The 137,192-nt window shown below is 44.7% G+C and overlaps 1 protein-coding gene, 1 long non-coding RNA gene, 1 other non-coding gene and 6 pseudogenes across 10 annotated transcripts; 4 read left to right on the top strand and 5 right to left on the bottom strand.

Annotated features, from left to right (window-relative positions):
• Positions 1-2,075: 2,075 nt before the first annotated feature.
• On the bottom strand, positions 2,076-2,924 carry LOC141580462 (uncharacterized; annotated as a pseudogene).
• Positions 2,925-24,808: 21,884 nt separating this feature from the next.
• Positions 24,809-33,596, bottom strand: LOC141580461 (suppressor APC domain-containing protein 2 pseudogene; annotated as a pseudogene).
• Positions 33,597-35,124: 1,528 nt separating this feature from the next.
• On the bottom strand, positions 35,125-36,285 carry LOC141580422 (uncharacterized). The gene is made up of 2 exons (XR_012512620.1): positions 35,703-36,285; positions 35,125-35,548 (listed from the first exon to the last, which is right to left on the bottom strand). It is a non-coding gene; the product is annotated as an uncharacterized LOC141580422 (long non-coding RNA).
• Positions 36,286-47,956: 11,671 nt separating this feature from the next.
• LOC141580493 (U6 spliceosomal RNA) lies at positions 47,957-48,063 on the top strand. Its single transcript, XR_012512661.1, has one exon. It is a non-coding gene; the product is annotated as a U6 spliceosomal RNA (small nuclear RNA).
• Positions 48,064-52,587: 4,524 nt separating this feature from the next.
• LOC141580460 (telomeric repeat-binding factor 1 pseudogene) lies at positions 52,588-55,134 on the top strand (annotated as a pseudogene).
• A 3,101-nt stretch (positions 55,135-58,235) lies between these two features.
• LOC141580421 (Krueppel-like factor 4 pseudogene) lies at positions 58,236-60,084 on the bottom strand (annotated as a pseudogene).
• A 1,394-nt stretch (positions 60,085-61,478) lies between these two features.
• On the top strand, positions 61,479-122,541 carry LOC141580302 (tripartite motif-containing protein 64-like). Of its 8 annotated transcripts, XM_074381170.1 has the most exons (8): positions 61,479-61,662; positions 65,939-66,209; positions 68,673-68,880; positions 69,292-69,405; positions 74,121-74,231; positions 80,267-80,354; positions 116,522-116,934; positions 117,830-122,541. In XM_074381170.1, exons 5-8 carry the CDS (start codon positions 74,137-74,139, stop codon positions 117,900-117,902), a joined length of 669 nt encoding a protein of 222 aa, XP_074237271.1. In that variant the 5' UTR covers positions 61,479-61,662; positions 65,939-66,209; positions 68,673-68,880; positions 69,292-69,405; positions 74,121-74,136; the 3' UTR covers positions 117,903-122,541. The 8 variants fall into 8 exon arrangements, 4 of the variants coding, with proteins under 4 accessions (XP_074237271.1, XP_074237273.1, XP_074237270.1 ...); XR_012512496.1 differs by lacking the exon at positions 68,673-68,880 and adding an exon at positions 82,867-82,999 and having other exon boundaries at positions 74,121-80,354; XM_074381172.1 differs by lacking the exon at positions 68,673-68,880 and having other exon boundaries at positions 74,121-79,243.
• LOC141580303 (tripartite motif-containing protein 43-like) lies at positions 91,160-97,845 on the bottom strand (annotated as a pseudogene).
• LOC141580420 (E3 ubiquitin-protein ligase RNF126-like) lies at positions 107,175-109,041 on the top strand (annotated as a pseudogene).
• Positions 122,542-137,192: the final 14,651 nt, after the last annotated feature.

The following is a 137,192-nucleotide window of genomic DNA, read 5'->3' as shown; positions in this document are numbered from 1 at the left end:
GCAGTCTCCTAAGCATTCTCATCCCACTTCTGGCTCCTCTGGTCCTAGCACAGATTTCCAACTGGAAGGGGAATGGGGACTATAGGACCTAGGAGCAAGAAGTTTCAGGCTGCCTCACTCCCTTAACATAGACATTGACAGTGTGGAAAGCCTACACTTCCCCCGTGAGCTCAAAACATTGACAGTGTCTCTGGGTGGTATGGGAGAATGGGTTTGGTTTGGTTTTCTCTCAGGCTTCTACTCTCCAAAGAGACTTTCATGTTTCTTTCTGAGTTCTCCACCTCATATTCAAATTCTTCATGGTTCTGGGACCCGACTGCCCTTCAGTCAGTGGCCTCTGGAGTGAGATCTGCTCATCTTCTGTGGAACAGATCTTGGGAAATTGAACTTGACAGCTTGAATCTTCCTTACATCATGTCAACTTAGGCTAATTTGAATGCCAAGGGATAAACATGGGACATCTTTCAGAAGCATCAATTTCCCTTGAGTCTCTTGAGACAGCAAAAACATTAATGTACTTAGGGATGACAGTCACATAGGTTTCTAGTATACCAAACTTCTCTCTGAAATGAGACTTGGGTTGTCCTCTTTCTGATGAATTCCCAGGTTTAACAGAAAGGCTGCCTTCTGCCATGAGGACACATTGATATAAAAGTATGAGAGGTGCTGGTGCTCTTAACACTAACAGACGTGAGGCCATATGACTATAAACCACATGGCGTACATTTCCTGTCTACTTCATGTTGACTTTTCTACCTCTGCCTGTGATTTTGGTGTCTGGCAGTTGCTGATTCGTGGCAAAACCCCAAAGTTTGGAGTCAGAGGAATGAGTTTAAGGTCTAGTATTACTTTTTCTTTTTCTTTTTCTTTTTTGTCATGATCTCAATCCCTCTCAGTCACTAAGTGATTGTCACAACATTTACAGAGTTGTTGGTGGCATTAAATCAGATGGTGTATAACAGTATTTTGTAAAACCTGTAAAGTAGGTTGTGAAAGTAGGGGTTTGTAGTTCTCATGGGCATTACTGCTCTTTTTTCCCACAGTTAAAAGAATTTCAACAAAGAAACAGCCCTGCTGTTTCAACACGAGTGAGAAAAAAGAAGAAAAGAAACAATAGTCATGAGACAGCCGCTTCTGATGGTGGCCAGTCACTATGCCATGTGAGTCTTGGCTGGCCAGGCTTCTGGGGAAAAGGGGCACAAGGGGCAGTAGAGGGTAATTGTTAAGATTGTGGAAGAACTTCTGGTTACTGGTTAGGAATTCTGGGTTTGAATCCTGCCTCTTCGTCTGCCAGGGATATGATCTAAGGAAAGTTGCTGGAGCTTTTTGGGCCTCTCCTTTCACATCTGTAAAATAGAGGTGGTATTGTCTGACTTCCATTTGTGAAGGTGAAATGAGATTCATTATTGCTGGTGTTTTTTTGTTAATCCCTAGTACATGGCCCACTGTAAACACCCAGGACACCCAGGAAATGGTCCTTGCTGTTTGATTTTCTTCATCCCCAGTCTCAAGGGGAAGCCAGCCCAATGAGAACAGACATTTGCTGTCAGGCTGTCCCTTAAAGAGTCACTGAAAGGGCCCTAGGGTGGGATGGTGGGAGATAAGAACCATGAGAGGAGCTGGCACAAGGGAATTACATGGGACCAAGGGTCCGAGAGAGGCAGAACAGAAAATGCTGCCAGCTGATGGGGAGGAAAGGAAGTCAGAGGCTTGGACACTGAGGGGACAAAACATCTCTGTGTGCACTCTCATCTCTTGGAGTCAGCAGCAGGTGGTCACAAGGAGGGCCCTGCACCATGTGCCTCCATGAAAGATCCAGAGGTAAGAGGCCCTGAGCTGAGGTACAGTGACCCTGCAGGCCAGCCCTCCAGCCCCCTCCCACAGTGGTGGCTGGGTGCCCCTCTGCCAGCTGAGATAGACCCCACACACCCCAACCCTAATGATTGTTCTCTCTACCTCTCCCCCGATGCTCCCCCAACTCCTCCTCTCTGCATGTGCCTCAGAGCGCACACCAACTACAAATAGCCCTGGACTCGAGCTCCATCACAACCAGTGAACTGAATAACACCGTCGACTTATTGGTAAGAGTCTGTGGGTCCCCTGATTTCACACGGCCAATCCTGGGCTCCAGTTTCACCTTGGATCTGCTGTGGGTGAGTTGAAGGGTGCTATGGGGAGCCAGCACTGGACGCAGAGCTCAGAGGCCAAATGCCCACCCTGGCCTTACCTGGCTGTGGCCTTGGCCAAGTCCTAGGTGGAGGACTAGGTACTTGGACAGTGAAAGTACAGAAGAGTAGCTTTAGTATGTTACGATTTGTGTAAAGAGAGAAAATGTGTGTGTGTGTGTGTGTGTGTGTATACACATTTGTGTAAAGAGAAAATTTTGTGTGTGTGTGTGTGTGTATACTATAATAATATACATAAAACATGTCTGTAAGGATTTGTGAAAAACTCAGGAGAGAGCACAGGTGGCTGGGAGATACTTCCCTTCTGTGCCTTCTGAGTTTTGGACTATGAGAATGTATCACCCTTTCAAAAAGTGAACAAAAGATTCATTTCCCCCTTCCTGTCTGTGCCCCCACCCCCAGCAGGAAATAAAATGGACTTAGAGGATCAGATGGACCTGGGTGTTCAAATCCCAGCTCTGTCTAAGTCATCTTAGGCAACCACCTAACCTCTAATACTCCATGTTTTCCATCTACACAGTAGAGGTAATGGTAGTAACTGCCTCACATGGTGGTTGTGAGGGATTGTTAGCATTCTACCTGGTGACCCACTTGATAAAGGTTCCAACAGCAGTAGTAATAACAGGAATAACAATAGAATATGATCTGATTTCTCTGGGCCTCTGTGAACCAGCAGTAAATTTGATGTCTTTGCCTGTCCCTTCCAACTTTACTGAGTTCTTTTAAAATCCAGACCATGGGCCTTGATCTTTACTGACGGAGTTGTGTATTAGCTATACCCTAGCCCTTTTAAGGGGCACCATGTGGAATGGCCCAAGCTCTTCAGATTGAAGCTTCTCCTTCTCCACCATCCAGCCCTTGAGCCGCTGTGAAGCAGTCCTTGAGCAGCAGTTACAGCAGTTTCTACAGGAGCGGGAACTGCTCAAAGCACAGGTGGCAGAGGTGAGACTTTGCAGAGGAAGGGATGTGAAAGGAAGATAACCCCAGGTGGCCAGGAGCAGGTGAGGACCAGTGATAGCCCTTCCTAACTTCTGGGTCCATTCTTGCAGGTGACGGAGTGTCTTAAGAAAGCTCAGCTAGAAAGAGACACATACGCTCAACAACTCAAAACAGAGAGGGCGTGGTGGCAGCAGCAATTGCTGAAAATGTCAGGAGAAGTGAGAGCTGACCCTTCAGCCCCCCACCTTAGATAGCTCACTTGATCTTCCTGGGCATCTGTAAAAAGAATAGTCCAGCCAGGGGTGGTCACAGGACTGGGCTTTGTGGAGCTGGGGGCAGAGAGGGAGATAGTAGCCTGTCCAGCCACCAACCCCTCTCTCCAGGGCCCTTTCCCCCTGTGCTTTGGGCAGATGGGAATATTCAAAATGGAGAAAAGGCAGGACATAATGAAAATCGAGGAGCTGAAGGGGAGCCTTGCCCTCCTACAAAACCATCTGGGTAAGATGGGGCTGGCGTGACCCGGAGCAGGACTGGAGTCAGAGGGCTGTGGAGGTGGCTTAGAGTGCCCTGGGGAGGCGGGTGGCTGGAAGGGCTTTGAGGCAGAGGGAAAGAGGTCTGTGCCAGGAGATGGCAAGTCTTGTAATTTCCATGAGACTCAGTGTCCCCATCAGCAAAGAGGGAGGGGTTCCCATTGTCAGCCACCCACAGTGCTCTCTATCTGAAAGTGGCTCAGAAGACTGGCTACCATTTGGGTGCAAGGAATCATTAGCAGTGATGGAAGGTTTGGGGAGCTTCAGAGGAGCTGTGCACCCAGAAGAGTTTTGTTGTTGTTGTTGTTGTTGTTGTTGTTTATTGAGAATCCAGAGGCCCTTATTGTCTGCTTCGTTTCTCAGCTGAACCCCCAATCCTGAAGCACCCAGCAGGGCCCTCTTACTTGGAGAAAAACCTAAAAACTGAAATCAAGTACCTGAGAGACAAGCTACAGGAACAGGAGAGACTGCAGGAGGTGAAAATGAGGCTCCGGGAGCAGGAGGTGAGGCTGAGAGAACAGGAGGAGAGGCTTCTTGAGCAGGAGGGGCTCCAGGAGCAGGAGGAGGAGCTGGTGTGCTGCCCACCTGCGGAGCCTGCCCTGATTCCCAGCCCTCCAGGCCTTTATTTTCCCACCTGTAAAATGGAGGAGTGTATGAAATGGGGCATCTAAAGGCACCTGTGAGTCAGAGTCCTGCTCTGATTTCTGTGGGAGAAAGGAGACAATTTTTCTAACCTGACTCCACCCTTCTTGGTGCCATGGGAGGCAGACACCAGGTTCTGGGGTCTCCAGCTGCAGTGGGTGGCCGCTGATTGCTTCTCTCTGTCCAGAAGAATGAGAACAGGAGCGCACTGCATTTGGAGCAGGAAGTACAGAACTGCAGGAGAAGCTTGACGAACAGGAGACGGTAACCTCTGCCCCATCCAGGAGGGCTGGGAGGCAGGCACCGGCCTCTGGGGAGGGGAGGTACAAGGCCAAAGGCAGCTCCACCCTGGGGGCAGGTGACCCCACACCCTCCAGGGCAGTCCTGTGACCGTTTCTTGCTTCCTGCCCCCTGACTTTTAGAGGCGGGTAGCCCTGGTCTCCTCCCAGGTCTGGACATCATCATCCCAGCTCGAGGCATGGAGCTCCCCAGTCATAGGGCAAGAGACAGTGGTGTGAGAGGCTCTTTATGCTGGGTGTGGAGGCTCACACCTGTGATCCCAGCACTTTGGGAGGCTGAGGCAGGAGTTTGAGACCAGCCTGGCCAACATGGCAAAGGCTCACCTCTACTAAAATTATAGCAACAACCACAACAACAAAGCTGGGCGTGGTGGCACACACCAGTAATCCCAGCTACTCAGGGGGCTGAGGCATGAGCATGGCTTGAGCCCGGGAGCTGGAGGTTGCGGTGAGCTGAGTTTGCACCATGACTCTCCAGCCTGGGCCACAGAGTGACACTCTGTCTCAAAACAAAACAAATCAAATCAAAGCAAAGCAAAACGAAAGTCTCCTTAGATCCAAACTGGATTCCGGCCTCGGTTCCACTGGTCACCATTGGACTACTTTGTATCTCTAAGTCTCTGTTTCTTTAACTTGCAAAGGAAGTTAGTGTTTTCCTTGCGTGGGTGCTGAGGATTAAATGAGATGATGCGTGGAAAGCATTAGGCATGTGGCACACTTGGCAAATGGTGGTCGGCTCCCTCTGCTTTTCCACCAGTCTGTGGCCTACAGTTTAAATGGTGGAAGGAAGGACGTGAGATTTCAGGCTGGGGAAGGAGGCATGGGGTTCTACGCAAGGGAGGCAGTCTCTTAGGCCGGAACCAGGGGCCAGGCGCCTGGGCAGGCCACCTTCCTCTCTGGTCCCTCCCAGACTCCCTTATGCTCTTGGTTCCTCCACCTTCTGATTCCTCTGAACCCCAACCCCTTCTGGGAGCCAGTAGTCAGACACCTTTGTGACTGACAGGTGCACTCTTTGAGGCCCCAAGGGAAGGGGCTATGCTCCACCTCCCTGCCCAATCAGTCCTGTGTATGCCCCTACAAGAATGTTCCCCTCTTGCCTTCAGGTGCCATTTCTGAATGCTTCTGGAGCTGGTGCTCAGGAGGAGCAGGCACGGCTCTGTGAGCAGCTCCAGCAACAACAGGTGTGCTGCCAGCACCAGGCTCACCCGGTGGCCTCGGCCCTGAGGGAGCCAGAGGCAGCAGCCATGGCCATAGGGGCTAGGAGCGAACATGGGTGTGGTGAGACCCAGCGAGCCCTGCAGGAAGCCATCGACAAGCTGCAGGTGAGTGAGTCCTGGCAGGGGCCATGAAGGGTGGGGGTGGGGCAGATCACTGCCAAGATGTGACCCCGTTATTTTGGCTCCAGAGAGACTTCATTGACATTGTGAAGGAGAATGCAGACCTCAAGGAGCGGGTGGTAAAACTAGAACTCGGACTCATCCAGCTCTCTGGAGAGAGAGACATGATAAGTGAGCAGGAGGCCGGGGCAGGGCAGTGGAGCTGCAGGGTGGTGGAGGGGCCCCAGCCTCTGAGCCTGTCCTCCCGCAGGAAAGTTCGTCAAACCAAATGACCTTGAGAGGGCAGTGGCCAAGACCCAGCACCAGAAGAATGATGTTAGCATGCTGTCCCAGGCCGAGGAGGGGATGAAGGTAAGGTGTACAACCTCTCTGCGGGAGAGAGGGGGATGGGGGTGGGCGTGAGCATGGGTGCCGGCACCGGCTTGGCAGCTGAGCACCCCTATCTCCAGGTGGAGCTGCTGGAGCTGCAGGGGCCAGTGATGCAGCTTATAATCGACCACGAGGTCCAGCACCCTGCTCATGAGTCCACTCCAGGGGCCCCAGCCCCCCAGGAGCTTGGTACTACTGACAAGGATGGTGAGTAGAGCCCTCAGGCGGGGTGGGCAGGCAGGAGAAGGGGAGGCTGGCACTGTGCTCAGATCCCCACCTCCTTCTCTCCAAAGAATTTTGTGAGGTGAGCCTGGACGATGACAGCGACAGCCTGGAGCCTGCAGGAGGGAGGGTACACCACACCCCACTGCAAAGCAGATGTCGCATTGCTTTGTGAGTTGTGGGACGGCCAGCAACACCGACCCTTGGGCAGCAGTCCCTCTATGCCAGCAATCCCCTTTTACCCCGCTGCTGTGAAGGAGGAAGTAAACATCACCATCAACTAAGAGCTGGCCAAGAAATTTATGAAGGAACAAAGTTATAGGATTAGTCTTCTACATGTTACTTTATTTAGATGTTAGAGCTTATGAAACACTCATGATGATTTGTGTTTCTAATTTATAGTTTATTTGTAAAAAGTTAAAGGAGAGTGGGTCTTCATGTGGCTTTCACTGATGTTCACTCTGGCATCCTTTAGGGTTTTTCATTTTTAATTTGATAATCATAGGTCATTAGCATGCCTATCCAGTTTGCCCTTAGGTGGTGGGAGTTCAAACACACAAAGACCCACTATTGGTACAAAACCATTCTCGCCAGTTTGGAATAGGCTGCCATAGTTTTTAACGTTATTGCAGCATGTATATTAAATATGGAATTCAGATACAATTTGCTTATGTTCTGCTATGGTATTTGATCGAATCCTAATTACAGAGACCTCTTAGTTAGCTCAGTATGTGCTTTGCCCTCACATGCACACTGTTTATTATTTTGTAAGATGCCACTATGAGTACTGAGATTTAGAGCTGTCGAAAGGCCGAGAACTGGAAACAGCCTTTCTTCCATGTTCTGTGCATTGCAAATGAGAGTAATAACATTTTGGGAGCTTTTAAAATCTGACAGAGGAGGAAAGTGGCCTGCTCTGGCAGGTATGTGCAGAATAGAGTATTTCATTCATTCCCATGCCGAGAATGAGCACTGTGCTATGGCAGTTCTTTTAGGATTTTTCTGTGCTCTGGGCTCATCAAGATAGTGCATCATGAGCTGTGGCAGCTGTACTCTTTTTTGATGACCTAAAAAAGGATGATTTCTGAGGAATAAAGGGCTCCCATCTTTGACAGTGGATGTGAAAAACCTTTCCTAGCCTAGAGCATTTATATTTATAATACATTGTAAAGTCAGAGTTCATGTTACCTGTTTTAACACATGACTCCAAGTCTCAGTACACAAAAGGGCACTGGTTGGCATTCTTCTTAATGTATTTAGTAAAGATCATAAGAAATCCTTTAAGATAAAGTATATATATATAAAGGAATGGAAATTTTTATCTTAGAATGGATAGGCACTAAATATTGATGATTGAACAGTTAATGTTTTAGGACACTTGGTATAGTGCTTTGCACACAGAAAGAGATGACAGATGAGATTATTCTTTTGTGTCTTTTCACGGTTTTAAAAATTGCTATTGATTACAGTTCACTTAGCAAGTTGCTGATAAAATGTCCATTTTTATAAAACATCTCCAACAACAACAAAAAAGAAATCCTTAAAAGCTTAAATGTCCAGAAAATAAAATTAAAATGTTAATAAAAAATTTTAGAAGTTTAAAGGTCCCTGGAACAGGCATACAGATTGTCAAGAATGAACTAGAGTGCAGGAAAGCCGTGTGACACCTGGCATCCCTCTGTGTTCATGGAGCTTCTTTGAGGCTAGATTGATGTGACCATCCACACTTCTCTGGCTAATACCTATTCTTCAACCACATTGGTTACTCTGACATAGGAATTGCCTTCTTTTTCTTGAATAGAAAGGACTTTAAACAATAATCACAAACAAAAAATAATCACAAACGTTATAAACGAATATATGTGACAATACTTGGCTGAAACCAAAAGGAGTTTCAGTAGACAGAATTGTACTATGTTTGAAAATCAAGGAGTTTATGCAGCTTAAAATGCTTATAGACTGCAGTGCCATCTACTGTTTGTGAATGTCAGCGTATTATCAGGAAAACCGTGTATACAATCACAGTTGTATTTCCTCACCAAGTTCTTCACCAAGAGTGAAATATGTTTTTGTGCCTTTCGGTTTCAGTTAGAGGCATATTTTGTGCAAGATGTATGTTAATGTGCCTCTACATTATGAATGAATTCTTTCAGTCAGACATTGTCTAAATCATAACTTATGATGCTTGGGAAAAAATCAACAGTTGAAATTTCATGAAATTCTAATGTTTGTATGCCAAAATACCTCCCATTGTTAGGATGGAGGGAGATATGTATTTGTGCTCCCTGAAGTGGAGATTCCTAGTTACTGACCATCTCCATGTTTAGCATTTTTCATGATACTTTCATAAATATGACATTAACAGGAGAGCACTAATATGATTTTACAGATGGAATAACACATTTGTCTGCATTAACTGAAAGAGTGCAAATATTGGGTCGTGGTGACTTGAACTGACTCCTCCAAAAAGCAGGAATTTATCAATGTATCAGATAAACCCAGTTTCAGAATGATCAAGGAAAAACTAGCTTTTTCTTAAATAGATGACAAAGTACCTACATAGAGTGATACTTTAGTTAATGTAGTAAATGTATTTTCCAGACTGACATTCAGCTTAAATATGCCTGCATGTGATTTACTCCATAGGTAACTGATGAACACATTCTTGTCAGATTGGGTACAGATGCTAAACACTATCTGAAGGTCATTCCTAGTCATATATATTTCTTAGGGTAAAAGTAAAGTGATTTGAACTATCAAAAGACCTTTGAAATAATTTATCAATGTATTAGATAAACTCAGTTTCAGAATGATCAAGAAAAAACATTAGCCCAAATAATGCAGCTAATTAACAGTGGTACAATTTATAGCCGGGGGATTTAAAATGGACTTAAAGTTCTGTCTTGTGTTTTATTTTTGAACTTGCCGCTTTTGCATTCTGTGAGTTCAGTTTAAAGACAGTTAGTCTAAGTCCATATTCAGCCCTTGGGCTAGAAATCGTGCCTCTGTTAATCAGCCACATTATCTGGGCTAACGTTTTTTCTTGATCATTCTGAAACTGAGTTTATCTAGTACATTGGTAAATTATTTCAAAGGTCTTTTGATAGTTCAAATCACTTCACTTTTACCCTAAGAAATATAAATGACTAGGAATGACCTTGACATAGTGTTTAGCATCTGTACCCAATCTGACAAGAATGTGTTCATCAGGTACCTATGGAGTAAATCACATACGGGCGTATTTAAGCTGAATATCAGTCTGGAAAATACATTTACTATATTAACAGAAATATCACTCTGTGTAGGTATTTTGTCATCTATTTAAGAGAAAGCTAAAAAGAATGGAAATCATATGACAGTGACTTAAGTCTTTCTTCAAAGTGCATGTGAGTCTTTTGCAGTACTTCATTCAGCCAAGTATCTGTTCTTTGCTTAGAAGGCAACATCAGAAGGTTAGCATTCATCAAAAACACAGAATTTTATTTTTTTCCTATTTGTGTCTGTTTATTTTAGATAACTGAAACTTCACAGACTTCAACAGCAAACAAAGTTTAAAAAATTCAGTTCTGTACTTTAGCTTCAACTATTTCTATTTTATAATCTATAAGGCTCATGCCATAGTTCAGCACCAACAGGATCCACACAAAACTGTTAAAGCATCTTCTTATTCATCCTGTGTGATAGTTTTTGTTTGTTGTTGTTTTTTAAGGTAAAAGTCCTACTTTCAGACCTTGAAGTGGAATCCCTCTAGTCAGAGTATAAAACTTGGGTTGTACCTTCTTATTTTCATTGAATAGATACAAAAAAAAAAAAAAAAGGAACAGTGTTCCACCATTGATTTAGGTTGTCAGTCTATATGTTGAATGTATAACACTGAAGGGTCAGAAGGAACATAACAATGCCCTGCCCTATTCTTCCCCTCCATTTTAAAGTTTTAGAAAGGTAACCAGAAAAATGTTTCATTTATTCTTTAAAATAAGGTGCAAAGAAGGATTACAACAACAAACGTCCTCATCCACACCTCCAGCAACATCTCACTATTTAGCATAATCTACCATGAACAGATTCAGGGACTCACCTAGAGCTATATTCACAGCTCCTGAATGGAGCATGTTTGCTATACCAGAGGCCTGCTCAATGGCAGCGTCTCTCTGTTCAGGGGTCATTACAAAATACATAGAATTTTCAAATGTGGGTTCGACTGAATAAATTTGAATTTATTTAGAAAGAATCAAAATACCTATTTAAAGATTGCAATATATGATAATCATTTTTAAAGGATTTTATTAAACCTGATAGGTTTTCCAGAAATGAATAAAAATCAGTTCTGAAACCAAAGCTGATTTTAAGAAAATTTGAAAATGTAAATCAGTCCTATCCTACCCATAACATAGCTGCTCCAAAACTTTATCTTAAAGAGTCATTTTAAAATAACTATTAAAACATGTAACTGCTATCTTAATGTTTTGAAATTACTTAAAACATTTTAAAATATGAATATCACAGATTAAAAGAAACCAGGGGAAGGAAAAATAGAGAAATCCCAATTCTAGTCCAAAGCTTTAGTTGCCAGGTTTTCTAAGAATGACTTTTACCAATGTATGAACTCTTATGAACAGAATGTAAGATGTAAATCCTGAGCCTTTTGTCTAAAGCGACATTATTGACTGCTGCTGTGATGCTCCAGTAATGTAATAAATTATTCAATTGCTGCAAAGCGCTGTTTTTGCCTTAAAATTTTGTGTGTCTTGACAACTATAGTATTAAAGGTATGGAGACTCTGCAAATGCTGGGCACGCTTGGCATGAGATAATGTATTTTTATGAAATTGTAATACAGCTATGCAAGTGTGTTTATTAAAAGAACACAAACTAATAACGTGATTAAAAGTTATGGGATAAAAATTGTGTAAAGGTTGTGGTAAAAAAAGTGGATAAAATGTGGAAAAATTTTATGAAAAGTATAAAATTTATGAAAAGGAAGTTAAGAGATTTTTAAAAATCATCATGGGGAAAAATATAAAAATAAAAGCAGGCCCATGTCAGCAAGGCCTGAAGGGGAGCTGGAGTCTCCGCCCCACCATGTCCCTCCCACCCCTTCCCAGTCATGCCTTTATTATTAGGGTAGCAAGACAAGCCCCCTGTCTAATGGGGGGAGACAAACAGACCCTTTGCCACCTTCACCAGGGCTGACTCCTCAAATCTCTGGGTGATGATGGTTGTTATTTAAGAGCCAGAGGCTGCTGGAGTTGGTTGGTTTAAAGGAGGCCAGATGGCCTCCTTCCTCTCACCAAAGCAGCTTCTTCCTCAGGGGGCTCCCATATTCTTTATTCAGAGAGGCAGCTGAGGCAGGAAAGTGGTGCTAACTGTGGACCAGGCGAGGGCACGGGCTGCTGGGGTGACCCCCCCTTCCCCAGTGTACATATTGTATGTGTGCAACGTATATTTTAGCGGTTTTGGGTGCCCCGTGTATCTTAACCTGGCAGAGGTTGGAGCTGGTACATGGGGGAGGAGGTTTTAATAATTATTTGCAGCTGGGAAACTTATTTATTGATAGCAGAGGACAGAGGAAGGAGGTGGGGATGGGGTCGTGGCTCCTTGGTGATGCAACACCTGTTTATTTTGCCTTTTATTTTGGAATAAATGGATTTAGCCACACTGCTCAGCCTGGTGTAGTCCCGTTTCCCTCACTGGGTCCTGGAGTTTATGCCACTGAACGAGGAGCCCCAGAGTGTCTGAGCGTGTCCAGCCGGGCTGTTGGGGACCTTCCAGGCCTGTTACCTGTGTGCTGCCTGGTGACACCTGGGGGATTTCCCGGGGACTGCCATGGCACGTCCGGCCCTGACAGCCAGCAGGCTCAGAAGCCTGATCCAGCGGTGGCCGGGAAGGTAGGTACCAGCACCCAAGGGCGCTGACTTCCGCCCACCCCAGGCGTCTGTCTTCCATCCCCCCGCCTCCCTCTCCTGTCTGCGCCTGGTGGCCTGTTCTGTCTGTCCCTCCAGGGTGCCGGCTGCCCCGCAGGCTCCCTCCAGGCTGAGTTCGTGGCCCTCCTGCCCCCTAGTGGCTAGAGCCGGCTGCACGGGACAAGACCAGCTGAGCTCCAGGGACCTTCCGGGAACAGGGTGGGGCCTTTTCACCGTGCCCAACAGCACTCCAGAAATGGCTTGTCCTTTCCCTTCCCCTGAGCTCCAGAGAGAACACAGTCCACAGGGAACGCATTCCCCATCGTCCAGAAATGGGTTTGACTCTCAGTCGAGGGACAGCAGGAGAGGTAGAGACTGTCAGGCCACAGGGCTGCCTGCGCAGCACCTCGGTGCTTGTCGGGGGACAGGAGGGATGGTGGGGCCTGGGTGACAGGGAGGCTCACTGGAGGTGGCGCACTTTGGAGAGGCAGTGTCAGGGGACAGCTTTCTCTTGTTGGGCCACATGACTCCACCACAAGGACATCACAGTGACTGATTCCCAGTGCCAGAGGCGAGGCGGTCAGCCACGTGGAGGTGTGTGTATATATGTGAGTATTTATAGCTATTTCTTGAACAGGGCAGGAGCATGCCACAGAGAGGGACGGTCACACCTGGATGTGTCAGCTTACCACTACAACAGACTAAGTCACAGATGAAGGGGGCTGCCTTTGGGGCTGGGGATTCACAGAACAGCCGCCCAGGCCGGCATCGCACCACATGGTAGAGCAGGAGCTGGGGGTCATCTGGGCGCTGGAGCTGGCGCTGAGGCTCTGGCTGCTGAGTGGCTGCACAGACCCTGCCAGAGGCAGAAGAGACTGTCAGCCTTTGGGACCCAGGCCCAGGCCTGTGGCTGCAGAGAGGCAGCATCACCCTGGCGTACGACCTTCACCTCCTCCCGGGCTCCCAGCAGCCAGGAACGCCCACGGTCAGCACAGGCACCTGGGCGGACGGTGAGGGTCCAGCTGCCCTCCAGTGAAAGGAGCACCTGCTTTTGGGCTGTCACTCGGGAGAAGTGTCCGGAGGAAGTGTGCTTGCCGTCAGGGAGGCCGAAGCAGAAGCCTCCGTCCAGGGCTCCTGGGGATGGGGGCATTGGGTCCACTGGCCCGAGCTGGCTCCCCACCCTGGGGATTCCCTGTGGGCAGCAGGAACCTGGGGCCTGCCCTCAGCACCCACCTCTGTGTGAGAACAGCACGAGCCTGCCGTCCAGCTGGGCCTGCGTGAGGCTGCACACCTCAGTGCCCGGCACCCCCCACAGCACTACGTGCCCGCTCCTGGGCTGCCTGATGGTGTAGACCAGGTCCTCAGGCCCGGAGTCACCATCCGTGCTCCTCAGAGCCTCCGCAGGGATGGGCGCCGTGGCCCCCTCCCACATCTGGGGACACGGGCCTGTGACAGTTCTGCCCTGCCATGCTCACCCACCCCTTCGTCCCCAGCCTGGGCAGCCACCAGGACTCCAACCCCACTGCAGGTCAGACCTCAGCTGGCATCAGGGCTGGCACTGCTCCAGCTCCCCTGCACAAGGGGACCTCCCCGACTTCACCTTCCCTGTCACCCCAGGGAAGGCCCCAGGGAAGGCCACCCTCCAGGCCCAGCCTCCCTGCTCTCCATCTGGCCTAGTCCGCATGTCCCTCAAGGCCAGCTTGTGTCCCCTGCCCCGGAAGGCCCCAGCTCTCACCCTCACCAAGTTCTCACCCCCCAGAAACCAACTCTGACCAACAGTGCTTCCTAATTTGCCTCGCTGATGGGGCCGGGGTCTCCTTTCAGGCCCTCCATGTGTGTCTGGCAGGGGCTGGGCATGGTGGGAATGGTGATTTTGGAAATGGGCCCTCCTTCCAGCTGAGGGAGGGGTGGGACGCACCAAGAGTGGGACGTCTGGAGAGGTGGGACGCGTGGGGGCTGATGGCTGGCAGTGTCCTCGGCACAGAAGCAGTGCTGGGACAGGCCAGGTGCTTCCAGAGCAGTTCCGGGCCCTGCTCATGCTGGGCGAAGGGGACCCCTCTTCAGGCCTCTCACGTGCAAGCAGAGCAGGCACCGGTTCCTGAGGTCCTGAGGTCTGGTCTTGCTCGGCAGTGCCGGCATGGGGCTCACATGCCCGGAAAATGGAGCCCTTTGGCATTCCTGGGCCCTCTCCCCTGGCCCCAGGGAGCCCTCAGGCCCAGCCTTGGCAGGAGGGGCCTTAATGTGGGGGGCAGGGCCCCAGCGCTGGGCTCCTGGAGCAAACACGGGTGGATGGCCCCACCTGGTGGCTGTGCTGCCACACAGCCATCCCGACCCGTGGTTCCTGAGCGCTGTGTCCCACTCACTCTTCAGCAGCCTCCCCACCACCAGGCCGCCCTCTACGGGCACAACCTAGACCACCAAAACCCCCCAGTGCCCCACATCAGAGACAGCCCAAGTCAGCCCTCTGCAGAACCTTCAGTGGCTCCTGACCACGGAGGATGCCCCCAAGAAGCTGGCGGTCAAAGCCCTGCCGTGTGGGCTTAGTAAACGCATGCCACTTCTGTTCCAGCAGAACTACATGTGCAGCCATGACAGGTTCCAGCCCATGTCCGGGCCTCCACTTCCACCCCTGCCGAATGGGGGCCCTGCTCTGCTGGGGCACAAGGGGCAGGAGTTTGGGGAGCCAGGCCGTGCCTTCACTTGCTGGGGTGAAGGTGGGAAGCTTAACGACTCCCGCCCTGGCGCCTGCCCTTAAGGGCTTGTAAGTGATTCTGGCAGGTGTTCTGGTCCTGAGCCACAGGAGAAGAAACAGCAGAGCCACGTGTGGCCGCTCAGAAGTCTGCCTGCCATGCCTGCGAGTGTCCAACAGCAAAACCTCCCACCTTGCTCTGCTTTTAGCACAATCTCACATCTCTCCTTCCAGCCACCGTGTGAGGCACGCGGCAGCTCCCCATTTGCAGAGGAGGAAACTGAGGCTCAGAGAGGGGGAGCTCTGTGCCAGGAGGGAGGGGATGCTGGCCTCTTTCTCGAAGCAGACATGGGGGGTGGTCCCAGGGATGCTCTCACCTGCAGGCCAGTGTTTGTGGCGAGGACGGGGGTTTGGTTGTTGACAAGCAGGACGGTGACAGTGAAGGCCACAGGATGGCTCTGGTGGTCCGTCTCAGAGGCATCCACCATCAGGACAAAACTGTCTGTCAGTGTCTCACTCCCATCATGCACATAGCAGATGAGCTGCTCTTCCACCTAGGGGCAGGCCCAGGGCTGGCGGTCAGGCCCCAGCAGCACCCTCCGTGTCCTGCCTTTGGGTGCAGGAGGAGACTGACTCTTTCAGGGCCTCTGTTTCCACGGTGGAAATGGGGAGAACAAGCTCCAGCTCCCGGAGGAGTTGTGAGGAAGAAAGCAGACGCAGTGTGGAAAGCAGAGGTGCTTCTGACACGCGACTCCCGACTCCTCTGTGTAAACTCCAGATGGGAGTCCCGGGGCTCCCTTCACTGGCGCCCGGAGCTGGCTGCAGCACTGGGCCTCTCACAGCCACAGCTCTCTCCAGGAGAAGGCGCTGAGGGTCCTGGCTTGAGGTCCGTCCTCCTTCTGCAGGGACCTGCAGGCTAAGGCCAGGGGTGCAGGTACAGGACCCTTTCAGGGATTTGCCTGAAAATCCCAGGTTGGCTCAGAGATCTCTAAACCCGTCTGGGGGCTGGGCTGTGAGCCTACAACATGGGGAGACCCCTGAGAACAACAGGTGGCATGTCTGCTCCTGGGGAGCTGTGGGTCCCGAGGGTGAAGCTTCCACCCAAACCAGGGACACAGCCCCACCCCCAACCTGCTGAACTTACTTTGTGACTCTGAACAAGCAGGCTCCTCTATCTGAGCCCAGGGCTTTCCCCTGGATCCATGGGGGTCTGATGCAGTTTTCTGCAGTAAGTTCCAGGAAGGGAGGCAGCCTCGCTGACAACCCAAACCGTTAGGCCTCGGGAGATCCGCACGTGGGCCTGTCGAAGCAGGAGTAATGGCTGGAGGCCTGGCTAATGCCAGGGCTGGCACAGCGGTGGGCTCTTCCACAGGCTGGGAGCTGGCCTGGGCCTGGGGAGGAGCTGAGCGAGGGGCAGGAATGCTTAACAGGACAGGATCTGTCCCTGCGGAGCCCACCCCTGCCACCAGGCCACCTTGACACCTTGACGGCAGCCCTACAGCCATGACCCTACATCAGAGACAATCATGGCTTCATCGGCAATGCTGGCTTTTGGGGGGCGCTTTATTGAAGGGGGTTTGCTTAGGCTGTGAGAAAGTGGGGAGGGGTGTTGGAGAGGGAGAGAACAGTGGTGGGTGGGAGATCGGGAGACAGGAACAAACATCTGGTGTTCTCAGGGAGCTGTCTGTCCCTGCAGACTTCTCTCTCTCCCCTCCTGGGGTCAGAGCCACTGGTGGGTGACTGCCCCCTGGCCTGATGTGGGGAAGCTCGCTGCTGTTGGGGTGAGTGAGAACACCACGACCTCTGTGACCAAAGAGTGACGTGAGACAGTCCCTGCTTTTCTCTGAGCCTCAATTTCCTCATCTGTAAGATGGGAATGTTGGACAGGTGTGGTGGCTCACACCTGTTATCCCAGCACTTCAGAAGGCCAAGGCAGGAGGACTGCTTGAGCCCAGGGGTTTGAGACCAGCCTGGACAACACAGTCAGACCCCGTCGCTAAAAAAAGTAATTACTCTGGTGTGGTGGTGTGCACCTGAAGTCCCAGCTACTCAGGAGGCTGAGATGGGAAGATCGCTTGACCCTCAGAGGTTGAGGCTGCAGTGAGCCGAAATTGCTCCAGCCCTGGGGGACATGGAAAGACCTCATCTCAATAATAAAAAATGAGTGGGTAGCGGGGACTGTTTCCTGACCTGCAGGGCTGCTGTGGGCTGCAGGACTGACAACATAGTTAGTGGCACGCTGGGATGTCCCTGGAGGAAAGAGCTGGCCTCTCCTGTTTGGAATTATGGACCCTCCTAAGAAGCATAGAGAGCTGGGAACCCTTGCCCCATGGAGAGCTAAGGACAAAACTGTTCATACAAAGTCAGTTCATTCAAACGCTTTTCCTACAAACTCAGTAGGAAGAGTAATACGGTAAATTCGAATCCCGGCCTATGCCCGCAGCTGGAGGAAGAGTCTTAGCTCTGGAAGCCTCTATAGAACTGACAGCTGGGGCAGAGGGCCTGTTGGAGGCAAGAGGAGAGCTGAATGGGGTGGGAGTCAGGGTGAGGCAGTGAAGGAGCAGAGAGACCAGGGAGGGACCAGGCTCCAGGCCAGACCCACAGCCTCTTGTTCATTTGCTCCTGGCCTTGAATAGAATACAGCTCAGTGTGGCACCAGTCCCCATCCTGTGCTCACTTCCTTTCCCACAAGTGCCACTGGCCCAGGTCTTCAAGGTAGGGGACTTGGAGATGGCGGCAGTAGCCATGCTGGGCTCCTGGTCTCTGCCACCAAAGCCAGGTCTGTGGGAGTGGCCGTGTGCACGTGTGTGTGCCCTCATCTCTCTGTGCCAGTAAGTGTGGACGTCATGGCTATTTCCAACTCCCTCAGCAGCCCAGGAAGAGCCCCAAGCCCTGCTTTGAGGGTGCTCCCAGCCTGCGTGGGGGGCTACGCTTGGGCTACTGTGAGCGTGATGACAGAGGCAGTATCCAGCTCCTTCGGAGCTGTGTGGGAGGCCCCCACAGAGAGCCAAGCATGGGAGGAGACTGGATTTGAGCTGATGCTGGAAGGACAGGCAGAGAAGGAAGGAGGTGACCTTCCAGTCTGAGGGTCAGAGTGAGAGCAGGGCATACAGGGATGGTGACTCCCACACCTCTTCCCTGGCCTGGCATTGCTGACTTTGAAAGGCAGAATGTGAGGGGTTGAAGTGGGACCCAGGTGGGTGTACCTGGCATGGAGGGCTTGTGTGTTACTGGGTGGGGGGGGCTCAGAACTGATGGGCGTGTCTTAGTGAGCAGGGCCAAAGGGGCACCAGGTACAAGAAATTGAAGCAGGGTAGATCCTGCTGCCTCTGAGGATGGCTTGGGGGGACCGACCGTGATCAGGACAGGCGCTGAGCCTTGTGTGCACCTCTGTGCCGCCCCAGGCCTCTGGAGCAGGGCAGTGCCCCGGGGCCAGCACCCTTGGCCCAGCCCACCCAGACTCGAGAAAACTGTTCCAGAGCCAAGTGGAACTGAACCTCCCTCCCTACGCCCGCCCGCCCAGGCAGGACAAGAAGGGCCTTTTAGTGCTGCCTCCTGGGGGCCCGGGGATGGGCCGCACCAGGTGGGCCTGGCGGCTGGCGATGATGGTGGGAGGGGAGTAGGGTGTGTGTGGCGCTCACGGAGGAAGTGTATAGGCTGCGTCTGGGAACTGGGCGTGCTGCACATTGTCAGTTCTGAGAAGAGATTTGAGAATGGCTCTCAGTTGAAGCCCAAGGACGTGGGAGCGTTGGAATCCCTCCTTGGCTGGAGGCTGGGCCTGGATGAGCTGACCACCCCGGTCACCCTGGATGCTCCCTTCCCATCTCCCTGGAGGCCCAGCCCTTCCCTCAGGCCCTGAAATCTTAGGGGATCTGGTCCCTGCAGACAGGGACAGGGAGCCTGGGGATCCAGCACTGATTCACCCCGGGGGGTCATCCATTGACTCACTTCCCTTCCAGAAACCCCGTGATGCCCTCTCTGAGAGCTGGCTGCTCCATCTGAAGGGGAGAAGGGAGTGGCCTGGGCCCCGGTGAAGGAGGCTCAGGCCCTTCCTTGCTCCACCTTGCTCTTGGGAATGGTCCCGAAGAGGTAGCTGAGGCACTGAATCATGCATGGGAGGTGATGATGGGTGTGCCCTGAGGCTGCAGTTCTCACAGCATACCTCTCCAAAAGCAAACTTCCATTCAGCCTTGGCTGGGTCAGGCATTCGTGCTGGGACGAGGAGGTGTGGCAGTGGTGGTCCAGGGCTATCTGTAGGACAAGCCCCCGCTGGGGGGACAGGGTATCTGAGGGGCACCAGCTCTGCCTCTAGGAGGCTGAGAGGGTGGTGAGTGGGTGTCCCGCCTGTCACCAACAGAAGCAGGGAGAGAAGGGCAGAAAGAGAGGGGAGTGGCAGATAGACAGATCGGTCCACAGGGGAGCAAGTGGAGGGAGAAGGGGCAGAGCTGGGGAGCAGCTGGAGGGGTGTGTGGGGCTCCTTACGGGAAGGGTAGGGTGACACTTTCCTTGTTTCCTTCCTTGCAGCACTGCCCATTCCTGGTCCAGGGCATCTGAGGCTGCAGGACCCACTTCTCACTGGGTCCCTTTGGGCTCCAACATGGCCACCTCAAACTTGTCTGGCAAATGAAGTCTGGCCAGCATTGGGGTGGCCCCACTGGGTGTCTCAGACACTCCAAACGGGCAAAGCAATGCCCTAGGCCATCCATGCCTGGGTCGCCTGCCCTTGCTCCAACTGGACAGCCTTGGCTAGCTAGAAACCCCATAACCTGAGATAGCGGGATCCATGTCCACCCCAGGGGAGATCCCTGGCAACCCCAGCCTGTGGTGGGAGAAGCGCAGCCTGCTTGACTCCTGATCTGGGGCCACTTCTGGCTCCTCCTGTCCTTTTTCCCTCCCTGAGGAACCCCTCTAGTTCTGCCAGGCTGGATCAGGGTCTCAGGCCCCTCACTCACCTGCGGATGCATGTCTGGCCATCATAGCCAGGGTCCAAGCCAGGGCCAGGGCAGGGGCTGGAGGTGGGGCACAGCCCAGACTGCACCCCGGCGGGTTGAGCGACAGGACTTTTGAGATGTGATGGGCGGGCTCCAGGTCCATGCGGGGTTATGGTTTCTCTTGAAACCATAGAGACCTGGGTTTGAATCCCAGCTCTCCTATTTGGCTGTCAAATCTTGAAGTCTCCTCACCTCTCTGTGGCAGTTTCCTCATTTGTGAAATTGAGTTGATGAGGATTAAATGCTTTAATGTACCTCAAGTGCCTAGCCCAGGGCCTGGCATACAGTAGGTGCTCAATAAATGCTTATTCTTTCTCCTCTGACTGTCATTCTGCACATCCCTATGATTTGTGGTTTACATACAGCTTTCCACATATCACCTCCCTTGTGGCAAAGCTTGAACCTTCCCCTCCAGAGGCTGCTGCATACAGTTGGTGCAATAAATGCCTGCTGTGGTTGACTAAGAAACCAGTTGCTGCTGTTCTGTGGGGATCTGGGCAAACCTAGTACTTCCATCCAGGTACCCTGGGAGACCTGGGATGGAGACTGTGCCAGGCTGGCCTCAGTGGCGGTGAAGCTATTGATTCCACAACTTGTCCCTTGTTTTTCCTTCTCAAGTCAGCAGGACACTTGGTCCTCGTTAGGGGCTAATTACTGGACAGATATGGGCCTGGGGCTGAGGGGCTGTTGGAAGACTGTGTTTGGAGGAAAAGAGCTTTCTTTTCAGGAATGAGAAAAAGAAGAGAGAAGGCTTCTGCTCTATGAATCAAAAATTTGTGTGAAGGTCTCCACTGTCCCCATCTCCCCACTCTTTCTCCTCCCCATCTTCTCTGTTCTCCACCTACACAGATGTCTGCAGAGCCTCCAGATAGGGCGCTCCTGCCCACAGCTGAGATTCAAGTTGGGATTAGCTGGGAGCCTCCCCCTGCCTTGTTGCTGGCTCGACAGAGAAACACAGGCCTGGAAGATAATGGCAACCAGCAGGGCGGCAATAATCTGGCTCCAGCATCTCTGCTGGGGCTTCCCAGTTTACCAAACGTTCACGTGGTCTCTTGACAACCTTGGGAAGTGTGCGTGTTGGGAGACAGCGTCCCTGCTTCCAGATGAGGAAAAAGAAAAACAAGGGTGATTTAGATGATGTGCAATGATCCTGTTTCTGTTGCTGAGGCTGGAACGTGGTGACAGCCATGGCTGACTGCAGCCTTGATCTCCCAGGCTCAAGCGATTCTCCCACTAAAACCTCCTGTGCAGCTGGGACCACAGGCACGTGCCATGATGTCCAGCTATTTTTTTTTCTCATAAATAGAGATAGGACCTCACTATATTGCCCAGACTGGTCTGCAATTCCTGAGCTCAAGCTATCCTTCCTCCTCAGCCTCCCAAAGTGCTGAGATTACAGGCATGAAGCACTCTACCCAGCCGGTATGTTTCTTGAACTCCTGACCTCAGGTGATCTGCCCACCTCAGCCTCTTAAAGTGCTGGGATTACAGGCGTGAGCCACTGCGCACTGCCCCATCTCTTTCTTTTATAGTGAAAATAACATTTTCACTATAAAATGTGTGTTCTTTACACATTTAAGATTACACTATTAAAAGCTGAGATCTCAGTTTTTAATAGTATTGCAAATCTGCCTCTTTTTTTTTTTTTTTTTTTTTTTTTTTTTAATAGATGGAGTCTCCCTCTGTCTCCCAGGCTGGAGTGCAGTGGAGCAATTTCGGCTCACTGCAACCTCCACATCCTGGGTTCAAGCGATTCTCCTGCCTCAGCCTCCTGAGTAGCTGGGACTACAGGTGCATGCCACCATACCTGGCTAATGTTTTGTATTTTTAGTAGAGATAAGGTTTCACCATGTTAGCCAGGATGGTCTTGATCTTCTGACCTCGTGATCCACCCACCTGAGCTTCCCAAAGTGTTGGGATTACAGGCATGAGCCACTGCGACCAGCCTATGTATTTTTTTTTCTGTATTTTCAGAAATCTCTTTGTTTCTCTCTCTATATAAAACATTGTTACTTTATGTTCTCTCTGATAATTCCAGTGTCTGTGTCTGCAGAGTCTACCTGTTGTTTCTGCTGGGTCTCAGAGTGTATTGTTTCCTTGCGGTGTTTTTGAGTTTTTAAAACTGGAGATCTCATTTTCTTTTCTTTTCTTTCTTTCTTTTTTCTTTCTCTTTTTTTTTAGAGATGGGGGTCTCTCCCTACATTGCCCAGGCTGGTCTCGAACTCCTGGCCTCAAGTGCCGGGATTCCAGGCATGAGTTGCCACGCCCAGCCGAGATGTTCCTTTTCGTTGGAACTTGAGCAACACAAAATCCTGAGGCCTGGTGGGTTGTGTTCCCCTGGGGCAGATTCTCAACCAGGCACACCGCTGCCCCCAAGGACACATTTCAACATCCCGAGACATTTCTGGGTGTCACAGCTGTGTGTGCACACACATGTATGTCCCTGCACATGATATGGGCACTTCAGGGATAGAGACCAGGGATGCTGCTCATATCCTGCAGGGAGACTGACCCACCAGCGTCACCAGGGCGGGCTCCAGGCAGGATCTGCCTGTGCCTCTGCCAGCCACCTAGACCCTGCCACCTGGGGCCACTCTACCTTCTCCCCTCATGGTCTCCAAGGCCACACTGTAGCCTGATTTCAAACTGTAACTTGGAGGACCAATTTTTCTTCACCTTGCATGGAACCCCAAGGCTCAGAGGCAGTTGTTCCAGAGGTGCCAGCCCATCTCACGTTTCTGCTTTAGCTGCAGGGTCCAGATCTGTGTGGGTGGTCTCCTGATGAAGTCACCCTGGGACAGACACTGTTCTGTCTCCTGCTTCCAGTCCTGTAAAGTTGCCGGGAAACCCCAGGGCATGGGAGGCATCCTCAAAGTCAGACGTGGGCAGGCCCTGGTGGGCAGACCCCAGCCTCCTATCAGGGAGGGAGGATTCTCCTGGTCTGCCGCTGGCCTACCACCCACCTGGTGCTGGGGCTGTGGGGCACAGGCCTTCAGGACCCGCTTCCTTTCCTGCCAGGAGGTCCAGTCCTGGTGTCTTTATGTCCCCAGGAAAGCCCACTACCATCCTCAGGGGAGGAGGGCAGCTGCATGCTGGGCTGGCTTGGGCCTGTTCTGGGACACCCCTGCAGACCGGGTGCAGGTGAGGACATGGCTCTGTGGGGTTGCAGTGGGCAGATGAGTGTGGAGCTGGATTCCGGAAAGGAATTGACCACTGCCTCTTAGGACCCCTCTTCTGAGACAGGGGTGCCTTGTGGGACAGTGCTCCAAAGTGCCCTGGGCATGAGGGGTCCCTGCACCCCCCACACACTGACGTTGCACTGGGGTCCCTGCACCCCCCACACACTGACTCTGCATTAGGGTCCCTGTGTCCCCTTCATACTGACCCCTCATTGTGGTCCCTGCACCCCACAAACACTGACCTTGCATTGGAATCCCTGTACCACCCCACACACTGAGCCCGCATTGGGGTTGCTTCACCCCCCACACTGACCCTGTGGTCTGCACAGGGTCCCTGTGCAGGGATCCTGGACTGCAGAACCCATCCGTGATGTTGCCATGCCCTGGCTCTGTTGTTGCTCAGTACCTCCAGGCCGGGCTCGGCAGGTGCCCCCAACCAGTACCTACCCCAGCACACCAGGAGTAGGCCTGGGCAGGGGGCAGGGAGTGATACCCAAGGGGACCTGCCCCAGCATCCTCCTGTACACTGGGGGTTCTCATTGTCTTTGGCTCAGGGATGTGGCTTCTCCTGAAACCTGGGTTGGGCGTGGCATAAAAAGAGGGGTGAGCAGGACCCCAGACCTTAGGAATCCTGAGTGGGGGGCAGAAAGACAGGCTCTGCCTATGACGTATCTGGGAGCTGTCTGGGGGTGCAGAGTGACCCCCTTCCTGGGGACGGGCCCTCCTGGGGAGATAGGCTCACAGATTGTTGTGTGGGACTCAACGTGGGGCAGCATCCTGGCCAGGATGAGGAAGGCCAGGACAGGGTTGGGGGGTCTGCGGGAGGCACACGCGTGCCAAGCTCCCTGATCTGCTGCAGCCAGACTCCCTCAGCCTTTGGCCGGGACCAGAAATCCGACGGCCATCCCTGCCAGGCTAGCATACCCCCGCTTAGAGGCCACCCCACCCCCCCTCTGCTCCCATCCAAGCGACAGCCACCCTGCCCTGGTGCCCTGGGGAGGGGAAAGCTGGCCTTGGACCCGCATCGCAGCCTCCCGCACCCTCTGCTGGCCGTTTTCAGAGGTGCAGCCTGGCGTGAGCGGCGCCTTTCCCTGGAGAGGGGGCCCAGGGCAGCACCGCTGGAAACCGCTGGAAACCGCTGGAAGCCGCTGGGGTGGCCAGAGATCTGCTAACTCATCGAGGGTTCACCCCACCCCGTGTCCACTGACAGCGGCAGCAGTAACTGCAGGCTATGCAGACTCAAGAGAGCCCCAGCCCATGTCAACACCAGGGGCCAAAACCGAGTCCAGGGCTCGGCAGGAGGTCAGCCTGGGGCAGGCCTGGGGAGCCCGATGGCAAGGGGGCAGGCAGGCGCCAACTCAGGGACTGCGCCTGGGCCTGCCGGGGGTCTCCAGACAGAGAGGATGAGTGCGACAGGGTGCCTGCTGTCGCAGGGTTGAGTGCCAGGCCGGCCCTGGGGGCCCTGGGGCTAGATGAAGGTGGAGTCCAGAGCCCCCCTCGTCCTGCTGGCTCAGGACGGGGCCTCAACAGCTGCTTAATGGGCGTGACTCCTCCTGCTCCAGCTGCGTGATGCGCTCCCTCTTCTTGGCCACCTCCTGGGTGAGGAGTCGGTTCTGCTCCTTTGGCATGAGGATGGTCTGCTGCTGCCAGCACGGGGCGAGGTGGACGTCAGGGCAGGGCAGGGGGGCCCAGAGGAGGAGTGGGCAGGGCCCGGCTGGCACAGGCCGCAGCCAGCAGCTCCCCCAGGCCCCAGGACATCTCGTGTCCCTCGGGCAGTAGCCCCCCAGTGGCCGGGGACTCCCTGTGGCCCCAAAGTCCGTGCAGCCTCCGCTCTGGCCCAGGCTGCACTGGCGCTCCGGCACTCCTGCTGCTGCTGCTGGTACCAGTCGCTGCCCTGAGCCATCATCTCTGAACCCTGCAGCAGCACCTCCTCCTGCTCCAGCTCCTTCACCTGCTTCGGCAGGCCGAAGCCCACGCCGCCGGTGATGGTGAGCCTCCGACGTTTCCCCCGGGCACCGGGCTGCCGGGCAACCCCTGATTCCGTCTCCAGGGTCTGCAGGCCGCTGCACCTGCTTCTGCGCTCTGGCTCCATTCCAGCGCCGCGCTCTGGGGCTACTAGGGCTCTGCGGGGCAGGGCGTCGCCTGGTCAGGGGACACAGCTGCTCCGGGCTGCGGGTCCGCACTGCTGGGGCCGGCCGGAGAGCACGCATGCCCAGGGGCAGGGCCTTCCTCTCCAGGACAGGCCATGGCTAGTAGGGGGGCACCGACACCAGGAGCTGCAGCCGCGGCAGAGGCGGCAGCAGCGGCTGGTACCCTGGGGTGCCGTGGCGTGCTTGGGGCCCGGGGCTCCATCAGCCTCAGCAGCGAGGTGCGCAGGCCGGCCACGCAGTGCTTGAAGATCAAGTCGCCGCTGGCCGGGGCAACCTGGCACAGACCCTGGAGCACCCCGCGGAGCAGCTCGCGCGCGTCAGCATTCTGTCAGTGGGACTCGATCTTGCGCAAGTGCAGCAGCCGCTGGTCGTCCAGGATGTGGAACAGGGTGCGCTGGCTCTGCAGGAAGGCTCGGAGCAGTCCCTCGTTGCTGGGCGACCGGCCAGGCTCAGAGGGAGGCAGTTAGCCCTGCTCAGCCGTTGTAGCTTGGGTCTCCTCTCCACCCGCCTTTGTTCCCGCGTGGCCCCATGGCTGGGCCGTCTCGGTGCGCTCCTGTATTTATTTTTAATAGATAATAAAATAATAAAATGGATTGTGTTGCCCAGGCTGGTCTCAAATTCCTTGGCTCAAGGGATCCTCCCACCTTGCCCTCCAGAGCGTTAGAATTACAGGTGTGAGCTGCTGCACTGGACAAAGAGAAATTTTATAGGCAGAACACTGTTGAGCCTTGCCATGGCATGATAATGTGGTTTCATTTTAATTTCTCCCCTTCAAATGTTTCTCTTTTTTAAAATTCTTGTTTTTGGCCAGGCGTGGTAGTGTAAGCCTCTAATTCCAACACTTTGAGAGGCTGAGGCAGGAGGATCCATTGAACCCAAGAGTTTGAGGTTACTGAAGCTATGATTTCACCACTGCACCCCAGCCTGGGCAAAGAGTGAGATCCTATCTCTATGCTTTTTTAATTTACATAATTGTACGTAATTATAATTGTACATAATAATTATACATATTGTGATGTTTCAGTACGTGTACCTCCAAATGTTTCTGGGTGTGGGTATGAAGGGTCTCTGTTTCCTGATAATCACCACACGGTGTTGATTTTTACGTATCAATCCTTTTTCATGTTAATGTCAACTGAGAGGAAATGTTTGTAGATCATAAGCAGAAATACAGTTTGTTCAATCAGCAATCATTTATCATCTCTTGGTATGTGCCAGATCCTTGTTTATCAGGGTTGGAGCTCTCTATCCTTGAGGAATTGCCCTCTATTTCTTTGAAAGCACTTATAAAACTAGAGAGTAACTGTCAAGGAGGAGGACTTGTTATGTGCAGTGAGGACAGGGAGTCGAGCTTCTGAATTCTTAGTACACATTGGAAGGCTCAAAATATGTTTGCTGAGACATGGAATGAACTTCAATGCCCATCAGTAGTGGATTGTGTAGAGAAAATGTGGTACGTATGCACCATGGAATACTACACAGCCATAAAAAGGATCATATCTTTCACAGCAAGGATGGAGCTGGACACCATTATTCTAGGCGAACTAATGCGACAATAGAAAACTGAATGCCAGCCAGGCATGCTGGCTCACACCTGTAATCCCAGAATTTTGGAAGGCTGAGGCAGGTGGATTCTATAAGATCAGGAGTTTGAGACCAGCCTGGCCAACATTGTGAATCCTGTCTCAACTGAAAATACCAAAATTAGCCAGGCATAGTGGCAGGTGCCTGTAATCCCAGCCACTTGGGAGGCTGAAGCAGGAGAATTGCTTGAACCTGGGAAGCAGATATTGCAGTGAGCCAAGATCATGCACCACTGAACTTCAGCCTGGGCAAAAGAGCAAGACTCTGTCTCAAAAAAAAAAGAAAGAAGAAGAAGAAGAAAGAAGAAAAAGAAGGAGAAGGAGAAGGAGAAGGAGAAGAAGAAGAGGAGGAGGAGGAGGAGGAGGAGGAAGAAATGCCCCACTTTATCACTTATAAGTGGGATCTAAACATTAAGTGCACATGGACACAAAGAAGTGAACAATAGACACCTGGGCCTACTTGAGTGTTGTGAGTGGGAGGAGGGTGAGGGTCAAAAAGCTGCCTATAGGGTACTGTGCTTATTACCTGGGTGACAAAATAATCTGTACACCAAAACCTGAGACACACACAATTTACCTACGTAAAAAACCTGCACACATGCCGCCGAACCTAAGATAAAAGTTGGAAAGAAAAACAGAAAACAAGAAAACTAACATGTTTGCTGAAGAATGAGTGAAACTGTTAAAATATTTGTTCCTCACATAGCGTACAAAGCAGGTATTGCTTTGCTTAGGGGCATTATCTGTAAGATACAGGGATGCTATTCCGAGGTAGGGGAAATGCTGAGACTCACTCTCCTGGTTAACTTCGGTGCTGTCTCCAGTGCACTTCATCTGCCAGTAACCACGTGTGTTTATGGACGACACACACACCCCGGAAATAGCTCTCCCTGGACACGTGTGGGTTCAACATTCCTGGTTTCAGCCATTCACAAGTTTCCCTATAGAGGTGTGGCTACATTGTTCCCAGTTATTTATTGTCCTGAGGTATCACTGTTTAATGTACATTTCCATATGATGGAAATTATATGATTTAATGAGGTTAATGAAGTTGGGGGGTTCATATAAGCCTCTGGCTGTACCTCTCAGAATAGAAACTCTGCTGTTGGCCTTTATGAAAACCCATCTTGGCCAGACCCAGTGCCTCATGCCTGTAATCCCAGCACTGTGGGAGGCCAAGGTGGGAGGAACATTTGAGGCCAGGAGTTTGAGACCAACCTGGGCAACATAACAAGACCCCATCTCTACAGAAGTAATAAAAATAAAAATAAATTAGCCAGGCATGGTGGCATGTACCTGTTGTTCCAGCTGCTTGGGAGGCTGATGTGGGAAGATCGCTTGAGCCCAGGACTTTGAGACTGCAATGAGCTATGGTCATGCCACTGCACTCCAGCTGGAGCCATAGTCTTATAAATGTACAGTTTAACCTCTTAAGTACCACAGTGAGTATAATGGGAAAGTATATGAAATATCTGGGACAAAGCTTTTGAAATTGTTTTTCCATAGTACTTTCATTTTGCCTGTTTTTTTTTTTTTTTCTTTTCTGTTTTTAAGCTGGGTTTTTTTTTTTTTTTTTCAACTTGTGTCAATTATAAGAAAGTTGAGGTAGAAAACTTTCCAAAACAAGTTTATTTATTTATTTATTTATTTATTTATTGGAAATGGAGTTTTACTCTTGTTGCCAAGGCTGGAGCACAATGCTGTAATCTCAGCTTGCTGCAAATTCTGCCTCCTAGATTTAAGTGATTCTCCTGCCTCAGCCTCCCAAGTAGCTGGAATTATAGACATGAGCCCCCACACCAGGCTAATTTTAAAATTTTTAGTAGATAGAGGGTTTTACCATGTTGGCCAGGCTGGTCTCGAACTCCTGACCTCAGGTGATCCACGCACCTTGGCCTCCCAAAGTGCTAGAATTACAAGTGTGAGCCACCATGCCCAGGCCATTTCCTTAGTTGAAGGAAGGAAGCTTGGTAAGTTGAAATGAAGCTGGAAAATTACCTTGGAGGTAATTTTCAAAAAAATTAGAAGCAACTGTGAAAAACTTGTGTTTTGAATGGAACTGTTAGAAGTGTTTGAAGCTGGAAAGTGGTCAGAACTTCTCACTGCTGTCGTGCTGCCCTTACAGTGCTACAAGTATTGGCAAAAGCCCACATCAAAAGTTGTGATAATAATAACGGCTCAGCACTACCTACTAGGATGGTTAGAACCAAAACTAAACAAAATGGACAGCAAATGCTGACGTTGCTGTTAGGAATGTAAAATGGTGCAGCCACTGTGGAAAGCAGTTTAGCAGTTTCTCAAAAGATTAAACATAGAACTACTGTATTACCTGGAAATTTCACTCCTAGGTTTATATTTAAAAGAATTGAAACAGCACCTCAAAGAGATACTTGTACACTCATGTTCATAACAGCACTATTCTGACTCTCTCTCTCTCTCTCTCTCTCTCTCTCTCTCTCTCTCTCTTTTGAGACAGAGTCCCACTCCGTTGCCCAGGCTGGAGTGCAATGGTGTGACCTCAGCTCACTGCAACCTCTGCCTCCTGGGTTCAAGCAATTCTGTCGCAGCCTCTGAAGTAGCTGGGACTATAGGCACGCACTACCACAACAGGCTAATTTTCGTAATTTTATTACAGTTGGGGTTTTACCATGTTGGCCAGGCTGGTCTCAAACTCCTGACCTCAGGTGATCTGCCCACCTTTACCTCCCAAAGTGCTAGGATTAGAGGTGTGAGCCACTGTGCCTGATCAGCAGCAATCTCCTCAATAGCCAAAGGTGGAAGTAACTCGAGTGTCCATCAATAGATGAACAAAACGGTGCATATACATCTAATGGAATATTGTTCAGCCTTAAAAGGAAGGCAGTCTTGATATTTTCTCTACCATGACGGACCTTGGAAGCATTCTGCTTCATGAAATAAGCCAGACACAGGAGGGCAGCTGTTGTGTGATTCCACTTGCATGAGGTGCCTACTGGTTGTTGTATGATTTCACTCGCATGAGGTAAATTCATAGGGACAGAAAGTAGAATGCCAGAGGCTGGGGAAAGTTGGAAAGGGGAAGATATTGTTTAATGGGTACAGAATATTTGCTAGGTATGATAAAACAGTGTTGGGTTACAAATAGTGGTGCCAGTTACACAGCAATGTGAATTTATTTAATGCAACTGAATTGCATATTTAGGAATAGTAAAAATGATAAATATTGTTATGTATATTGTACCACAATTTTCAAAAAGTGAGGCCAGGTGCTGTGGCTCACACCTGAATCCCAGCACTTCGCGAGGCTGAAGCAGGTGGATCACTTGAGCTCAGGAGTTTGAGACCAGCCTGGGAAACATGGCAAAACCTTATCTCTACAAAAAATACAAAAACTAGCCAAGCGTGGTGGCACATGACTGTACTCCCAGCTACTCTGGAGGCTAAGGTGGGAGAATTACTTGAGCTCAGGAGGTGGAGGCTGTAGTGAGCCACGATCATGCCACTGCACTCCAGCCTGGGTGGCAGAATGAGATCTTGTCTCAAAAAAAAAAAAAAAAAAATTGTCAATCTAGAGTAGTGGCTTTTTCTTTTCTTTTCTTTTTTTTCAGATAGGGTCTTACTTTGCTTCTCACCCAGGCTGGAATGAAGTGGTGCAGTCATAGCTCACTGCCACCTCCATTTCCTAGGCTCAAGGGATCCTCCTGCCTTGGCTAGGAGTGCTAGGATTATAGGTGTGGGCTACTGCACCTGGCTGGAGCAGTGGTTCTTAGTGTGCTTCCCTGACCACCAACATCAGGATCATCTGGGAGCTTGTTAAAAATGCAGATTTTCACTGGCTGGGCATGGTGGCTGGAATTAGAACTGGGCACTGCAGTGAGGACATCCAGATTACAGGCAGCTGTTTAAGACTTCATACTTTGTAGGTTTGCAAATAGCCTCTTAGGAATAATAAACTCATCAGCTTGTGTCATTTTACAATATAGGTACCATTATACAATGTAAGTTTTTTTCCTGAGTTTATCGGAGGGCCTTTTTGGATTTTACAGTATTGATCTAGGCTGGGCATGGTGGCTTACACATGTAATCCCAGCACTTTCGGAGGTTGAGGCAAGAAGATCACTTGAACCTACAAGTTTCAGACCAGCCTGGGCAACAGGAGGAGACCCTGTCTCTACAAAAACATTATAAAGGCCAGGCATGGTGGCTCGTGCCTGTAATCCCAGCACTTTGGGAGGCTGAGGTAGGGGATCACCTGAGGTTGAGAGTTCAAGCCAGCCTGACCAACACGGAGAAACCCTGTCTCTACTAAAAATGCAAAATTAGCTGGGTGTCGTGGTGCATGCCTATAATCGCAGCTACTTGAGAGGCTGGGGCAGGAAAATCACTTGAACCCAGAAGGCGGAGGTTGCGGTGAGGTGAGATCGTGCCACTGCACTCCGGCCTGGGCAACAAGAGCAAAACTCCATTTCAAAATATATATATTTTTTAAATTAGCCCGGCATGCTGGCATGCTCCTGTAGTCCCTGCTACTTGGGAGGCTGAGGTGGGAGGATCATTTGAACCTGGAAGGTCACGGCTGCAGTGAGCCATGATTGTCCAGGCTGGGCAACAGAGTGAGACTCTGTCTTAAAAAAATAAAAAATGAAGGAAGCATTGGCCTAGCAGATTTGAAATGGCTGACTGTAATCTTCCCTTTAGCCCTGTCTAGCTGTATCCCACAGGTTTTGGTATGTTATCTTTCAATTTTTATTTGTTTCAAGAAACTTTTTGATTTCCATCTGAATTTCTCTGTTGACTCAATGATTATTCATTGAATCAACATGTTCTTTAATGTTGTTTAATTTCCATGTATTTGTCTAGTTGCCAAAGTTTCTCTTGGTGTACATTTCTAGTTTTATTCCATTGTGTCCAGAGAAGATATCTGATATGATTTCAGTTTTTGAAAATTGATTGAAACTTGTTTTGTGGCTGAACACAGGCCCTCTGCCGGAAAACGTGAAAACATTCCTTGTGTTCATGAAAAGAGTGTACATTCTGTAGTGTTAGAATGCACTGTAAATATCTGTCAGCTTTATTTGGTCTAAAGTTCAGTTTAAATCCCGCTCTTTCTTGATTTTCTGTGTAGATGACCTGTCTAATCCTAAGGTTTGGATGTTGAAAGTCCCCACTATTATTGTATTGGAGTCTATCTCTCTGATTAAATGTAGTACTTTTACAGGCTGCCCTTTGTTAGAAAAGAAAATGTTTGGGGGCTGCGTTTCATTAAAAGGATAAACCTTACCCAGGACTTCCGCCGTCTCACTATCTGCCTAAATAATGTTTTCTTAACTCCTATATCATTGACAGAGTCTGAGCCAGAATGAGGTGGCACAGAGAACCTGGACTGTGCAGAATGCTTTGTAGTAAAGATGTCTGAGCGGCAGTAGTGATCTCCAGTTTCCAAATGCAGCAGTGACATCTGACCTCACCTCAGGGTTCAGTGTCCAGCACCAGGATGTCAGAGGTCTGAGCTGCGGTATCTGTGCAGTAGGGGCAGGTGTCCCTAGGTGGAACCTGCTCTAGTGTGGGCTGCGGATTCTGTTCCTGGATGTGTAGTTTCCAGCCTGGTTCTGTGGCCTTCCCCCCAGTAAAATTAGCCCCCAACACCAGATATCCTGGTTTATGTGTAAATTACAGAAATTTGTTTTCCGTAGTTTGCTCCAAGAAGTAAGCGAGAAATCAGTCTGCAGACCAGTGTCAGAGAGCAACACTGAGAGGTGTTCTTTGTGTGAGAGCTGTATCCTAAATTGTCTACCTGGCCTCTGCTCCATAGTGGAGAGAACAACAGGGAATCTCACGTCTCATAATTGATGATATACATCCCCCCTTTTCTTTCTACGAGAAGAATGCTCTTTTAAATGAGGTTTGAAAACCCACCTGGTCCACCCACCCTGGGCACTCTGATCTCTGATCTCCGTGGATCCCAATCTGGTTGAGCAACAGGATTGCTGGTGGGGATTAGAAAATACTCAGGCAGCTTCCTAGAACACCTGTCTCAGAGTCTTCTGCACAAGACCAAGGAATCACTTATATAACAAGTGCTACAAGTGAGGCTAATTCTCAGACACGTGGGATCCTGGTGTTCTAGATCTGGAGACCAGAAACATGAGCTCCAGCCTTGCCGTAAATCCAGAATCTCTTGCTGGGCTCTGGATTTACTGGATCTCAGCACCATGTCCAGGTGATTCCTGTGCTCAAGGAAGTTCCTTGTCTAAGTGTCCTCTGGACATGGGGTCAGAACCGTGCGGTCTGCTCTGGGTATAGTCTGATGAGATCCCTTAGAACTGGAGGTCCAGGGTTCCATCCTTGGGCTCATTCTTTTCCACAGCGGGTCACTCCTTTGGTGCCTTCATCCAGGCTTGAGGTTTTAAGTATCATTTATATGGTGTGACCTCCTAAATCGATTTCTCCAGCCCAGTATATTTTTCCTTTCCCCTAAACTCTGGAATTGTCTGTCCGACTGGCATGTGAGCTCCCTCACCTGCGTTCCTAGCAGAATTTTCTCCACTGAGTGCCTGGGATGTGCCCTCCTCCGTCTGCTTCTGCCAGAGCCTCCCCATGTCCACTGACAGCAGCTCCACCCTTCCGTCTACTCACTCCTTTTACAACGATGGGTGTCCTTGATTCATCTTCCTCACACCACTGATACAATCCATTGGCAAATGCTGTTGGTCCATCTTAAAATGGGTCCAGAATCCCCTCACATCCCACTATTTCCCCTGCTCACACCCCAGTCAAGGTAATGACATCTCCAGCCTGGAATACTGCACTCACTTCCTGCTGTTTTCCCTTCTGCCTCTCTTGTTCCTCACCTCTTAGTTTTGTTCTTAGCATAGCAGTCAGAGATCTTTTAAAGGAGAAGTTGTACCATGTCCCTCTTCTGCTCAAAACTGTCCTCTACCACCCCAGCTGACTCAGAGAAAATGTTAGATGCCTCCCCACTCCCTGCAGGCCCACCTGCTCTGGCTGTCCCTCTGCCCTCACCTCAGTTTCTCTCTGTCCCGCCCTCCTGGGTTCCTTCCTCTTCTGGGAACACAGACAGCCTCTTGCACTAGTGCATTTGAACTGGAGGTTCCCCTGTTGGGAAAGGACATCCCCAGACATCCTTGTGGCCAACTCTTTCCTAAAAGGTCACCTTTGCAATGTGGCACACGCTGTCCACCCAGCACAACAGCTGCCTTCCCTGTCCCCACTCCCCACACCCTGGCTCACCTGCCTCACAGCACTCACCACCTTCTAGCACTTTCTTTCTTTGCTCTGGCTACAGTGTATCCATCATCTGCCTCTTCCCACTGGAACACATGCTCCACAAGATAAGAGATTTTTCTCATTTGACTTCAATTATGTTCACCAGATGCAGAACCATTCTGTCCTGTGTCTGACCGACAACCAAGGACAGTTGAATGAGTGATCACTGCAGGGGACCTCCCTGTTCTAAAGGCAATAGCTTTATTAACATAACCTCAGGCCAAATGCTGTTTTGTGGCAACTACAGCACAAGGTCCCCTCACACTGACATCGAGGCCACCTGTGCTTTTCTCAGCAGGGCTGTTTGTATGTCCCCCTCCCCCATGTCTCCTCCCACACCAACCCTCCCCCCAACACTGCAGCTCACCATCAGCCTTCTCTCTTCAGGGAAGAACAGTCCTTGAGGATGGGTCCAATTTCACAAACAGATCTACATCTAAATTAGACTCTGATTAGAGTCATGAGTTGGGTATTGGAGCCAGCAGCAAGAATACTGGAACCAGCGCAGGCAGAGGGCAGGAGAGCAGAGCAGAAGAGGAGCCCTGGAAGAAGGGCAGGAGCTGAAATGGTCTGAACATTTGTCTCAGAAAGTGCAGAAACTCCTGTGTGCAGGGGAGACCCTGGGTGATGTCTGACCCTCTGTGATCACAGCTCCAACTGGACAAGTTTCCACTGAAGGGACAAGGACAGTGGAGCCGTGAAGCTAACCCAGCTGAAGACTGACCACATGAAGCCCATGATGGACTGAACCGCAACTGGGCACAGGCCCCATCCACACTCGGCTCCTCACAGCCCTCTCCACCCCCACCTGCAACAAACTCGGCACAGCAAACACGCAGATTCTGGAAGATTCTCAGGTCTTTATTTCCTCTCTCAAATTTTAGGAATTGACTTATTTAATTAACTCCTTAACCTCTCATGGCAAATATTTGAGAAAACAAATTTATATTCAGGTTCTTATTTTCAGTAGGGAAGTAAGAGGCTGCAGCTCAGTGCACCATGAAGTTGAGACAGAGATGGAGATGCCCAGCCCTGAGTCTCTAGAACAGGAAAGACGACTGGGGAGGGACACAGGTCAGCGTGGGGACAGGGGTCACAGTGGGCACGGGGTGGGCTGTCTCTCCACCTCCTGACATCATGCTAACAGGGACACAGACACATTCAGATGCCTTTGCAGAAAGAGATGCCAGAGGCTCTTGAAGTCACAAAGGGGGGGTGTGAAGAAATCCTGTATCTCCGTCCCACACAAGGCAGCTGTCTCAGGCTACAGAAAACAATGAAGAAATTCAAGTCAGTCATGATAAGTGATGACACTCTGAGCAGCCACACACTCGAAACGTCCCAATCAAAGAATCTCCCTTACCCAGTCCTTTCCCCTCTGCCCCACCCCCACCCACTTGAGACCCTCAGAGTCTCACCTTTAGAAGTCATGAGAGACATGTCAGAGTCCTGGGCACTGTTGGTGCCTGGAGTGGAACAAGCACAGGACCTGGCCAGAGGCTGCAGGACACGTGGGACAGGAGGAATTGTGGTGTGGGTGAACTCCTCCACATGCCTGCCCCCCCCACTTATATACAACCTGAGATTAACTCCCTCTTTTTCCACTTGTGGGAAGAAAATGTCCTGTGAGGGTATAGAGAGGAGGCTGGGCCGTGAGATCATAGAGGAGCCTCCTAGTCTTGGACCCCAGAGAAGTTTCCAGAATTATGACTCAGAACCTAGGGCAGGATCAGAAAACATGAGGAAAGCAGGTGTGTGTCCTGCACCACCCACCCTCCTAAGGTCCGTCCTTAGCAGGGACCTTCCCCTGACTCATGAATCCTGAAATCAGGACCCCAACACCACAATCACCAAGGTGATGAATCTGTCCTTCATTGTCACATGTGCTTCACAGAAGACCAAGTGCTGGCACACAGGGCCCCAGGCAGGGTCGGCCCATGTGTGGATGGTGCTTCCCAGTAGCCAGGCAGGGACCACTTCTACCTGGGGCTTGAAACTGCCATGGGACAAGAAAACCCAGACCCCACCCCTCACCCCTTCCCTAGCTAAGTTCCTCCTCCTCCACATCAAAGCAGCAACCACAGCTCCAGGGACCAGAGTTCCTGGGACAGCTAGGCCAGCACCAATGCCCACAATGGGGATGGTGGGCTGGGGAGATAGCCCTGGGAAAGGAGGGAAAGGTGAGGGTCCCTGACCCTAGGCCTCCACCCTGACCCTGCTGGAAGGCTCCAGAAGGGCTTCTGCTTTCTCTGAGAAGAGATGTAACCCTCATCCCCCTCCTCACCCCACCTCAGGGTGAGGGGCTCTGGCAGCCCCTCATGCTGCACATGGCATGTGTATCTGCTTTTTTCCAGAAGGCACTACCACAGCTGCCCACTTCTGGAAGGTTCCATCCCCTGCTGGCCTGATCTCCACAAGCTGTGCCCTGAGTTTGGTCCTGCCCATCCCGCTGCCAGGTCAGGCACTTCACATCTCTCATGAGACACCCCAGCAGCGTCCTTGTGATCGTCCTGAGAATGGACACCTGGGGTGTGGAAGAAAGCACAGAATCCAGACACCAGCCTGGACGCAGCACCCTGGGATAATCTCTTATTCCTTGGAAAGTTCTAGTCTCTGAGGGAGGAACAGCGACTTCTGGTCCTGATCTGAGTGGAGGTCGAGGGACTCACAAAAGCTGAAATCAGACCTTCAAACACACTGAGTGTGAGGCAGAGAACAAGGCCTGAGGACAAAACTCACAAAGCTCAAGATGGATGCAGGGTTCAAGGGGAGCCCCTGATCAGTATTCCAGGGACACTCTTCCCCTCCATTTCCTGAGAGACGCCATCCCTTAATTGTTCTAGAGAGCAGAGGGAGCCCTCAAAGGAATCTCAGGAAAACTCATGCCATTCTCCATGCAAGGGAGGGCGATATTCTCTGTGATCCTATTTTCCTCCCCTCCTCGGGGAGACCATCCCGGGAGAGCTATAGGAAATGGGGAAGGCTCCCCAGGGCCCCTGGGGCCCGCGCGCTGCAGCGTCTCCTCCCCGTTCTCCAGTTATCTGTGGAGGCACTCCAGGCACTCAATCTCGAGGTAGGGTCTCACCCTCTTCGCCAAACGGCCCACCTCCCACTCGCGCTGGGTGATCTGAGGTCCAGGAGCGTGGGTCCTCGTTCAGGGCAGTGAAGTTCTCGGCGTCCTAGGCTTGCGGGTCACACTCGCGGAGGAGGCCCCCTCGGGCCCCACGCGGCAGCCAATCATCGACCGGACAGCCTGAGACCCTGGCCCCCGGCCCAGGGCAGCCCCGCCCCCGCCCCACCCACCCCGCGAGGACTTTGGAGCCTCTTTGTCACACTGTGTGCCTGGGGCCTGGCCAGGCATCTGTGTGTGGAAACCAGGGAGAGACCCCCAGGCTGCGCGCAGCCCCTTCCCCTTCCCTTCTCGTCCCGGAATCCCCTGAAAATGAACGGGGTAAAGGCGCTTGGGGCTCTCCCGGGTCGGAGGTCTGGGGGGTCCCGCGGCCTCTGGGTGGATCTCGGACCTGAGACTAGAGGGAACCCGGCATCGCCGGGGAGGGGCTGGGGTCGTGACTTGCGCCCCGGCCGGGGTCACTCACGGGCCTCGCTCTGGTCGTAGCAGCGAAGCGGGGTCCAAAGGTTCCCTCGGAAAGTCCCCGCCTGGCCTTGACCCTCCGAGCCTCCGGGTCCCAATGTCCGACCCCGCCTGCTCCCCACATTGTGCCCGCGGCTCCATCCTCGGGCTCGCGGGGCTGCTGTCCATCCACACGAACTGCGTGACGTCCACATAGCCGATTTCGAGGTACTTGGGCTCCCCGCGGCGGGGCCGGGACGCGGCGGTGCGGAAACACCTCATGGAGTGGGAGCCTGGGGGCGAGGAGGGGCTGAGGCCCGCCTGACCCTCCTCCCGCGCGGCTCCCGGGTCCTGCGCCCCCGCCGGCAGGCCCCTCCCTCCTCCCCGCAGAGGCCTTTTATCTCCAGACCCCGCACTCACCCGCCCAGGTCTCGGTCAGGGTCCCGAGAGCAGCAGGAGGAGGGTTCGGGCGCCACGGACCCATCCTTGGCGTCTGGGAGAACCTGAGTCCGGGGGTAACTGGGGACTTCAGAACCGGGACCGGAGACTCAGATTGCCCAATGGGAGTGGGAACTGGGGACGCGTCGAGAGTGTCCTGGAAGAAGGGGCAGACACGGGTGGGGAGAAGTGAGACTCAGGGGAGTGGGGATCGCCAACGCTGCGCCTCCCCGGTGCAGACACGGCCTTCGAAGCCGAGACCCTGAGAGTCACACGCGGCACCTGGGACTTTGTTCCGATCCCTCTCCTCCTACACAGAGGCTCTTTGTCACACTGTCTGCCTAAGGCCTGGGCAAGGATCTGTCTGTGGAAACCAGGGAGCGACCCCCAGGCTGCGCGCAGCCCCTTCCCCTTCCCTTCTCGTCCTGGAATCCCCGTCCGGACTGGGGCCTCCCACCCCGTGGCTCTCCCCTTCGACTCCTGTACAAGGAAACTCACCAGGATGACCTGATGCCGGAGAGTGAGCTCGCCCTGGGAGTGAAGGTATAAAGAGGGGTTTTCTCTTCAAACCTGGTGAAGTTTTGTCTGAAGTCACCGGATAGAGATTCACATGGAGACGAGTTTCCTTTTAGTTTATTAATACAGCAGGTAGCACAATATTGGTAATCCCTGAATGATTAAGATTCCAATCAATAAAAGACCTGTGTGAAAACAGCATTGCAATTAAACTCTCAAAGCTTCTAAGTTTTACTTTCCCGGACTGGATCTGTGACTCTGGGTTGTTGCATTTAAAACAATCTTCATTCCCTAGCTGGCATTTCCCCTTGTGCGTCCAGAACATCTCCTGAATGTAAAGAAGCAGGGTGCGTTCCTGTACATGGCAGGAGCCTGTAGTCACCACCTGAGCATTGCGAGTGCTCCGGGCAGTCCCAATGCTCTTCCCCGACCCTCCAGCGCTGCCTGGAGGCACATCTAAGTGTGAACGAGGCACATCTAAGCAGTGTGCATATTTTATTTGGACACTTGGTATCGTTGTAACTTTTTTTTTTTTTTTAATCATGGGGAGGCCATTAGTTTTAAGGCATTCCCACAAGATGTATTCAATACCGAATGCAGACAACCCCGGCTAGGCTCTTGCACCACTTTAGAATTCTTTCCTCTCCCTCTCCTCCCCTCCTGCTTCTCCAGTCCTTCTCTCTGCCCCTCTCATCCCTCACATCCTCCTCCTCCCTGCCACCCTGTCACTCCTGAATTGTGGCACTAACACCGTCCCTCACTTCCTGCCCGTGTCTCTTCTCCCCACGGTGCTCGTCAGTCCTGCTAATGTGACTCAGGTCATGTCATTTCTTCGCTTACCACGGTTGGATTTCGGTCTGCCATTTTGCTGTTTGTTTCCAATTTGTCTCAAATATTTTTGTTTCGTTTCCTCCTTTGCTATTTTTCATATATGTCAAGTAAACATTTTTTAGTTGATGGTTTTAATTATCCTGATGGCTTTTAGCTACATTTCTTTCCACTAATTTTTTATTGTTGTAAGAGTGAAAACCCTATTCCTTGACTTTTCACAGTGAAGTTCAGGTCATATTAAACTACGTCCAAGGAAATAAAAGACATTGGTAACAGCGTAGTTTTATTGAACCTACCATTACGCTATTATTATTGTATGTATTATATCAATATGCATTATAAACTCAATGATACAGTGTAATACTTTCTGTTTTAGACAAGCAGCCATATGTCCTCAGGAAATTGAGTGAGTGTGTATGTGATACGTATATGTGCCTCGTTTCTGTTTTTAATTCTTCCTTTCTCTGTATCTGGTCAACATCTAGTACCATTTCCCTTCAGCCTGTCAAATTTCCTTTAAAATAATATGTAGTGCAAGCCCCCAAGTAAATGAATTTTATGGTTTTGATGATCTTAATTTTTGCCTTCTTCCTCCCCCCCCCCTTTTTTTTTTCTTATTAGGGCATTTACATGTAACAAAATTCACCAGTTTTAGTTGTGCTGTTTGGTGAATATCAGTAATTATTTATAGTGGTGTACCTACCACACTACCCAGTAGAGAAACACTGAATGCAAAGAACCCCCTGCTAGGCTCCTCCTCTGCTTTAGTGTCCTTCCCCTGCTCCTTTCCTCATGCCCTGCTTCCCCAGCCCTTCTCTCTGCCCTGTCACCCCTCAGACCCTCCTCTCCCCTCAATTCCCACCGACCAGTCACCCCTGAACTGTGGCACTGTAGAGAACAGTTCCTTTCCCTAAAAACTTCTTTCATCCCCTTTCTATTTAGTCCTTGCCTCCCACCCTCACCCCTTCCCCTCACTCAGCCACCACTCTGCTTTCTGTCACTGCAATAGTGAAATTTCTAGAATTTCATGGACATGCAATCATTCATTATGTAGTCCTTTTTTGATCTCTCTCTTAGCTTCACAATGTTTGGGATGATGCCATTCATTCCTTTCTGTTGCTGAGCAGCTGCCGAGTATTGCTGGAATCCCAATTTATTCACTGGTTTCTCTGTTCTCCAGTTGATAGACATGGGGATTACTCCATTATGGTTTGTTATTCATGAAGCCACTATAAATAGCTGCTTACAAGTGTGGCCTTACATTTTTATTTCTTTCTTTTTTAAAAAGTGTTTATTTATTTATTTATTTTTATTGCATTTTAGGTTTTGGGGTACATGTGAAGAACATGCAAGATTGTTGCATAGGTACACACATGGCAGTGTGATTTGCTGCCTTCCTCCCCATCACCTATATCTGTCATTTCTCCCCATGCTATCTCTCCCCAACTCCCCACCCCCTGCTGTCCCTCCCCTATTTCAGCAAAATGACACAAGAACAGAAAATCAAACACCACATGTTCTCACTCATAGGTGGGTGTTGAACAATTTCTTTGGGATAAATACATATTTGTGGAACTTCTGGGTCACGTGGTAATGAAATGGGCAGCTGTATAAGAAATTGCAAAACTGCTTTACAAGTTGGCTGCAACATTTTTGCATTCTTAGCATGAATATCGTGCATTTCTATTTTTTCCATATTCTTGCCAGTATTTAGACTTATTGTATGTCTTTTTAACTGTACCTATTCTAGGTGACACGTGACAGTTCTCATTGTGGTTTTAACCTGCACTACTTTGATGGCCAGTATTGTTTGTTATCTTTTCATGTTCATCTAGGTGACTTATTACATATATTTTAAGAACTGTTTTGCAAATTCAGTGATTAATTCCAGAGTCTTTTTCAGAATTCCCTAGTGTTTTCTACATATACAATGAAGCTGGTGTCAAAGAAAGACTTTTATTTCTTTCTTTCTTATCTGTTGATCTTTTTTCTTTTAAAATTATTTTTATTTGGTAGAGATGAGGTCTCATGATCTGGGTGGTCTCAAGGTCCTGAACTCAAGTGATCCTCTCACTTCAGCCTCCCAAAATGTAGGGATTACAGGTGTGAGCCATCATGCCTGGTCCTTCTATAGGTCTTTTCTTTCATTTTCTTGTCATGTTGCACTGGTTAGGATGCCTGTTTCGTGTTTTAACAAGAATGACCAGAGCGTACAGGTTTGTTTACAAGGACCTTAAACAAATTTATAAGCAAAAATAAAAACAGCCCCATCAAAAATGGGCAAAGGATATGAACAGACACTTCTCAGAAGAAGACACGTACATGGCCAGGAAACATGGGGAAAAAAAGCTAAATATCACTGATCATTAGATAAATGCAAATCAAAACCACAATGAGATATTATCTCTTGCCAGTCAGAATAGCAATTATTAAAAAGTGAAGAAACAATAGATGCTGGCAAGGCTGTGGTGAAATAGGAACATTTTTACACTGTTAGCGGAAATGTAAACCAGTTCAACCATTGTGGAGGATGGTGTGACCATTCCTCAAAGATACAGAACCAGAAATACTATTTGTCCCAGCAATCCCATTACTGGGTATATACTTAAGGGAATATAAATCATTCTACTATAAAGACACATGCACATGTATGTTTATTGCAACACTATTTACAATAGCAAAGACATGGAACCAATCCAAATGCCCATCAATGATAGATTGGACAAAGAAAATGTGGTAAATGTGCACCATGGAATACTATATACCCATAAAAAGGAATGAGTTCATGTCCTTTGCAGGGACATGGATGTAGCTACGAGCCATTATGCCCAGCAAACTAACATAGGAAGAGAAGAATCAAACACCACATATTCTCACTCCTAAGTGGGAATTGAACAATGAGAACACATGGACACAGAGAGAGAAACAACACACACCAGGGCCTGTTGGGGAGTAGGGGGAAAGGGGAGGTAACTTAGAGGATGGGTCAAAGGGTGCAGAAAATGGCCATAGCAGACTAACTATACATATGTAACAAACCTGCATGTTCTGCACATGTATCCTGGAGCTTGAAGTAAAATAAATACCTTTAAAAAAGAAACTGCACATCTTATATGTACACATATGTTCACTGCAGCAGTATTTACTGTAGCAAAGACTTGGTATCAACCAAAATGTCTATCAATAATAGACTGAATAAAGAAAATGTGGCACATATACACTACAGAATATGATGCAACCATAAAAAAGAATGAGATCATGTCATTTGCAGGAACATGGATGGAGGTGGAGGCCGTTATTCTTAGCAAACTAATGCAGGAACAGAAAGCCAAATACCACATGTTCTCATAAGTGGGAACTAAATGATAAGAAAACATAAACATGTAGAGGGGAACACCACACACTGAGGTCCACTAGAGGGTCGAGGTTGGGAGGAAGGAGAGGATCAGGAAAAATAGCTAATGAGTACTAAGGCTTAATACCTGAGTGAGTACTGATGGGTACAGAAATACTCTGAACAAGAAAACCCCATGACACAAGTTTACCTATATGACAAACCAGCACATGTACCCCTTAACTAAAAATAAAAGGTCAATTTAAAAAAAGTGCATGTCTGGAAAGAGCATATGGTTGGGTTCTGTGTTTTTCATAAACAGAGTCACACAATCTCTGCCCTTCACTGGAGTGTTGATTTGTGTAGCTTTTTGTCATTATTGATATGATAAGTTTTAGGTCTACCATGTTGGCTTTCCAGTTCCTGTTTCTCTGCTACTCTTGTCCTGACCAATGACTTATTAGAAACCATAGAAACAAAAGAAAGTAGAATAACATCTTTAAAGTGCCGGAAGAAAAAGAAGGTCAACTAAGAATTCTATATCCAGCACAGATGTCCTTCAAGAAAAGGCAAAATCTGGAGATATTTCAGGTAAAAGAAAATTAAGAGAATTTGCCACCAGCAGGTCTACATAATAACAATTGGTGAAGAAAATTCTTCAGGCTAGAGGCAAATGATACCAGGTGGAAAATGAGATTATCAAGAAAGATGAAGGTGATCAAAAATAAATATTGAGCTAAGTGCTAAAGGCTATCTTGCTCCCCTCATTTACTCTTACTTTATATACATCAAACTGTTTAAAGAAAAACATTTTTCTTATGAGACTTATAACCTACGTAGACATATTACATATAATATATATACCATAAAAAATGGATGTTTTATAGAGGATAAATGGTTGTAAGATTTCTATATTTGTGGGTACTAATGTATTATTAACTCAAAGTGGATTGTGAAATGTTAAGAATGAGTTAAGTTCTGAAGAAAATTGAGACACACACAAAAAAAAACATTCAGAAGATCAACAAATCTTGAAGATGGTTTTTTGAAAAAAAAAATCCTACCAAGTCTTGAGTCTTATCCTATGATGTCAGAACTATCATAAATACAAAAGTAATCAAAGAACAGTCCTGCCCAGAAAGAGGAATTATCCCTAACTATGGTGGCCCTGGCACAGCTGGCCCTCCCTACTGGACCTCTTCCACGTGGGCACTTTCTGCAGTGACTCTGTTGCCTTGCTATTCCACTCTACCCAGTGTCCTGACCGAAGAGACAAGGAGTGTCTGCTGCTGTGTCCACACTTGGAGGAGAAGAAAATCTTGACGGTGTCAGTATGTTACAAACCAGGCATGACAGCTCACTCCTATAATCCCAGCATTTCAGGGCACTAAGGCAAGAGGATTGCTTGATATCAGGAGTTGGAGACCAGCTTAGACAACATAGTGAGACCCTCCTCTTAAAAAAAAGCAAATAAGTAAACCTAGTTGGACATGGTAGTGGGCACTTGTATTTCCATGTATTGGGGAGGCTGAGGTGGGAAGATCCCTTGAGTTCATGAATTCAAGGCTGCAGTGAGCCATGATTGCACCACGAGACTCCAGCCTAGGCCACAGAGTGACATCTTGACTCAAAAAATACATCGTAAGCCTCTGCTCACTATGTGTAATTTATTATTTATTCAACATGTATTTTGATTTTATTTTCCTGGCAGCACAATAAGCCAGGACATGCTGAAACTAGAAATCACATCCACTTTCCAGTGATAGCCCAGTCCAGGGAGGTGAGAAGGAGACAGTCCTCATTAGCGCTGAGGATTCAGGGAGAACAAGATGGGTTGGGCAGGGAGGTTTCTACTTGGAACCTGGAGGTTGAGCAATGACATCCCCCTCCCCACCTGAAAGCCCATCCTGGGCGTCCACCTCCTGGGAGCAGGAGCAGCGCAGCAGCACCACCTGGTGGTCCACGCACTTCCTTTTGCAGATCATGCACAGCCCTCTCCTTCCTAGGCACCTGGGACTTCTTCAGTGGACACCAGCCTGTGTCAACTTTCCTGTAAAGCAAAAGAAGCGTGAGGTTGCTGGGGGAGGAATGGTGTCATCTCCACCTTTGGGGTGATCCATGTCACCGTGTTCAGGAGAAGAGCCGGGCTTCCACCCCATGCAGAAAGGAGGCTCCGGCCATAAAGGCACCTGTGGAGAGGTGAGGACCCATTTTATCTACACTGATAGCCAAGAGCCTGCAGACCGCGGAGAAGGCTTCCCCTCAGCCCTGTCCTCGCAGGTTTTTCCAGGAGTCAAGGAGTAGACCTGTGCATGGCCTCTGGTGATGTGTGCTGCATGCACACTTAGAAGTGAGGTCGCCCTGGCTGGGGGTCCCTGGGCTGCTGGTTGTTCTGGGTGCTCAGTGTCCAGAGAGCAGGATCAGGAAGAGGCTTTGTTCCAAACAGTAACTATACTCTGAATTATTTTTTTCAGTAGGCTTTGTGTCATAAAATGTAGGACTCCAGAGGGAAAAAAAAACTGTCTAAAATTTGTGTACTTTAATAAAAAGTAAACGCCCATTAGCCACCAGGGATGGATGTTTGCAGGGCAAACCAAAAGCTCCATCATTTGCCCCAGCTCAGCAATAAACTCTCCTCCCCCAAATAAAAACACATCCTGACTTTTAGAGTCATCCTTTCTTGTTGTATTTTATATTTTTATAATCCCAAATTATAATTTAGTTTTACCTTTAGAACTATGCTTTTATTCTCCTTTATTCTGTAGATTCTTTCTCAAAATACATATTCTGTGGTAGAGTTTCCCACAGTGTGCGTTTTGCTGACTGCTCCCCAAGGTGTAGTTGGATATGTATTTCTATGGTTTGTATTGCCTCGAAGTCGGTGACTGGCTATGGAGGTTAGCTTAGTTCAGGCTTGATTTCCTTTTCACTTGCTCTCGTCTGATGGTACTCTACTGCGTTCTTCCATCAAGAGGAAGAACCTAACATTAGCTTTTTTTTTTCTTTATTGTGTTGTTAATTGCCATTGCTGTTCAATGGCTAAATCTGTTAATTCCTTATGGGTTGCAAAACAGTTTTTATAGTCTCAGTATCTCATTCCTTCCTCATTTATTATCTGAATAATTTCTAAAGTAAGAGATTTACCCTCCTCTACTGTTTATGACTAGAAACTTGTTCATTGAGAGACTAAGCCAAGCATCTACTCCCTTATGACCCAGCAATTGCACTCTTGGTTATAAACCAATAGAAATGCATGTATGTGTGTGCTAAAATATATGAAAGTATTCACAGCAGCACGATTTGTAAAATCTGGATATAACACAATTGTCTATCAACAGTGAAGGGACAGGAAGTGTAAGCTATTTATAAAGTGCAGCATTTGACAGCCTTGAGAATGACTAGCCTATGACCACAGACACAGATGATGAGCCCCAGGGGCGTGATGGTGACTGTGTAATGCCATTCAGCCAGAACCTGAAGAACAAATTTGTGTTAGAAATCAAGAGTGGCTCCTCTGGGGTGGGAGAGGGTGGTTTATGACTGAGTAGGACCCAAAAGTGTTTCCCTGGGGCTGTGATTGCTCTGCTTGGATGTGGGTGTTGTTTGCCGGAGGGTTCACTTTGTGAAAATCCGCTGCCCGCTTGAGGATTGTTCTCTTTTCTCCATGCATGTTGTCCTTCACTCAAATATACATTTCTGGTGTTTTGAAGCAATTCTATCTACGATAAGAAGAATTGCTCTTACTGCACATCCTTGCAAATGCTGCATTGAATAAATCAGTGCAATTTTTCCAGGAAATAAGTACATATAAAGAGGCGAATTGACGACAAGAGCAGTCGGCTTGGGAGCTGACACCACAAAAGCTTTGGGAATGGATGTCGAGCTAGGAACCAGGAATCAAAATACAGAGAAGCCTATGGGAGGTGAAGGATGTGAAGTGATGCCCCAGGAGTGCAAGAATGAATGAGTCATGGGCAGTGGCTCTGGGCTTGGCTGGCAAGTCATGAACTTGGGGAAAATAGAGTTAAAAAATTGGTATTTAGAGGAGAGAGGTACTCATAGACCTCTTACTACACACAGAATGTGTGAAGATAGTGGTTGTGTGTGGATGCTTACTAGAGGGTCTTTTGGGGATGGGGCTCCCTGTGATCAGGTTGGTGAGATGGCTTGATGGGTGATGCCAGTCAGCCACACAGGGCTTGCTCATGGAGTCCCTGCACAAAGTGGCCATGGTGGCTGGGATGGACACTGCATGGGCACAGCAATCACATCACCACCTTGGTGACAAGGCTGACCTGGCAGCTGCCACCGTTGAGGGCCCAGCCTGCCAAAAGCAGCTGTTACTTTGGATGGAGACAAAACAGGAAATGGTAATTCTGAATAAAATAGCATTATGACAGATAAATATGCCACTAATGATATAGTAGAGGTTTAAATAATTTTGAAATGATGAACAAGATTATACCAACGGGAAGAACTTACTATCAGTAAAGAAGTTAAAATGGTTTTAAAACTTTTTTTCCCTTCAGGCATATCCAGGCTGTTTTGAAGATAAGTTTTACCAAATCTTCAATGAAGTTTACTGAACTTATACATAATATCCAAGAGAATAAGGAAACATAGAGAGAGCTAGAAAACTCATTATTGTTTATGCACCAATAACACTGATTCTAAAGCCAGCTAGAGAATAGATAAGAGAAAAGTATGATAGGATAGGCACTTCTAAGCAATTAGACATAAAGATACTGAGAAAAACAGCAGTAGACGGTGTCCACCAATGAGCTATAAACAATTTAAAAATCCTGCCCAGGTTATGTATTCCAGGAATACAAGAATACTTTAACTTATCTGTAATGCATTTTAGCACTTCATTAAAGAATAAAAGACAGAGACGGTCCCATTTCACCAGACGCAGATGAAATCCAACACTCCCTCTCACCTACATTTCTTCAGTTATCTCCACTTTTAAGAGCTTGTGATCATTTCTCACGTTGGCAGCATGCAGAATAAAACTGGAATGATACACAGAAGATCAGCATGGTCCCTACACAAGGGTGACATGAAAGTTCGTGAAGCAGTCCATATTTTTAAACTCTCAACAAACTAGGTATTGAAGGAACATACCTCAAAATAATAGTAGCCACCTATGACAAACCCACAACGGATATCATACTGAATGGGCAAAAGCTGGAAGCATTTCCCTTTAACATCAGCATAAGACAAGGATGGCCTCTCTCACTGCTCCTCTTCAACATAGTGTTGGAAGTTCTGGCAGGAGCAATCAGGTCAGAGAAAGGAAGGATATTCAGATAAAAAGAGAGGAAGTCAAATTGTCTTTGCAAATGACATGATTTTGTATCTAGAAATCCTGATTGTCTCAGCAGAAAGGCTTCTTAAGCTGATAAGCAACTTCAGTAAAGTCTCAGGATACAAAAATCAATGTGCAAAAGTCACAAGCATTTATATACAACAACAATACAAAAGCGGTGAGTCAAATAATAAATAAACTCCTATTCACAATTACTACAAACAGAATAAGAGGGCCGGGTGTGGTGGCTCATGCCGGTAATTCCAGCACTTTGGGATGCTGAAGCCGGCAGATCACCTGAGATCTCATTTGAGACCAGCTTGGTTAACTTGGTGAAATCCAGTTTCTCCTAAAAATACAAAAATTAGCTGGGCATGGTGGCATTCACCTGTAATCCTGGGTACTCAGGAGGCTGAGGCAGGTTAATCGATTGAACCTGGGAGGTTGCAGTGAGCTGAGATGGTGCCATTGCACTCCAGCTTGCGCAACAAGAGCAAAACGCCATGTCAAAACAAACAAACAGACAGACAGAATAAGATGCCTGGGAATACAGCTAACAAGGGAATTGAAGGACCTCTTCAAGGAGAATGACAAATCGCTGCTCAAGGAAATGGGAGAGGACACGAACAGATGGAAAAACACTCCATGCTCACGGATAGGAAGAATCAATATCGTGAAAATGGCCACACTGCCCAAAGTAATTTATAGATTGAATGCTGTTTTCTTGAAACTGACATCTCTCACAGGATTAGAAGAAACTACTTTAAAATTCATATGGAACTAAAAAGAGAGCTTGTATAGCCAAGTTGATCCTAAGCAAAGAGAACAAAGCTGGAGGCATCACGCTACTTGACTTCACATTGTACTACAAGGCCAGTAACCAAAACAGCAGGGTACTGGTACAAAAACAGACACATGGACAAATGGAACAGAACAGAGAACTCAGAAATAAGACCACACATCTACAACTATGTGATCTTTGACAAACTTACCAAAACAAGCAACCGGGAAAAGATTTCTTATTTAATAAATGGTGCTGGGAGAACTGGCTAGCCATATGCAAAAAATTGAAACTGGACCCCTTCCTTACATCTTAGACAAAAATTAACTACGATGGATTAAAGACATAATTGTAAAACACAAAACTATAAAAACTCTAGAAGAAAATCTAGGCAATACCATTCAGGACATAGGAAAAGTCAACAATTTCATGAAGGAAATGTCAAAAGCAATTGCAACAAAAGCCAAAATTAGCAAATGAGATCTAATTAAATAAAAGCGCTCCTGCACAGCAAAAGAAACTATTATCGGAGTGAACAGACAAGCTACAAAGTGAGAGAAAGGTTTTGCAATCTATCCATCTGACAATGTCTAATGTCCAGAATTTTCAAGTAACACACAAGGACATGGTCCCTACACAAGGGTGACATGCAAGTTCGTGAAGCAGTCCATATTTTTAAACTTCAAATTTTCAAGGAGGACACAAGGTTCTGTGTCCTCCAGGAAACCCAGGTTTCTGCTGGAGCTGCGAGGTGCAGGGACATCCTGAGAGAGAATGTGGAGGTTTTGCTGATCATGGACTGAGAATTCCAGGGGGTGCAGTGGGAAGATTTGTGGAGTTGGGGAGGGAGGATGATGTGGACAGAAGAGGAGTGTGCAGAGCCTCGTGGATTCAAGTGCAGAGTATGTGGGGGACCCAGCGTGACTGACACAAACAGGGAGAGGGCATGATGAGCTCAGTCGTGGTGGGCTTGAGGAAGACGATGGTGCTGAGGCTGTGGGAGACAGGGGAGGAGGAGAAGGGGTGGCTCTCACCTGGGCTCTGTCCATGGAAGTGAGGATGGTGGAGTGGTTGGGTCTCCGTGCTGTGTGGACCTTTCTTGACCACCTGATGACAGTTTGGAGTTCCTGACACAGCGGGCTTCTTAGAGGATTGATTCTTGACCCCAAGGAAAGGAAGTGAGCTCATTCTAGGTCTCAGGTCTACCCTGATGCCTTCTTCAGGGGGTGCCACTTCTGGGTCCCCCGTGGATCCCAGCACAGGAGCCCTCTTCTGCCCTGCTGAGGGGACCAAGGCCCAGGGGAGCTGTGCTCAGATTTCATAATGCCAATATATATCTCCGCACCTTGGAATATTATGTGGACGTGGAAGTGTTTTTCCCAAATAAAAGAAAACTAAGTAAATGGGACCCTAAAAAAAAAATACAACTGAGCAATGGAGAGTAGAAGAAAATTCTCCTACTTTTCAGTTTCCCTGAATGTTGGTCTCAAGGGGCTGGAGAGAGAAGTTGCAGGGAGAACAGAAACTCAGAGAGGGCTGGAGCTCCCAAGCGCTGCTCACCTCCATAAGAAAGACATGCGGGAAATGGTTAAGGCAATTTCACATCACTTTGAAATTCTGTAATATTAGGGAATTGTAGTAACTCTCTTCAGTGTAATAATAATATTGTTGTCGGAAACATGTTATTTTTTAAGAGATGACCACCAAAGTATTTAGAAATGAAGGTCATGCTGTTGGCAAGTGATTGCCTAATGTTTCAGCAAAAATCGTGGAAATATAATTTATTACATACACAAAGGAAATAATTAGATCTATGGTGACAATTGTATTCTTTCCAACTTTTGGACTCTGAAATTTTTTAAATAACTTGGAGAAAAAAATTAAAGCTAATACTACATAATCACATGAGAAATGTTCACAACGTCATGTTGAATGAAAATTAAACTTCGAGACTAGCTGAGGTGACTCATATCCAATCCCAGAGCTTTTAGAGGCTGAGATGGGAGGACCACTTTAGGCCAGGTATTTGAAAGCAGCCTGGGCAACATGGCGAGACCCCATCTCTACAACACACTAAAAAATTAATGAGCGTGGTGGCAGGTGCCTGTGGTTCTGGCTACTTGGGAAGCTGAGTGGGGGGATTGCTTCAGCCTGGGAGTTCAAGGTTACAGTGAACTGTGATCATACCACTGCAATTTAGCCTCAGTGACACAGCAAGACCATGTTTCAAAAAAAAAAAAAAAAAGAGAGAGAGAGAAGAAAAAAAATATATCAGGCTTTTAAAAGCATTCAAGAGCATGTGCATGAGAATGTCAGTTGTGTGTGGATGTGTCATTGTGTCGAGAGTGTCTGAGTAAGAATGTGTGTCAATACGTGTGACAACATCTTTCTGTCTGTGTGCATTGGTGTATGAGTCTATGTGTGCATTCATTCATTCATTTATTCACTCAACAAGTATATTTAAAGTAACAGTCACTATTCGAGGCAGCTGTGAACAATCAAAATCACTGTCCTTGTCCTCATAAAGCATGTATGCTAGAGGACAGAAAGACTATAAGCAATTAAAATAAATACATTCATAGCTGGGCACAAATGTATGTAATCCCAGCACTTTGGGAGGCTGAGGCGGGAGGACCACTTGAGGCCAGAAGTTTGAGAACAGTTTGGGAAACATATCAAGACTCCGTTTCTACCAAAAGTAAATACAAAACTAGCCGAGTGTGATGGCACACACCTGTAGTCCCAGCTACTTGGGAGGCTGAGGTGGGAGGATCACTTGAGCCCAGGAGTTTGAGGCTATGGTGAGCCAAGATTGCACCACCGCATTCCGGCCTGGGTAACAGCACAACCCTGTCTCTCAAAACAAATAAGTAAAGAATTCTTAAATGTTAGTAAAAGGGTTGCGAACAAAAACAAAGCAGGGTGGGGTGAGGGGGATGGGAGATGCCAAGTGGGCAGTGCAGAGACAGGCTCCGGTGGGCATGAGGAGAACGTGGGGCGGGGGGCGGGGAAGGGAGCCCTGGAGATGAGTTTCTAGGCAGGGGAGTGGCTGTGCAGAGGCTCTGAGGTATGGACACCTGGGGTGCTGGATAAACCGTGATGCCTGGGAGGGCCTCGGTCTGGCCCCACTGCACAGCCACACCTGGGTAAACTGGGCGGTCACTGGAGAGGGCCTTGCCCACGAGAGGGACTTTTCACCATGTTCTCCTCCCTCCCCATACCCCAGTTCTCTGCCAGAAATGAGCGCGTGATCACGCCTCGGGCGCCCTTCCCGGGAAGAAGTTGCGCACGTGTCACTGCTGTCACAGGAAGAAGGAGCGCTGAAAAGAAAGAAGGAGCAGAAGAAAACGTTTCTTCTTTCCGGTTTTCTGGAGGGTGGGCCCGGAGGGCTGGAGAGGGGATGAGGAGACAGAAACCTCAGGGACGGCTCCAGAGCTTCCCGCTCCTCCCGCGGGTGGGGTCCCTGGCTGCCAGAGGCTGCTTCACCCCGCCGATGCCCAGCCCGGCTCCGTGTCTCTGCCTGACTCACCCCCACTCCTCCCTCCGCTGCTCCGCAGAATCCGAGCGCGGCCCGCGGCTGTGGGGATAGGGGAGCTGCCGGGCAGAAACGGGGCGACACGGAGAGGAGCCGCTCGGTGCCAGGCGCGGCTGGGGGCGCCCAGGGGAAGGGCCCGGCTTTGCGGCCGAGGCCAAGGCCGTGGCTGCCGGCTGGGTGCTCTGTTTCCTCAGCCGCTCGGAGGACGCTCGCCCCTGGCAGCACCGAGGCTGTTCTTCACGGACCACCCAGTCCAACCGCTTATCCATTGAGAACTGCACACATATGTCAGTTTTTGATACGAATTGCAGCAGGAAAAAAACCTGGATGCACAGTTTGAAAATGATGAACGAATGACACCCTTGGAACAGCCCTGATGATCTGGGGTTCAGTGGAAAAGGAACAGGACAAACTTCACGAAGAAATAGAGAATTTAATCGAAATTCAAGCTATCGCTGTTTGTACGGAAAATGGCAACTTTAAAGAAGCAGAAATCTTTGAAAGAATATTTGGTGGGCTGGGCGCGGTGGCTCACGCCTGTAATCCTAGCACTCTGGGAGGCCGAGGCAGGTGGATCACGAGGTCAAGAGATCGAGACCATCCTGGTCAACATGGTGAAACCCCGTCTCTACTAAAAATACAAACAAACAAACAAAAAAAATTAGCTGGGCATGGTGGTGCGTGCCTGTAATCCCAGCTACTCAGGAGGCTGAGGCAGGAGAATTGCCTGAACCCAGGAGGCGGAGGTTGCGGTGAGTGGAGATTGCGCCATTGCACTCCAGCCTGGGTAACAAGAGCGAAACTCAGTCTCAAAAAAAAAAAAAAAAAAAAAAAAAAAAAAAGAATATTTGGTGATCCAAATTCTTATATGCCTTTAAAAAGGAAATTGCTTATGATAATCTCTCAGAAAGATACATTTCATTCCATGGAGTAAATGAAGAGTTATGTGAATTATGTGCTAAGTGAAAAATCATCCACCTTTCTAATGAAGGCAGGCGCAAAAGCATAGAAAGTAAAAGAGCAAGAACAATAACTTCTCAAGAGAAACCCAATGGTAATGATGCTGAAATGGAAACCGAAGCTAATTTGGATACAAGAAAAAGGTCTCACAAGAATCTTTGCTTATCTAAGTTGAAACATGGAACCCAGCAACAAGACCTTAATAAGAAAGAAAGAAGAGCAGGAACTCTTCAAAGTGCAAGAAAGAAAAAAGAAAGCAGAAGAGTCAGTGAAAGTACGATACCTGTTTCAAAGGGTCAGCTGGTGACTCCTGAAAAGCACTGAGCTAGAAAAAGACAGATGTGGCTTTGGGAAGAAGACAAGAATTTGAGCTCTGGAGTGAGGAAATTTCGAGAGGGTAACATCTAAAGTACTGTTGCAGTATAAATTCAACAACCTGACAAATGTCATGTTAAAAGGTACAATGAAGAAACTAAAATGGATTTGCTCAGACAGTGAAGACTCATTGTGTTTGTAAAAGCTTGGTGAAAGGACAATTAAGTATTTTGATTGCTACATTTTGTTTGAAACTTGCATCATTGATGTATTTTTAAACTTTAAATCGTTACAGTATTTTTCTGTGACCATCAATTAATATAAGGGTTTGTACTATAAGAGTTAAAGTATATGCTATCGTATTCTTTAAGAACTTTATTTTGATAAACTGTAAATTTGTTGAAGCCTGCTACATTAGCATTCCCACGCACAAATCCTGTTCCAATGAAAAAATTAAAAGCTGATATAAAAAAATTTAATTAACCTATTTTGTATCTGTAGGCTGACCTCAACCCTGTAACGTAACCCATTAAAATGAATTTGCTAGATGATTGAATAACAATAGTCCTTTGGTATGAGATAATGACTTGGTTTATGGCCTTAATATGCTACTTAATTACTTAAGACATGTATTAATAGAATGATAAATGTACAAAGTAACCTATAAGCATGACATTCTTTTGCTTTCAATGGTTTCATGTAAAGAAAAAAGAACTTGAACGCAGTAATACCCAAGGACACAAGTGAACAATAGACACTGGGAAGGGAGGGTGGGAGTGAGAGCTGAAAACTGCCTACCGGGTGCTCTGCTCACTACCTGGGCAATGGGATCATCTGTGCCCCACACCTCAGCAGTGCAGTGTACCCAGCTAACAAGCCTGCCATGTGCTCCCTGAATCTAAAATAAAAATAACTTTTATTATTACCCATGGAACAAAATCTGTACTATTAGCAAGAGTCATTTTGCGTCTCACTTGGAAACAATTTGACTTTTGTTCCAGTGTTTAAACTTTGACAAAAATGGTTTTGAATAGATCTGTATAGCCTGATGCCATAAACATAATATAACCTGATGCCATAAATATAAGATTCTCTGATACATTCATTTAACATATCAATATCGGACCAAAAATAATATTCTGTAAAGTTTAAATAGCTATTGACTACGAGCACCTTGACGTCTATGATAGGTAATAAACAAGGCCATACATACCTTACTAAGCAGTTTTGGTTTTTCACTAACATTGCGTTTTTTAAAGATTTAAACTCACAGAATTATTGAGCATTTTGACTTGTGTGCTTTATTTAGCAAATGAGTAAAAATATTGGAATAATAAAGCATTTGCATAAAAATCAAATGGTAGTGTGTTGTAATCTGTATTTTACTTCCTATTAAGGTTTTATATGTTACTTTCCCATAGTTCCTGAATTTGTTATCTTATTATATACTATATATAATCAGAAACATGGATAATTTTTTAAAAGAAGAATCTGACAGCTGCGCGGCGACGCCCCCCTGTGGCCACAGGGCTAAGAACGGTGGCCCTTAGCTCCATCCTCACCTGCTCAGCCAAGACCTCCCCTGGGTCTCCCTGGGCTCCCGGCAGCAGGAAAGGCGTCTGAACACAAGAGGGCGCCCCTACCCCATGTCACGGTTGGGATCGGCCGCGTCTGTGTGGGTCTATTCATGGGCTTTTTATTCTATTCCATTGATTTAAGCCTATTTTATAACAATGTCGCACTGCTTTTTATTACTAGAGGTTTATAGTAAATCTTGAAATTACTCAGTATGCATCCTCCAAATTCCTTCTTTTTAAAATTATTTCAGCTATTCAAACTTATTTATATTTTCATAGAAATGGTAGCTTCAGCTTGCCAATTTCTTTTAACATTTCTTTTAAAGCTCACCGGTGTCTTAATTGAGAATGCACTTAATTTAATAGCTCAATCTTCGAGAAATAATAACACTGGATATTCCACTTCTTGAATACGCAATTTCTCTGTTAATTTTGATCTTCTTTACTTTCTGTCGGTAGTGCTTGTAGACTTTAGTGTAGAAATTATACACACTATTAAAAAATTGATGCCTGAACATGGTATTACTTTGCTAATTTTTATTTTGAGACAGAGCTTTGCTCTTGTTGCCCAGGTACAATGCAGTGACGTGATGTTGGCTCACTGCGACCTCTGCCTCCTGGGTTCAAAAGATCTCTTGCCTCAACCTCCTGAGTACATGGGATTGCAGGCTTCCACCACCATGCTCGACTAATTTTGTATTTTTAGTAGAGAGAGGATTTCGCCATGTTGGCCAGGCTGGTCTGGAACTCCTGAGCTCAAGTGACCCACCCACCTTGGCCTCCCAAAACGCTGGGATTACAGGAGTGAGCCTCTGCACCCGGCCTGTTTTTTATTGTATTAATTGAGTTGTGTTATTTAATTTGCAGTTTATTTGAATCAAACACTTCCCCATAAACCAATCTGGAGTGACATATTTTTTTAAAATTTGTATTTGAATTTATTAACATCTTGCACTGAATTTTTGGTCTTTGTTCAAGAGAAATAATTGTTCTTGGGTCTTTTTTCTTCTAATTTTGTTGTCTGCATTTTCTTTTTTTAATCTGAGTAATGTTGGCCTCATAAATCCAGTTGAAAAGAGTTGTCTCCTTTAATTTCTAAAAAGGTGTGTGTAAAATTGATGCTATTTTCAACTGTGTGTTTCATATAATTCATCAGCAAAGCCTTCTGGACCTTCTGTATTCTCTATGGGAAGGATTTCAATTACAAATTCAATTTCTACAATTTATATGTGGCTGGTCACATTTTCTATTTCTTCTTAGATCCGTTTTCATGAATTTTCTCTCTCAAGGAAATTGTTCACTTGGATGTCAAGCTTATTGGCATAAAATTGTTAATATTCCTTTTCTTGACCTGAAGGTCACAGTGGTCTGATGTTCTTTTATTCCTGTTATTGTTAATTTGTATCTTTTTGTCTTGATCAATCTAGTTAGGGTTTTATAAAATTTACTGATTATTTTCCCATACAAGCAAGTTTAGGATTTGTTAATTTTATTTATCTTTCTAAGTAATTGACTTCAGTTTCATTATTATTTCCTTCCTCTGCATGTTCCTTTTCATTTCTTATGGCAGAAGCTAAGTTACTAATTTGACATCTTCTTCTTTTTAAATAGAGGTACTTAAAAATGTCATTTTTTCTCTATTATTTCAGCTGTGCCCCATAGATTCTTATTTATTTTACTTTAATATCCTTCAGTTTAGAGGATTTCCTAATTTCTCTTGTAATTTCTACTTTGACAAAATTGTCATTTAGAGTTTTGATGTTTAATTTCTAAATACTTGGTATTTTTACAATCATGTATCTTAGTCCATTTCGGCTGTTGTAACAGAATACCATAGTCTGTGTGGATTATAAACAAAAGAAATCTATTTCTCACAATTCCAGAGCCTGGGAAGTCCAAGGTCAAGACAATAGCAGAATGAGTGTGCGATTCAGGTGTTTCCAGATTCACAAATGGTGTCTTTTCTCAGTGTTCTTACATGGTGGAAGGGGCAAAGGACCTGAATGAAGTCCCTTTTATAAGAACAGTAACCTAATTAATAAGGGATCTGCCCTCATGACTTAATCACCTCTTAAAGGCTCCACCTCCAAACAGCATCACATTAGGGATTAGGTTTCAATATATGAACTTAGGGAACGACCAAAACATTCAGTCCACAGGATCACCTTATTGCTACCAATTTCTAATGCGTTTTCATATGGTCTGAAAATACGTCTTGTATGATTTCAATATTTTCAAATGTATTGTTTGATGGCCTGAGATATAGTTTCTCTTGGTAAATGTATAATTCACACTTGAGACAATATATATTTTTTCACTGATGTTCATATGTATTTACATACATAAAGTCTGTGTGGTTAATGCTTTTTGTTTTTCTAGTTCTTTGTTGGAATTTTCTATAGTTTTTAAATTTATTGCTAAAGTTTTAACATATCTAATCATGCTCATAGAATTCTCCATTTCTCTCTGTAATTTTATCCATTTTTTTGTGAACTCTGAAGTTAAGCCATTGGGCGGATTTCTGATTGCATGTCTTTTTGTTGGATTGAAGCTTTTGTTATTGTGAAATGTCTCTCTCTCTCTCTTTTTAATCTCTGGTAATACATTTCATTTGAAAATCTCTTCTTTACTGGTAGTAATATAACCGGTAGCAATATAATGCTTTCAACCCCCTTATGCTTACTGTTCACGTGACATTGCTTCTTCCGTCAATTTTCATTTAACTTAGACCTATGTGTGCAGGCGTTAGTCTGTTTTCACACTGCTAATGTTGTAACCAAGTGAGTTGTAAGGAAAGTGCCACATTCTGAGATAGAATCAGGAGTTCTTTGTTGCCAGTGACCAAGAGACAGCTAACGCTCAAAATTCTCTTGGCCCAGAAGAAGGGGCTTGATTCCTTTTTACACTTTGCTTAGAGAAAGGGGGTAATCACCCCCTTGCATTTTCTAAGTCCGGGAATGTTCAAGTTGGATTTAGAATTGGAATGATAGAAGATCCAGTCACAGACGCCATCGATTCTTTGATTTTTGTCTTTTGGATTCCTCCTTTTTCCTGATTATCCACTCACAAGTTGACTCAGCTGGGAACCTGACCATGAATGTAGTGCTTTCTGGCTGGGCTCCGCCCCTCATCGGGAAGACCAGGTGAAAAGGTAAAGAAACAAACAAAAACCTGAATTCTCCCTTGGCAGTGTGGGTCATAACCACTGTCTGGGATTTAAAATGCCTCTTCATGTGCAAGGCGAGGTGGTCTGACCTGGAAAATGCTCGGTGGCATTTCTGGCACCGGAACGGGCGTTGCCCAGTGTGTTTACGGTAGTGCCTGGTCAGTTCATCTGAGCAGATGAATTTCCATCCACAGCCATGGCAGTCACCGTGGTAAGGTTTCTCACCTGTGTGGGTTCGCAGGTGTGCCTTGGGATGGGAACTCTTTGTGTGGGTGGCCTTCCTTTTCTGGGACACGATCGTCTTCCCCTGTTTGGCCTGGGCTCTGGGCGGCTTGAGCTCTTGGTAATGGAGTGGCGGACTTGTGGCTGACTCTGGTCAGGCAGGAAGGATGGGTAATCAGGCCCTGGGTGGGGATGGAAGCTGGGGAAGTGGCAGGGCAGGGTGACAGTCCCTGCTGCTCAGCAGTTCCTCAGGTCCCAGGGGTCGGGAGCTGCCGCCCCAGGGGGACGTCGTGTGCAGCCCGCCATGGCCATGGCTGGGAGGGGTCCAGCGCCTGAGTGGGTGCACGAGGAGACTCCTCCTGCTTGATCTTGGGGTACGGGCGCTGCGGGCCGCCGTTGTGGGGGCCGCCACCATTACCACCAGGTGGCTGCTGTCAGGGCCGTCTTTGCTGCCGCTGATGACAACTGGCTGTGTACTCGCTGCCCGGGGGCACTCAGTGACGCCTTCAGCACGAACTTGCCAGTCACCCCAACAGCTGGCAGCTGCAGCTGCAGCGGTGGAGTGGACACCGGCTCCAATTGCGGCTGCAGCAGGTCCGCCACAGAGCCGCCAGAGGGGCTCATGTTGTGGATATCCTCCGGGTTGAAGGAAGCCATAGGAGGGGGAGCGGACTTTCTACCACAGAGGAGGCCTCCACCCGTGGGGTCCCCACGCCTGGGTCGCCCCGCCGGCATCGGACAGCTGAAGCTGCAGGTGGAGGGTGCGCTGGCAGGGCCGCTGCTCGACGGGAACGACGAGGAAGACGCGGATGCTGACAAGGGTACAGTGGCGGCCACCGACTGCTGATGGACAGCGAATTGGAGAGGACAAGGTCCAGGTCCAGGAGGTCGTTGAACTTCTCGGTCTCTCTCCGGGGCAGGGGGGCCAGGTTGCTACCGCCGCAAGCTGCAGGGGCTCTGGCAGGTCTGTGGCCACGGTCGCCACCACTAGGTCCTGGCGTGGCCAGGAAGCATTGGGGGGAAGTCCTTCATGTGGGAGAGCTCCTCCTGCCAGAGGTTAATCGGGTTATTTGGAGCACCTGCTTAACACAGTGTCCTCTCCCTTCCCGCCCGGCCAGACGCCAACGTGGAGAAAGGTGGGAGCAGCGCCTCGCTGACAGCCCTGTCAGACTCGCCAGGTGGCTGCCTCATTAATGTGAGGGCCCAGAAGGTCCTCGGGAGCCCGAAGCAGCTGGGGCACCTGAGCCCCAAAGTCAACGAAGAGAAGACTTAGAAACGAAGCCAAAACCCAAACCCCCAAGTTGCCCGACATCCTTCTTCTTTGGATTAAATATAAATTAGAGTCATCCTTTTAAAAAAGTTTCTTTGTTTACAAAGTTCTTGGAAAAGTAGACAATCTTATAAAAATAGACAATCAGCAAGGCAAGAAAGTAGGCCTGGTGGCCGGGCTGCCCTCTCTTCCACTCACCAGCGTCCTCCACCACTATCATGGTCACCTGGGTTGCTGCCGTGGGCGCAGGGGCTGTGGCCAGGGCAGTGGGCAGGAGGTGCCACTCGGTGAGACTGCCCCGGCGGAGAACTGGTGGGTGCTGCAGGGCACGGAGTCTGGGGAGCTGGAGTCTGGATGCACGGAGTCTGGGTGCGCAGAGGCCACAGGCTCGGGTCACGGGCCTGTGGGTGGGGAGGGGACCGGAGGGGCGGCAGGTCACTCGGCGGCTCCTGGTGCCTCCGCTGCCTGCCACGGCCTCTGCTCCCCACGCGCCCGCTCCTTCTCTCTGTTTGGGAAACTTGGAAACACTCTTAATATGTGCAGATTCCTTAGGCCTTCTTGATTCTTTCCGGGCCTTAATGTAGATTTAGAGAATTATAAATTATTGCAACAGAAAATCTGCACTAAAAAAGTCTTCCCCGGTGATCTTTAGGCAGCTCATCTACAGACAGGTTCTTAGACACCCTGGCAAGTTTCAATGTTGAAAATTGTTTCCTCTTCCCTCAAAGCAATGACAGGGCAGGTGGCCAATGGACGGGGACCGGAAACCGAGGCTGCCCCCGAGGGCGCGTCTAATGCAGAAGACAAGGACCGCATCCTAAAACACGTCCCGTCCCGTGGAGCTGCAGCATTTCTGATCAATACTGCAAATACACCCGAACTGCCAAGGAACACGGCCCAGGCACCCTTTGAGGAGGGATTCTCACTTTTAATTCCTCTGTTCTTCATCTTCTGCTCTATTTGAACCCAAAACCTTTGAGTGGGTATCTCCCGTTCTGGGAGCGCAGCTGTTCCTAGGACTGGGCTCCAGCTGTTGCCCACTCTGGCCTAACCTGGCTGTGCGGTGGAGGTGGCCGGCCCCTTTAAGGCCCCGCTGCGCCTGCGCCTGGGGCTCTCGGCGGAGCGGAGGACCAAGCGGCCGCAGGGGGGCGATGGGCTGCGGTTGAGACAGCGGCGGTGCCGGGAGAGGAGGGGAGGGGAGGGGAGGGGAGGGGAGGGGAGGGGAGGGAGGGGAGGGGGAGGGGCTGGGGAGGGGAGGAGAAGGGAGGTGAGGGGGCGGGGCGGGGGAGGAGAAGAGGAAGGGAAGGGAGGGGAGGGGTGGGGGCTGTGGCGGGGGAGGGACTGGGGAGGGGAAGGGCAGGGGAGGGGAGTGGAGGGGAGTGGAGGGGAGTGGAGGGGAGGGTGGCGCCGCCGCTTGGAGCCCCTCAGTGAGTGCGGTGCTTCTGGAAACGCAGGACAGGCGGGCGGGCTGCGGAGGGCGGAGGCGCGGGGCGTGGCGGCCGCCATGCCTGTGGGAAGTGAAGGTTTGCCGGGAAGTCCACCAGCGTTTGTGAGGTGAGGGCGCCGCCCCAGGCCGCGGGCAGGGAGTTCGGGACCCCGGCGCGCAGCTGGGTTGACGCGCGCAGGGGCCTCCGCAACGTTTGCTGGGCGAGCTGGCCGGGGCGGCAGCCGGGCTGGAGTCCCTGCGCCGGGTTCCTCTCCCCGCGGCCGCAGCAGCCCTCCTGTCGGGGCGCCGGGAAGAATCCCGCTGGCGGGAGCGGGTCTTTGGGGCTTCTCAGATGATCTCACTTGGTATCCTTTCACCAAAGCTCAGCAAGACTTTTGGAGTGGTGTCCTCGCTTTACTTTTTTTTTTTTTTTTTTTTTTTTCTGGTAAAGCTGCTTTCCCCAGGAAGTCTTTTCTTGAAGTGCTATCATTTCTTTGGGGTACAGTGTTGTTCACCCGAAGGAATGACTCCCAGTGCTCGAGGAAGTTAAAGTGATCTGCTGGTCCTTTTAAAGCTTTGTTCTGAGCTGATATGCGTTAGTAGCTTTCTTTTGTTGTTAAATTTTATTGGTAAAATTTCACCTGTGAACCAGCAGCTCGGTTTTCTATTCTAAAATGCTAGCTTTAAGATTTCTGAGAACTTTGTGTCAAAGAAATCTTTGAAAAGTTACAGAAGTCTGTGGAAGTTGACAATTTGAAATGTGCAGGTGGTCGGGGGGCAGTGGATCACACGTGTAATCCCAGCGCTTTGGAAGGCCAAGGTGGGCAGACCACTTGAGCCCAGGAGTTCCAGACCAGCCCGGGCAACATGGCAAAACCCCATCTCTACTGAAAATACAAAAATTAGCTGTCTGTGGTGGTGTGTCCCTAGCTACCTGGGAGCCTGAGATGGGAGGATCTATCAGAGCCTGGGAGGTTGAGATTACAGTGAGCAGTGATCTTGCCAGTGCACTCAGGCCTGGATGGCAGAGGGAGAACCTAAAAAAAAAAAAAAAAAAAAACAAGTACAGGTAATAAATTTATACTAAGTAAAATTCACCACAGATCAAGAAATAGAACATTACTAGATTGGGGTATATATGTAAGAGTCACATTGTTGGTTTTAGAGGTATCAGATATTATTGAACATTTTCCCAAAGTGGTTGTAAAACTTATCAGGATATTCTGGTTATCCCACATCCTTGCTGATGCTTGTCAGTTAAAAGTTATTTTGCCATTGGAGTAGAGGTGCAGTAATATATCAATGTGGTTTCATTTTGCCTTTTCCTGGTATTGAGGTTGAGTCTTTTTTACTGCCATTTATATGTCCTCTTTTGTGAAGTGCCTGTTAAATCTCTGTATCCTGTTTTCAGGATATGCTTGTTTTTCTGTTGATTTGTAACACTTTATTCTGGTTATGTGTCCTTTCTAGGATATACACGTGTTGCATTTCTCTTTTTTCAAACTCTAGCTTGCCTTTTCACTCTTTTAATGGTGTTTTTAAATGAATGGAGATTCTCTAATTTTTTTTTTTCTTTTTTAGACAGGATCTCACTCTGTTGTCCAGGCTGGAGTGCAGTGGCACAATTACAACTCATTGCAATCTCGACCTCCCAAGGCTCTGGTGATCCTCCTGTCTGAGCCCCCAAGTAGCTGGGATCTACAGGGGAGCACCATTATGCTCAGCTCTTTTTGTATTTTTAGTAGAGATGGGGTTTTAACATGTTACATAGGCTGGTCTGGAATTCCTGGGATCAAGTGATACACCTGCCTTGGCCTCCCAAAGTGTAGGGATTACAGGCATGAGCCAGTGTACCCAGCCTGAGTTTCTTAATTTTAATGAAATTATACTTGATCAATCTTTTCCTTTATGGTGACTGCTTTTTGTGTCCTGTTAATCAATGCCTAACCTAAGAATATGAACACATTTTTTTCTGTGTTAACTTCATAGCAATTTTACTTTAGTTTATGCTTTTTTTTTTTTTCCAGACAGACTTTCACTCTATTTCCCAGGCTAGAATGTGGTGGCATAATCTCAGCTCACTGCAACTTTCACCTCCTGGATCAAGCGATCCTCCCACCTTAGCCTTTTGAGTACCTGAGACCATAGGCATGTGCCACCATGCCTGGCTAATTTTTGTGTTTTTTTTTTTTGTTTGTTTTTTGTTTTTGTAGAGATGGGCATTCATCATTTTCCCAGGTTAGTCTCAAACTCTTGGGCTCAAGTAGTCTGCCCACTTCAGCCTCCCACAGTGCTGGGATTACAGGTGTGAGCCACCCCACCCAGCCATGATTCACTTTTTACTCTACTAAAAAATAGCCATCTCTACTAAAAATACATGGATGTGACTGTTTGATGTAGCACCATATATTGAATGGAACATCCTTGTCCTTCTGGACTGTGTGGCACTTTTTTTCATAAATCAGATGGCTGTATGATCATCTGATTTATGAAATCAGTGTGGGTCTGTTTCCGGACCAACCTGAGCAACATAGTGAGATCCCATCTCTACAAAAAATCATAAATAAAGATGTAAAATGTTTTTAAGTGGGTAGAGAAGATGGAGTCATAGGTGATAATTTATAAATGATTGTCAGTTTTGGGCTACATGCAGGTGTTGGCAAGTCAGATCTGTTGGGAGTTTAGGCAACATGTATTAAGAGAATTATGTGTTCAGAATGATTGCTAGATGTTCACTGACTTCAATTAGATGTTATTTGAGACTCACTCACAGAGCTACAGGTTTTATTCTTTTATTTATTTATTTGTCTTTTAAAAAACTTTACCATCTTCCTGTCAAGGCAGTAACTCTATACTTAATTGTTCTTAAGTATACCTAATTACCAGGAAAATTTTATGGATCATATCTAATTGTTAAGCCATTAAAGGACTGACGTGATGTAATGTAGACAATAGTATTCTACATAATAGTTTCAGGACTGCATCAATGAAATTGTTTCTTTTTCTTCTTCTTCTTCTTCTTCTTCTTCTTCTTCTTCTTCTTCTTCTTCTTCTTCTTCTTCTTCTTCTTCTTCTTCTTTCTTCTTTCTTCTTTCTTCTTCTTTCTTCTTCTTCCCCCCTCCTCTTCCTCCTCCTCCTCCCCCTCCCCCCTCCTCCTCCTCCTCCTTCTTCCTCTTTTCTTCTTTCTTCCTTCTTCTTTTTTCTCCTGCATGTAGTTTGAACACATCTTCTTCTTTTTGTTTTCTTGAGACAAGGTTTCGCTCTGTCGCCCATGCTGGAGTGCAGTGGTGCAGTGGTATGATCATGGCTCATTGCCGTTTTGACCTCTCAGGCTCTAGCAGTCCTCCTACCTCAGCCTTCTTAGTAGCTGCAGGCATGCACCACCATGCCAGGCTCAGTTTTTATTTTTTGTATCCAGGGTCTTCCTATGGTGCCCAGACTGTTTTCAAACTCCTGGGCTCAAATGATCCTCCCACCTTGGCATCCCAAAGTGTTGGTATTACAGGTGTGAGCCATCACTCCTGGCCATTTTAGTTTTAATAATTTTATATTTTTCTAATTTAAAATATTTATTATTTATGAATGTAATATTGTTATGATTATTTTGTAAGTGTTTAGTCTCATTTTCAAAATAAGCTTGTGGAAATTAGAGATCTTGTCTCTTACTTACTACTGTATTCTCAGTGCCTGACCTTGCCTGGTATGAAACAGATATTCAATAAATAGTTGTTAAATGAATGAATGAACCACATTCAACAATTCTCTAAGTATCACAGCTTTCACTGTCTAACAAATAAAATAGCTTGTATAGAATAGAGTCACAGTTAACCTGCCATAAAAGGAAATGTCAAGGAAAATAGACCTTTGTATGTGTAGCTGCTAAGATTTTGGGGCTTTTGTTACTGCAACATAAACTAGCAAAGCTCAGTGAGACTGCAGATAGAATATACATATATAAATAGACCAGATAGACCAGTGGATGAGATTCCAAAGATAGTTCAATCATCATTAACTAACCACACCCACACCCTCTTAATTTCCTAACAGAAAGAATGGAATTCCTGTTCACTAAGATCTGCCCCAAATATTACTTATTTTGTGAAAACTTCTCTGGCTACTCAGGAATCTCCCTGCTTCAGCCTCCCGAGTAGCTGAGATTGCACGTGTGCACCACCATGCTTGGCTAACTTTTTATTTTCAGAGACAGGGTCTTACTATGTTGCCCAGGCTGGTCAGGACTGTTGATTGCATATGACAGAAACCCAGCCAATTCTAGTTCCTCACCGCCTTTCAATCTGCTCCCTTCTCAGTATTCCCAGTCTCAACAAATGGCAGTTCCATCCTTCAAGTTCCCCAAGCCCCAAATCTTAATGTTAACCTTGATTTCTCTCTTTTACGTCATAGCTCGTATGAAGGCCAATCATGTTCAGACCCAGGCGGAGGTTCCTGCTGACCCAGGCTCTCACCAGCACATCGTCCTTTACTGTCCTCCTGAGGGTGTCTGGAGCTTCAGTGCTGTGTGCTCTTGGCCTCCATGCTGGGGCACCACTGACTCCTGCTGTCCAGGGCTTCCAGTGGACTCTCCGAGGCACTGATGTAGAATCTTCCCCATTCGGTTCACCAAGAGCAGCCTCATGCGGTGTGGGCTGACATGAAGAGCTGCCAGATCTAACAGGTAAAAATCACGAGGCACTGCCAGCTGGATGGGGTCAGAGAGTCCTCTCTCCATTACGATTCAGATGAGAAGGGAAGATTCCATAGGCCCTAAACATTGCAGCATGACCCGCATGTGCCACCCACGAGCTGCAGTGCATGGTCAGGTGGAAGTTATTTGACTTCAGGAGAGGACAGTGTTCTCTTCAGGCCTTTTCCTCAGTGGCTGGATCTGCGTCCCTCTCCTCTCTCTTCCTCTCTCATCCCCCAGTCTCCATCCCCATTTCTCTCTCTCTGTTTCCACCTTGCTGTTCCCTTTCACCCGCTTTCACCTCTTCAACTTTCATGATTCCCCACTCCCTGTCCACCCACATTTCCCAGGCTAAGGCCCCTGAGCTGTCCTGTGTGGGGAGATGTGTCTGGATTTAGGTGGTGCCCTCTAGATGTGTCCAGGATGGGGAAACATGGCTCAGCTGCCAGTATAATGGTTTCAGAGAGTGGCCACTTTTGAAGGCCTTTCACATTTCCCATTCTAGAATTCTGTAGGACTTAAAATTGATGGGCCACAGTAGAATTCTTGGTTCCTCATGACCTTGTGGTGGTCACCTTCTTTCACAGCATTCACATGGTGGCTATTAGGTGCCAGGCCCTGCTCTGGGCTAGGGGCACCATAATGAGTAAATGTCATATCACTACCCCATGGAACCCACCACTGCACGCATTGAGAGGAGAAAGAAAGGGGCGTGGCCTGTTTGTGTTCTTTTCACGTGGTCACCTGCCAGGTCCTGGGGGAGTGGGAGCCAGTGCAGGGAGAGAAGCCCAGTGAGAAAGGCAAAGGGATGATGTCAGACCCAGGAGCTGAGGCTCACATTCCCCTGCAGCTGGGCAGCTTCTGGAGTGGACAAGGGAACATTGTGGCTTGGTGTTCTGGGGTTCACTGTCTCATCTCATTTCTGTGGGTGCCAGAACTTGTCCAAAGGGAAGACTCAGTGTCTCTAACAACAGCAAGGCAGAGACAGAAAGTGTTTCAGAGAAGCAGGAAGGATTGTCTGCCATGGAAACAGTATATGGATTTATAGTAGTGTGTCTTTCTAATAACTAGTTAGCGTGTTCCTGTTAATTGAAAATATCGGTGGTGTAAGTTTCCTTGGATCTCCTCATCTTCATGTAAGTTTGTCTGTTCCCCTATCCCTCCCTTCTTTCCTTCTTTTCCTTCCTTCCTGGGTTTTCTGATCAGGGTCATGTGAGGCTAAAATCCAGAAATGGGCTAGCTATGCTTTTTCTCTAGAGCTCAAGCTTTTATTCCAAGTTCACTGCAGATATTGGAAAATGTTTCTATTCTTGTTTGTGGGGGACTGAGGGCCCTTTTTCTGTGCTGGCTGTCAGCCAGGATATACTCTGACTTCAGATGCCACCTGCTTTCCTCTTTACCTGTCTTTTCTATCTTTCAACCAATCACAACTCATGGAGTCCTTCTCAAGCTCCTTCCTTCTCTGACTTCATCTTCTCCAACCAGCCACAGAAAGCTCTGTCATGTATGGAGTGATGTGATTCAGTCCACTTCATGCAGGTAACCTCATCATCTTCAGGTCATGTAACTGTCACATAACAACATAATCACAGGAGTGGTGTCTCATCACCTTAACAGGCTTCAGAGACAAGGGTATGGCATGTTTGGGGACCATTTCAGAAATTCCATCTACCACAGTTGGGCACTCACATTCCCCCATCTGCAAAATACATTCATCCTCTCCTCTAAAGTTTCCAAATTTCATGTCGTTAAAGCATTAGTTCAACATGAAAAATGTCACATAGGCCACATCAGATCCAAAGTTTAAAATCTTATCTAAAACATCCACACCAGGTGTCAATGAGGCTTCTGAGAGTGTCCATTAAGTACAGATTATTGACATAATTGCCTTAATTCTGTCGACCTGTGAAACTGAACAAACTGCTTATCTGCTCCTAATGTGGAATGGCGGGACAGGCACAGAATAACAATTACAGTGATTCTAGTTCAAAAAGAAGGAACATGGAAGGGAGAAAAAAGTCACTGATCCAAAATAGTTTGGAAATGGAGCTGGGCAAAATCCAGCAGGAGGTACTTAAGTAGGATCCACAGCCTGGGACTGACCCTTCATCCTGTGGGACTTTGCTTCTGGGATATTTGCTCTGCATTTCTTGAAACCATTATTGTCTATCTTATTTTCCCCTACTCCTTTGGTTCTTCCCCTTTCTCCTCATGGCAGCATCCTCTGCTTAATCCTTGGTCCATCACCCCCAGCAGGATTGGTCAGATAGTGCCCGTGTCACAGTCCTGACTGTGTCCACAAGGGGCTGTCCTTGTGAGCCCATGCTCCTCTGAGATCGTCTTCACTGTCCTAACCTCTCTCAGTCATGATTGCTTTCAGCTGATCTGGCTAGCTTAGGAGAAAACCTAAGACTATGGAGTCCTAGAGCCATTCTCTGTCCTCTCTATCTCCAGGAGAGGAAGACTATAACAGGGATCTTCATGGAGAAATGACCCACGTGAGGGCCTGGACTCTCCAGCAGTTACAGCAGAGGAAACTCCCTGAGGAAGCATGGAGTAGCTGAACGCCCAGACTGGGAAAGCAGGGTTGTGTTAACCACTGTTTAATCCTCACATGCTCCCTGCCCCAAACTACTAGCCAGTGAATGACAACGGACTGGGAGTAAGTAATAGGCCTGTAGAACCATGATAAAGAATTGTCCAAGGAAAGACCCTTTTACTCTGTTTGCAAGGTGAAATTGCTGTATTTGATCTAAAGTTTTCTGAAAGGCAGCAGCGAGTTTCTGGAGGATGAGTTACCTGCTTTGCACAGGGAGGGTGAGGCCAAGCCTTTCATGGTATATCTGCTGCCACTGGGTGATGAGGGAGCCTGGGAGAGTCTTAGTCTTTCTGGACTTGAGTTTTCTCATCAGTAAAGTAGGTGCTAATTGTACCTCTCTGAGGTCCCTTCCTGCTCAGTTTTCTCTGAGTCCTTGAGGGACTGAGATGGTCTTTAACAGTGCCTGGACCTGTAACCTGCCTCTGACCTCTCTGGGTCTGACTCCTGACTCTGACCCCTGTGTTTCTCCTTCAGAGCCTGAGCTGAGTTCACACCTGGGAAGCTGAGAACTGAGGGAACAGATGGAAGAAAGTCAGCAGGTTTTGGAAAAGAGAAGAACCTGTAAAGGACAAGTCAATGCTAGAACAGGTGAGAAACAAAGAAGGGGAGAATAAGGACAAACTGGGCCAGAGCCTCAGGGAAAATGGGCAATGGGCCTGTGATCATTCGACCACTCGAGGAGCAGCGCAAGCTGAGCAGCGGGGACTGGGCAAGACACTTAATCCACAGGAGTCTCCTGACCCTGGTGAGGAAGAGCCAAAGCGGGGATCAGAGCTGGTTTATAGTGAAAGGCAGCACCAACTCCAAGAGGGAGAGGATTTGACCCTGAGCCCCACCCCAGACCTAGGAGCCTCGACCTCGGGGCTGCCATAGCAGTGGATGCTGTTCAGGTCAGTGTGGGTTAGAGAGAAGAACCATGCTTGGAGAAGGGTTGGAGATGTCTATTCTTACATTAAGCAGCTCTGCCCTAGGTCAGGTGCCAGAGTAAGTGTTTCTTGCCAGTATATGAAGCAGTGATACTTACACTATTCCTCTGCACTTTCAGTTGAGGAAGGTCTCTATATGATAAGAGTATTTACTGGGTGTACTTGGGGTTCAAATAGTAGTGTTTCCCCAAGCAACTCAAGCTCCTGAGAGAAAGAACACAATGACGTGATTTCAAGAAAATATAGTAGTTCTCTGAAAGTGGGGTGTCATGGCAGCCCAGAGGATGGGAGTGTAGGTGAAGACATTGCTCCTAATGACAAGGGGAACCATAAGAGGAATTCTTCAGAGTAGTCCCGTTTTTCCTCCAGTGTCCCACAGAAGATCCTGGGATGTGACTGGTGTAGAGCAGGGGTCTACAGGTGTAGGAAGGGGGCTTGCTGCATCTTGGGAGAAATTATAGCATCCCTGGTAGGACATTTTGGAGAGGAATGTTGGTGATTGGATTGGATATCTATAGTCAGTTTTATCCTATCTTCAGTGAACACTGCTGAGACCTTCCTTAGTGCCAGACCCTAAGCTGGGAATCATGAACACAGAGATGAATAGATATGATCTCAGCTTTCACAGAACTCTCAGTCTAGTGAATAGCGAGTTATGAGAAATGTAGTGATGGTGGGTTCATTAGAGCAAGTGGCTCATGCTGCATGGAGATGACCTCAGTGGATGACCGGGTCCCCCTTCTGGTTGTTATCAACAGCTGGCTGACTTGCTCTGGGACAGTGACCCTGGATTTCTGCCAGCTGTCAGCATCTTAGGTACAAGCAACACCTCAGTTTTCTGTTGGGTCAAAACAGTTATCACTGCCAAGGTGATCAGAGGACACTAGTGACATCAGTAGCTACTGATGAGGTCCTGGCCAGCTAGGGAAATAAAGATGTAAGGTTAACAACAATTCTAAATTTGTTCTTAACATCATGAGCTGAGAGTATCTGTCTTCTAAGTTATATACTTTTTAGACTTCAAGATTCACCCACGTCCAAAATAAAATCTATATCAGCCATATTACTGCCCTGAGATGATTTCTCCCTGTCCTTACCAGAAGCCTGCACTATCTGGAGCACTGAGGCTGTCTCAAGCCAGCTGATCTGCTCTCTGGATTCCAGGGACACCCGCAGAGCCAGAGGTTGAAGGCACAGGCATTGCTATCTCCGACCGTTCTGACTCCAGGTTGATCCACCCCAATGCCCATTATTAACCACACAGTAACAGGATACCACCAACATTTTGATTTGAGGCTGTCATGTCAGAATTTTAATAAAATTTAATAGATATTATTTTTTAGAGTACTTTTAGGTTTACAGATAAATTGAGCTGAAAGCACAGGGAATTCCCCTATTCTCTCTTGTCCTCTAGAACACAATTTCCTCTATCATTAGTATCTTGCATTAGTGTGATAGATGTTTACAATTGATCAATCAATATTGATATGTTATTATTAACTAAACTCCATAGTTTACGTTAGGGTTCATTCTTTGAGTTTTATAGTTCTGTGGGTTCACAATTACCTAGTGTCATGAATCCTCAGTACAGTATCACACAGAAGAGTTTCACTACTGAAAACCTCCTTGTGTTCAACCAATTCATCCCTCCTCCACGCTTGGCAATCACTGATCATTTCACTATCTCTACCATTTTGACTCTCCTGGAATGTCCTAGTGTTGGAATCATAAGTGTGTAGAGTCTTTAGACTAGTTTCTTCCTAGCATTATGTATTTAAAGTTCCTCCATGTCTTTTCATGGCCTGATAGCTCATTTCTTTTTATAACGGAATCATATTCTGTTGCACAGATATACCACAGTTTGTTTAGCATTAACTTAGTAAAGGACATTTTGGTTATTTCCAGTTTTTGACAAGTATGAGCAAAACTGTTGTAAATACCTGGATGCAAGTTTTTGAGTGAACATGTTTTCACATTACCGTGGTAAATACCTAAAACTGCTATTTGCAGGATTATGTGGCAAGGCTATTTTTAGCTTTGCAAAAAACAAAAACAAAAACAAAACAAAACAAAACAAAAACACCTGCCAAACTGTTTTCCAAAGTGACTAGCATTTTGCATTTCCACTAGCAGTGAATGAGAGTTCCCGCTGCTCTGCAACTTTGGCAGCCTTTGGTATTGTCACTTGTTTGGATTTGAGCCATTCTATTAGGTATATATTATAGTGTAGTGGCATCTCTTTGGTTTAATATGCAATTTCCTAGTGACACATGATTTTGAGCATCTTTTTCATATGCTTATTTGCCATCCATATGTCTTTTCTGGTGAAGTATCCAGATCTTCTGCCCATTTTTAAATTGGGTTGTTTGCTTTATTATTATTGAGTTTTAAGAGTCCTTTATGTATTTTGGACACCAGTCTTTCATCAGAGCTATATTTTGCCAATATTTTTTCCCAGTTTATCACTTGTTTATTCATTTTCTTAACAATGTCTTTCCCAGAGCAGAAGTTTTTAATTTTAATGAAGTCCAACTGATCAATTTTTTCTTTCCTGGGTTGTGCTTTTGACATTGTATCTGAGAAGTCATCGCTATACCCAAGGTCACCTAGATGTTCCCCTATGTTATCCTCTAGGAGTCTTACAGTTTTGTACCTTGCATTGAAGTGTAAGATCCATTTTGTGAAAGGTGTAAAATCTGTGTCTAGATTTATATATTTTTTACATGTGGATATCTAGTCATCCTAGCACCATTTGTTGAAAAGACTATCCTTTGCCTGTTAAATTGCCTTTGTGCCTTTCTCAAAGGTTAGTCTATTTCCGAGCTCTGTATTCTTTTCTAGTGACCTATGTGTCTGCTTTTTTTCTTTCTTCACCAATTTCCACGTTGTTTGGTTACTGTAGCTTTATAATTAGTGCTGAAGTCAGCAGTGTCAGTTCTGTGGGCATTTTTCTTCTGATCTTCACTATGAGAACCTGGTTGGGCTCCAGGTGGTAAAACTTAGAAAAATGTGAGATCCCCACTAAATCTGGGCCCCAAGGAGTTTTGAATGCTCAAGGCAGGCCACCCTCAGCTTCTAGTAATCTGTCAGTACCATTTAAGTGCTGGCTTCAGCAGCTTCTGTTCCTTGTATTTGCCTATCTGTCTTGTTTTCAGCATGGCAATTTGCCCTGTGACCTCTCTTCTAGGCCCTCTAATAAGATTTGATAATTTTCAGTTTGTTCAGCTTTTTTCTTGTTGTGAGGACAAGTGGTGACGTCCTGGCTCCTTGCAGGTTGGAGTAGAAACCAGAAATTTTACTGAACAAGTTACTTGTAATGAAAGTCAGTAATCACAAATGTAGAATTGAATAATTTCCGTAGATATGTAGAATTTTGTAGCCATCACCTCAGTCCCCTCTTAGAATACAGACTACCTTTCTTCCCTCCCCAGATTCCCCAGAGGCTCTTTGCAGTCATTTTCCAATCCCTGGTCACCATGACAGAGCCTGAACAAAATTAAAATTTGGGAAACAGACAACATTACATTTCAGCTTTTATTAGATTGGGATTTTATGTAATGGACCATTGTCTTAATCTTGTGTCAACTAGAGGAAATATTTTATTCTTAAGGACTTTCTTTATGGGAACTTAGTAGTTAGTCCCATTTATTGCTCTCCTTGAATTGGTTCGTCTATGCTGGTAGCACATAGTTGCAATCAAACCTTGTCCGGTGGGCACAAGTGAAAGCGCTAAAAAAATAAATCCTTCTATTAGAAATGTAGATGATGAATTTGCAGATAATGTTATGCAGAGTTACGTTTGTTTGTTTTTGAGCCGGAGTTTCACTCTTGTTGTGCTGGCTGGAGTGCAATGGCACGATCTCGGCTCACTGCAACCTCTGCCTCCTGGGTTCAAGCAATGCTCCTGCCTCAGCCTCCCGAGTACCTGGGATTACAGGCATGCAGCACCATGCCAAGCTAATTTTCTGTTTTTAGTGGAGACAGGGTTTCTCCATGTCGGTAAGGCTGGTCTTGAACTCCCAACCTCAGGTGATCTGCCCTCCTCAGCCTCCCAAAGTGTTGGGATTAGAGGCATGAGCCTCCATGCTGGAGTGCTATGTGCAATCTCAGCTAACTGCAACTTCTACCTCTAGGGTGCAAGTGATTCTTGTGCCTCAGCCTTTCGAGTTGGCTGGGATTACAGGCATGCAGCACCACGCCCGGCTAATTTTGTATTTTTAGTAGACAAAGAGTTTCTCCATGTTGGTCAGGCTGCTCTCCAAGTACAAACCTCAGGTGATCCACGCACCTTAGCCTCCCAAAGTACTGGAATTACATGCATGAGCCACCACACCTGGCTGGGAGTTAAATATTTTAACATCTTTTTTTTTCTTTCAGAATTTGGATTGGTAACATGGAAGAGACACTTCTCACCTGCCTGAAATGCCCTTCGTTATCTTCTTCTAGTTGCAAGGGCTCTGGAACAGCCCTTACAGTGCTCCCACAAAGGTAAGTATAACATTTTAATGTAGTCCCTTGCTTTTTTTTTCTTTTTTGTGCCTATAGGGATTAGCATACATGTATGTGAAAATATAAAAAGAGTACAGATAGGCACCTGTAACTAGTTTTCTGTTGCTACCTATTAATGCATTATAACAAGTTAGTGGTTTGAAACCACAGAAATCAGGAAAGATTGGGTTCTCTGATCGGGGTCTTAGGAGGCTGAAATCCATTTATGGGCTGCCTGTGTTTTTCATCCAGAGATCAGGCTACTCTTCCAAGTTTACTACAGATGTATCGGCAGAATTTCTCTTCTTGTGGGTGGAGGACTGAGATCCCTTTTTCAGTGCTCCTGGATCTCAGCCAGGAGACACCCTGACTCCAGAGGCCACCTGCATTCTTTCTCACTTTTCCCATCTTCCAACCAACAACAGCCCATGGAATTCTTCTCCAGCTCCTATCCTCTCTCTGACTTTTTCTTTTCCTACCCACTAGAGAAATCTCTGACACTGAGGGAGTGATGTGGTTAGATCCAGTGCACTCAGGAAAGCACAACCTTTGTATTAGTCTGTTCTTGCAGTGTATAATTAATGACCTGGGTGATTTATAAAGAAAGAAGTTTAATCAGATCATGGTTCTGTGGGCTGTGCAGGCTTCTGCTTCTGGGGAGGCCTCAGGAAACTTACAATCATGGTGGAAGTGGAAGCAGGCACAATCTTCACATGGCCAACAGGAGAGAGAGAGAGAGAGAGGAGCGGGGGGAGGTGCTACATACTTTTAAGCAACTAGATCTCATGGAAACTCTCATGCGATGGCACTTGGGGGATGGTGCTGAGCCATTAGAAACCTTCCCCATGATCCATTAACCTCCTGCCAGGCCCCACCTCTAACACTCAGGATTATAATTCAACATGAGATTTCGGTGGGGACACAGAGCCAAACCATATCACTCTTTAAAGTCATATGACTGCCATGTAACAATGTAATCACAGGAATGTCTTATCAGCTTAACAGGTTCCAGAGATAAGGATACAGCATGTTTGGAGACCATTTTAGAAATTCCACCTATCACAGTTTAACTTCTATTCCCCAGACATTCACATCCCTCACAGATGCAAAATACATTCACCCTTTCACCTAAGGTTTCCAAGTTTCGTGTCATGAATGCATTAGTTCAAAGTGAAAAATGTCATGTAGCTCTAATCTGATCAAAAGTTTAAAATCTCATTTAAATCATCTACACCAAGTGTGAATGAGGCTTCTGAGGGTGTCCATTAAGTACGGATTCTTTTTTGTTTTTGTTTTTGAAAGTGAGTCTTGGTCTGTGACCCATGCTGGAGTGCAGGGGTGTGATCTTGGCTCACCGCAACTTCTGCCTCCTGGGTTCAAGCGATTCTCCTGCCTCAGCCTCTTGAGTAGCTGAGATTACAGGCATGCACCACTGGATTCAGCTAATTGTTTTGTATTTTTAGTAGAGAAGGGGTTTTGCCCTGTTAACCAGGCTAGTCTGAAACTCCTGACCTCAGGGGATCCATCCCCCTAGGCCTCTCAAAGTGCTAGGATTACAGGCATGAGCCACCGTGCCTGGCCCAAATACAGATTCTTGATATAATTCCCTTACCTCTGTTGACCTGTGAAACTGAACAAACAGCTTATCTGTCCTCAATGTGCACTGGTGGGACAGTCACAGAATAACGACGCTAGTGATTCTTGTTCAAAAAGAGGGAAAGTGGAGGGAACAAAGTCACTGATCCAAAACCATTTTGAAATGGAGCTGAGCAATGTCCAGCAGGGATTTCTTGATTGGGCTCCTCAGCCTGGAACTAACCCTCTGTGACAGGGGGCTTTGCCTCTGGGCTCTGCATATTTTTCTATCGTTATTGAAAACGTTTTATTTTTCTTCTTCCCCCACTCTTTTGGTTCTTCCCCTTTCTCATGGCGGCATCGTCCACTTAATCCTTGTTGCATCATCCCAGCAGAATTGGTCAGATATTGCCGGTGGCATGGTCCTGACCATCTTCACGAGGGGCTGTCCTTGTGAGCCCATGCTCCTCTTCACTGTCCTGACCTCTCGCAGTCATGATTCCTTTCAACTGCCCTGGCTGGCTTAGGAGAAAACCTAAGACTATGGAGTCCCAGAACAAATCTCTGCCCTCTCTATCTCCAGGAGAGGAAGAAAATAACAGGGATCTTCATGGAGAAATGACTCACATGAGGGCCTGGACTCTCCAGCAGTTAGAGCAGAAGAAAGTTTTTGAAGAAGAATGGAGGAGCTGAGAGCCCAGGCCGGGAAAGCAGGGTTGTGTGAAATGCTATTTAATCCTATGTGCTCCCTGCCCCAATCTAGCAGCTAGTGAATGACAGCTGACCGAGTATAAACACCAGGACTATACAACTGTGATAAAGGGTTTGTCCAATGAAAGGGGCTTTTACTCTTTTTGTTATCACAGTGGACATTGCTGTTTTTCATCTAAAGTTTCTGAAAGGCAGCAGTGAGCTTCTAGAGGGTGAGTTACCTGCTCTGCGCAGGGAGGCTTAGGCCAAGGCTTGTGTGTGGGATCTGCTGCCACCAAGTGGTGAAGGAGGGAGCCTGGGAGAGTCTCAGTCTTTCTGGGCTTCAGGTTCCTCATCGGCAAGGTAGGGGCTTTTTGTACCTCTCCGAGGTCACTTCCTGCTCTGTTTTCTCTGCATCTCTGAGGAATTGAGATGGTTTTCAATACTGCCTGGGACCTTCAGCTGAGACCTGACTCTGTGTGTCTCCTGCAGAAGGCTGAGCTGAGTCTACACACTGGAATCCCAGAGATCAGGGAACAGGTGGAATAAAGAAACAGCAGGTTTAGGGGATGAGAATAATCCCCAAAGGACAAGCCATTGGTAGATGAAAACCAAAGAATGGGAGAATAAGGGAAAACTGGGACAGAAGCCTGAAGGGAAATGGGCATTGCCTGTGATCATTTAAATTCTCAAGGAGCAGCATGAGCTGAGCAGTGGGGACTGGGAAACTTACTCCACAGGAATCTCCTACGTCTGTCCAGAGAGGCATAGGGTAGATCAGAGCTGGTTGATAGTGAGGGGCAGCTTCAACTCCAGGAGCGGGAGGATGTGACCATGAGCCCCCACCCCAGACCCAGGAGCCTCGACCTCGGGGCTGCCGTAGCAGTGGATGCTCTTCAGGTCAGTGTGGGTTAGAGGGAATAACCGTGCTTGGAGAAAGGTTGGAGATGTTCATTCTTAATCAAACAGCTCTGTCCTAGGTCAGGTGCCAGAGTAAGTGTCCCTTGCTTGTATATGAAGCAGTGATACTTATACTATTCTTCTGCATCTTCAGTTGAGGGAAGTTTCCCATAAATATTTATTATTTACTTTTCTTTATACTTTGCTAAGCACTTGTGATTCAGGTATTTAATGTCTCTAAAAAAACACAAGCCAGTGAGTGGAAGAACACACACAGATCATTTCAACAAGATACGGTAGTTCTACCCAACTGAGGTGTTGTGGCAGCCTGGAAGATGGGAGGGTATGTCAGAGGACATTGCTCCTAATGACAGGGGAAGGTGTAAGAGAACATTTTTTCAGATTGGCTGGGTGCAGTGGCTCACGCCTATAATCTGAGCACTTTGTGAGGCCGAGGTGGGTGGATCACAAGATCAAGAGATTGAGACTATCCTGGTCAACATGAAATGGTAGACCATTTCAGTAGAAATGGAAATCCCATTTCTACTGAAAATACAAAAAAATTAGCTGGGTATTGTGCTGTGTGCCTGTAGTCCCAGCTACTCGGGAGGCTGAGGCAGGAGAATTGCTTGAACCCAGGAGGCAGAGGTTGCAGTGAGCTGAGATCATGCCATTGCACTCAAGCCTGGGTAACAAGAGCGACACTCCACCTCCAAAAAAAAAAAAAAAAAAAATTCAGAACAGGCTTGTCTTCCTTCAAGCTCCCACAGGAGAGGATCCTGGGGCAGTGATGGTGTAGGACAGGCGCCTCTTTAGGGAAGGGGATTTGCAGCATTCTGAGAGAAAGAGCATCCTTACAAGACATAGGGGACAGAAATGTAGGTGAAAGAGTTGGAAGTTTCTAATCAATTTTATTCAGTCATGGATGAACACTGCTGAGAGGCCTCTCTGTGCTGGGCCCTTAGCTAAGAACCATGACCACAGAGGTGAGTAAAATAGGATCCCAGCTTTCACACAATTCTCAGTCTAGTGACTGGTGACTGATGAGAAGTGTAGTGATGGTGGGTTCATCGGAACCAGTGGCTGATGCCGCATGGGATGACCTCAGTGCATGGCCTGGGCCAGTGACCCTGGACTTCAGCCATATTTCAGCATCTCGAGGTGCAGTACACCAATACCTCTGCTCCATGTTGAGTCAAAGCAGTTAACACAGCCAAGGTATTCAGCCAAGGTATCACACTGGTGATATCAGTAGCTATTGACTGTTTCCAGCTGGGGAAACAAAGAAGTAAATTTAGTAAGTCTTCTAAATTTGTCCTTGCCATAATGATAAATAACTTTATCTTGATAATGAATTATATACTGGCAAATTAATTATAATTTGCCATAATGAGAAATAACTTTATGCTGAGTACTGCTGACACACAAGCCCTTGAGGACACATGCCTGAGGATTCTGATGAAGATAATGATGTCCAAATATGTACACATTTGGACCTACAGTTCAGCTTTGAAACAGTGGAAGACCCAGTTTCAAATTCAAGGTTGCTTTGAGTAGAATCCACTTTACATCTCTTTGCATGGCAATGGGGCCAATCTTCCCTAAGCTGCACCTTACAAGAAAAGGAATACTGGTAAGATTTCAGAGTTCAACAGACAGAGGTAAGTATTTTAGTGCCAGTGATTGAGATCTACTCTAACAGTGTCCAATATTATTAAATTCTTATCTTCAGATAATTTAAAATAAAATATTTAGCACTAAACTTTAGCCTCGATGACAAAAGAATTTAATCAAATTTTTATTGTTCCACAGCATCCTGTATATATCTCATATTTATTTAAAACTCTGTAAGTATGCCACTGGTCAGAAAAATGTTTTTTCACATATGTATTTATATTATTGAATACTATTTTGTAGTTCATGAGAGGTATTTAGGGAATAATAAAGAGCCACACACTGTTAATCTACTTAGCTCAATTAAATACATTGCTCCACAGAGGAACATATGTCTAAATCAATCACATTCATAGTCAAACCATTTTATATATTTGTTACCTACTATTTTAAGTAGTATTAAAAGTGTCACTAACTAGATATATCTTATGTCTTTTGTAATTATGAGCTGCTTAAGAACATGAACACATATTTACTTATTTGCACATTTTATATTGCCTCTCACACTGCTTGTTGTTTTATAAAAAATTTGCTGCAATTAAAAAGTTAATACAAACAATAAAATAAAAATGGTTTAAATTCAAAAGACAATCATAAGTTCTATCTGACATAATAAAAAGGAGGCCAGGTGCAGTGGCTCATGCCTATAATCCCAGCACTTTGGGAGGCTGAGGCGGGTGGATCACGAGGTCAAGAGATCAAGATCATCCTGGTCAACATGGTAAAAACCCATCTCTACTAAAAATACAAAAATTAGCTGGGCATGGTGGCACAGCCTGTAGTCCCAGCTACTCAGGAGGCTGAGGCAGGAAAATTGCTTAAACCCAGGAGGCAGAGGTTTCAGTGAGCCGAGATCATGCCATTGCACTCCAGCCTGGGTAACAAGAGTGAAACTCTGTCTCAAAAAAACAAAATAATAATAATAATAATAATAATAATGAGAAGTTATCTAAATAGTATATGTAACAAAAGTGTTTTTGTTGTTGTTGTTGTTGTTGTTGTTGTTTTGCTACATAAAGAAGAAAACTTCCCAAGACACACAAAGTGGATTTGAACAAATTGAAAATAAATGTTATACTCTTGGATAGGAAGACTCCAAAAAATCATGTTACTCTTGTTCAAGTCAACTGACAAATTTATAATTTATTCACTATGCTCGCTGGAAAATAATTAATACTTCCCAACCATTGTCACAGGACTTGCAGTGCTTCACTGAGGGACAAGACTTCCACGCCTACTGAGCTGAACCTGGCCACCTTTGGCAACCGGCTTTGGCCAAAAAAAGTAAGAAAAATTGATTTGTACCATTTTGCAGAGAAACTTGAAGAGCTTCATGGTGGTTTGGCCATGCTTTTCTCCAACATCTGCTTCAAAACTGAGATGGAAACTTTATCCCACATTGTGGTGTCAGAATGAGTGTCAAAGCTAATATAGATGTTAAGATGAGATTAGTAGATCATATGTTACTACAGAAGAAAGCACTGATAGTTGGGAAATTGTTGCATGGAGGTTCATTGTAATCTCTACTTCATATGTGCATTTGGAAAATTTTTAAAAGAACGTGTTTGCAAAACGCAAAAAATGAACCAGTATGACATGCTGTCATTAGAAAGATATCAATGATTTAATCTAAAATATTATTCTAGCCCTAAAAAGTCCTTCATTTAAATTGAGAAAAACATTTGATTATCAAATCAAACTTGAACCTATTTTTGTATCATGTATATGTCTATGTGAAAATTAATAATTTAAGAGAAAATATTACATATGCATATTTTAAACACTAAATATAGCTCAGGCCACGCAAAGAGAATGTCTCATTTATTCTTTAAAATTCTGTCTGTTATATATGGTTTTCTCTAGTCTCTAAAACCTCAGATTTCTATATAGAAGTAGGGTTTGATTTAAAAAAAAGTTATGTCCTTCAATTTTTATTTGGCTATAAAAGCTTACTATATTTAGGAACAATCCAGAATTGCAAGTTGGTTTATTGAATATATTTTTCACTTTCTTCCCTCTACTTTTAATGTGGTGCATTATCCTGTAAATTACATTCAGATTATCATCTCCTTAAGTTTATAAAGTGTTTTCAAAATAAAAGTAAAAAAAAAAACAATTGTAAAGTTTCTTTTTAAGATACAAACTTCATGAAACATGTTTTTTGATAAGCATGATATCAGCAACATATTTGGTTGAGAATGAAAGGCAAAGCTTTACAGAAACAGGAATATCTGAGTCAAAATTTTCTATTATTTGTTTTTATGTATTTCACAAAATGCATGTAACTGGATTAGTTCTGCAATAGATTAAATTTGTTTTCTCACAAAATAGAACTTAAACAAAAGCAGGTGCTGTTTTCTGATGGAACACTATGAACCTATTTCCATAATGAGTTTTACAGACCCATAAATCTTCAATTCACATTCTGCATTTTATAAAAGTTGTGTGCTACTAAAACCTTCAAGAAAACTACAAATTTTAAATTGGTTGTTAATTTGAGGGTCTTTGAACATTTAGACATAAAAAGATAACTTTAAATTCCATAGCATTTACAGACAAGAAGAGCATGCTATTTTTAAAAATTATTTAAACACTTTTCAAAGAAAATTTGTTTCATTAATATTTTAATATTTATTTTAATATTTATCATCAGATAATACCTCAACACCTTACCATGAAATTTAATTATATGAGTTAAATAAAATACAATTTGACGTTTAATGCTCACATTGAACTTATATCTGTTCACATAGAGAACTATACACTTTATGTATTATATTGCAAAAACATTAACAATGGAAACATATTCATGTTGCTTAAAATAGTCATGTATACACTAACCTGAATTTTTATTAATGCATCAAATGAAATAAAATAGTCTCAAATACAATTTAATATATATCTTTAGTTTTACATTTTATGTATCACAGAATGGTGCAGTAAAGTATGAAAAATATATTGAGCTGCTATCTAGGAGACTATAATAATTAAATAGTCCTGTGTCCTAAATAATCAAACTGCTCTGAAAGCATATTTGTTTTTTATTAGTGTCACATTTCTGTGTAATATTTAAATTTCCTTGAAACCCAAAGTAAATAATTTAAAGCATATCCTAATTATAAACACAAAATTGAACAATGTCAAGGTATAATTTAAAAATTTAGAACAGATTTTAAATAACAGTTGTAGATATTAACAGAAATATGGAATCAGTTACCTTTAATACTGGACTTTTAATTTTACATATTTTTTCTTGAGTTCAAAGTAGAAAATATGATGGAAGGGTCACAGGATCCTTAGGGTGTCACTTTTCCAGCTCAGAACCAGCCACTTTTCCATCTGTGGCTGGTAGCATCTTTGCTTGAGCTCTTTTCAGGTCACGGGGCTGGTTCCATCCACTAGGCCCAGCAGGCTGTGCCTGGCTCATGCTAGCAGCTCAGATTCCGTGCCTGCCAAGGGTGAGCAAGGCATAGAGCAGTGAGGTGTGTGTAAGCCAGTGTGGGTTCTGGCCACTGCTCACAGCCAGGTGTGCCAGCTGTGGCAGAGTGGGCAGCTCTAGGCCCTGGCACAGGTGCTGGCACCCAGTGAGGCTGTGGCTGGACCAGGTGTATTAAAATTAGCTTCCACTGTGGGTGCCAGGCAGCTTGGAGACACCAGAAACTGCAGAGCCTCAAAGAGTGTCAGCCCTGGCTTGGGGAGCACCTAGGTCTAGGCTTCCAAAAGGGCCACTGCTCTTCACTCTTCTCTCCTTTTAGTGATGAGTAGGGGGCATGTTTCATCCCCGTTTGTGTTATAGCTCTTTCAGTCCCATCATTTGGCTGGTCCTGAGTTTTTGTTCAACGTCCAAGTAGAATGAGTGGAAAACTGGAAGGTGAGCATGACAGAGAGAAGCTTCACTGAGCAACAAAACAGCTCACCAGAGATCCAAAGTGAGTAACTCTTTCTTGCAGCTGGTAGTACCAATGTCTGTGTGAGTCTGGCTGAGTCTGGGGTTTTTATATGCTCAGAAGGGAGGAATTGAGTGCTGATTGATCAATAGGTGGCCATGGATGAGCCAAAAAAAGCACCGTAAGTTCTCACTCCAAGCCACAGACTCCACCTGGAACTGGTAACCCATCCCTGGCTTGAAGGTTGAGTTTCAACAGGGACCCACCCTTTGTGCCCAAGAACCTGTCTGCCTGCTACCATCTGCATTCAGTACAACTCAACCCACTCTGTTTTCACAGAGGAGAACTTGCAACCCTGTGCCAAGCTGCCATTAGCCCCTTCCAGTCTCCCTCCTGTGCTCCTTGGCACCCAAAATCTGGAAGACACCAAGGCAGTGGTGGAGGATATTGTCAGTGCTGTCTTTAGTATGTGCACAACTGGCTAGGTTGCAACAGCACTCGGGCTTGACCACAGCTTTCCTCCAAAATTATTGCAGGTGCCAAGGGAAAGGCAGAGTCCAGGGAGTAAGAACAGAGACATCTGAGCCACTTGGGGGAGAGGCGCTTCCTGGTCCCCAAGAGTGCAGGGATTCTGAGTCTGGAGCTGCAGCTGGATAGCTGCAGCTGTGTCCCTGAGCCTAGCTCTTCTGCTTCACCAACTCAGCAGGGAGCAGGGTTCCCACCTGTTTCTGGCGGCTCCCGCTGGCTCCATGGAGTGTGCAGCCCTGGCTGTGCCTCCCCGACTGCAGCTGGCACCCCCACAGAGGCTGCTCCAGATAGGCCACCACTGCCATCAGAGGCAATTCTTTTAAAAACTACATTTTATTTAATGAATGATATTAAACACAAATAGCTAATTTTAGAAATATTGTGTTTTCCATGTTATAGTTACCCAGTGACTATGGAAATTAAATATGTATTACAAACTGAAAGTGAGAAAATCAAGACATAAAATTTTGTTTAGCCCATTGAAAACAAAATCAGAATATGCTTAAGTAAGGCTACCTGTGAATTAAAAAAAACATAATTATTACAACAATCTATTATGGTTATTCCTTAAGTGATTCCTAGAAGTGACAATAATTCATGCTCTTAAGCTAATGATTTCATTTTTTTCTCACAGATTAAATATAAGCATATATATTTATAACCAATTTAAAATATTTTTGACATGTGAAGTAGAACATGGCATCAATGATGATACCAATAAGAAATTAAAATATAGCATATTATATTAAAAGTTGCTGTTTATAAACATGTTGTATTATTGGTATGTCATTTGCACATTTTTTCACAACAAGTCTTGCTATGACCATGAAGACAGAAAGCACTGTAGCTATAGCAAACAGAAAGATATTTAATAAAGGAATTTAGAAACAGCTCTTATAAAACAGCTGTTTTATAGAAAAGCTGAGGAAGAAAAAGCCAAGGAAATCTGCCAGTGACTTCTAGAAGATCAAAATTTTTTAGTTAACATGGGAAGTAGTCATTGGTTTTCTCAGACTGCTGCAGCACTAGTGGGAGTATTTTGATAGACAATGTCCACAGTCACTAGCAAAACCTTATGTCTGTCATATGCATGTCCTGTCCCATGTGATTCTTTGCTGCATCCACGTGAACAGGAATGATACTTGCTTCTGTTATCCTCTCCAATGCTTTTGTTAATGCCTTGTATTTGTGGAATACAGTCTAAAATTCTGCTGACAGGAATTATGAAGAAATAGATGTTCTGGGCTTCTAGTCTCTACGACACTGGGAAAAGAATACACAGAAAATTTATTATTGAGTGGCTAAAAGACAAAATGAAACAAACTCAAAATAGTTTTTAAGGTTTATACCTTTTAAAACAATTACATGGGACCTTAAAGATACTCTACCTAAGCAATACAATCTCCATTGCAGGGTATTAATCAACACACTTAACTATGTAGTCTCTTCAAGGAAGCTCAACCATATCTGAAAAATAAAGAATTGCAGTCCATATATATAATTGTCATTAGAGAACCTTTGTTTTTGTTCTTGAGAAAAATCTGAGAATTATCTCTTCTGTGTTATTCTTGTCTCTTGTTTATAACTGTCTCTTTTTATATGCATAGTGAGAGTTAGAGCTACAAATAAGTATATATACCTTAGATCTTTATGGATTTGTGCATTGTAGACATTTTGTGCAAATCAAATGATACAATATGTGGTTCTTTGTGTCTTGTTTCTGGCATTTCACATAATTTATCCAAGCCATTCCTATTGTAAACAATGTGTTTTACTCACCTATTTAAACTAAGTTGGGGTAGAAGAATAAAGTGCTGAATATCTCAGTTACTGAACTCACTAGAGCTCTTAGTTTTCTCTTGAAGTCTGATCTAGATGGGTGGATCCAAGTATCTGGCAAATTATGTCTCTAAATCCTAATCATTCATTACTTTTCAGAAAACCTCAAACAAAAGCATTTTAGGAAATTCCTCCCACCACCTGTAGACCAGACAGTTATTATTACACACTCTAAGAATATTATGCTAGCTCCTCATAATATCCAACAAATTCTCATTCAATTTGTAGATATTACTATGAAACTGTACATTCTAAAATGGTAAGGCCAGAATTGGTCTTATTTGCCACTATATTCTCACTTTCTAATGCAATTCTTAGAACATAATACATACTACATGTGCAGCTAACAAATATATGAACAAATAAAAGACCTAACATAAAGAAATATTGCATTGAAGTTTCCAAGAACATAATGAATGAAAATTCTAAGTGACGAATGCCAACAAAATCAAGAAATAGACTGAATGCCAGATTCACAGTCTAAGAAAATATCATTATGTTTAGGTTTTAAATAATTACAACAAAATTTTATTTCATAGTGCTGATTTTGAAACTTTGCCTGGATCTTCAATTTATTAAAAAAAGATAAAGTGATAGGGAAGGAGAAAATAAAACTTAAAATGAGGAGGCTGCCATCGTTTAAACTATCATATGTTCTATGGTTTGACTCCTTTCTGTGAAATCCCATGTTGAAGCTGATGATTGCCAATTTATCAGTGTTGAGAGGTAGGGCCTACTCCGAGGTGTTTGGGTCATGGGAATGCCTTCATGTTTTTGGGGTGAGATGGGGTTGTGAAGTTTAGCTTCAGCAGGAATGAATATGTTTCTGAGAGAGCAAGTTGTTTTAAAAAAAATCTGTCTTCCTGGTTTCTCTCTCTTGCTTCCTATCTCACCACGTAATGTCTTTGAACCTGCCTGCTTCTTCTCCACTTCCTGGAATAAATGAACTCTACCAGAGTCCCTCACCAGGTCCATCTGCCCAGTCTTAGACTTTCAGTAGCCAGGATTGTGGGCATTGACTTCTTTCTATTACACAATACCTAACCTCAGGAATTCTGTTATAGAAACACAAAGTGTAATAAACCAATGTATATAGTAAATTACAAAGTAAAAGGCAGTATAAATTACTTATGGAATGGATAGTACAAAATCTATTTACATTTGAAAGAATAGTAGATAGAGAATGCAGATTTTTATAGTAAAATGAGATAACCATGTCTCAGAAAAAGAGAAAGAGAGAGAGAGAGAGAGAGAGAGTTAGAAAGTAGTAAAATAATTTTCAGCATAGTTTGCAGAATAAAGGTGGACTGAAATATGAACACATCTTCAAAAAAAAAAAGAAAGTGAATCAAATTTTGGAGCATATTCATAAAATAAATGTGGACTGAAATGTGAAGACATTATAAAATCTATAATATTCTCAACCCCAGGAAATCAGGGTTCATTTCTCACAGATAATCAGTCATGTGAAGTCTTTCATTGAACCTGTTAAGCTAAGAGCCAGATCTCCCTAATCTATGGAAGCTTATTTAAAGCTTATTTGACAGGCATCACTGAACAAAAGGAAAGTTGAGTCCTGAGTGGGTGTACACCTGGGTGATTGGGAAAAATGTTGAAGCCAGAACATAGGGGTTCAGTCCTTTATACTTCATCTTCCCAGTGTCCTCACACAGCCTCATTAAGTCTCCCATTTTTCTGTGGCTCCACTATAAACTGGCTGGGGTGTCTGCCTCACATATTCTGAGGGTGACTGAGAACCACCATGGCTCTCCAAACTAAGACTAGGAGACACAGCAAGGCTTAGGAGCCTGGGGGAGCAGCCTGTGGTGTCATTTGAGATGTTCTGGGAGCTGAAAAGTAGCATTGTGTCACAACTGTACAAATTGAGGACAACATACGGGAAAGTGATTCACAGGCTAAAGCCCAAGTCCTAGATTGTGGATCCCTTAGCCGAGACCTTCAGCATTTTCTGCTTTCTTTTGAGGCAGGATGGAGAGCTCCAGTGATCCTTGAGATCTGTGACTGCTGCATGTCATGATCATGGCATCTTAGAACCCTGAGTGTGAGAACCAGATGAAACCTCCGTCCCAGATGATATGCAAATGTGTCCTTTCTCTAATCAATCTTCTAATGCAAATGTTAGAAGTTGTAAAGCACTTTGTTAAATTTTTTAATTTTTTAAAATTTTACTTTAGGTTCTAGGGTACATGTGCAGATCATGCAGTGTTGTTGCATAGGTGCATACTATATGTGGCATTTCTCCCCCATGTTATCCCTCCCCACACTCCCTACCTCCTGCTGTCCCTCCCCTAGCCTCCCCCAACTGCCCCCAGTGTGTGATGCTTCTCTCCCTGAGTTACATGTTTGCATTGTTCAACACCCGCCTGTGAGTGATAACATGTGGTGTTTCGTTTTCTGTTCTTGTGTCAATTTGCTAAGAATGATGGTTTCTAGATTCATCCAAGTCCCTACAAAGGACATGAACTCATTGTTTTTCATGGCAGTGTGGTATTCCATGGTGCATATGTGCCACATTTTCTTTGTCCAGTCTATCATTGATGAGCATTTGGGTTGGTTCCAGGTCTTTGCTATTGTACACAGGGCAGCAATGAATACACATGTGCATGTGTCTTTATAGTAGAACGATTTATAGTTCTTTGGGTTTTAAAATGCTTTTTCTGGCACTTTCACTTACTGCTATCTTAAATTTGGGTTCTCTCTCAATGATTTGCTCTTTTTTTCCTTGCCTCCTCATAAGTTTCTATTATTTCTCTTATTCCCATTTATTTGCTTTTTTTTTTGGCTGAACTACCTTTACAGTTTATCTGTCTTATAGCTGTTTGTTTAAGTAAATTTTAACCATTTTGCAAGGTACTGATACAATTATTTTATATAGGTACAGGATGTGTGTGTGTGTGTGTGTGTGTGTGTGTGTGTGTGTGTGTGTATACACAATTACTGTGTATATATCAACACTATATTATGTAAATATATGCATAACACACCCATGCAGTCCACATCCACACACATTGCTTTGAGAAAGGCACTTTGTTCTGGGAATGAGGCTTATAAGCAGTGGGTGTGGGAATCAAAGTGAGGCAGTTTAACTTCAAGACATTGCTCTAAACCATGACACCATATTACTCTCAGCTGTCTTTTTCACTTTGGATACTGATATACAACAGACACTTCATGCTAATTCCGGGAAATGATCATTTTGAAATGTGCAGGAAATGTTGCCTGTTCCCTTCTTTATCTGGATCCCTTCTTTACTATGACTTTGCTTTTTCTCACCTAGGATTACTTTTCTGACACATGCATGCGTACATCCCATTAAAGTAAGAGAGTTTTACTTTGTGTAAGGCACTGACAGAATCTCTCTTTCTCCATATACACCTGAACGTGACTGTCCTCTTTCTCCGTTCCAATTGTTTAACCCCAAATACCTTTTACCTTTTCAGATGTCACAAGGATGTGACTGAGTAGTTTCAAGGGCATCCACTTTTGCTTCCTCCTCCTGCCTTTGAATCCTGCATCTGCATTGCTGGGTCTCAGGCCAAAGAGGAAACCCTTGTTTCCCATTCCAGGATATTTTGATGACCGACTTTTCTTATGTTGTGAATTTGAAGGACAAGGGCAGATAATGAGAAATGGATAGACAGGGACCTGTGTTCCGAGACCTGGGCCAGAAGACTGATGGAGGTGGAGAAGAATCTCAGTGATTCTGGCAGGCATCATGGATCACTAAGGGCCAGAGGAGTGGAACATATGGGCACAGGGTGAGAGGCCTGTGACAGGACACAGCCTATCTCCTTCACAGCAGAATGTTAATAGGCATTAGATTTTAATAAACAGAGAACATATCTCTGAGTCAGCATCAAAAATTTCTACAGTCCAGAAGAAGGAATAGCCACAGCACCTAACCTCACCTTCCCTTGTGAGTATGGGAGTCACAGGGCAGTGAGAATGGAACAGCTTGTATCTGAGGTTAAAGCCAATGTTTCTCTCTCTTTAGTCCACACTTACAGTAAGGTCCATTGGATGCCGTGGCTACAAGTTTCTGAACTTCTGGCTTTTGAAGGAAAGACTTTCTCACCCTCTATGCTGAAGGTATTCTATGTATTATGGAATCTGGTTAGTGGCTCTTATCATCAAGAAATCTTGAAAAGTACAAGGCACTCAGAAGGCCTACATTAATAGTTTCCAGCCACTTAGAGACATCAGAGGGGTTCCTGCCAAGGGTGCACTGACCTTTTTCATCTCACTGTCCTAGAGTTAGTGGGTCTGACTCTGGTCATCTTGAAGGAGGTGGATCATCCTTCCCTCCCTCTACTTCAGCATCCTGTGCATCCTCCTCAATGGTTTTGCCATGTTGTTTTCATAATGATTGTCCAGTTGATACTAAATCTTGAGAAAAAATTCCAAAAGAATATTTAATTCTTTTTTGGTCTCATATGTCAATTGCCCTTTTACACGAATCTGGGGCAGATCTAAGGGGCTTCTTAGATCTCATGTTTTATAGCACCACAGTCTCTGGATGTAGATCCTCAATGTCCACTTCTTAAAGATACATTCCATCCCACATTCTCTTCCTATGATGTAACTTCAAGACTGCTACTGTTGAATGTTCTAGTCCCTTTACTTTGTGTAGTGTTGTGACTATAGCTGATGTTTTACTCTAGCATAATAACACTTCTCCTGACTCTGTGGGAATCTTCACTGTGGAAAGGTAACTAACATGCTATGAGCAAGCCCAAGTGGCTACCTGAAGAGGCCCTTTGAATATATTCGAGGTAACAGCCCCAACTGAGGAACCCCAGACATCAGTCAGGATCATCTTCTAGACTGGGAGTAGAACATCTGTTGCCATTATTTAATTGGTGATCATGAAAATGACCATTTGGTAGGTAGACAGACTCAATTGACTCACTAGAATCTGGGTTCTTATCAGAACTGGGTTTTGCTTGTTTTGTCTTGTTTTCTTTTTTCCTGACACTAATGTGTTCCCACTGTAACATGAGGTGATGATGTCTCAGGTCTAGGTTATCAGTGAGAATTCACAATCTGTGTGAATTTTAAGTATAAACACATGTTAAAGCAGACAGTCTGCTCCTCTGTCTATTTTCTCCTGGGTGATGCTGTTTGCTTTTTTAAACAGCTACAGAAGTCAATGTGGGTTAAACCTTTTGGGTTCTAGCTCAGGCATTGCTGGCAAGTTCTCAGAGGAGCAAGGCTCCTCAGGCTGCACCATTTGGCCCATGTCTGCAGATGGCTGTTCTATCTAGGTTTTTGTAAGTTCACTCTGATGTTCACACAGTGATAAAAATCACTTAATAATGCATTTCTCAGAATGTGTTTTTGTCACCATAGGACACATGCCTGTTAAATCCTCATTTTTGCCCAAAGATTCAGTGACAATTTAGGTGTAAAATAAATGTTCCCCCTAAAGTGATGAGGTGCAGACTTTATTGTATCAATAGGAGGGAGCTCCCACACTTGCAAATGCATTGTACAAAATCCTGTCTGTCCATGATGTGCAAATTATGTTCCTGCCTGAGATCATTCAGCTGGAATCACACACCCACATATTTCCAGAATTCCATCCAATAAATTCACAAAGCAGTTGAAAATCACAATATACATTTTAGGTAATGGGCCATCAGAGATTATTTTAATTGTAGAAAAGCATACAAAAATATTTTGCATTTTACGTATTTTTTATTTAACTGTAATAAAGTGACACTAAAACAGAAAAAAAGCCCGAACAGTATGATTCCTTTGCTTGAACAGTGAAGGACTCCCTTGTACATGCAGTTCCCAAACAGTCAGCTTTCTTTATCTTGATCATCTGTGGCCAGTGTAAAAGAAAGGCCTGACAGGGAATTTTAAGGAGCCAGCTGGGTAACGCCATATGAGGGAATTCTTGGCTACATTCAAAAAACTCAGACTTCCACTTTCAAAATCCAGAAACACACCAACCTGGCCCAGAGGTTTCTCTACATAGTGAGGAAGCATTGGAGAGCTGGTCAAGAGATGGAAATGATGACTCACCTTCACACATAAAAGAAGAAATATGTCCACAGATGTAATCATGGTGCCATTCTTCCTTGTCTGGGAGTCCTTACAGACACCCAGAGCCCAGTCCCAAGAGTCGTCCACATCCAGCTCCTAATAGTGTTTCCCAGAGGAGAAGGCCTGGGCTCCCCATGCAGCAAAATAGTCAGGTCTGTCAGAATTCACAGATCCACCTTCCTGTTCAGGTCTAAACATCCAACTTCTCGCATCCTCAAACAGGCTGATATTGTGATTGCTTACTTCATAATTGAAGGAAATTTCCACTGTAGAAAAAAGAGAACGTTCCAGCGAAAAGCAGCTTCTACATTCTTAGGTTCAGATAAGAAAGAGACTCTCACTAGAAACCACAGGTCAAGATTAAAAGGCAACTTTTGTCTGGAAAAATGTTGGAATCAGAGGGTATTAGGATATCTGCATAAGTACATGGCCAAACTACAAGGACCACAATTTCTATAAACTCAAAAATATAAGGGGAGGTTTGTCATGCCTAAGTCTAGTCAGCTACTTCTTATAACAACTGAAAAACTGGAAGCTCTTGCACTGCATCCAAGTCCATGGCAATAAAATATATGTGCATTTCCTCTTCCCTGTCAGGGAAGAGCAGGAGGCTGGGGACAGGAGATGAGGTGGAGAGCCATTCTTACACCTAAATAAATTATCACTTTGCCAGAAATATGATCTGCCACTTAAGTAAGCAAATTCATACTTAAAGAGAAAATCTGAATCCATCTTCTGGAAAGTGCAGATTCCTTGCAGGAATTATCTGACTTTCATGCTGGATTTCAGCACAGACTTCTTTTATCTGCCTGATTGATCATGATCTGTCCTGGAGTTCTATCTAAGGGCTCATCAACCACCAAATCACTTTCCTATTGTTTGCAGATTCTCAGATTTGCATTGTTATTTAAGTTACTCATGGGTGTTTTGGTTGATTAAAATGCACATGATTAAAATTACAAATGCTATGAAACTTCACCTGAAGTTTACTTAAAAAAAAAACACTGTCACCAAATCACAATCATTAACAGCACTTAATTTGAAGTTGAAATGTCCTGAATTAACTCAGTTCTGTATACCTCATGTAATACTTGTATACATGAAATTTTGTCAGAGAATGTTTCTAAGTCCTAAGGAGCCATTCTGCATGTTTTATGTTTTTCTAAGTAATTTGTTATATGGCTGATTCTTATTACATTTTACCAGCTTTTAGTTTAGTCTCTTTGATGATAGTGAAACTATAAATATAAAGACATATTCACAAACTAGTTTCTTCCAGATGAAATATCATTACACTAGGAAAACTGCCCATAGAAACCATACTTGAAGACATTACATGTTTATCCCAGCAAGACGGCGACACTCACCTCGGAAGCGGTTGAGCCTGTGCACCAGTCCAGTGATGGGCCCTGCAGTTAACTCTGGATTCACAGGCTGGGGCATGTGCAGCAGCACGGACTCGCTCCTGCAAGGAAGCAGGTGCAGTTGGTTAACCTTTCTGGTGTCTGTGTTTAAGAAATAGATTCCAACAGGAAATCCTTCATTCAAACCCACTTCTGATATTGTCATGTAACTCCACAATCCTAGGATGGGTTTATGGCTCTCTTAGGGAATCTTTCTAAGGATTCACTCCATTTCTAACCTACTACCACTGAAAGATAATTGCCTCTCTCTCTATCTGCCACCAAATAGTTTGTTTCTAATTATGATTCTGAATCTTAAAATTAGGCAACTATATCCTAGTAACTTCTACATTGAACTCTTCAAAACATTACCCCCTGAGTCACTTGGGAAAGTAAGAAAAGATTAAAATCTGATACAGGGCATAAGAAAACATTCAACATAACACACAAACACCTGAGTACACACACATACACACACAATCACACTGACACATTATGTTAACAAATTATGTTTTCACTTTGTTGAAAACAGCTTGATGTTTTTCATAGCACACCTTGTGCTTCGGCCTGCAATGATGACCAAAAACATACCTTGCCATGATGTCTCCCAAATCCTGTAAAGAGAGAGAGAAAAAAGATACTTCTTTAGAAAGTTGTTATTCTGGCTGGGTGTAGTGGCTCATATCTGTATTTCCAACGCTTTGGGAGGCCAAGGTGAATGGATCACCTGAGGACAGGAGATCCTGACTAGCCTGGCCAACATGGCAAAACCTCATCTCTGATAAAAATACAAAAAAATTAACTGGGTGTCATGGTGCATGCCTGTAGTCCCAGCTACTGGGGAGGGTGTGGCAGGAGAATTGCTTGAACACAGGAGGTAGAGGTTGCAGTGAGTTGAGATTAGGCCACTGCACTCAGACTGGGTGACAGAACACACTCCGTCTCAAAAGAAGGAAGCAAATGAACACACAAGTTGTTAGATTCTACCTGTCTAGTCTTTAGGTTTTGAAAACTTTCGAAGTACTACATACTATCACTGCAGGTCTTTTAAAATGTATTCTCATTTCTCACATTAATACCAGTAAGACCAATTGACAGAATCTGTTTCTGATAAATTCAGGACCCTGGATCTGAGTGAGAGAGAAAGGTTGAGTAGTGACTGTGCATTGCTGCAGCTGTCTACAATGTGGTCTTTTTCAGGGCTAGTTCCTGAGGGGTAATGTGGCTCAAGTCAAGGGCATTTCAAACCTAGGACTGCCCAAAAAAAGGAAGAAGGAAATGTTAGTTTCTTCATAATTTCTATGTATCATCCAACATAGACAAAAATATTATTTTCACATGAATGTTTTCTCTTCCAGAGTTTTAATGAAATGAACTGGAGAAGAAAGCTTGAGGTGGAAAATGTTCTGTGGAAATCTATCTGCACAGCTCCATAAAGCTTTGTTTCTATGATTAGGTTAGGAGTTGTAGTTTATCTCTATAACTAGGTGGGAATGTCTATCACCATCAATGCAGGAGATGAAGTATGTCTTTGGTACCCAATGAAAAGCAAAGATGTAAATGTCAGCTAATACGAAGTGTCTCAAGGGACATCCTCAGTTCTTACCTGGAGCAGCTCCACATCTGGTTTATGACACATTTCCATTAGTTCCCGATACATTTCTTTCAAGTGCTGCTTCTTTTGATGCATGTTGATGCAACTTCTCTGGAGTTGTGAAAATATCTCTTGGTGTTCCTTGCACAGTCTCTCTAAATGTTGTTTTTCTTCCTTATGAATAACTGGATGCAGCTTCATATACTCAACCCTGATCATCTGTGCACGAAGAAGTGCATAGGCCTGGAGAGACATGGATTTTGTAGGTTACATACCCAGGTCTACGTCCACCTCACAGAACCCACTAATTCATCCTGACCTTTCCTTCGTTTAATTTTCATTCTTTACAAACACTAGGATAAGTTAAAAAGATCTTCCTTAGGGGAGACCAGGATGGTTGAAAGGAAGCTTCTCTGGAGTGCAGCTCCCACTGAGTGAGACACAGAACCAGAGTGATATCCACAGTCCACCCATCTGACAAAGGGCTAATACCCAGAATCTACAAAGAACTAAAACAGATTTACAGAAAAAAAACCAACAAACCCATCCAACAGTGGGCAAAGGATATGAACAGATACATTTCAAAAGAAGATATATGTGAGGCCAAGAAACATGAAAAATGCTCATCATCACTGGGCATTAGAGAAATGCAAACCAAAACCACATTGAGATACCACCTCACATCAGTTAGAATGGCGATCATTAAAAAATCAGGAGACAACAGATGCTGGAGAGGATGTGGAGAAATAGAAATGCTTTTACACTGTTGATGGGAGTGTAAATTAGTTCAACCATTGTGGAAGACAGTGTGGCAATTCCTCAAGGATCTAGAAATAGAAATTCCACTTGACCCAGCAATCTCATTACTCGGTGTTTACCTAAAGGACTAGAAATCATTCTATTATAAAGACACATGCACACATGTGTTCATTGCAGCCCTGTGTACAATAGCAAAGACCTGAAACCAACCCAAATGCCCATTGATGATAGACTGGACAAAGAAAATGTAGCACATATACACCATGGAATACTATGCAGCTATAAAAAATGATGAGTTTGTGTCCTTTGTTGGGACATGGATGAACCTGGAAACCATCATTCTCAAAAAACTGACACAAGAACAGAAAATCAAACACCACATGTTCTCACTCATAGGTGGATGTTGAACAATGAGAATATGTGGACACAGAGATGGGAGCATCACACACTGAGGTCCATTGTGGGTGCTGGGGGGAATAGTGGGAGGGAAGGTAGGAGGGATAACGTGGGGAGAAATGTCAGTTATAGGTGATGGGGGATGGGGGCAACAAACCACCTTGCCATGAATGTACCTTTGCAACAATCTTCCATGACCTGCACATGTACCCCAGAACCTAAAAAAAGACCTTCCTTCAAAATGTTTATAATTCATCAATTCTTGAACACCTGCATAAAAGCCCTTTAGATTTAAATGTTTAAATATATGTCCTCTCAAATCTGAAATACCACTAGAAAACAAGTAAAATTTATCATTGATTGTTACATCATCATCAACAATATATATATTTGTTACTCAATTAGTCTGTAGCCTCAAATCTTTGTACTTCACAGCCTAAACAGTCATTCTTAGTAAATGTTGTCAGTATATTCTAATCAGGGTCAGAAGCCATCACACAAAAACGATCTCAATAAACATTGTAGCCCCCATCTCTGAAACTGACTACCTCTGCTCTGTCTCCTCCCTTCTTCTGTCTAAAGCTACAGTCTTACCTCACCATTCTAAGAACATGAATCTCCATTCCATTGTGTTTCTCCTCCCAATATTGACAAACTATTCTCTCACTCCCCTAGTCATTTTCGTTTCTTCTCCTCAGCTTTTCATCATGTTACATTTTCGCCTACTCAAACAGCCATCATGGTCTGGGTCCTTTGCTATCAGATTTCACTAGCATGGGCATAGTTCTTAAATTACTGTTTCCACCCACCTTTTTCCCTAGGAGCAACATCATATTTACTGCTAAATGCCTTTATTTCTCATTTATGTATTATTTAATCAGTATTACATAATTCATCTCATACAGAAACCTCTGCCTGAAATACTGATTAATTTTAAGCACATACTGGCCTCTCAGAATTTACATATATATATATATATATATATATATATATATATATATATATATATTTACTTATCTGAAAAACATTTCCAGAACACCTGAACAATTGTTATGTTGAACAGTCAGGTTGTTTTCCAGGCTATAAATAAACATATGACAAAATCTGGCATATGAGAATTTCAACTCAAGTTGCTAATATAAATGTTCTCGGCATGCCTGTCTCAAACATGTCCTGAAGACACATGATCTCATACTTACACTCCAGAGGATGCTTGTTTTTTCCTCCTCACTTAGATTTCTCTGATTTTCTTGAATTTTTTCCCATAAAATCCTCATTTGCTTTAAGAGCTTCTCCTGCAAAAGAATTATGAGGGTGAGCAACAGAAAATCAAATACCATAGATTCCATACTCTGAGTGAGATACGCAGGCAAGGGTTAAAATGTATGAACAGACTAGAGAGAGGAAAATAAACCAAGTTTTTTCACTGCTCATCCTCAGTATTTTCAAATCTGAGGTTTCAGATGTATAACAGTTTAGGGAACTGGTGAGTGAAGATTTCTTGTAACCTAGGTAATGATCAGTGAAACACCCTTCCACTATGCTGGCCGCCTGCTTTTGTCATTTGTCCAGTAATATTAAATATATTTCCAAAATGTATTTTCTTTGTTCTTGTAGTTTTGGTAGCTTTTCGATGCCTTTAGTGTTATACTGTAGAGTCAAAGTAATAGTGACATTCACTTAATCACCCTCTTTTTGGGTGCAGGCTTTGTGAAGGCAGGTATAGTTGCATATTGAATTCAAAATTTCATCATTGGTACCTCCAAAAGCACCTGGCACTCAGTAAAGGATGGAGTGATCACCACAATGGTTCTCATCTCCCTTCTCATCTCTTTAACTCCTCCACCCTCCAGCCTGCAGGTGATCCCAGCACTGTGTCTTACCCGGTGTTCTTCAGCTGCCCCTTCAATGGGACAGTGTTTGTGAGCCCCGTGCTCCTGAGAGTTAGAGCACAGTGAGCAGAGCAGACTCTTGTCCGTGGCACAGAACATCTTCTTTGTTTCCCTATGGGTCCCACATACTTGTGTCTCAGAGCTCAGGAATTGCCAGACACTGGCTTTCCTGGCAATCGTCACTAAATTCTTCAGAAAAATGTTAGTTTTGAAATCCTTTTGGTGTGATGGTTCCCTGCACGCAGGGCAGTTGGCAGGACTTTGGGCTTCTTCCCAGGAAAGGCAGAGGCAGGGTCTACAGAAGCTGTGCCCACAGCCTATGGTGACAGGGTCTACCAGGTAGTTCAGGCAGATGACACAGGTGAGTTCCTTCTGGAAGGCCTGTGGGAAGTCTGAGTCCATTTTCCTGAGGGAAGAAAACCACAAGAATTTAATCTTCTGCCCTGGAGAGACAAAGATCCAAGCAAAGTTTCAATCAGGTTGTGATCAAATAACATCTTTTTTTTTTTTCTAGAGAAGAATTGGCTTTCATTTGCAATGACCGAGATAGGACAAATAGAAAACTGAGGCACTAAGAGCCATCAACCTCTGTAGAAAAATGTGATTGTTCTCCAATCAACGCACAACCAGCTTTCCGAACCCTACTCTTTTGCACAGAAGAATGTCAGTTTTTTGAGGTGTTAGTGTCCACCAAGTTGCTTGGGCTTCTAGGATTTAATCAAGCTATCAACTCATGGGGTAGTTACACTCTAAATTGCCAGGGACTGGTTTGGAGAAGGGATGCTAACTAAGCTCTTCTACTCTCATTGTTTGATTTAACTGTAACAAGGATCCCTCAGAGTTGTCCAGAGGGCCCCTGCTTGAAAATAAAGCAGAAGTCATTCTTTGTCCAAAATCAGGCAAAGCTAGCCTTTACACTCCAAGGCAAAATAAACCAAGGTAAAGGTACTTCTCCAAGATAGAACAAACAATCATTTTTTAGGCTGCTGTGTTCATTCAATCAACAAAAACTTTGTGGCATGTTTACTATTCCTGGACTGTCTGTTAGTTTGGGGATACATTGATAAAATATAGAAGGGTATACAGAGGATAGAAATGTTTTCTAATCCCTTTGGAAGCATTGTCATTACTCTTTCACACAGTCAGAAAAATACTCAGTATCATGCAATAATAAAAGGCACTAGACAGTAAGGTGGTGCTTTAAATGGAAGGGGTGGGGGGGAAGAAAACGTAGGCCGGGCAAGGTAGCTCAAACTTGTAATCCTAGCATTTTCGGAGACCAAGTCAGGCAGATTTTTTGAGCTCAGGAGTTCTAGACTGGGCGACATGATGGCAAAGTGTCTAGATCAGCCTGTCTCTAAAAACACACACACACAGCCGGGCCTGGTGGTTTATGCCTGTAATCCAAGCACTTTGGAGGCCAAGGCAGGTGGATCACTTGAGGTCGGGAGTTCAAGACCAGCCTGACCAACATGGTGAAACCCCATCTTTACACACACACACACACACACACACACACACACACACATACACACACACACACTATATAGATTATATATGTAAAGCCCAACATGGTGGTCCATGCCTGTAGTCCCATCTACTTTGGGGGATGAGGCTGAAGAATTGCTTGAGGTATTAAGTAGAGCCAGTAGTGAGGATTATTTCCACCACTGCACTCTAGGCTGTGTGTCCCTGTCTAAAACAAAGAGACAAAGGAAAAATCTAAAATCCTGGTTTCTACACAGTATAAATACAGAAACCCTCTATTCCTGATATTTCTGCATAGTTGCCAGTGAGACTTTCCTACATGGATAGCCATTTCTGACTTTCTTCCACAGAGGAACTGAGGTTTCTGAAGAGACTTTTACCGTGTTTTAGAAAAAAATGTTTGCCCAAATCATTCAAAGCACTCTACCGATGTACAGGCATACATTGCAACATAGGCACATTTTCCCTAGTAGAGTAGAATATAACACATTTATACACATAGATTACAACACTCCTAATCCATTTACAGAGTCTTCAGAGATTAAAGAATTACTAGATATTTGGAAACTACTGCAAAATGATTATAATCTATAAAACAACTAAAAAATACGTTAAGTAAAAAATTAATCATAACATTAATTTGAGAATCATGCAGCAAGACAGATGACAAAAATGTTTAATTTGTAAATAGGTTAAATGGAGCTTGTAAACCTATGGGTTATGTTTAAAATAATTTAAAAAAGAAATGGAGCTGTTTTTAAAACTCAGAAAATGACATCATTTCATCTAAAAAAAAAACCTAAGTTTGCAGATAAAGTCCCCAAATTTTGTTTGTTTTGGTTTGTAACCTAATAGCAGCTCCTACTCTGGAAAGTGTACACTTAACTCAGAAATAGATAGACGTTCTCACCAAAGCTTGCTGTCCAAAATGATGAAGTCAGCTCAGGGATCAGGGTCTCACAGCGCAGTGGCGTTAGTTTTTGGAAGTCTCCAAGGCCAGTTGCAAAGCCACTCTGTGGGTGCTGGAGAAGAATGAGCTTGGCTCCTGCGGTGTCCTTTTATACGTCTCTGAAGACCACACCCCTTTCCTCTAATTGGATTTCAGAGGGCGTAGGTGGGTCTTAACATAGTTGATTAAGTTTCTTCAAAACAAAAGGTTTTTTCTTTTTTTTTTTTTCCTTAATGACGTGTTTTCCTTAATTCCTGTGTTGCCCAGGCTGGAGTGCCGTGAAGCTATCGCAGTTCACTGAAACCTCCGCCTCTGAAGTTCAAGCAATTCTCCTGCCTCAGCCTCCCAAGTAGCTGGGATTACAGGTGCCCGCTGCCAGGCCTGGCTAACTTTTTTTTTGCATTTTTAGTAGGAGGGGGTTTCACTATGTTGGCTAGATTTATCTGGAATTCCTGATCTCAAGTGATCTGCCTGCCTTGGACTACAAAAGTGCTGGAATTGCAGCCCAAGCCACAGCCCCCAGCAATTCACTTTTATGGTAATGTAAGAATTTAATCTAAGGATACTCCTGGCCTCCCCACTCCAGAAGGAATATTTCTCCTTCTCCTTGTGCTACAGATGAAGCCTTCCAAGGGCCTCTCAGCAGCCGTGGGACATATGATTCCCTCCTATATTACCTGGCTCTGCTCATCCCAGCTCAAGGGGAATAGGGAGAAAGTCTAGAAAGCTCTAGCCAGGTGCAGTGGCAGGCACCTGTAGTCCCAGCTACTATGGAGGCTGAGGCGGAAGAATCGCTTGTGCCTGGGAGGTGTAGGTCGCAGTGAGCCGAGATCATGCCACTGCAATGATATACTGAGTTTCTGTCTCCAAAACACATAAATCAATAAATAAATATAAAAAAATTGATGATTAGGAATACAATATACTAAGATATTTATGACAAAATATAAAGTAAGCAGAAAGCATATAAAATTGTAAATAGAATTTGATTACTTTAACAAATATAGAAAAAATTAAAGGGATTCAATCAATTAGTATAATAATTGTGTTATCTTTAGGGAAATATTGGGAGAATTGTTTCCTTATTGTTTATAATTCTTCCCAATTTTTTTTTTGTGGGTAAGAAGTCAATAACGAGAATAACACTTTTAGTAGATTTCAAACACGGTGTATTCCATGAAGCTGATTTTCTAACTTGAAAAGAAAAATGATGTTTTCCCTCCTTGACAAAATGCCTCATCATTAGAAACATGGTTTGTTTAGGACGCATAGCTTTTTCTTCCTTATTTCTATATTTGTTTCATTTTCTCCAAATAATAGTAAAGATCCAGTCTGTGTCTCTATTTGATGTTTACAATTCCTGAAACAACTGAGCAGTGCATTGCACATAATAATTTCTCACTAAGTAAATTAAGCTAAATGTTGAATTTCCATCCAAACCTTTGAAACCAAAGGAAGAACTGTGTCTTCATCCTTCTTTTCTTGTATCATTTCTTTCCCCTGTAACAAAGGATACAGCGTGTTAACACAAGATACAGAGAAAGAGAATTTGTGTGTGTGTGTGTGTGTGTGTTTATATGTGTACATGCTTTACATATGGTAACCACATCAATTTTTGTATTTGTAGCAATGCCTTGTAATTTTGATTCAGAAGCCCATAGCATTTTATTAAAATTATGTTTCATTTGATTGTCTCATCTGTTTATGGGAGCTGCTAACAGGGATTCTGTGTTTCATTTACCATATACTATTACAAAATGTGAGTTCATGATACTAAATTCATAAATATTGAACATAGCCAAAATTCAAATTATGGGGGTTTTAGTTATTTATATTTTTCCTTTGTCAACAGGGTACAACTGAAATAACCATATGGACCTCCTATTTCATTCTAAAACTAGTACTGATTTAGGCAAGTTACTTAACTCCTGATCTTTTTTTTATCTCAGCTACGAAATGGGGCTTCTGCCCTGCCCAACTTGCAGAATTGCTCTGAAGATTAAAAATCACATATTGTGTAAATATTCAATACAATAATTGGCTCATAGAAAATGATCAGCCAGTTGTAAATGCTAACTGTTAGTAAAACTAAATTACAAAATGAAAGTGCTAAATTAATGAATAACATAATTAATCCTTTCTTAATGGAATGATTGCTTCTCATTGGTTAATTAAGTTGTGACGGAATTGGTATGTTGAATTCAGTGACTCAGAGTTCATCTACTCAGGGCATGTTGACACACTTTCAGTTATGCTGAATCACTCTTATGGCAATAGCAACCCCATCACTCCTTTTGGAATGTGAGTTCTGTGAAAGTGTTTAAATCACAGCAGGCAGCCAAATATTGTAGAAAGACTGAAATAAATGCTATGTTGCGTGTTCCTAACAGGTTTAGCTTTAAAAATAAGAATATTATTAGTTAACATTTGGTAAATACTTACAATTTGTCAGGCATCTTACTAAACATTAGTAGGTTATCTTATTTTAATATTGATATTACTTCTGTGAGTAGATTACTAGGATACCTAGGTGAAGAAAGTCTTGTCAGTATTTGCATATCTGGGGTTATCAGTTATTTATTATTCTGGCATAAATAATAATCACTATCATTTTTCCCATTGGCATATGCAGCTGTTTCTGTGCTTTTAAAAGCCTCAGCACAATAGTGTTTCGTAAGACTTAAAAATATGGTACCTGTGTATGCTATCGTTCTTAATTTGCCTATAATAGGATGTTAAAATATACATTTAATGCTTGCAAAATAGTGACTTGAATTGTACAGGTCTACTTAAGCACATTATTTATTAAAAATAAATACAGTCAGCCCTTTCTATCTGTATATTTTGCATCAGCAAGTAAGGGTGGATAGAAAATACAGTATTATTCACTGTAATCCCAGGTACTTAGGAAATCGAGAAAGGAGGATTGCTTGAGCCCAGGAGTTTGAGGCTGTAGTGAGGTGTGAGCAAGCCTCTGCAATCCAGCCTGGTGAGAGATCTATCTCTTAAGAAAACAGAATACAATACAGTATTGAAAGCAAGGAACCACATATGTGAATGGCCAACATTTTACTTTTAAAGATGGTGAACTAGCCGGGCGCGGTGGCTCAAGCCTGTAATCCCAGCACTTTGGGAGGCCGAGGCGGGTGGATCACAAGGTCAAGAGATCGAGACCATCCTGGTCAACATGGTGAAACCCCGTCTCTACTAAAAATACAAAAAATTAGCTGGGCATGGTGGTGCGTGCCTGTAATCCCAGCTACTCAGGAGGCTGAGGCAGGAGAATTGCCTGAACCCAGGAGGCGGAGGTTGCGGTGAGCCGAGATCGCGCCATTGCACTCCAGCCTGGGTAACAAGAGCGAAACTCCGTCTCAAAAAAAAAAAAAAAGATGGTGAACTATAACTTGCCAAATTATTTTTTTGTTTTCAAACATATTTTTAAATATTAGTATTGCATACAGAAAATGATTTTGCTAAAAATATCACAAAGTAGAAAAGACACAAATCCAGTAAAAAGGCTCTAAAGTGAGTGACTTTATTTCTGTGGAACAAATCTCAACAATCATTTTTCATTTAGCTTTGTTATGTTACAACTTTCATCACAGAATGATACTCAGGACACGAGCCTGAATCTGAGAAGCTCAGATGTAGCTAATAAAGAACTAACAAAAAATATAAGATAAGAGAATTATGAATGTGTTTCTAAAAACAAAAAAAAAATAAAGCAGAACTGATACATTCCATTTGGACTCTTAGACATGATTTTTGGAATTATTTCTGTTTTATATTATTGCCTACTTCACTGTCTTAACAATGTGAAGATCAGGATGTCAAAGGGCATGAAGCATGTGGTGAGAGTTATATCATGCTAGTTAGCCCAAGGGGACTAGATGTGGCTTCAGATTCCACATACTCAGCTACATTTCCTCACTGAGGCACGGGAAGGTGATCCAGAACATCTTATCTGGCTCTGTGAATGCTGTACTTAAATTATTCTGAAAATCACTCGAAAAGATGAAATATTAAATAATTTTCACTACCATCTGGATTATTATACTGATATATCAATTTGATTTGTTGAGTGGTTTGTTCACCATCAGCCTGTAATTCCACAGAAGAGGGACAACTTTTTATATATGCATGTCTTTTCTGCAGGACTTGAGTATGCACAAATTTTGATATTTATCCAAGTCCTGGACCCAATCCCCATAGATGACTGATTAAAATCAGTTTTGTTCTAAAATTTTATTTTGTGTATGGAAATACATTTTCATGAAACTAAAACTATATTCGTTTTATTTTGCTTTCCAATATTTTTGAGAATGATTAATGATCACCTGATGTTTCTGTAATGAGCATTTATTGATCTTTAGGGTTACCAGATAGACTTTTTTATAGGTAGGAAAAGAAAAAATGACTCCCTCTTACAATATCAATTTTCCTCTTTTTTGTCCTGTGGAAAAATATCATAGTTGATTTCTTGCAAGCCATTAGAACATTTCAAAATATATGTAGTAAATGATAAATATAATATATTCTCATGCAACGTAATATAATTTTTGCGTATCTTTATTTTCAGTATTTTTCTGTTTCTTATTTTAAAAGAATATATGTTTATTTTAGAAAATGTAAAGATCAAGAAAGCCACGGCAGAAATTAAACATCTCTCTAGTTCCATCAGAAAAATCATAAAAGGATTATATTCTTATGTGTACAATTCTGGCCCCTTTCCTATTTTAAATATATTTTTGTTTATGTATACACAAAACCCAGTAAATCCTTCTATATGTAATGTATATAATAAACATATATATATATTTTTTCTATGTTTGGTATTTAGAGGTGCTTTTCCTCCTACATCTTGACTATCACAATTTTTTCTACCAAACATTGACCATCTCCAGGTTGATCTTATATGTATCGCAGAAGGGGTTAGGTCATTGGACAGCCAGAAATGACTCTGTCTTTCTGTCCAGGGATTATCAAAGAGTTGGGCTCAGGAATAAGAGGATGTTTTAGAAAGTTTGATTGGTTGGGCAATGGCAGCATATTTTTAACTTACCCATTGCCCCACTTATTTTGTTGTTGTTCTTAAGCTACAGGTTCTCACACTGTCTCCCAAGCTGGAGGTCAGTGGTGGAATCTTAGCTCACTGCAGCCTCAAACACCTGTGCTCAATCAATCTTCCCACCTCAGGCTCCAAAATCACTAGGACTAGTCACGTGCCACAATGCTCAGCTAACATTTGTACTTTTATTTGTCGAGATAGGGTGTCCCTATGTTGCCCAGGATGGTCTCCAACTCCTGGCCTCAAGCAGTCCTCCCACCTCAGCCTCCCAAATTTATGAGATTAAAAGCATGAGCCACTGCTCTGGAGCTTATTTATTTACGTCAGAGTTTGTTCTTCTCTTCCCGGTCTATTGCATGAACTATCTTAGCTCCTACTGTAAAATATTCTTCTGCCGTGGTCATGTGAAACATTACAAAATTGTTTCTGATGATTCTTCATGTTTTATGTCACATATTCTAACATGATAGTGTGACTTTTTAAAAAAGAACAAAAAAATAAAATTTTGGCTAATCACAAACAAGACTTTAATGATCACTGTTGTGCTATAACTTATTATAATGCATTAAAAAATCAGGACTTATTTGTAATGTGCCTTGAGACAGATACTTCAGTCACTTGATTTCTCAGACCTCAGTTTTCTTCTCTGTGAAATACTAATACAAACTGTGTGTAATTTATTTTGAAGAATTTGGAAAATTGTAACTAAATACTCTTATCAAGAATGATTGCTGTGTTTTCTATATTGTTACTGTTGTAGCACTGAACCACTTACCACTTTAAGTTTTTGCTCAAAGTGAAAATATAATTAATTAATATGTATTTCACAGACTATCTTTTTTTTTTTTTTTTTTTTTTTTGAGACAGTCTCTCTCTATAGGTCAGGCTGGAGTTCAGTGGCATAATCAGCTCACTGCAACCTCTGCCTGCCGGGTTCAAGCAATTCTCCCTCCTCCTGAGTAGCTGGGTCTACAGGCATGCGCCACCATGCCTGGCTAACTTTTTGCATTTTTAGTAGTCGGGGTTTCATCATGCTTTCCAGGCTAGTCTCGCACCCCTGACCTTGTGATCAGCCCACCTCTGGCTCCCAAGCGGCTGGGATTACAGGCTTGTACTACCTTCCCTGGCCAGACTAGTCTTTAGAGATGATTGAATGTGGAAGTTCAGTTGACAAGTGACTTGTTCAAATTGTTAAATTAGAAATATTCAATGTTAAAATGGTAGCATGCTCTTGTGTTTCTCTTCTGTAACATTTAGGCAACTAATAAAGACCATACTGTTTTTCAACAGGCATGTCATCCATGCTTCAAGCAGCCACAGCAAGTATTCAAGGGAGTCATTTTCAGGAATTTCTGATGCTCTGTTTGATATTGAAACCAAAGTGGATCTTTGCAAAACTAAGGGAGAAGTGAAGAGAAAGACTGCTGTTGCAGCCTTCACAGTGCAGGCAGCTGCAGAGGCTTTGAAAGAAGCAGCCTGAGAGGGTTCTTTAGAGAATCCATAGAGATTTTTGTGGTATATCATTCAGAAAGGCTTATGATGGGTATATTGGTGAAGTTTAAAGGAGTATATTAGAAATAAAGCTAGACATTATATACAGTCATGTGAGTGTTCATATATTTATCTGTGTATATATTTTTCTTTTATTTCCTTGTTATGGACTAAAAATAAAAAAAAATCAGGCAAAAAAAAATTATTCTGAAATGGAAGAATCAAACTCAGTAAAACATCCAAGGGGAATGGGTAAATATGGTAAAACTCTCATCTGGCATTATCAGGGAATCAAGTCTAATCTGTTCATGTCACTTCACACATAGGAAAGCATCAGTGTGTCCTAGAGCGCACTGGGGAACATGCACAACTGCTCCAAGGCGGAGGCCTCACGCCCTGCCTGGCCCCCCAGGGCTCAGAGGATCACTAGCTCAGCACATGGTTGAGAAACTAATTAAATTACACTTTTAGTAAATGTAATCACTCTATAGCATAAGAAATAATTTTTTATTAAAAGTATTTTATTTATATAAAACACTATCATATAACACACAAGGTAGAGAAAAATAGTAATGAAGTGAACATTTGTGAACCTACTAGCTATATTAAGAAAATAATATTTTCAATATCTTTGGGTCCCCCATGTATTCATGACAGTTGTGCTTTTTCACTTTCTTGAATTGTTATGTTTATTTCCTGTTATTCTTTATGATTTTATCATACATGGCTTTATTCTTTACATGTTTTATGTTTGTGTTTTATGTAGTTTACTATTTTTTATAAATGCAATCATGCCATGTATATTTTTATGGTACTTGATTTTTTTCCACAGGTTTTTAAGTGTTCAGATAGATAGATAGCATTTATTCAAATGAAAATAAGATTCATGGACCATCAAGACAGAAAAAATACATAATAATGTGAATAAGGAAAATTAATATAAAGAATGATTAATTATAAGAGAATTTGAGCAATGAAATATTGTCTAGTAAAATGTAAGGAGAAGTCTAAATAATATGTGATGAGCACATATAAGGAATTGCCATTGTTTCCAGGGTGAAGTTTGAGAAGCCAATGAAGAGTCCCCTCACATCTTGCCCTCACTGAATGTTGAAAGTTGCTGTGGTGTTGCACGTGAAAAACTTTTGGTCAGTCTGAAAAGTATCACTTGCTCAGAGGAAGGAACCTGGTACCTGGTACCCAGAAGTGCCCGGATGTGACTGGGAGGTATCCGTAGGTTGCGAGCAGGTGCTCACAGGTAGAAAGCTCATGCAGTGCCTGCCAAGCCCAGATGATGTGAAAATGGTCATGGAGATGTATAAGCTGTCTCTGGAGATTGAACGACTTGAGAAAGAGAGAGACAAATCGGTGAACACCCATCAGAAATTTTCTGAAAAAGAGGAAGCAAAGGACTTATTTTTTCCTTTAAATCAATACACAGAACCTTCATTCATCAACTCTACTCTTCGTTAAGCACAATCACTCTAAAAAGTGTCTGGGCTAGGAGAACTTTCTTATTACTGCGAGAGAACATGTGTAATTATTGGTAATCTAGCCTTTTGTGGCTCATATGTCTACTTTCCTGGACTTGAAGTACTGGGGGTGGGTGGCACAGAGTAGGCCATGGCCGAGGCGTCGCCACAGCCCGGACGGTGCTTCTGCCACTGCTGCTCCGTGGAGATCGTCCCACGCCTGCCGGATTATATCTGCCCAAGATGCGAGTCTGGTTTCATCGAGGAGCTTCCAGAAGAGACCAGGAGCACAGAAGATGGTTCTGCCCCCTCCGCAGCCCTCACGGACTGGAACCGGCTGCCTTTGGAGAACGTGGACCAGGACCTCAGGACCTCAGGGCTACAGTTTGCTTTCGGCATCGTTGACGACAGCTTCGAGATCCCCACGCTCCCTCCGGGGGCGCAGGCTGACGACGGCAGGGACCCCGAGAGCCGGGGGGAGCGAGAGCCCCAGTCCCGGCACCCGCCCCTGGCAGCCCCGCGCCGCCTCCCCACGCGGTGGGCCACCGGCCGACACGAAGGCGCCCCCACACTGGAGGGGATAGTCCGGCGCTGACGGCACATCACGCCCGCCGCCATCCCCAGCCTCGGTCCCTGGGGAGCTCTGCCCTCCAACCCCGTGGACTGCGGCCTGGACGCCATCCTCACACAGCCGCTCAATCCGTTTGAAAACCCGGGCCCCCCACCGGCAGACAGAGAAGACCCAGGCCCTCCCCACCGTCCCGGCCCCGAGGAGCACTAGGCTCCGGGCGGGAGTGCCCGTGTGCAAGGACGACTGTGCGCCGGGCCAGCGCGGGCGGCGGCTGCCCTGCACCCCATGGTCCGCGACGGCCGCGTGGTGCCCTGGCGGGAGCAGGGCAGTGCCCACCCGCCCGCCAGCCCCAACCTGCCCCTTCTCCCGCCCTCGCCTCTGTCCCCACAAAGCACGACGGCTGCCCCGTCTGCCGGAAAAGCCTCACGGGACAGAACTCGGCCACGAACCCCCTGGGCCTGGCGGGGGTAAGCGTCTCCTCGTCCTCCTCCGCCTCCAGCTCGCCCGGCAACGAGAACGCCGCAAGTAACTCCTGAGCCCGCGTCTGCCGGCACCCACCCCTGTCCGCACCCACTCCTGCCCGGGGGACCCGAGGCTCTGGGGAAAGTGTGGGGCCTCTGCCCCCTACCCTCAGCCGGCTCCACGTGGCCCTCGCAGACCGTGTGGGCCAGCGGCGCCGCCCTTGGCTGGTCAGCACCGCAGGCCCGGCCTGTACCAGGGCAAGACCCGAGCCTGGCCCACGGGCCCCCTGGCTTGGGAAGGCATGGGTCATACGGCCCCATGCTGGGGCACCCCAGCCTCCCTGTCCTCTCTGTCTAACCGCACCTTCTAAACGTTCAGTGGCGGAAAGATTTTTATAATTTTAAATTATTACTGCTTTGAAATAAGTGGACGTTTTCGCTCACATGCTGGCCATGCATGAGCTGTGGCAAGATGGGGCCCAGCTGCTCCACCAGTGCTGCGAGCACCGCCAGGACAGGCCGTGTGGGCCCCCCAGCCTCTGCCTCGGCTGCCTCCACAACCCAGAGTTTGGGGGCTCGGGACCATGAGGATGACCAGCAAAATTCAAGAACAAAACTGCTACAGCAGACTTTTTTAAAGGAAAAAATATGTGTATCTTGAAAGTTATTTAAAATGCACCGCTTACAAAGGAAAAAAAAAAAACAAACTTGGTTTCAATCCACACTTCAGCCCTCCCTGGAAACTTGCCTTCTGGGCCACTTGTAAAGCTGTTTAGGTAGAAACGTCATCTCTGAGGTGCTCCACTGCAAATTTGAAAAAAGGCCAGTATCAGAAGAAGCTCTTGGCTGCTGAGCTCTCCTGGTCACCATGAACTTGAAGAAGTGAGTGCTATAGCAGCAGCCTTAACTACAGAATCTGGGAACTGGTGTAACCCTGCATACCATCTGGGCCAGATACCGGAGATGTCATTTCCAAAGCAGACTGGAAGCACGTTTTTGGAATTCTCTCCAATGTCTTCTACTAAAAAAGACTGACATCTTAACACTTGACTATATATATATATATATAAAGGGTCTAGATCTATTTATGTAAATAATCAAGAGCGAGTTTGTAGTGGATAACCCAAGTTTGGATAAATGGTGCATAATAAATTTATTCATTTTTGCTGTTGTACATTGGATTTATTTTTGTATTTTGGTTTTGTGAGCATGTCTGCTCATGCAAATAATCAAGAGATTCTCTTTCCTGACAGCATCTTCCGATAGGTGGAATATCTGGGTTATAAAATTTGTGGATTGTCAATTCTACTGAGCAATGCCACTTACTGTTTTAAAGTGATTTCATTTATATTTCTACTAACAGGGTAATCATATTACATAAAAATAATAGAAGTATGGTTGATTGTGGCAAGTTAAAGAAATATAAATAACTCACTCTTATTAAAATCCAAGGGGCGCAGTGGCTCACGCCTGTAATCCCAGCACTTTGGGAGGCCGAGGCGGGTAGATCATGAGGTCAAGAGATTGAGACCATCCTGGTCAACATGGTGAAACCCCGTCTCTACTAAAAATACAAAAAAATTAGCTGGGCATGGTGGCGCATGCCTGTAATCCCAGCTACTCAGGAGGCTGAGGCAGGAGAATTGCCTGAACCCAGGAAGCAGAGGTTGTGGTGAGCCAAGATCGCACCATTGCACTCCAGCCTGGGTAAGGAGCGAAACTCTGCCTCAAAAAATAAATAAATAAAATAAAATCCAAGGGATTTGAGGGAAGAACAATTTATACATTGAGCATCAAATACTTCAAATAAGTTTTGGAAGACATCCAGAGGAGTGTAACTACTTTCTTGTAGTTTATCAAAATCCCGTAATAAGGTTAAGCAGGTAGGAATATAGGCACATTTATATTTCAGAAAGCATTCTGGCCTAGATGAAATAGAAGGGCTTCAACCTAGCAAGAGAACTGAACTAATGTGTGTGTGTGTGTGTGTGTGTGTGTGTGTGTGTGTGTGAGAAAAACAGTCTCACTCTGTCGCCCAGACTAGAGTCAGTGGCACAACCCCAGCTCAGTGCAACCTCTGTCATTTGGGCTCAGGCAATCATCCAATTTAAGACTCCCAAGTAGGTAAGATTACAGGCGTGCACCATCATGCCTGTCTAATTTGTGTGTGTGTGTGTGTGTGTGTGTGTGTGTGTGTGTGTGTGTTTTGTGGAGATGGAGTTTCACCAGGTTGCCCAGGCTGGTCTTGAACTTCTCGGCTTGACTAGTCTATCTATCCAGGCCTCCCAAAGTGCTGGAATTACAGGCATGAGCCACTATTCCAGGTCCTAAAATCTTTTCTCATGGCAACTGCTGTCACGTAAACTTTACCCTCAGAAAAGATAAGACTACCCTCATCTGTTGGATTTCAGTTTAGGTGTTACTTCTCTTAGGAAGACTTTCAGGATGACTGTCCCTTCCTTTGTATCACCTACTAGACCATGAGCTCCTTAAGGATTGAGTTTTCATTTTTTAAATTTTTTAAAAAATTTAATTTTCGGGACTTGTGCAGAACATGTAGGTTTGTTACTATTTTGGCTCCAATCCCTACCAATATGGAGAGTCCATAGTAGACACTCATTTTGTGAGTAACCAGAGAAGTGCACACATGAGATCCTCTGAGACATTCTGGGCTTTGAACGGAAGAGCTACACTGCATTGTAGGAATTGCACAATGCCTTTGTTATGGGGTTTGGCTGAACATGCCAACAGACTTTTTGTGATGTCATTGATAGAGAGTTGGACAGTGTTATAGATGTGGGACAAGGTGAATATTATTATTCTATAAAATGCACCAAAACCTGCACAATACTTGAAAGCTGTGTAAACTTCCAATCAATTCTGCCAGCATGCAAGAAGCATTTCCCGCAAAATATTGTATGCAGTTCTGTGGCTTAGGAACATACTTTGGCAACATATTTAATATCACTGAGAGAAAAACAGTTTTCAGAGACAGACTGCCTGGGTTCAAACCCTACTTAATTTGAATATAACTATTCAAATTATTGAAGTTTTCTGTTCTTACATTTATTAATCTTTAAATGAGTATGAAATATTATTTATCTCATGGGGTTGCTGTAAGAAGTAAGCTAGTACTTAGAACAGTTTTTAGCATATAATTTGTAATTAATAAATGTCTGATATTTTCATTTGAATGACAGTATTTTTTAGTTGGGTAATGAAATACTGCTTTTTCTCTCTTACCTATTCTGCGTGATGACACAGTTGTAGTATAATAGATGGTAACTTCAGCCTCTAGCACTAAAGTTTGCAACGATTGCTCATTCTTTTTTTTGCATCTCATAAGTGCTCATTGTTTATTTCTGTCTAATTCAGGGCATTCTACACAACACAGCATTGAATTTTTACTGAAAAGTGAGAGTAGTAGAAAGCCTTTCTTTTCTACACTTAGGTAGATAATATACAACATTTTAAGAAGTGTTTGAAGCAGTTTTCAAAAAGCAACATTTATGGAAGACTCTGCATATATGTATCTATGATTACCTTTTCTAACTTTTTTGGATCTATCTTTTGAAGCATAATGCTGATCAAATGACACCTCAGAAAACATACTAATTTGCAATGCCATGGATTTATTAAAAAGACAGCCACTGCATCTTTTACTAGGACATGCTTTTATAAGGTTTATAATTGTTTTAATGTCTGTTAATATGTAAATGGTGACTTTTATTTAGATTTTTACTTTTTCAGTTTCTAACAAGGTTTGTTAATTTTTAGTTTATAGAAATGACCAAAATCCGCAAACTTTAGATAATCTGTTAATACAAGTATGTGTAAACATTGGTGATTTATTAAATCATGGTAAACAACGACAAAATCTGCTAGTATGGCGACTGTGTTAAAAAATATCTTTTATACACTATTAAAGATAATTATGCATATAATTATTCTGTAAATAGCAGCTGGGTGCCTTGGCTAAGGCCTGAAATTCCAGCACTTTGGGAGTTGGAGGCAGATAGATCACCTGAGGTCAGCAGTTTGAGACCAGCTTGGCCAACATGGTGAAACCCCCATCTCTACTAAAATTACAAAACTTAGCCAGGAATGGTGGCAGACACCTGTAACCCCAGCCGCTTGGGAGACTGAGGCAGGAGAATTGCTTGAATCTGGGAGGCAGAAGTTGCAGTGAGCTGAGATCATGCCATTGCACTCCAGCCTGGGTGACAGAGGGAGACTCCGTCTCAAAAAAAGGTAATACTAATGATTATTATTCTGTAAATAACTATTATATAATTTAAAAAATATGAATACATACATTGCTTTAGATATTTATGTACATATATGTAAAGTATCTGTTGTGAAATTATTCAAAAAGGTATACGAATTGAAAAAATATTTTATTATTATATAAAACAATCATTATGAAATGGTCATAAAATAGTAAAAATAAGAAAAAAAGCTTAATACCACTAATTCCACTAAGCATTATATATACAATTATATGAAACACAATTGAGTTCCTCCAACACTTTTTTAAACAAGAGAGTTACACAGTACAGATGTGTTGTAATCCCAGTTAATGTTTTATCTTTGGACATATTCTGATAAATAATGACTAGGCACTTAAGCAATTATAATTTTAAAACTCACAGTAAGAAATAAAATTTTAAAAGTTAGCGTGTGGCTGGGCACGGTGGCTCATGCCTGTAATCCCAGCACTTTGGGAGGCTGAGGTGGGAGGATCAACTGAGGTCAGGAGTTCCAGACCAGCCTGACCAACATGGTTAAATCCTTTCTCTCCTAAAAATACATAAATTAGCTGGGTATAATGATGGGCACCTGTAATCTCAGCTACTTGGTAGGCTGAGGCAGGAGAAGAATTACTTGAACCAGGTAGGGGGAGGTTGCAGTGAGCCAAGATTCAGCCATTGCACTCCAACCAGAGCAACAGAATGAGACACTGTCTCAAAAATAAATAAATAAAAGTTAGCATGTGCAAAATAAAAACATATTTAATGAAATAATTGTTTTACATAAAATATTTCTTTGAACAAGTTGTATAAAGTCAACTTTCTTGCATCCCAAACTTGTCTGTTGAGCTTTGAGCCCCCAAGTGTGGTTTTCTGTACTATATAAATCTAATCAGCCAATTTACCCCTTCCTGTGCAATCTAATCAGTTTCAGGAAGTGGGTGTGGTCTTGTGTGGGCCCTTACACACTAAAAGGATGCCCATCCACAGACCTCTCCTTCAGTGAGGACCCACTGGATTTCTGGCTTTTGGGCTTTGGAGCACCAGGAGTTCCTTCTAATCTGGTTATCGACAGAGCTTCTAGAAAGAGACCATTCATAGTAGTCTTGTGAGTATCAAATTTACAGTAAACCCATCATGCTTACTTTTTCTCTTAAAAATACTTTAAATTTACCTGACAGAATGCTTGGGTCTTTTCTAAGCAAACAAGTAGCTGTCCTAGTGATTTTACATCGAATCAAGATAAAGTGTCTTTTATTTGTAACAGCATTTTTGTACCCTTGCTATTTGATTTTTTTAATGTGACTATTTTCTGTATTGTTGGATTTTTTAGGTATGAAAAGATATCTTTCCAGGGTTTCATGCAGTGATAGAACCCATCAAATACCTAAAATGTTCACTGAAATGTGGGAATGTAGTAATGGTTATTATGTTCACCACAGTAAAAGTTAAAAATGTTGAATTGCTTTGAAAATTCTTGTTGGAAAAGTCCTATTTGCTGTCTCTTCACAATTTTCAGTTTGCAGACTACACTTGAAAGCTGTTAAAAATAGATCTAACTGGCCTAGTGTGCTGGCTCATGCTTGTAGTCCTAGCACTCTGGGAGGCCGAGGCTGGGAGATCTCTTGAGGTCAGGAGTTAGAAACTAGCCTGGCCAAAATGGTGGAAAACCGTCTCTGCTGAAAACATGAAAAAATTATCCTGGCATGGTGGTGGGTGCCTGTAATACCAGCTAATTGGGAGGCTTAGGCAGGAGAATTGCTTAAATCTGAAAGCTGGAGGTTGCAGTAAGGTTGCAACAAAAAAGGAGGGAAGGAAGGAAGGAAGAAAGGAAGGAAGGAAGAAGAATTGGGGGCTACACTTCCATTAACTGCATTTCTGAATTTTCTAGTTGAGCACAGAAAACCTAAAGCATGTCTTCACTTTTTTGTTATTTAGAAGATAATTTATTAGTTCTGTATGAATTCTTGCTATTATAGTTTAAATACTATTTCAGAATGTGAAAGCGTTCTCTTTGATCATCTGAATTGACTATGGAAAAGTTTCTAAATTAAGACATTATTTACATTTAATTTATTGAAAGGAAGAGTTTTGATGTTAAATCTAAAAGGACTAATTCAATGAATGATAATTTTGGGAGTCGACAGTTGAAGTCCACTTTGATTGATTAATCAATCTTAGATAAAACCTATTCATAGTTGTCTAAGAAAACTTCACAGGTGAGTTTGGAGGCAGGGAGTATAGAATAATAGCATAGATACTAAGTGTCTTTCGTATATTATCATCATGGAATCATTGAGAGAGATAGAATGACAGAGACAGGAAGAGATTCAGAATGTGCGTCTTCATTAATCAGCTTATATAAGTGACTCGGAAAGCATCCCCATATTGACCCTCTTCCCAGGATTTAAGCTTGTCTAAGTAATTGGGAATGATTGAGAGCACTGCTTGTTTAACAACAATACCATGAGGACTCTCGTCTCATTTTCCCATTTGAATCACAATTGAATCTTCATATCCATGGGTTTTATACCCATGGATTCAACTAATCTCAGATAAAAAATATTTGCAGGAAGAAAAAGCAGCTGTACATGCATTTTTTGAGACAGTCTTGCTCTGTCACCCATGCTGGAGTGCAGTGGCCAGATCTTGGCTCACTGCAACCTCTGCCTCCTGGGTTCAGGCGATTCCCCTGCCTCAGCCTCCAGAGTAGCTGGGACTACAGGCATATGCCAACATGCCCAGTTAATTTTGTTGTATTTTTAGTGGAGACTAGGTTTCACTGTGTTAGCTAGGATGGTCTCAGTCTACTGACCTCATGGTCTGCCAACCTCAGCCTCCCAAAGTGCTGGGATTAGAAGCTTGAGCAACTGCACCCAGCCAAACATGTACATATTTTTAACAATCTTCTTGCTGTTCCTAAACAATCTTCTCGCTGTTCCTAAACTGTATGGCATTACAAGTATTTATACAGCATTTACATTATATTAGGTATTCAAAGTCATCTAAAGATAAAGTATTCAGGAGGGTAGATTAGGTTACATGCAAATCCTACACCATTTTCTAAAAAGAGACTTGAACATCTTAGGATTGTGGTATCTCAGGGAGCCCTGGACCCAATCTCTAATGGCTACTGAGGAAAAACTTCATAAATTCAGCATGTTTGCTAGTTTACTATGTCTCAGTTTGTACTGGAGCTAAGTTATTGAATAGATTGGACAGAAGTCAAGTAAACAAGGAAAATTGTCTATCAGCCTTTTTTCCCCCTATTATAGGGGAAAATACAAATAAAATAGAGAGAAATTCTCAGATTTTTTTTTTTTATTTTCAGAAACCTGGATTCAGCAGCCTGCAGGCCTTCCAGAATGAGGTCACCTGCACCATATGCATGACCTGCTTCATAGACCGAGTCACCATTGCCTGTGGGCACAACTTTCGCAGGCCCTGCCTCTGCCTCCGCTGGGAAGAAGGCAGAGCACCAATGCACTGCCCTGTGTGCAGAAAAATCTCAGAGAAGTCCAAATTCAAAACCAGTGTGGCCCTCAAAAAGCTGGCTTTCCTTGCCAGACAGACCAGACCTCAGAGAAACATCAACAGCTCAGACAAGATCTGTGTGCGACATGAGGAGACTAAGGAGCTCTTTGGCGAGGCTGACAGGAGATTGCTCTGTGCGCTCAGCTCTGAGTCACCAGAGCTCATGGCTCACAGCCACAGCCCAATAGGATGGGCTGCTGAGGATTGCAGGTACATGATGCCTCTAAGGCAGTTTGAAATCTACAGAATCTTAAATCACAAAGATGAGGGCCTATGCTAATGACGGTGATGGGAATGCAGATGGTGGCGGTGGTGATTATTCCATGGCAATCATAAAGCAAAAATGTGTCCTTATGCAGCCATAAAAAACGATGAGTTCATGTCCTTTGTAGGGACATTGCTGGAAACCATCATTCTCAGCAAACTGACACAAGAACAGAAAATCAAACACCACATGTTCTCACTCATAGGTCGGTGTTGAACAATGAGAACACATGGACACAGGGAGGGTAGCACTGCACACTGGGGTCTGTTGGCGGGAAATAAGGGAGGAACAGTGGGGGGTGGGAAGTTGGGGAGAGATAGCATGGGGAGAAATGCTGGATATAGGTGAAGGGGAGGAAGGCAGCAAATCACACTGCCATGTGTGTACCTATGCAACAGTCTTGCATGTTCTTCACATGTACCCCAAAACCTAAAATGCAATAAAAAAAGAAATGTGTCATTTCAATGTTGCTGACTAATTTGACACTCTAATCAAAGCTGTGTTGAGCCTTCACTAAAGCAGATTTCCTTAGAAACATTGTTCAAATATGTGGTATGGAGCTGTGAAGCAGGCGGCCAGCAGCAAAACACTTTTCAAAGTCAAAGCCAGTTTCTCAGAAAATTAATGCTATTATCTGCCCTTAAAACACTCTATTATGCTTCTATTACTTTTCACTTCCAAATTATTGGAAACAAATTTGTTTAACATGGAAAAATCTGACCACTGCACTCTAACTTAAATTCATGATTCTTTCAAATACAGCCTTTTTAAAAAATCAGTAATGGGATGAAATCTCCTATACTGTCCTCATTATTGTTAAGCTTCTTGTTTATGTTGCAGAAGAAACTCACAAAGGAAATGGACTATGGAAAATCAATCAAGAAACAGAAAACAATCTAAATCAGGAAACTAGCAACACTCGTTTGATAGTGGTAAGAATGAAAATGTTTCCTTTTGTTTTTATGCAAATAAACACAATGTTGGCTTATAATTTTTAGCTAAATTCAAACTACCACTTAAAAGATAGTGGTTTCGTCCCATAAAAATATAATGATTTCAATTGATATAATAGGATTCACAAATAGAGAAGCCCACACAAGCTAGCCAAGTAATTTTAATATATTGGATAAATGGCATATTATGTCTCCTAGTTCAAATTCGAAGGTTGGTATAAACATTTTCAGACACTGGAAATGAGACAATATTTTACTAAGGTTGGGTGTGAGGAAGAGGAAATAAATAGAATAGTATGTAAAGGAAAAATACAGTAAAAAAAAAACCTGTATGCATAATATGGTGTATGGCTAAAATGTTTTTTAACATTTAAGTGAATCAGGCATGGAAAAAACCTAAAAGGCAGAAGATTAATAGGGGAAATAACTGACTTGATAAGAACTGTGAAGAAGCATCACAGGGAGAGAAATGAGGAGTCTTTATATAGGTTTCGATTTAAACAGGGAAAGAGAATAGGAACATTTTTTTTAAATGATAGAAGAAATGGCAAATACTCAAGACTCTTTGCAAGAGTAGGCAGAAAATTTATCAAATTGCTTGATTACACCCAGAATATAATTATTTGCAGTTTTCTGTTGAGAGTGACAACATGTAATCATTTTAACCAAATGTCTCTGCAAGACTATGTGGATTTAAGGCAGGTGATAATCAATATTCAATATCAAAAGATGCATCCATTTCTTGAAGAGGAGGAGCAACTTCATCTACAGGCACTGGACAGAGAAGAGATTTTCCAACCACTCCCAAACAGTCAAGTGAGAATGACCCAGCATTTAGAAAGGATGAAAGACATGTACAGAGAGCTGTGGGAGCTGAGCCACATGCCTGGCATGGAGCTGCCCCAGGTGAGGAGGGAGGGTCCATCCTCAGAGACAGGAAGCCTTTGCTGGCCAATGCTGCCAGGATATGGTATGTCACCTGCATAGGTCACTACTGTTTGCTAAGTAACAACTGCTGTCTGACACCCATCATTACATTTGTCCAGTCATTTATTACTGCATACTTTGGTAATCTTTGGGAAGTTTTTGCCATTTGTAGTACCTAACATAGGAAAACATTCTCTTCAATATAATTTGGAGTACTACCCACACAGAGAGGTTATCCAAGGTCAGCAGAACCCCAGGTGAGGGGAAGGTTACCAATACTCCATTTATGTGCCCTGGTTCCTCCCCACTCTCTGATGTCCCATACAACAGTGATTTACTGAAGCTATTGAGGCTTTTCCCCTTGCCTGGGCAAGGTTTGTAAAAGTTGTTCATCAGTGTCAGCATACTCTGTTTCTTGTATAGTTCTCTGTTTTGTCTTAATAGCTGTCATATGCGGTCAGAACTTTCCATGGGAATAAGATTAGGAAACTAATGACCCTGGAAACCCAGGTATCCTTGATTTACTCCACAATCTCTTGCTGAGCTCCTTTGCTCTTAATGTCTGCCGATGAAGTGTTTCATAGTTTAGTTGAGGTTCTATTATTAACATAGCCTGGAATGATTCCTTAGAGGGGAATAAGAAAATATACATTATTAAAACACTGAACCAAAAAGACACAAAAGTATGGGAAAATGTGCAGAAGGAAAATACTTTCACAATTAACATATCTTTTAATTATTTGCAGGATGTGGGAAATGTATTCAAAAGGCGAGTTTGCACTAAAATAATGTTATTTCTGAACAGGTCATTCTCTTGTTAATGAAGTGTATGTATACATTTTGAGCTACTAAAATCATCCTCAGTGGCTATTTTTTATTTTGTTTCAAAAGAGGCCCTGACGTCTTTTTCTCTTTGGTCTGGAAAGTTTTCATTTAAAAATTTGTATGAATTCAAGTATATTTAAAAACGATTTGCCATTCTGAAGTTTGTTCTTCCCAATTCATCCATCCTGCCCAGCTCTAACCCACAGATCTTTATAAAAAATTATTCTGAGGAATCATAGCGATGTTTTCTATTCTAGAGGGGTGGGAGGTAAAAAAGACAGAGGTAGGAGGGAGATTCCCTAAGGATGGGCTGAGGAAGAAGGTTTGTTCCCAAAAGCATCCCAGACCTGCTCCATCACAAGACACACAGTTGTAGGAAAGACCTCAGGAAGATGGTCACCCCAGGACCCTCAGCAGCAGGGCTTTCAGGCTGGAATTAGACTCCTTTGTTTTGCACAAAAGATTAAGTCCTTTGTCTCATGGAACATTCTCTGTTAGACACTGACTAGCATTAGTGACAACTGCAGGCTGATGTCACAAATGTTTTGGTCTGAGTTTTCTGCTCTCTGTAATATTTCCAGGATTTCTGTATATTCCCAGGGGGTGTGATGGGCAGAGGGAGGCAATGACTTTTAATGCCTTTAGAAATTGTGTCATGTCTGAGAATAATATGTCTGGAGAAAGTGAGTTTTTGTGCAAGTAAAATTTAGAAAAAGTAACATCCTCATGTTCCCAAGAGAATAGAATAAAATGTATATGCAGTTAACCAAAACTGGCAAAATTCTGAGGAAACATCTTGCATGAACATATGGTATCTTTGTACAACCGTGTGATTAGCTCTGGGCCTGTAGTGAGACAGAGTTTCGCTCTTGTTACCCAGGCTGGAGTGCAATGGCGTGATCTCGGCTCGCCGCAACCTCCACCTCCTGGGTTCAAGCAATTCTCCTGCCTCAGCCTCCTGAGTAGCTGGGATTACAGGCACATGCCACCATGCCCAGCTATTTTTTTGTATTTTTGGTAGAGATGGGGTTTCACCATGTTGACCAGGATGGTCTTGATCTCTTGACCTCGTGATCCACCCTCCTCGGCCTCCCAAAGTGCTGGGATTACAGGCTTGAGTCACCGCGCCTAGCTTGTTTCATTATTTCTAACATGCAGGTAATACAGAGTTTACTAAAACATCTGCATCTTCCTTACATGCATAGTAATATTACAATGATCAAAACTCAATTTCCTGACTTACAGTTTGAAGAAAATGTAAAATGAGATACATACTGTATCTGCAGAATAAGAGGGCAAAGAATATTCCACTTATATAGTTATGAAGACATTAGTTCTCATGGTGGCATCAATATTTCATGTTTATTCATAATAATTCAATTTTGAAGCCTTAGATTTGGCACAATGGCTTTTAATTGGTTCCATCCTAAGTACATTTATATACATTCTACAAGCACCTTTATTATTTATAAAATCAGAAAGTTTTGATCAACATAGAAAATGACTAACATATCCATAATCAGGACAATTCTGATACCATCAGATACTTCTCATAATCACTGAAAGGTGAGGAATTGTGAACATGGCCTAACCATGTTAGGCCCATTCAAGAGAGCAGGTCTAGGTAGCAAAGGGCAGGAACCCAGAGTAGATTGAATCAGGGGCTAAACAGATAATGTAAAGCCAGAATATTATTTTCAGAAACTTCTAAACTTTACATGTGTTAATTTCTACCAAATATTTGATAATTTTCATTCCAATAAATGCATCACAATAAAGTGATGTCTACCTGTTGGTGATCTTAAAGACAAAACAAGAATTTTCTACTAAAAAAATTTTTAGATATGTCCTGAAACAAACTATGTAGAGATACATATTAAATCATTACTCCACCCAGTGATATGGTCACATTTTTTTCTCTGTCATTTACAGAATAATACATAATTGTATGTGCTGTAGAGTTGTAGTAACATTTCATCTTCATGGATGCATGGGGCTGAATTCTTTTGGCTTCTTTCATTCTGCATTTTCTTAGAAGAAGATCAAATGAAGTGAATAAATGGACCACAGAGCCCCTGCCCCTCGTAGCACTCACTGAGTGCTTGGCAGTATTTTTTCTTTGGCAGTGGGTAATTCTCTGAGTACAGAAATGGTTCCTTGCTCTATAAGCCTTTCTGAGGACATGAGACAAGTGATATTTGGAGTTGACCATCGCAGTGCAGTCATGGATCCCCCAGGAGTGGAGAGATTTGTGCTGTGGGAAGCTCAAGCATTCTCCTCCTGCAGGCATTACTGGGAAGTGGATGTGACCTACTCCCCAACTGCATTCTGGGAGTCTGCAAAGATTCCAGGACAGCAGATACCAATATCATTATTGGTTCTGATGAAAGGTTGTTTTGTTTTGTTTTGTTTTGTTTTTAAATTTTCCCCAAAGAGTAGCAATCACTATAGACTCTCCACCTATAATTCATTATGTGCAAAGGCCTCGGGATTGGGTCGGGGTGTTTCTGGATTATGAGAATGGAGCTGTGAGTTTCTTTGATGTTTATAAAGCTTCTCTTATCTTTGGTTTTCCTCCTTCTCTTCCCCTCTGAGGCCTTTCTTTTGTTTTGGTTCCACATGAAAATTTGGTTTCATGATGATTTATTGTGACCTCCCCCCATAAATGAGGCAAATAGTGTTCTGATACCTTATGTGAGGAAAGAGGCCTATGTGTGGGAGCCTGTGAGCTCATTGTAACTTCATGGAATGTAATTACTTTATGGTTATAAATGAAATAACCACCTTGATTGTATACCTTTGTTAATTAAGTTATTTTAATAAATTATTGTGTAATTTTTACTAGAACATCAATTATAGCTTTTTTTTTTTTTTTTTTTTTTTGTAACAGGTTTATTGAGATCCATTCCCTTACCACGAAAGTCCTGTTCTAATGTATTTAATTCAGAGGTTGTTAGTATATCACACTTGTGCAGCCATCAGAACTACCTACTGCCTGGACATTTTTATAACTTCCAGAAGAATCCCAATAACCATTAACATTTATTCTCCATTCACCCTCCACCATTTCTTCATAACACTTAATCTGCTTTTCAATTTGTGCATTCAGTTAAAAAAACATACTATATGAGGGTTTTTTTAAATCTGATATTTTTTCAGAGTGTGTTTTCAAAGTTTGTACACATTGCAAACCATTTGTCTTACTTGTGTATTTGAACCAGGCTGGGGTAAAAAAATGAAGTGCTGGATATCTTATCTTACAAATAATAAAGAAGAGGGCTTATTTTCTTTTTACATCTGACCAAATTAAGTTGATCTCACAGACTTTTTTACTTCTTATCATCCTAATTATTAATCACATTTCAGCTCATACAATAGTTTTTCAGTGCTGGGTGGCTGTACTATTTCATCCTCTCTGAGTACATTATATCAGATTATAATATTCAGAAAACTCTTATTACTACCAGATTGGAAATTTCAAGGAGGCAAAAGCAGTATTTGCCTTCTTTGTTAACATATTATCAATGCAATTTTTAGAATACACAATAAATAAGATGCATAAATGGATAAGTAGGGGTGTTAATAAGTACAAGTATTATTCTAACATTGGAAAACTTTTCCAAAATGTAAGTAACAAAACAGGATAGAGCATGCTAATGAATAGCTATCAAAAGACAACAGATCAATTTTTAGATTTATAGTCAAAGATAATACTATTATGTTAGAGTTCAAAATAATTATAGCATAATTTTTTTCTATAAAGCTGATTTCAATTGTCTTAGGCTTTTTAATATGAACTAGTGAAAGATGAAGTTTCCTATATAAAATGATGGGGAAAAGGAACAGGACTTAGAATAATAGAGACTGTCATTATTCCAACTGACATATACATTTAATTACTTACTAAGCATAAAGTGGTATGAACCTCTTTATGCAGTAGAAAGAACAAAATTAATTTACGTTTCAAATAAGAATCCAGATATAGAGTGGAACCTTGTATAATGGAATGTAATAGCTATGTCTCCTAGGGCACCAGCTTGTCTGCTCTAACAAAGACCTCAAATTTGAAATGATTGAGACGGTACATTTCTCTCACCTGTTTGGGCCAATGTGGGAGTTAGTCAAGAAGAAGACTGACATCTTCAACAACTGAATTTTATCTCTGTGTGGAAGAAGCTGCCATTTATGCCATGCCCCATGCACAGAAAAGCTGAAAGAAAAGCAGGAGGACAAGAGTACTTGTCTTTAAGGAAATGATCTGGTGTTTTTCACAACACTTTTGTTCCCATCCTGTAGTTTCAAAATTAGACATGTGGCACACGAAGTTGTGAGGTATATCTGGGAATCCTGTCTACACACAAAAGATACTTATTTTTATCATTTGGTTCAGAAAAAAATTAAATGACTGGCACAACAGACAATAACCCAAGAGATTGGTTCAGTGAGACAAAGCAGGACCTCAACAAAACAGATAAGGTGTTGCTTAAGGTTAGCACCAGGTCTTAGTATTCAGGAGTGGGTTAACCTTGCTTTTTACAACTGTCAGGGTGTCCGTTGCTTTCCTGTCAGAGCCTGGTTAGCTGAGGGTTAGGTGGCAGGAAACATCTTACTTGTATTTTAGTCCCTTAAGTGGATGATTTAGATAGGAATAATTCTCCAAATGTTGAAAATACTTACCCGAAATGGTCTCCGATTCTTTCACTCCATACCATACAGATTCTATATTAATTGTCTCTCTTCTCCCTCTGCATATTTCATGCAGCACATTAGGAGTTAGCAGAGAGAAAGCTGATCACTGGCTTCTTTTGGACTTGCTGCTTTTTTTTCCAAGTGATTGGGATGATGAAATTATTACCCTTAGAACTTCAACCCAGCACTCCTTTCTGATTTTCACCTGTGTTTCCTGAGCTTTTCTGTTGATGCTAAAACTCTCTATGAAACAGTCAATGACTCCTAATTTAATTTTCTTATTTTTTCCTAGTTTTCAAGAAAAAATTTATTCCTGTCATTCCTCTAACTTAGCTAAGATTTACTTTTACAGAAGTGGAGAATTAGTGACATTAAAATCATTTAGTATTTGACTCTGATTTTGGAAGATAAAAAAGGTACTGTATCTATTTAGCATATTTTCTTAGCCATTTAGCCAAGAGAATTTTATTCTACTGATGCTCCTAGAGATACATAATTTATTTATTCTCTTCACCTTCCAGAATTTATGTTAGACTATCTCCAAGACTTACTTACAATTGAAAGAAATCAAAGACACTGCTAAGAACGTTGTCAATCATTAATCTAGAAATCTTGAACTTCCTGTTTTATATCCCTAAAAGAAGTTATTTATCAATAGCCAGGTTACAGATTTTTTTAATTCAAGAATTTTGATTCTTTTCTAGTACAGAAAGAAAAAATTGATAAAGAGAATAACCTGGAAAAAATAATTTAACAAAACTGAGCACATTCTTGGCTAGCACTATGTTTCTGTACTAAATTTAGGAGATATGGAAATGGTAGTTTTCCTAAGTGAAATAAGATACAGGAAGAAAAATACTTTATGGTCTCACTCATATTTGAAATCTAGTTTTAAAAGTTGAATACATAAAACCAGAGAGTAGAAAAGTGACATTAGTTAGAGCGGTTGGAAGAACATAGGTAGATGAAGGGCAGTCGTTGTAAAGGCACAGTCTTGTAGGATGTCTGATGTGCAGCCTGTAGGTATTTTTCATAATATTGTACTGTGTTTGGAAAATATTCTGAGGGACTAGATTTTTGGCGCTCTTATCATTAAAAAAAAAAGCATGGCTAAGTGATATGAGGAATTCGTTAATCTGCCTGGGTTTAGTAATCGTTTCATTATGGATTTGCTTCTCAAACAACATATGCACCTAAAAATATAAAACAAAACATAATTTAAAAAATAAAGGTAATTTTATTCCTGTATGTAAGCTGAAATTAAGTGAAGATTGGGTCAATAATAACATTGCTTTGCTGAAATAAGAGGATTCTAATAAAATATTTTTAGTTGGAAAGCTATGTGTATGAAAAAATGTGATCTAAGGCTGACTACAGTGGCCATACTTATAATCCCAGTGCTTTGGGAGGCAAAGGCAGAAAAATCACTTGAGGCCAGGAGTTTGAGATCAGCATGGGCAACATACAAAGTCCTTATCTCTACCAAAAAGAAAAAGAAAATTAGCCTTGTGTGGTGGTGTGCACCTGTTGTCCCAGCTCTCAGGAGACTGAGTTGGGAGGATTGCTTGAGTCCAGGAGTTTGAGACTGCAGTGAGCTGTGATTGTGCCATTGCACTCCAGCCTGGTTGACAGAGTGAGAACTTGTCTCAAAAACAGCAATTCAATAATTTATGGAGCCATTTTACCTTAAAGATATCATTCTACAATTAATAAATCTATGTATGCCTACGTCAGTTACATCAGGCAGAGCTTGACCTCTAGTTCTTATATCTACAGAAAAATCAGGCAGTTATAAGGAGGCTCTAAGAAAAACTTTTTTTTTTTTCATTCTGGACCTTGGTATTATAATTTTTTAGACTGGTTGTCTGTCTCAGTGGTGGATACCACCATAATCTGAGATTTTAGAAAACATAAAGTTCATAGAATCTGAACTTTGGAGCCTTACACTCTGGAGCCTTAAACATCTCCAGGGACTCAAGGATACTATTATGTTGAATCTAGGGCCTTCTACTGCATTTTTGCAGGAGCACATTTGAACCTCACAGCACTGGGTTTCAGGATTCTGTTAACAGGCCTGGGCAATGAGTGATGACAGCCCAGATAATTCTGAGAAAGACTTTCTGCTTTGTTATAAGGAGGGTAATCATTGCAGAAAGCAGCTGAGCATCTGTTCATGGCTTTTCTGTGTTGTTTTACTGAAGAGGCAAGTTCCCAGTCATCATTCTGGGATTTATTTGTTGTTTTTGAAATCCCAGCATTTTGGAGGCCTAGGCAGGCAGATCATTTGAGGTTAGGAGTTCAAGACTAGCCTTACCAACATGGTAAAAGTTTGTTTCTACTTAAAATACAAAAATTAGTGAGGTGTGGTGGCAAATGCCTGCAATCTCAGCTACTCAGGAGGCTGAAGCAGGAGAATCACTTTTCCCTGCAGGCAAAGATTGCAGTGATGCAAGATCATGCCACTGCACTCTAGCCTGGGTGACAGACTGAGTGAGACTCTGTTTCATTAATAAATAAAAAAAATCATATCTTGAATGGAGGGTGAATAAGGAGTATAGCATGGGACGTTTGGGGGGAAAATATCCATCGGAAGGAAAGGAGAACATACTTAACATGCCAGTGGGAGGTGGAATACTGCGAATGAGCTTCTAAATAGAATTCTCTTGAGAACTATGTTAATTCTCAGTATAGAAAGATGTACCTTTTGAATGACATTAAAAATTCACTAGAAGAGTGAAGAACAATAGTTATAATGTCAAATAAGTAACAAGTCTCAAAACATAAAGTGTTCTCAAATATTAGAGTTTAAGTTGACATTTGAGATAGAGAAAAGAATAAAAGTTTATATATTAATCTTTATTATGTAAAAAAGAGTTTTTTTTTTAATTGCATTTTAGGTTTTGGGGTACATGTGATGAACATGCAAGATTGTTGCATAGGTACACACATGGCAGTGTGCTTTGCTGCCTTCCGTCCCCTCACCTGTATCTGTCATTTCTCCTCATGCTATCTCTTCCCACCTCCCCACCCCCCTGCCCCTCCCCCATTTCCCCCCAACGGACCCCAGTGTGTAGTGCTCCCCTCCCTGTGTCCATGTGTTCTCATTGTTCAACACCCGCCTATGAGCGAGAATATACGGTGTTTGATTTTCTGCTCTTGTGTCAGTTTGCTGAGAGTGATGGTTTCCAGGTTCATCCATGTCCCTACAAAGGACGTGAACTCATCGTTTTTGATGGCTGCATAATATTCCATGGTGTATATGTACCACATTTTCCCTATCCAAAGGATTATAAATCATTCTACTACAAGGACATGTGCACACGAATGTTCATTGCAGCACTGTTTACAATAGCAAAGACCTGGAACCAACCCAAATGCCCAACGATGATAGACTGGATAGGGAAAAAAAAGAGTTTTATAAAAATTTTACATAAGAATTGAGGATATAAATTACAATAATTAAAATTTACAGGAGAATAAAAGCGTTAAAATGAATTGTGAAAAGTTTAAAAGCATAAAATAGAAAATTATTTAATTTTTAATCTCAAAATCAGAAGTAATTTTTATCAATGTCCTTAGAAAATTAAAAGACGAAACAATAATGTGAAAGAAGGTAGGTTTCCCTCGGGTTGGAGCACATAAGCCATGTCTTCTCTGGGGACACAGAAGCAAAAAGTAGGCCTGCGCTCCTCACCCGGCTCTCCCTGCCTGCCCCCGGCCCAAGCCTGCATGGTGCTGCTGACCTGGACCTCGCCAGAGGGCAGCAGGAGGTGCAGCATGACCCCACCACCGCCATGCCCACCTCATGGTGTGAAGATCGAGGGCAGCGCTGGCTAAGAAGAGTTCCAGGACTTCTGGAATCGGCCCTACGCCTGCAGCAGCATCGCCTTGGATGACTCTTTTTACTCTTTCCAGGAAAAGGAGGAGCAGGGCGTCCAGAGTGCGGAGAGTGTCCTGGAGAGCATTCCGGAGGCGGGTGCCTGCTGCAGATGCTGGGGCCGCGTGGGTGAGCATCAAGGAGGCACAGGAGACTGATCACAGTGGCCAGACCAGCGTTATTGTTGCCTGCTACCACGGCTTTGTGGATCCCGTAATGGTTTTAGCTGAGTGCCCCCATGTTGACGTCAACCACAGGACAGCAAGAGGAACACAGCCCTGATCACAGCTGCGCAGGCAGGGGCTGCCCCGCCCCACGGGCACAGGTGCATTAGACACTGGCTCTCAACCTTACACTTCCCACATCAGCATCGCGTGGGCTGTTTCATTTGAGCTTTAACACAGATCTGGTGGAAACACAGGCTGCCAGGCCCTGCCCCTGGAGTCTTTGAATAGACCTGGGGTGGGGCCCAAGAATGAGCAGATCCACAGATTTCCAGGTGTGGCTGATGCCCTGGCCCAGGGACCCCACGGTCAGGATGGCGGGCTTGGAGGTTTTCATGCCTGATGACTGCCAGCACCCCCCAACCAGTGGACATCGAAGAGCAGCAGAGCCTCAGACCCCAGGGGAGATGTCAGACGGGCACAGAGGCATCGCGGAATTAAAGTGAAAATGAAGAAAGCAGCTGAGCATCTGTTCATGACTTTCCTGTGCTGTTTTACTGAAGAAGCTGTTCAAACCCAATCAGGGCACGCTGTCATCACGGACTACTTGTTGAACTATGTCCCCTGTATTGACCTTGAAAGCAGGGATGCGTTGGGGTTCACCACCCTGATGAAAGCTGCCATGCAGGGTCAAACGGATTGCATCCCAGACCTGATGCTAGCAGGGTGCATGTCCACGTGAGGGACCCCGCCATGGGACGTCGCCGCAGGAGTGGGGCACTCACATGTCCGCCTCATGCATAGGCTGCTGGAGCACCACTGCCTGGAGCAGTTCCGGGAAAAGTAGGCGCCAGAGCTGCCTCCACCCCGCAACACAGCGCGGAGGCCCGCCGGCTCCAAGAACTTCCTGTGTGCTTCCCGTGCTGATGCCATGCTCTGTGTGGGGTCTGGAGGACAGGGGCGCCCTGGACCACATGGGCAGGATGACCAGGAGCCTCTAGCAGCCCCACCGTGGCCATCGTGTGCCAGACCGTGTGCCCCTAGAGCCCCCAGTGAGTGGGGGAAGAGGCGGCTGGTGGTGCAGGAAATACTGGTGGCGTGGGCGTCATGGGGGCCCCTGGGTCCCAGGATCCCGCCGCCCGCCCCGCAGAAGGCCAGCCTCCTGCCCCTGCAGTGCCTGCTGCAGAGCTGCTGGCAGTCAGACTTGGCAGTGGCCTGGCGGTGCAGGAAATCCTGGTGGCGCGGCGGCGCGGGGGCCCCCAGGTGCAGGAGGCAGCGAGGGCTCCCGGGAGGTTTCCTAGAGAGCCAGCCTCCTGCCTGCCCCTCTGCCGGGTCTCGGGGTCCCGCCACCCCGCCACGCGGAAGGCCAGTCTCCTGCACCTGCAGTGCCTGCTGGGGGAGCAGCGCCCGGCCCAGCCTGGTGGTGCGCAGGGTCCGCCTCAGCCAGGCGCCTGCGCCCACCTTCCAGCCCGAGAGACCAGCGCGGAAGGGCAGCACCAAGGACAGCGGCCACGGGCGGATCCCCAAGTGACCTTACAAGTAGGCCAGGAGAAATGGAAGGCGGAGGAGGCTGAGAGGGAGGCTATAAAGAGGCATCAGGCCAAGGCGCAGAAGGAGAGGCACCTGCCGCCCTGGAAGAAGACGACGTGAGGGCCCTAGTGGGCACTGTGGGGTCAGGGGCCAGGGCGAGGCCGCGGGGCTGGGCACCGAGTGGGAGGCGGCCCAGCTGCACATCGCGCCACTGCAGCTCCCAGGACCACGGGGCCAAGCACGTCTCCAAGCTGTCTGTCCAGGCTGCTCCCAGGAGGAGGCTGGGGGAGACACGTGTATTCGCCCCAGGCCCCCCCAGAAATCAGTACACATAGAAAGCACTGTCTAAAAGGCTCCCTTTAGAGAACCTCATTTCAGATTATTTTAAAGGTCAATTTACTAAAGGGTGTTTTCTGTGTAATTTTCTAATTTTCAATCATTATTTATCAAATTCGACAAGTTTTACAAGTGATAGGGCCCCTTGTATCCAAGGCAGTTTTAATACACTTGTCTGAAGACACACAGACACACACATGCAGACACACACAGACACATGTACACCTGAACACAGAGATATACATGTGCACACACAAGATACACACGTGCATGCATAGACACACACGCTTGCATGCATACAGACACACACATGCACACAGCCACACACGTGCACACAGTGCACAGACAGGTACACATATCCACACATGACACACACATGTGCACGCACACACAGATACACGCAGGAGAGACAGCCTCCACCCAGTCCTACCTCTAAAGCAGGGCCCCACTAGTGAACATGCACAGACTCAAGACACTAGAGGCTTCGGGGATTTTCCTCCCTCTTGCCTGAAGGCACCTGGACTACAGAAGACTCAGAGGCCCTCCCTGGCTGGATCAGTGAATGGATCATAGCAGCGTTCCAGGACTGCAGTAGAGAAGGAAGGAAAATTAGACTTCTGAGCCATCACAAACTGTGAATAAGTGTGATGTCCTCAGGCCAGCCCTGTGTGACCTCAGCTCCTGATCGATAGAATCAGGACAGTGACTGAGGATGCTGGAGTCGACTCACCTGCATCCCTGGGTCGGCCACAGAACCAATAGGATTTTGACCCCACCCCAGGCCATGGCCCTTGACCAGGGAACCACAGCTCCTCATTCTGATGGGGTGGCTTGGTGCATTTCTTTCTCAGGCTTGCTTTTAGGTGGCTGAAAATATCACTTTTCATCAGCACACTATTCTTTTCATCATCCTTGCCATTGATGGGCACCATCAATGTGTCTTTTTTTTTTTTTTTTTTTTTTTTTTTTGAGACAGGGTCTGTCACCCAGGCTGGAGTGCAGTGGTGTGATCACAGCTCACTGAAGCCTCAACTTCTGGGATTAAGCGATCCTCCCTCCTCAGCCCCCTGGGTAGCAGAGACTACAGGTGCATGCCACCACTCCCAGCTAATTTTTATTCTTGTAGAGATGGGGTTTTGCCATGTTCCAGGCTGTTCTCAGACTCCTGGGCTCAAGCAATCCTCCCACTTTGGCCTCCCAAAGTGCTGAAATGGCAGCTGTGTGCCACTGCACCTGGCCAGCTAAAAGGTTTTAAAGGCAGATGAACAAACCTTGTGTAGAACATCAATTTTGTTTTTTGAGACAGAGTCTCCCTCTGTCACCCAGGCTGGACTGCAGTGACATGATCTTGCCTCACTGCAAACTCCACCTTCAGTGTTCAAGTGATTCTTCTGCCTCAGCTTCACAAGTAGTTGGGACTACAAGTGCACACAACCACACCCAGCTATTTTTTGTATTTTTAGTAGAGACCAGGTTTCACCATGTTGGCCAGGCTGGTCTCAAACTCCTGACCTCAGGTAATCCACCCACTTCAGCTTCCCAAAGTGCTGGGATTACAGGTGTGAGCCACCACACCTGGCCAGTTATATTCTTTTCATAGTCACAAAGAAGATATATATTTTGATATATTTAATTCTCATTATTTGTGGTAGTTTTCTTCTGTGAAATCATCACAAAAGCTGAGTTGGTGAATACTGAATTATTGCCCCTAGAGAATATTCTTGCTGGGTTAGTTTCCTTTGAGTTTCAGAACTTTCAAAACTTTCCTTTGCTTTATCTGATCAATATGTGACCTTGTTCTGTATTTGTTTCTTTTTCTTTTTTTCTTTCTTTCTTTTTTTTTTTTTTTTTTTTTTTTTTTTGAGACGGAGTTTCGCTCTTGTTACCCAGGCTGGAATGCAATGGCGCGATCTCGGCTCACCGCAACCTCCGCCTCCTGGGTTCAGGCAATTCTCCTGCCTCAGCCTCCTGAGTAGCTGGGATTACAGGCACGTGCCACCATGCCCAGCTAATTTTTTTTATTTTTAGTAGAGACGGGGTTTCACCATGTTGACCAGGATGGTCTCGATCTCTCGACCTCGTGATCCACCCACCTCGGCCTCCCAAAGTGCTGGGATTACAAGCTTGAGCCACCGCGCCCGGCCTCTTTTTTTTTTTTTTTTTTTTTTTTTTTTTTTATTTTAACTGAGACAGGATCTCACTCTGTTGCCCCGGCTGGAGTGCAGTTGCACAGATCTCAGCTCACTGCACCTCAATCTCCTGGGCTCAAGTGATTCTCCTGCCTTGGCATCCAGAGTAGCTGGGAATACAGGCATCCACCACCATGCCCCGCTGATTTTTTAAAAGTGGATTTTTCCTCTTGTTGCCCAGGCTGGAGTACAATGGTGCAATCTTGGCTCACTTCAACCTCCGCCTCCTGGGTTCAGGCAACTCTCCTGCCTCAGCTTCTCGAGTAGGTGGGATTACAGGTGCCCGCCACCACACCTAGCTAATTTTGTATTTTTAGTAGAGATGGGGTTTCTCCATGTTGGTCAGACTGGTCTCAAACTCCTAACCTTTGGTGATCCACCCGCCTTAGACTCCCAAAGTGCTGGGATGACAAGTGTGAGCCACCACACCTGGCCATGACTAATTTCTTTCCCTCTGAGCGTGTCCCAGCATGACAGGGAAAGTGCTCCAGGCATTGACTTGGGGTTCACAAATACCATCAAGTAGGTGAATTTGCAAATACAAACTCCGTGATTGATGAGGGGGACTAGAGCACATACCCACCCTGGAGTGCAGTGGCACAAATCAGCTCACTGCAGCCTCAATCTCCTGGGCTCAAGTGATTCTCCTGCCTTGTGTCTCTTCAGTGTGCTCCGGGCAGGAAGGAAGGGACCACCTCAGATCACACATCACCCCATGCCACAGGTCTGTCTCCCACCAACCCCCAGGGTTGATCCTCAGGAGAGGAGGTCTGGCCCTCCTTAGGGGCCCAAGCAGGACCGCTGAACTCCCACATTTTATTTCTGTGTCCTACATAGTCCTTCCCTTGGGGCAGTGATTCTCATCTGTGGGTGACCTGGCCCCCAGGGGACCCTGGACAGCAGCTGGAGACATTGTGGTTGTCACAACTTGAGGGTGCTCCTGGGTGGGCTGAAGCCAGGGACGCTGTGGTGCCCAGGATTGCCCTACTGCAGAGAAGATTCCAGCCCTGATGTGCACAAGGCCCAGGGGGTCCCCTGAACTCATTATTTGGGAAAAGGCCGGATGTGGTGGCTCACAGCTGTCATATCAGCACTTTGGGAGACTGAGGTGGGTGAATCACCTGAGGTCAGGAGTTTGAGACCAGCCTGGACAACACAGTGAGGCCCCAGGTTTACCAAAAACACAAAAATTATCTGGGCGTGGTGGTGGGTGCCTATAATCCCAGCTACTCAGGAGGCTGAAGTAGGAGAATCACTTGAACCTGGGAGGTGGAGGTTGCAGTGACCTGAGATGGCACCACTGCACTCCAGCCTGGCAACAAAGTAAGACTCCGCCTCAAAAAAATGATTTGGAAAAACAATTGAGTTCAATTTCTGCTCACAGTAGGCACCAGAATAAGCTCCCAATGCAGATGGTGTAAACAAGGGGACCCCAATGTCCTGGGTTCACCTCTTGTCTCCCTCCCCACTCAGGGTGTGGATTTCAATCTGTGAAGCCTCCTGGGACCTCACCAGGGCAGAGGATCATGGGACGCAGAGTCTCTTGGGGGTCTGTGGAATCCCCTGACCCAGGGGGTCTCAACTAGGGTGGTTCTGCTCCCAGGGAACACTGGTCAATGTCTTTGGACATCTGCAGTTGTCATGACTGGGGGTGCCCCTGGCATGGAGTGGGTGGAGGCCAGGGATGCTGCTCAGCACCCTGCAGTGCCCAGAGAATGAGCCAGGCCCCAGTGTCCACGGTGCCCCAGGGAGACCCTGGTAAGGGCATGTCACAGTTGTGATATGTTCCAACAGCACCACTGCCCTTCTGTGCCCAGGAGGGGCCCTGCCCTCCCCTTGTCCCTTCCTCTCTGCACCCTGGCCTGAGTCCTTGACCCTACTGGCTCTCAGCACACTTTTTTTGAGATGGAATTTTACTCTTGATGCTCAGGCTGGAGTGCAATTGCATGATATTGGCTCACAGCAACCTCCACCTCCCAGGTTCAAGCAATTCTCCTGCCTCAGCCCCCTGAGTACCTGGGATTACAGGCACGCACCACCATGCCTGGCTAATTTTTGTATTTTTAGTAGAGAAGGGTTTCTCCATGTTGGTCAGGCTGCTCTTGAACTCCTGACCTCAAGTGATCTACCCGCCTTGGCCTCCCAAAGTGCTGGGATTCCAGGTGTGAGCCACCCAGCCTGGCCCTCTCAGTGCTCTTGGACACACAATGCCCACAAGAGCCTCTCTCAGAAGGACAGAAATTACATTGGCTTCTTTCTCTTCTTTGCATTCTGAAAAGCATCTGAGAGCAAAGTGCCCAGCAGCGGCAGCTTCCCCAGGGCAGCCCAAGAAACAGGAAGCCTTGCTTTTGAGCTTCACCAAAGGCTCTTCTGGAAGACCTGTGGGGAATCCCCTTCCTCCAATATTTCTCCTAGAAGTTTCTCTACATTCCACTTCTCAGAAAGAAATCAGCATCCGGGGCAGGGATTTACACCCTCTACCCACTCAGGTGTTTGCAATGACACCCTTGGGATCCTCAGGTTCACACAGAGGCTGGGCCCTGACTCACTGCAGCCCAGGAGCTCCCAGGGTCCCCACCTGCTCAGTCCCAGGAACACCTGCTCAACCCCAGGAACACACATCTACAGAGGGTTTCTTTTTCTCCTGCTCAACCCCAGGAACACACATCTACAGAGGGTTTCTTTTTCTTTTCTTTCTTTCTCCTTCCTTCCTTCCTTCTTCCTTCCTTTTTTTCTTTCTTTCCTTCTTCTTTCTCTCTTTTTCTTTCTTTCTTTCTTTCTTTCTTTCTTTCTTTCTTCTTTCTTTCTTTCTTTCTTTTTTTTCTTTCTTTCTCTTTCTTCTTTCTTCTTCTTTTCTTTCTTTCTTTCTCTTTCTTTTTCCTTTCTTTCTTTCTTTCTTTCTTTCTTTCTTTCTTTCTTTCTTTTTTTTGAGACAGAGTCTTGCTCTGTGGCCAAGCTAGACTGCAGTGGTACGATCTCAACTTACTGCAACCTCCGCCTCTCAGGTTCTAGGAATTCCCCTGCCTCAGCCTCCCGAGTAGCTGGGATTGCAGGTGCCCACCACCATACTTGGCTACTTTTTGTATTTTTAGTAGAGACATGGTTTCCCCATGTTGGCCAGGCTGGTCTGGAACTCCTGACCTCAGATGAACCACCCACCTCAACCACTCAAGATACTGGGATTACAGTTGTGAGCCACTGCACCCCTCCCTTTTATTTCCTTTTAAATGATGAATACTCATGATTTCTGTTCAGCTGAAAGCTACACTCATCTTCAATTCCTGCAATAAGGATTTCCCCCCATGCACTGTGGACATTGGGGCTGGATCCTTCTCTGGGATGGGGCTGTCCTGGGCACTGCAGGGAACTGAGCAGCATTCCTGACCTCCACCCACTCCATGCCAGGAGCAGATGTCCCCAGACATTACTTAGTGTACCCTGGTGGGGGGGGTGCAGAATTACTCCCAGGGTACACTGGAATCTTAGGGGATTCCACAGACCCCCAAGAGACTCTGCGTCCCATGATCCTCTGCCCTGCTGAGGTTCCAGGAGGCTGCACACATTGAAATCCATGCCCTGAGTGAGGAGGGAGAGAGAAAGAGAGTCACGGGAGCTGGGGTTCCCTGGTTTACACCATCCGCCTCATCAGGAGTTTATTCTGGTGTCCAGTGTGAGCAAGGGACAGATTCAATTTTTTTTTTGAGGTGGAGTCTTATTCTGTTGCCCAGGCTGGAGTGCAGTGGCACAATCTCAGCTCACTGCAACCTCCACCTGCCGGGTTCAAGTCATTCTCCTGCCTCAGACTCCCAAGTAGCTGGAATCAGAGGCATTTGCCACTGCACCCAGAGAATTTTTGTATTTTTAGTAGAGATGGGGTTTCACCATCTTGGCCAGCCTGGTCTCAAACTCCTGACCTCATGATCCATCTGCCTCAGCTTCCCAAAGTGCTGGGAGTATAGGTGTGAGCCACCGTGCCTGGCCAGATTTGATATTTTTCCAGTAAAGAACACAGATCTCCCCAGCTTTGTGCTCTGGACATTATTGGTGCTGTATGCTTCTCTGGGGTGGGACTATCCTCAGCACTGCTGAATGCTTAGCAGGATCCCTGGCCTCTACCCACTCCATGCTGGGACCTCCCCCTAGTCGTGACAACCAGAAATGTCCCCACACTCTACTCAGGATCCCAAGAGGACCACTCCCAAGTATTATTGAGGTCACACATTTTTTTTTTGTTTTGAGATAGGATTTTATTTCTGTCACCCAGGCCAGAGTGCAATGGTGAGATCTCAGCTCACTGCAACTTTGGACTCCCAGGTCCAAGTGATTCTCCTGCTTCAGCCTCCCTAGCAGCTGGGACTACAAGTGTGCACCATGATGCCTGGCTAATTTTGGACTTTTTAGTAGAAATGGTGTTTCACCATGTTGTCCAGGCTGGTCTTGAATTCCTAACCTCAAGTAATCTGCCCACCTCAGCCTCCCAAAGTTCTGGGACGACAGGCAGGAGCCATCAGGCCCAACCTAGATCATACTTTTGAACCCTTTAGTGGGCCCATTTTAAGTATGAATTTTTAGCCTAATTGTCAATGGTCAAGTTATTTAAACCTTCCCACCCATCTTCCTTGGTCCAGAGAGGATTTGAAGCTCATACATGTGCAAACAAAACAGCAACACTGCAAATCAAGGAACGGAGGAAATGATGGAGGTGGGATTTGG

Source organism: Saimiri boliviensis, chromosome 11 (assembly GCF_048565385.1).
Source record: "Saimiri boliviensis isolate mSaiBol1 chromosome 11, mSaiBol1.pri, whole genome shotgun sequence".
Taxonomy (NCBI): Eukaryota; Metazoa; Chordata; class Mammalia; order Primates; family Cebidae; genus Saimiri; species Saimiri boliviensis.
Note: the sequence above shows the minus strand (reverse complement) of the source record. Positions and strands in the feature narration are given on the sequence as shown.

Coding starts and splice junctions, on each gene's coding strand:
- LOC141580302 (XM_074381170.1), top strand. CDS start 74,137: ATGGAAGAGACACTTCTCACCTGCCTGAAATGCCCTTCGTTATCTTCT. Junction 80,355..116,521: donor ACCGGCTTTGGCCAAAAAAA/GTAAGAAAAATT, acceptor TTTTATTTTCAG/AAACCTGGATTCAGCAGCCT. Junction 116,935..117,829: donor TGGGCTGCTGAGGATTGCAG/GTACATGATGCC, acceptor TTTATGTTGCAG/AAGAAACTCACAAAGGAAAT.